Source organism: Lissotriton helveticus, chromosome 1_1 (genome assembly GCF_964261635.1).
Source record: "Lissotriton helveticus chromosome 1_1, aLisHel1.1, whole genome shotgun sequence".
NCBI classification, from domain to species: domain Eukaryota; kingdom Metazoa; phylum Chordata; class Amphibia; order Caudata; family Salamandridae; genus Lissotriton; species Lissotriton helveticus.
The window spans coordinates 1,719,495,335-1,719,639,513 of NC_136057.1; the positions used below are offsets into that span (position 1 = coordinate 1,719,495,335).

A 144,179-nucleotide genomic window follows, 5' to 3' on the forward strand; every position below is an offset into this window, starting at 1 on the left:
GCTCACTACAGGTTAATAGCTCTGCTGGACGTTGAGGCCAAATACTACGCCTCCCGGGTCCTGGAAGAGCTCCAGTCATGGTCTGAAAATCATAATCTCATCCCGGCCAATCAGACGGGCTTAAGACAAGGCCTAGGGACAACGACAAACATCTTAGGACTTTCACTAATTGCAAACAAGTGCAGGCAGAGGAAACATCACCTACACCTCTGCTTTATAGACCTCAAAGCTGCCTTCGATAGCGTCGACCGTCACCTGCTGTGGAAAAAGCTGCGAGCCTGGGACATTCCTGAAAGGCTATTAAAAGGCATATTGCTTTTCTATTCAAACACCTGGCTAAGGATCAAGATAGGAGACGGGTCAAGACTATCGAGGAAGCTGACAACCAATAGAGGCCTAAAACAAGGGTATGTCCTGGCCCCTCACCTTTTCAATCTGTTTTTATCTGATCTTTCTCAAAGGCTGGACCGCATCAACTCCCATCCACCGAAACTTGGTGAGTTGAGACTCTCGCATCTTTCATACGCGGATGATGTGGTGCTAATGAGCCAAACAAAGATCGGCCTCCAAAGAAGCCTGAACGAAATGTCAGCATACGTTTCAGAAAACAAACTAGAAATAAACATATCCAAGACTAAAACAATGGTGATTGGGGGCCAACAGAGAAGAAAACAGTCAATTTGGCTCAACGGAAACCAACTAGAAGAGGTAAAAAAATAAAAATACCATGGCCTCTATATGGATAACTCAAGAAACCTCATGGAGCAAAAAAGGTACATGACCTAGAGAGCTAGTGCCCTAATATTTGCCTTCAGCTACTATCTAAAAGCCTGCAGGGCCCCTCCTATAAACCCTTGTTAGCCGTAATGAAGGCAAAAATCCTGCCAACACTAACATATGCCAGTGCTGCCTTCCACGGTGAGGATGGGGAGCTCTTAAATCAACTGATAGCTTCCATTTACAAAAAAGTGTTCCAGATACAAAGGTCGGCCTCTCCAGCCCAGGTTCACCTTGAATTCGGCCTAATAAATGAAGACATAGGCAGGATGTACGCGACAGTGAAAACTGGGTATCGCATCAAGCTAAATATATCTACATCAAAAATTAATGAAGCCCTTTGGTCTGAACTAAACGGGCACAAATTCTCTCCTTTCAATCAATACCTCCGCAATTCCATAACAAGTACATGCACAACGAAGCTATGGAACACAAATTTGCCGTTTCAAACTTTTAAGCAAGCCTTAAACAAAGTCTCAAAAACCCACACATCCCTAAACGACAAAGATACTTTAAGATCAATGTCGCACACCTGGATGGTGATAAACCACTACAAGCTTCTTGCCCCGGCTACATACCTGAGCGAAACTTTTTCAATAAATGTAAAAAAGCAACTCATGTCGCTACGCTTTGGATCCCTACCATGTTTGGCTGACCAGCCTGCTTGGTTGCATGCAGGCCCCAAATCATGTCGGCTGTGCAACTCCCACAAAGAAGATTTCATCCACGTAATTTGCATATGCAAAAAAACTCCAGGAGGAACGAGCGATCTTTCTAAAATCAAGCTTTAATGAAAGAGGCATAAGATCCTGTAGAGCTGCAATAATGGCGTGCTTAAACCCCTCAGATCCTCCATTGAATGGTAGACTGATTAAATTCCGTAAAGCCTTCGTAAAGCTGTGCTGAAAGGGTCGGATGAACGGTTAGCGAGGGATTAACCCATAGCACTGAATTTTTAATAACATTGAACTTTTAGAACTCCATGATGAGATGAAATGATTGTATGGTCAATTCCTGCTTTTAATTTTTTTTATATTTTTGATGCTGTTCAAAATTGTTATGGTTTTAACTAACTAAACAATAAACATTATTACGAGATTACTTAGCGCATAGATGCATGAATGAGTGACTCACTGTTTGTATGTGTTTTGAAGACAGCATGTGTGCAGGACTTTATGAGTGGATGAGTGTGTGTATGTGTGTGTTAGTGAGTGAATGACTGTCTCAATAGTGTCTTTATGAGTAAGTACATATGTTTTAAACTAGTATATGTGAGTATTGATGTATATAAGTGAGTATATATGAGAGTGAGAGATTGAAAGAGTTCCTGTATAAATAAGTATTTGATTCTATAAGTGATTGTTTAAGAGAGTAAGTATGTGTACGTTTCTGTAGAAGTAAGTATAGTGGTGTGTGTATAGCTGTATATGCAAGTAAATAGTTTATTTGCATGTGTGAGTATGTGTGTGAGTAACTCTATGTATGAGTGTAAGTGTGTAACAGGATGTATAGGTGTATGAGTACATGTTATGCGTGAGTACATGTATGAGTGACTATATAGAACTGTTGGTCAATGAGTGGATGTGTATGTAGATTTTGGAATTACTGAATAGGTTGTTCTAACTGGTATTGGTATCTTCATTGTTTTGAACATTTTTCGATTCTATTTTTCAATGTGTGTATCAAAGGTTATATTAGGATGAGAGGAGGTCTGCCACTCTTTCAAAAGGATGATGTCATCAGTGATGTCATCAGTGATGTCATTTGAGATGTCATCAGTGATGTCATGAGTGATGTCACTGACCATGTCATGAGTGATGTAATATGTGACGTCATCAGCAGTGGATTGCGGGCACGCGAGTTATAGTGAGTACAACTAACTATAACGGGGGAAGTTCAATGGTTTTGTATGAGTAAAAGGTCCAGCTTACTATAATATATATATATTTATAAATACGTGGGCGGACCTTTGCGGGCGCGAGCTGCATGCTGATTGGCTGCCAATGTCTGTCAACACTACAAAACAGAAATTGTTGGCAGCCATCTTGTGCCTCGGTAGACTGAGGCACAAGAAAGCAGGAAAACAAACGTGTAGAACTCAAAAAGGGGGCAGGGTAGAAGCACCCTGACCCCCTAGGCCTGCTCAGGGGGTCCCACTAGGACCCCCCAAGGCAAAAAAAATAAATGTTTTTTTCGAAAAATCACGGGGTGCGCGTACCGTGTGCGCACGGGTCCGCGTACCTTTCCGAGAAAGCTGCATGCTTATTGGCTGTCAACACTCCAAGCCAGGAAGTGTTGGCAGCCATCTTGTGCTCATTAGACTGAGGCAAAAGAAAGCAGAAAAACAAATGTGTAGAACACAAAAAGGGGGCAGGGTAGAAACACCCTGACCCCCTAGGCCTGCTAAGGTGGTCCCACAAGGACCCCCAAGGCCAAATATATATATTTTTTAAACCCGGTATGTTTTTTAAAAAATTACCCCCAGGGGGACCAAATCGCGGGGGCATAGTGATAAAGAAGTGTGGGGGGTGCCCAATCCCCCCCACACTGCCCCAGGGACTGCCGCCCTCCGGGGCAAAGCAACACAGCCCCCTGGCGCATACTGTAGGCTCCTGGTGGGCTAGTTGGCCCCCAGGGATCCCCAGTATGCAAGGGGAATTAGTTCCCCCTCTGCAAACGCGCCAGTGGGCTGCGTTGCAGAGAGGTGTAAAAAGGGGCATAGCCTCATTACCCCTCTGTGCAATGCAGCCCCTGGCGCATACTGGAGGTTCCAGGTGGGCTAGGTGGCCCCCAGGGACCCCCAGTATGCAAGGGGAATTAGTTCCCCCTCTTCAAACATGCACGGGGGCTGCGTTGCAGAGAGGTGTTAAAAAGGGTGTGGCCTCATTACACCTCTCTGCAATGCAGCCCCCTGGCGCATACTGGAGGATCCTGGTGGGCTAGTTGGCCCCCAGGGACCCCCAGTATGCAAGGGGAATTAGTTCCCCCTCTGCAAACGCACCAGGGGGCTGCGTTACAGAGAGGTGTAACAAGGGGCATAGCCTCATTACACCTCTGTGCAATGCAGCCCCCTGGCGCATACTGGAGGTTCCAGGTGGGCTAGTTGGCCCCCATGGGCCCCCTGTATGCAAGGGGAATTAGTTCCCCCTCTTCAAACATGCACGGGGCTGCGTTGCAGAGAGGTGTAAAAAAGGGTGTGGCCTCATTACACCTCTCTGCAATGCAGCCCCCTGGCGCATACTGCAGGTTCACAGTGGGCTAGTTGGCCCCCAGGGACCCCCCAGTATGCAAGGGGAATTAGTTCCCCCTCTGCAAACACCCCCGGGGGCTGCGTTGCAGAGAGGTGTAAAAAGGGGAGTGGCTTCATTACACCTCTCTGCAATGCAGTCCCCTGGCGCATACTGGAGATTCCTGGTGGGCTTTCAGGTCTTATATAGTTAGGAATTAGCATTAAAAAAAACTTTGAAATTCACTGAAAAAAACATAGGTTTCAGGAATTATATAGTTATGAATTAGCATTTAAAAAACCTTGCAAATTCACTGAAAAAAACATAGATTTTAGGCCTTATATAGTTAGGAATTAGCATTTAAAAAACCTTTAAAATTCATTAAAAAAATATAAGTTTTAGGGGTGTTATAGTTAGCTGGACATTTCACTCATACCAAACCATTGAAATTGCTCCTATATAGTTAGTTGTACTAAATATATTTCGTGCACCCGCAATCCACTGCTGATGATGTCACATATTACATCATTCATGACATGGTCAGTGACATCACTGATGACATCTCAAATGACATCACTGATGACATCATCCACGTGACAATCACATACACCTTTTCATACACTAGTAAAATCTTTCATCACTCTTTGTAAAATACAGAGTATCATATTTGAATCCATTGTCACAGCAATACAAGTATCTAAAAACCCACTCAGTGATTCATAGATGTATACACACATCTAATCACTTACCTGTAGATTCACTCATACATGCTGTGAATGAACAATAGAACCCTATCAAAAATACTTATACACCTATATCGACATTACACACCAGAACACATCCTATTCACATATGAAGTCATCCTACTCACTTATGCAAACAATGGATCATACTTACATATTTACTTAGCTACACACTTATACAAACACAACTTCATCTATTCATTTAAATAGTAAGTCATACTTAGTGAATTATAAAATCATTATTACAAGTATTGTATTGTATTGTATGGCACACTTATAAAGCGCAGCTGTCACCCGACGGGTATCCTGGCGCTGTGATCTTTCATGGCCTGAACACAAGAAACATTACATTAACAGTCAGCTACAGTGTCCTTGGAAAAAGGTGAGTTTTTAATCCCTTTTTAAAACAAGAGAGGTCTCCCAGGCTTCGGAGGGACAGTGGCAGCGCATTCCACAACCTGGATGCAGCGTAACCAAAGGAACGGCCACCCATCCGAATCCTCCGGATCTTGGGGACTGCCACTAAATGAGCCGCAGCCGAATGAAGAGGTCTGGTGGGGGTATACCAGAGGAACAGTTCCCGCAAAGAAATCGGTCCCTGGCCATGAAGATCCCGAAAGACCAGACACAGAGCTTTGAATTCGACGCGCTGGGAAATGGGCAGCCAATGGAGATCTTTAAGTGCCGCTGAAGAAGAATCAAGGCGCCGGCGAGAAAGCGCCAGTTACAGTTATCCATACAGTCACTCACACAATCATTGAGTCTTATGTATACTTATTTATATACAACAACTGACACATACACTGCCTTTTATTTTTCTAGTTTGTTGGACATGTACCATTGAGAAATATATTTGCTCATCGCCACACCCATAAAGATATTCACTCACCCAAACAACTGTTAGAACATGTAGTTTTAACGTCATATATCTAGTGAATCAACTATTCACACATCTTTGGGCAGTCACACACCCCCCACTGAACCACACACACATTCACTCTCCCATACAAATACTCAGTTAACTGATCAATAACTAATATAAACTTTCACATATCTAGTAACCAACTGGAGAACCAGTCTACACAACAACTGACAAAGTGATACAGATATTCACACAGTTTAGTCACTATCCACTATATTTAGTGAGACACTATAAATTGGTCAAGTAAACAGTCAATTACACTGCTACTAAATCCTCCATCCAAATATTTATTTTTATATATCCACTCATTCTTCAATGCAAATTGCTATATATATAATGCATAATTACATAACGAAGCAAACCACATTCACTGGATGATGTCATCAGTAATGTCATCAGTGATGTCATTTGAGATGTCATCAGTGATGTCACTGACCATGTCATGAATGATGTAATATGTGACATCATCAGCAGTGGATTGCGGGTGCGCGAAATATAGTTAGTACAACTAACTATGTAGGAGCAATTTCAATGGTTTTGTATGAGTGAAATGTCCAGCTAACTATAACACCCCTAAAACTTATATTTCTTTGAGTGAATTTTAAAGGTTTTTAAATGCTAATTCCTAACTATATAAGGCCTGAAACCTATGGTTTTTTCAGTGAATATATATATGTATATATATATATATTCAACTCGATAAATTTGCCGTCCCCAACATCCACATGGCGATGAAGGAAGCACAAACTCCTCTGTAGGTAGGTGAAATCAACATTTATTTCTCACATGGAGCCAGTCATTACGCGTTTCAGCCACCAAAGCAGCCTTGATCACACGCGGAAATGCGTTGCAGTGAATATTTAAATACCACCCTAGTGTGTCATGTGATCCCCATAGACATAAACAACACACTTTAACATTACGCTTGTCTTCTCAGTGGGCCACAACATCAAATTAACATTTCCTAATACTACAGATAGTGCCAGCCGGTAATATAACAAATATCAGGTAAGACCAGATAAAATCAATGACATTTGAACTATTGAGCATATAAAAACATTTTGGAGCACGAGTGTATAAGAGAATAAATGCTAAAATATTCCAATCATAACTATCTTCACATCATAATAAAAGACCGGCATAAAATAAATTAAAAACTCCTTTAATGAAGTTACATTGGAAATCATCTTAATCTGATAACCTAATTGTATCAATGCAACATTTGGAGATATAATTTTATGTTCTGGTTCACTAATTGCTGAAACTCATCTGTTCTTTAAAGCTCTATCAAATGCATGATACTGATACATCCACAGTCTTTATAAATTGACCAATGCTCGCGGTCTATGTGCAAACATTGCGATTAAAGTGTCTAATAACTAAGTGAAAATAGTGCAATAATAAAGTGCTATATAAAAAAACATATTAATACCATAAATATGTACATTAAATATGGCTAAAAAACACATCTAGAAAACATTTCATTTTTGGGGGGATTTGATAATTTTTTATACTCAAAAAGTTAATATATGATCAATGGATGGTGATGTAAGCCTGTTGTTTTTGCGAGGCTATAATGTTCATCGTACTGTCCTATTAACTAACTAATTGATCTTATTTTACAAAAAGTTGTATTACAAAAAGTTATTTCACAATAAATTGTGGAGGTCCTCTGTGGTGTTTAATCGAGTAGGGTCCTTGCTATCGAATTCCATAATCATACATGTTTCCAATTGCTTAAGCAGCAGCTCTCTGTTGCCCGCACGTCGGGGCGCATGAATAGCATCAACCACATAATACTTAAGACAGTTGAGATTATTGTCATGCACTGTCTTAAAATGCCAAGCTACAGGGTAATTGACATCATTGTTTACTATAGCACGCAAATGTTGTAAAATGCGTACATGCACCTGCAGTTTGGTGCTTCCGATGTAACTAAAACCACATGTGCATGTGAGGACATTAACCGCAAACTCAGTACGGCAAGTGTAATGGCCCTTATTTTTTCTTTTTTTCAGACTGAATGGTACCGTATAGTGAGTTGTATTTTTCCCGAATTTGCAGGCCCTGCATGATGAGCACTTGAACAACCCTTGTCTTGGTTTTAACCATGTAGTGCTAGAAAGATTTTCCGGGCTACTATTAACCAACTCAGTTTTCATAGACTTGCCACGTCTAAAAGTGAGTGTTGGCACAGATTGCAAATTAGGTGCCAGCACTCCTTCCGTAAGTAAAATGATCCAGTTTTTAATTGCTATTGCTCTTTCTTGCCTCTGTTGTAGACTGTAAGTTGTAATAAGTCTAGGTGTAGTGGTCTCATTTGTTGTGGCTAGAACATCTGCCTGAGTGCAATTAGTTATATTCAGTAGGGATTCCCTAGATCTTAATGCTGCTTTTTTGCTAGCTTCAGTTAAAATTCTCTCACTATATCCCCTCTGTCTAAATCTTTCTAGAGATGCTAGTGTCCACTTTGCCAGTTCTTCATCTGTGCTGCAGATCCTTTTCAATCTAAGTAGCTCGCCATATGGTATGCTTGTAATGAGGTGCTTAGGATGTGATTGGTTGCCACTTCAATACTTTACAACAGCCCTAATCGAGAATTTTTTTTTTTTCCCAGGTAACCTCTTGCACTTCAACTTTAAAGCCCGTCGATTCCGGCGTACAGATATTTTTCGTCACTAGAAACGCTACTTTTGAGTTAAAAACAGGTGAGTAGAATCCCTCAGCGGTTAGAATATTGTCAGTATAGTGTTATCAGCTTTTATACAATATGGTCAAATAGGTCCGCCTTTTTTGTTCCACCTTATAGGACAGGACCCTTTATGACTAGTCAGTCCATCTAGTACAAGCCTAGGACCCTTGAAAGATATTGGTAAGCCTATGCTCAGACTGAGTGTTGTGTTGCAAAGTTGTGCTCCAGGTGTATCCAAAAGTGTTTCTGCAAAACTCAAAAACAATTGGCATCACTGATGTTTCTCTCTTCTTTTTCTTTTTTCCCATATTGCTTCAGATTTCTACAATAGGCCCTGATGAGAATCCCCAACAATTCCAGCGGGATTCGAAACGCGCAGGCCTTGCCACTTTTGGTCTACGTGAGCATCCGGGTTCCCAATCAGTTTAACCTGGAGCTCCCAGTTTTGTACATTACCTTCTAGTATTAACCCATAATGAACTCAAACAAATTTGTTAGAGACATAGGAATGTACTTCATGAAATAGTTTTCTTTATAATTTTTGGAAATCATATGTAGACTGTGGCTTTTCTTTGTTCATTGTACTATTGGATATGTTCATAAAATTCCTTTCTTTATGCGAGTGCATGAATCCAATCTGGTCATTTGTGATATGTCTGTTTCTTTGAATGAATGATTGAATGCATGTTGAATATATTTATGCTTTATTTGTATATTGGAAAAAGTAGATTTTTGGTACTATGTACTGAATTTTGAAATCTATCAGAAAATGCTTCTAATAAAAAGCTATTAAGTAGCCAATACCCTTTCTTGAATTCTCTTTCTTGTTTAGGACGTACATTGATCGATGATGAATTTTCCCTCATCAGTATTGGCATCCCTGTTTTGTTAGTGGATGTGAGCTCATGGCATGTAAAGTAGAGTTGCCAGATGTGGGTTTTCTGTGTAGTTTTGTTTCTAATTTGCCTTCTGCTACATATGGGGTACTATCTAAAAAGTAAACCCTTAGATGGCTCATATGCGATGTAAATTTCAGACTTTCATCATTGGTGTTGATATCTGCTATGAACATTTCTGCACTTGTTTGATCCCCCTTCCACACTATAAAGACATCGTCTATATAGCAGAACCAATGCGCTACATAGGTGTTGAAAACATTTCCTTAAGTTCCCCTAAGGGCCTGTTTCTTCCACCAGCCAACATGCAAGCAAGCATAGCTGGGGAGAAACAGGCTCCCATGGCACCGCTCCAACTTTGTTTATACAGTTCCTTTCCAAACATGAAACAATTATTAAAGAGGCACCACTTTATCAACTCGAGTAACATGGTATTATGACTGGGACAATTGAGTGGTTTCGTGTCCAGATAATGCTTGACTGCAGACAATCCTACATGGTGGTCAATACTCGTATAGAGTGATTCTATGTCCAATGTAATCAAGAGATATCCCTCTTTCCAATGTACTTGATTCCGTTTATTGAGAAAGTCAACTGTGTCTTTCACATATGTGGGGAGTTTCTGGACATGATTCTGTAGGAAAAAATCCACATAACGACTTATGTTCTCACTCATTCCCCCCATTGCAGACATTATTGGTCTACCTGATATAGGGGTTGTTTTCTTGTGTATTTTTGGAATTAGGTACATCGTGGGGATCACAGGAAATTCTTTGTGCATGAACTGATATTCCTGGTTGGATATTAGACCCCGTCTCTTGTATGACAGCATTTTTTTCTTTAAAGCATTCTTAGCTTTCTTGCAATCTGACATAGAAGTATTTTATAGCGTGTTGTATTGTCAAGTTGACGGAATGCTTCTTGGATATAGTCTTTGCGAGGCCAGATTACCAAATTACCACCTTTGTCAGACTTATTGATTATTATTTCTTGGTTGTTTTTTTGTTTTGAAATAAAATTGACATATTCTTGGTCCCGAAATGTTCTCCTTTTTGCTTCCATGATTGACTTTGTAATATAGCTCCTTTAAGTCTTCCGTGACTCTTTCATGGAAAATGTTAATCGAGTCCTTTGGAATCATTGGGTAAAAGAGGGATTTGCTCCTGAACTGACTCATTCTTGCACATGGCTGGATTAGGTTTAATGTGTCCAGTCTCTCCTGTGTTGAGCACTGGATCATATTACTATCTTGCCCATCGGTTGTGTCTCTGCTTAGTTAATGGAGTGTTAGCAACATGCCTGCATCAGACACTTGGAGGTTGATATCAGTTCAATTGTTACTAGTCACATTCTTTTCACTGTTTTTCTGTTAATTGTTTCCTTCTTTGATTGTAAAGAATTATATAAACCCCTACTCCAAAAGCTCTGACACAACTCGAGTATTCTTGAGGCAAGTTTTATTTCACCACCTTGCTGCAAGGTTTTCATGACGCAGATCCAAAATGCCTGGCAGAAGCGTTTCGGCTGTTTGCTTTCGTCAATGCCACTTACATGTGCAAAGTCCGTCTTCCAAGGCATTTTTAAATCCTTGTTTAGTTGACTCTCAATAGGAGGTGCTGCATGGTCATAGAGACAGGATTAACGTTTCGAGTACATATATATATTGACGAGGCCGCGCCCCACAAACGAAAACTGCGGCTGATCGTCGGACGAGCCGTCAGGCAGGTGTGGCGTGTGTGAGGAGGGCGGAGGCTGACGGAGGCTGTGGCAGGATTGCAGGATTGCAGCGAGCTGTGCGGGCCCGGCCGGGAAGCCGCGCAGGGTCCCGTGAGCTTCGGTTCGGGCCAAGTCGGGTCTCCGGTGAGAGCGGTGGTGTGCCGGTAAGTCGGCTAATCCGTGTGGGAGGGAGAGGGTGCGGTGAGGCGCCCCACCACTGTCAGGCTGCCGGTTGTTGTCGGATTGTCGGCTGTGGCGGGGTAGGGCGGGCCAGCAAGAACTGCTCGACAAAAACGCAGTGTAAGTCCTCCCCCCTCCCCCCTGAAATGCACGCAGTCGCGTGGAGCCGCTACCTGTCTGCGGAGAGACCCCCTACCTCGGAGAATCGCCGGGTGTCTCCCAGGTATCCTTTGTGTTGCTCCTGCCTGCCTAGAAGGCCGCCTGGCGTGCTCTACCCTGCATCCCTGCATCGCCTTGCCTTGCGTCAGCACTCTTGCGCAATTCACCCGCCAGCCTGGCTGGTCGGGCGTGTGAGGTATCCAGCCGTTCTTTTTAGCTCTGGGGCTGCTCCCCTGCCCCCCCTCCCCGGAGTCTGCCCTGTGACAGCCGGCCTAACCGCGCTCAGCAAGTTCAGGACATCAACTGGTTGAGTCGGCCAGACCTGGTCACACACACTAACCCCTTACCTGTGTGGCCCTACCCAAGGCTTAGACTCTCCCTGAGACCGGTCTTGGGGGTGCGGTGTGTGCCAGCAGTCGAGGGTTAGGCGGAAGGGGCTGGGAAACAAAGGAGCAGGGGGGTGCCACACCCTAAGGTACCGTCAAGCACCTTAGGGCGCCGTCAAGCACAGACAGCGCACCGGTGCACGCCATAGCGTCACTTAAATAATCACCCATTATCCAACTGGGCTGCCTCCGACGACAGGGTCAGTCAAACTATAGCGGACCCGATCGGGGTGATCCAACCAGCTGCAGTGCCCTCGGAGGGAATATACTGACCTGATCCATCAGTGCTTCAAGACTACAGAATTTCTTCCAACCCCTCAACAGCAGAGCCATTGCACAGCTATCAGAGACCTAAGGCTATAGCAACCCTCTCCTTTGGACTACTTTCGGGTTCCTAATAGCCTTTGTAGCTCACCTTAGCCCCACCGAATTGAGGCAATGAGATCGGGGAAGGTACGAAAGATCACAGCGGCGCCCAAACGGAGGAATACAAAGCAGCGGGCGCCCAAAAGGGAATCCCACCTGGGTAGCCATTCATCCCTCACGGGTCCCGAGGAAACAGCGACCGCAGCAAAATCATCTCCAACCTGCTACACCCACCCAAGTCAGAAAGGCAAGAGCTCAGATATGCCAAAAACCATGAAGCATTCAAACTTATTGGCCTATTTTAAAAAAACACCAACTCTGATTGATACTCATCCACAGCCCCAGTCTCAGGAGGCAGTAAGGCCCGGAGCCCTGGACCAACTGGCTGAAATAAGCGCGCCCCCTCCACACCTACTATCCCCATTACAGCAGTCAATGAAATCCAAAAAGTCTGCTCAACCCCCGGGAGTGTATATTTTCGGATCAACTTTCAACAACTCGATCTCGGCTTGGCCCGGGGATGCAAGCCCCAATCAAAACCTCACAGTTATTTTTCAACCACAGCTCCAATCAGGTCAGCAACTTTTAACCGGAAGTGCGGACAAGCAAGGAGTATGTCTGCTCCAATCCTCTCCGGTGGACCTGCAATCCACCCGAAGTTCCTTCCCAGATCAAAAACAGAGACCTGACTCCCTTGTACTTGCCCCCCAACAAGAGCATGCTAATCCAAAGGAACGTACAATGGGTCTCCAGTGTCAACCAACTTTTGCACAAATACACGTGCAAAATCCCGAAGTGTGCGATATCACTCCCCAAATGCCCCATTCACCGCAAGCCATAAACACATTTAATCAGTGTCTGGTCACGTCAAATCTCCAGTCCATCGACAAAGTCGTGTCAAGCCCTAAGTACAACATACTTTCACCACCAGCAGCAAAAATAATACCCCCTCAAAAAACAACTAAGAAAACCGATCCGAATGACCAGTTTTTAGCGGATCTTTCATTTTTCTTCAAAAACACCGAAAATTCCATCAATCATATTTGGCCACAACTCCTTCTAACGTTTCAACAAACAGTCAATGCATTAAATTATCACTCGGATAGACTGGACGTGCAGGTTGACCTCCTGAACACCCTGGCCCTATTCACGGCAGGGATAGATAACAAACTTGACAAACTGAACAACCTAATACTAGGAGCACAAGCTTCGACTAAGCTCGTACAATCGGTCTGCTGTTGCTCCCCAATCATTGACTCACTTTCTTCGCTCCCAGTCTTTCTATCCAGTGTTATAAAGGAAGTCAAGTCGCTGAAGGGGGGTAACTTATCCACAAATCCCGCTCTGCAACAGCAAAAACCATCAAAAACGGACCAAGATTCTGCTGACCGGTGGCCCATTATAAAAAAAGGCACAAAGTCAAGTGGAGGAACAGAACCATGTACAAACCAGCTAAACGATCAGCCAAAAAGCGGCCACTTTCAACCAGCAACAAAGGGCTCTGACCCGACCGAAGTGACGACTGAAAACGCCGGGGTCCCCTCCAGACACACAATCTGCATGGATAACCTAGCGACCAGGCCAATGGCCAGCCCAGTGACCCTGGTACCCTCCAAACTGGAAGCGTCGACAGCCCCTCCGCTACCATGCAGCAAGAGAGACCGCAAACGTCAGCGCAAAAACAAAATAAGCACAAAAGCGAATGCCGCACACCAGGAATTCTTTCCTCTCTTTGTGAAGGCAGTTGATAAGAAAGCCTCAAGTGAGACGGACACACCAACAACTTCAGCAACTCCAAGCGCTTGCAAATCAAAAGGGGATTTACCAACAAGTGTCACCCAACCATCTTCTGGGGGTCCCCAAGACCCAACCGAGCCAGTTATGGGAGCAACAATTGAAGAATCAAGCACAGCTACGGAAAATCCAACGACCAAACTCATCGAGTCGAACCCAATAGGGCCCACAGTTACATTAATAAAATCTAACCTAGTGTCGGCCACAACTCCTCTCTGTGTGGATACCGCAAAAACAAGATTGAATCTCACAAAAACAATCCACAACCAAAAAATAACCGTTCCCAAAACCGGTCATCTCCCATTGAAGGTGTCCAACTATTCAACGCAACAGGAGCAGAAACCAGATACAAGCCTGTTCAGCAATAAAATTAACAAGTCGGCGCAAAGCGCTCCCAAAAAAGAGAATAAAAATGATTCCTTACTCTTCCACATCATACTGGCACCAGAATACAAATCAAAGGGTCGACAAGATATTCTCAATAGATCTAACATAATAAAATTAGTGGAAGGCATTCCGGGGCTTGCAGGCCTGGCATCGGAGGATATAGAATCCATCAAATTCCTCCCACCAAGAGGTACTCAACCGTCTGAGGTAACGCTGGTATCATTTAAATCGGCAAGCTGGGCAGGGGCCTTTTTGAACCACAAGACCACTCTGCGGGATTGGGGTATTCATACTCCACTCCAGGCTACCCCATCTCCCTATTAACCCAGCCAACACCCCCGCGAAACACTGGCATTACCTGTCCAGTGCTTCATCCAAGACCATATTCGATTCTAAAAAACGCGGGAGGACCCGAGGAACTGTACAAAACTCCTCCAACAGTGGCCTCCAATGTCGAAACAAGTCAAGGCTAGGAATGGCTCCCAGCAATTTTGTCAACCACAAGCACAGATTGACCTTCTGAAGTAGAGCCCTCTTCCCATAATTACAAACTCCAAGCAGTGCCAACTCTTCTAGTAGTGGAATCTACAACCGCTCCCACTCCAGAAGCCGATTCCACCTTTTTTATGTGTTCATGGAATATTAGCGGCCTTCAACAGAAAATCACGCACCCTGATACTTTATCTTTCCTATGCGGACATGCTGTAATAGCCCTACAGGAAACCTGGGCTACAGACGGATTTCCCGTCATCGGCTATATTGAATTATGGAAACCTGCTCTCAGGGATAGCCGCTACGGCCATGCCAAAGGCGGCCTTTCACTATACATATCAAACAATTTAAAAGGCCCCAATCTCACGGCTAAGCTTTGAGGAAGACTGGCTACTCGGGGTCAAAATTACCTCATGGCGAAAACAGCGCCCACTTTTCCTTTTAAATGTATACATCAATCCAAACACATGTACAAAAAAAGGACACCCGGCACGCCTAACGGAAATAATGTGCGACATAGCTGCGGAACATCCCAACTCAGATTGCATTGCCACGGGGGATTTTAATACCAACCTATTTCAGGGGGAACTAGCAGACATCAACGGGCCCTTCTTATTCCCCATCACTGAGGCCGTGACACAAACCAAACCAACTAACCTAGCCCACTGTGGTCTGGGTGAGATCTGTGTGACGAAACTTTACAGCGCCGGCTACCTGGTAATGAATGGCAGGTCGGCGGGAGATACTCCCCCGAACTGGTCCTGGACAAATGGTAGCAAACACTCCTATCTGGACTACACAATTTGCAACGCTGATCTGCTTCACTGTTTGTCCGACTTTCGTATTCATCCACGTCCTGAAAGCGACCACAGGCCTCAGGTGATATCTCTTAACACAAACCCAGTGAAGCACAAACCCGCACCTCCAACGTGTCGGGGAACATATACGGAAAATCTTAAGCGCCTCAAGTGGAGCGAAGACATCAGCCCGTCCATCTTACAGGTATGCATGGAACGTATAAAAAGCGGAAACGAACATGATGCCTCCCCCATTGTAACATGGACGACGCTGTGCACCCACCTGACTAGTTGTTTTCCAGTAAAACAGCAGGCCCAAAGGACAAACCAGTGCTACAAATTTAAACTCTCATTACCGTCAAAGGTACTTAAGAAAGCCAGGAATAATGCCCTGCGGTCACTTGCAAAACACCCTGGGAACAGTGAATGTTTAAATCTCTATCATGCTGCCCAAAAGTCATTCAGGCTGGCGATCATCAAAGACAAACAAATACACGAAAATCAATTTTGGTGCAAATTGGTGTGGGAGAGTAAGAGCAAAAACCCAAAAAAATTCTGGGCCCTGGTTAACCGCACCAACCCGAGTACCTCAAGCTTTGGATCAGCAAATATACAAGAGTCTGAATGGGCATCATACCTCACAGAACATTTCAGGTCCTCAGAACATCTAGATCCCACAGGAGGTGGCCCGCCGAGAGAGACTGATACCGAGGCAAGCACTAAGTGGAGTGCACCCACTGAGCTGCCAAGTCCTCTTAATATGGGCTTTCAGGTGTCCCAGGACAGAGTAGCGTCGACTATGACTAAAGCAAGATCGGACGGAGCACCAGGCCCAAATGGGCTACCACAGAACCTCTTTACATATGATATTCCTTTTTGGTCAGGAACCCTAACAAACCTATTCAACTATGCCCTGAGAACCGCAACTATCCCAGAATCATGGCGGGGTGCAATAATACACCCAATTTATAAATCAGGAACCTGCGCAGCCCCTAACAACTACAGACTCATTGCTCTTTTGGACATTGAAGCTAAGCACTATGCAGGCCTCCTTCTGGAGGACCTAAAGCTATGGGCAAAGGAGCACAACCGGATTCCGATGAATCAAACCGGGTTTGTTGCCAATTCAGGGACCATAACAAATCTTCTAGCAGTGTCAACCATTGTCGATAAAGCTCTCTTAACATCTAGGACAGTGCTATGCTGCTTTGTCGATTTCAAAGCAGCATTTGACAGGGTCCCCAGGGCGGCTTTTTGGGAAAAACTTAGGAATTGGGGGATCCCTGACAAACTATTGGAGGCAATTATCCAACTTCACTCTCGTACCTGGGTCCGAGTGAAGCTAGGGTCCGGCACGCATCTCTCGCGCAAAATTATGACAACGAGAGGTGTCAAGCAGGGATGCGTGCTGGCCCCCCTGCTCTTTAATCTGTTCATAGCAGACTTGTCGTCGACCCTGGATGAAACCAATAGTCATCCTCCAAAGGTGGGAGGCACGGCACTTAGCAATCTGTTATACGCCGATGACCTTGTTCTCTTCAGTCTTACCAGGGTCGGGCTGCAAAGGCTTCTTGACACACTGCTTCGTTATACATTGGCGAACCAATTAGAAGTCAATTCAAAGAAAACTCAAGTAGTTCCCTTTGGGAAGAAACGATATGTTGGAGGTGGGTGGTCCTTCAACAACATAAGCCTCGTGATAGGTCAATCGTATAAATATCTTGGCGTCCACCTGGATTTAAGGGGCAACCTTATAAAACAGCGCCATGAGATAGCAGTTAAAGCCACGACTCTTGCAGTATCTCTAACTAAGCTTTCGAAAAATCTCTCAGGTCCAACTTTTTCGCCCCTCTTGGAAGTCCTGAGAGCGAAAATCGGCCCCACCCTATCATACGGGATAGAGACATTCAAGGGTAAACTGAATACGGCCCTAAACCAACTTACCACCAAAATCTATAAAAAGGTCCTCCAGTTGCCAACCTCTGCATCTGCCGCACAGCACAGATTAGATTGGAGATGGGGCTACCAAACTATGAGGTTTCCCATATTGGTGTATACCTTAACCTGTGTCACAAGCTGAGGCAGGCTGACCCAGACTCACTAGAATCCTTAGTCTGGCTAGAAATCTCCCAGAAAAACCCAGGAGGAACGTTTGGTCGCCTCTTCAAGGACTATATCCAACAAATGTCAGCAGGAGACCTATGGGCTCTTAACCCTAGTCAGACAGCGTTTAAAACTGCTATCAAAAAATGTGTAAGAATGAGATCACTTATTACAGACAAAGGACTCTTTTCAAAACGGAGCCATTCTTGGGCCCTTGTAAACTCCTATAGTCGGCTAGTTCCTGTCGCTTATCTCTCCTGCACATACCCACTGTTTCTAAAACGTAGCTTTATAGCCATTAGAATGGGTGACTGGCGGTTCCTGCAAGACTTACCACCCTGGAGACGCACGGCGGAAGATCTAACATGCAGAGGGTGCGGTACAACAGCTGAAACACTGTTACACGTGGTTTGCCTTTGCCCAGCCTTCAACCCCCAACGCAGGTGCAAACTAAAAGCAGAATGGAACAGGCTGGGCGTTCGAACCTGCAGGCAAGCCATTATTGTGGCCTTGAACCCTGAAAACACTGACTTAAACATAAGACTAACAAAGTTCATTCGGCAAGCATATTGCAATTTTAAGTTAAAGAGGTCCTGTTAAATCCTCCCTCTTATTTTCTCTCTCTTTTATCACTTAACGATCGTTATGATACACGCCAAATTTCTAGAGGGATGAACTGAAAAGAATACGAGCAGTACCCCTAGGAAACTTGGGTCGTCTTTTAAATGTATGATATACAAATCAGTTAGAGTAAAGAAAAAGGAGTGAAGTTCCTTGTATACCAGGTTTTAACTTTTGTATTATATTATTATTATTTTTTTTTTCTCCTCTCTTTTTTCTTGGTTTTTATCTTTCTTTTATTACTCTTACTACGGCTGGCTTACCGACTGTTTTGTTGTCTTCATTTTTAACAAGTTGCATATGAAGTTAATTATGTAACCCTCTTATAAAGATATCTATGTTATATCTAAATAAAGAATTTTTCTACTATATATATATATATATATATATATATATATATATATATATATATATATATATATATATATTGCAAAAAACAGCCACTTAAAAAGTTTTACAGCATCATGCAGAGGTATTCTCAAAGATGGGAACTAAACAGCAAATGAAGACAACAGAATTGCACAGCTAATACATTTAAATGCAGAAAAATACTTCATTGATGATGAGAGGTAACTATAAGGAAATCAAACACCACCTATACACCTATAAAGATTCTGTAGCCACAGGAGAGTCAACACTTAAAATGTTGTTTTCAACCCCAGGGAATTAGATGTGAGCATTAAGAATTGAGGGGACACTTTCTTCTTGACCAAAAGCTTTAAACGTGAACTTCATCAATCTCACACAAGGACATGGTTGATTCCACAGCAGCAGGTGTTACCGAGTCATATCTGCTTTCTCAGCTCCAACAACCAGGATATCTGCTGAGATCACCTGCTTTTTCAGTGACACGGTCTTTGAGTGACAGTGGTCACAATTACATGTTTCCACAGTAGCAAGTCATACATCGGAAACCCAGCAATCTTACTTCAGGTAAATACCACTGCGTTTTTTCCTGGCATTTGAATATATGAGTGTCTGATAGGCTGCATACATCGTACCGGGATGCATAGGATGAAACAATCTTCAAGGACCCCCCCCACCTCTCACATGTTACTAAAGTGCATGTGCCTGCACTGCATACTTATGGTAGATGACAGACCATGAACTGGTGCAGTTTGGGGTATACTCTTAAAACAACAGGAGTATTGAGGTTTGCTTACACGCCCATTGGATGGACAGGAAAATTCAGGTGTAGATTGACTCCTCTTCATTTGTTTTCAAATGTATAAAGCACATTCTCCAGTGAATCCTCACTTAGGGCCAGATGTAGGTAATTTCATTTTACCAATTCTAAAATACCGACTCATACTGAATCGGTATTTCAGAATCGGAAAATGAGATGTAGGTAAAAAAATCGGTAAAAATTACCGATTCGGAATCACTCGGAATCTGAAATCGGTATTTACCGAATCGGTATTTTCCAAATCGGTAAATTCCGATTCGGTAAAACCCATTCATTCCAATGGGCCTCATGGCCCATAGGAATGAATGTGTTTTACCGATTCGGAATTTACCGATTCAGAAAATACCGAATCGGTAAATACCGATTCGGAAATTTGAAACTGACAAACATGTGAGCCTGTGAACCAATCAGTAACACCAACCACACCCAAAACCAAAGGTACAGTGGAATCAACCAATCAGAATCAATCACCCCTCCCCAGTACCTGGGAGTGGCCACACCCATGCAGGTGCAGAAACCAACAGTCAGGAGACCAGGAGGACAGACTGAGGAGCTGGCTTCCCTGAGCTTACCTGAACAGCACCATGGAGAGTCAGGGTGGACAGAGGGATGCAGCAGAGCGCAGAAGAAAAATGAAATTCAGCCCTGAAGAACTGCAGGTGCTTGTTGCAGAGGTTGTGAAACATTACAGCAAAATATTTGGGAGACAATCACTGCATGTTGCAGAGTCTATCAAGCGCACTACCTGGATTGATATTCAAGCAAAGGTAAATGCCATTGGTGTCACCCACCGTGAAATTGACGATTTAAAAAAAAGGTGGTATGACCTTCGCATAATTACCAAAAAGAAACTAGCTGCCCACCGAAAAGAAGCTGCAGCAACAGGGGGAGGCAGAAACCGAGCACCACGACTCACCGACATTGAGGAGCTGGTGGAATCCACCCTTGAGCCTGAATGCATCCATGGTATTGGGGACGCTGACAGCTCCGCAAGAGCTGCAAAAAAACAAGGTAAGATGCATGTACATCATCATTAACCCATTTACCTATTCCCCTTCCCCACTCTGTGTGCCTACATAACACTCCAGAACAGGTATTACTAATGCCAAGCAATGCATTATGGGAGACGGAGTCATAGGTAGATACCTCTATGCAGTCAGCATACCATACAGCAAGGGATGCGACACACTACTAGCATAAGCAAATGAGGGACAGGCAAATGTGTGATAGTAGTGTGATTTAATCTAGAGACACAGGTGAACTACTCCACTGACACAATGTCCATGTCTGTCCACAGGAGAGTCATCGCACAGCACAGCAATGGATAGGGAGAAGAGGAGACAAGAAGCTGGTCCCAGCACAGTACAAGGAGGGAAGGACACAGAGCAGGCAGCCAAGGCACCTGAGGATACAACCACACCTCAGTCTCCTCTTTTGTTTGGGAGTCAGGAGTCAGGAGCAGCTGCACAGTCCCCCACACCGACAACTCCGTCACCTGTGCGGGAAAGGGCAAGGCGGCTTGATGTGCCCCCTCCCCGCATTCTAAAAACATCTAAGGAGGAAGAGGATGAGGGTGACATGGCAAGCAATCCACCAGAGTCAGCCAACGCTGAGCAGCAGCCCACTCCTAGAGCTGTGCGGGCCAGTGTCCGAGGACGAAGGTCACGGGAGAGAGCTGAAGGGCATAACGGTCAGGGGGTCTTCTGCGGTCTGGAGGCCACCATGGTCAAGGTCCAGCACCTGCAGGCAAAGGCAATGATGGGTGTTCAGAGGCAGGGACGCAGCACCAACAACAAGCTGGATAACATAGACAAGGGCATAGGAAACATTTCTGAGAGCATGCAGTCGCTGGCAAATGGCATGACAGACATGACCCAGTGCATGACTGTCCTGTGCGACAAGTTGGACAGGGACCACTTGGAGAGGCGCAAGGCTCGTGTGGATGTGCAGCAGCAGACAAAAGTCTTAAACCGATTTGCGACTGCAACCTCCCTGCTGTGCAGACGGTCAGTAGAGATGCAGGATGCTATTGTTCAGTTCTGCACCAATTTATCTGTGGGGATGGGCAGAGTGACCTCTGCCATGGAGCTCATGCTCGCACAACAGACAGCCACTCGAGCCGACACATGTGTGGCTGAAAGTGAGGAATCCACCAGAAGAAGTGGCGCAAGCACTCCTGTCCCAGAAATACGCAGGAGCGGCAGGCGTCATTCGACAGAGACAGGCCACACCAAAAGCCATGACACACAGCCACATCAGTCCCACCCTGTAATCCGTGGACGTAAACATTGACTATGCCCTCCACCCAAAGGACAGGTCACGGTGGTGTTAACTGTGACCAGCCAGTCATGGACATTGATATTTCGTGTAACCATTGTGTAGTATCATTGCATTTTTGCGTAGTGAAAATTAAACTACGTACATCATAATCTTTGCCTGTCTGTGTCTCATTACTCACAATATTGCTGTGTGATCTCTGCCCGTCTCAGTCTCCCATCTGTAGCTGGTGCTGCTACTGTAGCATGGGGCTCTGCCTGTTCTGTGTCATCATCAATGTCCTCATGATGTGTGATCTCCACCTCTGTGCCTTCCTTGGTGGCGAGATTGTGTAACATGGCACAGGTCGCAATGATTTTGCAGCACAGGATTGGAGTGTACTGGCGTGCCCCTCCACTCTTGTGGAGGCAGCGAAACCTGCTCTTGAGGAGTCCAAATGTGCGCTCCACAACGTTGCGTTTGGATCTGTGAGCCACATTGTACCGCCTTTCACTCCTGGTGGATGGGTTGAGGTAGGGGGTGAGCACAAAGGACCGCAGGGCATATGCACTGTCGCCTAGGGGGGAGAAAGATTGACATTAGTTGCATGTACATGATACATTAATCTACTGTGAGTGTCAGGGTGTGTCAATGTCATTTACCTAGCAGGTATCCGTTTCCAAATTCTCCAGCAACTAGGCGTGTGTATATCCCACTATTCTGGAATATGTACGAATCATGGGTACTCACAGGGAATTTTGCAACGATGTCTGTGATGATGTTGCCAGCGTTGCATATGACCTGTACATTGATGGAGTGCGTTGACTTCTGGGTCCTGTATATGTGTTCTGTGGCTGCAGGTGGACAGAGTGGTACGTGGGTGCCATCTATGCAGCCTATCACGTGAGAGAAGTGTGCCAGTTGATAGAAATCAGTCTTGGTCTTTGCAAGTTCCGCAGGTGTGTCAGGGAATGAAATATAATGCTCCATCCTCTGCATCATGGCGTCAAGGAACCTCCTGAAGAAGCGGGACAGGCAGCTCTGGGACACACCACCCACTGCAGCTATCACACTCTGGTAGCTCCCAGAGGCAAGCAGATGTAAGCTACACAGCACCTGCACATGGGGTGGGATGGCGTGGACCCTGGGTGTTGGGTGCTCCAGGAGTGGGTGTAGGTCCCTGATCAGGTCCTGGATGGTTTGGGGATGTAGCCTGTACCTCGGGAGTATTTCAGGCTCTGTCAGTTGGAAAAGTGTTATCCTCTGCCTGTACACTTGTTCCTCCCTTTGCCATTCCCTCTCTTCGGCTGCCTGTAGTCTTTGCCGCCTTGCAATGACGTAGAAAGCCGCCATTTTGTTCACACTGTTGCATTTTGGGACTCTTTTTATAGCCTTCACCTGGTTACCACCTGCATTCAATCCATGGTAAATACCGACTCATAAATACCGAATTTCCGTAAATTCTGTATTTTTCGGGTTTCCTACATCTCCATGCCCATTATTTTACCGTTTCTTATTTACCGATTCGGTAAATAAGAATTCGGTAAATATGAATTCGGAAAATTCCGCATCGGTAAAAAACCGACTCATATTTACCGAGTCGGAATTATACCGACTCATATTTACCGAGTCGGATTTATACCGACTCATGTTTTCCAATTCGGTAAAAAATGGGCTCCTACATCTCATTTTATGGGTACCGGTCGGTAACGGCCAAAATTACCGATTTTCGGCCGTTACCGACCGGTATTGGCCGACCTACATCTGGCCCTTAGAGCGTTCCCTCATATTCTAGGTTAGTGGTTGTTCTGCCTGTCAGCTTCACTGTTCACCTTTTCTATACTGCTGCGCCCACCTGGTCATTCCATACTGTGTCTCAGCCGATGCAGCTGTTGAGGTCCTGTCCCACCACATGGGGGAGGAACTGCATCCACTGTGACTACTGAGGATAGCTGATCATGGCTTGCCGGTAAGACACCTCAGCATTAGATTTGTCATAGATTCACATGGTTTGCTCATTCCATGTCATTGAGCTGGGAGTCCCCACTGTGCTATTTCAATAGCAGTATCATGAAATTCCAATAAAACGAGACCAAATCACTCTTAATTTAATAGCCAAATCACCTTATTAAAAAAGACCCAAATCTCCGCTAGTGAAGTGAGAGCACCCTCAAACGCGATCCCCCCACCAGTCACAATAGTTTGGATTTCTACCAAGTTGTGTGGAAGGGATTCCCCATCTGAGCTCTGCTCACAGATTTCTGTATGCACTGTTCTTTATTTCGAATTCCTAGCAAATCATTTTTTTCTCTTTAGAAGGTGACTGATTAAACAAGCAAAGCCGTGATTAGAATTTGTGGCTCATTTTGGAAGAAGACACTATTTCCATATGAACAAGAACATACATTTATATATTCCATTTTCTGTATAAGTCTAAAGAATGCAAATTATGCAAGACATTCTTGGCAAAACCCCTCCTTGATTACCGCAGAAGAGAAAGGCCAGTGGCCAACACCACACAATGAAAGGGAAAGTGGCAACATGAAAATTCGTCCAGAGAAAGTGGAACAATCAGTCCGTCCTTCAATAAAAGTCTATGCTTCAATGTAGACTCACGAATAATTGTTCCAGCGATGCTTAAAAGGTGGATGCTCCTGCCAGATACCGCTCGTCGTCAAAATGTAGAAAAGGTCTGACACAGAAGAAGTTCACTTAAAGCTTTAATAGGAGCATCCACATAGGAAGGCAGCCACAGGTAAACTCTATAGAACATCCTACAGAGAATGGAATGCTCGTGCACAGACCAATGAAAACAAAGAGACACAACTATAAGGGAGGAAAGAATGTTCATTTAACCAAGCTTGGTTAAATGGACATTACCACACCAGGGCTCCTCAGAGGAAGAGTTTTCCCATTGCAGTATCCATGAAGGTAAGACACTGCTTAAATGACAGCTGAGGCAGACAGTCCCCCTAATAAAGTGAAGTCTAAAGAGAATCCACCTCCGGGGAATCTGGCTGAGACCAGCAAAAAGTCAGGTAGGCTGCTTATTCATCTCTTGAGGAGCACTCCATAAGGAACACTACATCAAAAACGTACTCAGTGGTGAACCAGCCAATGACTTGTTCTCCAGTGTACAGCCTATCTGAATGAATTAAAGGAACCATTGATGTCCACTGCTGTGCTAACTACTTAGAGACTGCCTCCTTCTCAATACACTACTCATGACTACTCCAGTGACAACTTCACCATTAGTGACCGCAATTTCACCAAAGACAATCTAATTGTCTATAACACGTCCACCATTGGCGATGCACCAACCATCAGTGACGACTCCATTCATCACAATACTATCAACAGATTCACTGTAAAAAAATGCCACAGTAGACGTCCACATTGTGGACGGCACTGAGGATAAGCCAGCCACACTGCCATCTGGGGCAGCCTTGTGTCATTTTTTTCCTAAGGAAATGTCTCCTAGCAAGGTTCTTCTTCTTTTGCCTTCCAGCATCATTGACCCAGAAGGTGAGTCCTAATGCAACAGACAATTTGGATGGAGAAGATGATGACCAAAATGCCCATGACCAACAACAAAGGAGACAAAGAGGATAGTACAATGAGAAAGATGAGCCTCTTTGGGCTTAGAGACAACCTCGCTATGATAGACATTATGATGAATATTAGATTAATGTCCTATCAGCCTTATAAAAGACCTACATTGGATGATGGAAGATTATAATCATCATTTTCCACCTACTCCACGGTCTACCATACCTCCGGCATAGTTTTAGTTTGCTCCTACACCACAGCCTCCTGGAGTTCATCAACATCCTCCCCAGCCTCTCCCCAACACACACAACTTCAGACTCAGTCAAATCATAAATAATAAACAATACTGATTCTTCTGATGATGACGATGTACAGGTGGAAGGAGAAGTTTCACATCAAGCTCATTCAGTAACAGATGAATGTGAAGACTATGTGGTGTCAACCACCAGGGAACTTGCTCCACCTCCTCCAGACTCTCCTCCACATGACAAAGCAAAATCCCCTTCACTAGAGGGGAAAGCAACCAAGCACTTTGAGCTAATTGTGCCTGTAAATGAAACAGATTATTTCCTTTACAAAAACTTCCTATCGTTTACCATGTATGGATAAAACATCACAAAATTAATCGAATGTCAGCTGTGCTATCAACCCTATTTCTCGGACTTGACAAGAAATATGGAGTTCCAAGTGATGCTTCAGCCTGTTTTATTGCTCACGATCTGGCAGAATCTGTGGTTTATGCAAGCGATGCAGCAATGTTCCTGTAAGCCGTTGTCCTTAAGCACGCCTCATCTGGATAGAGAAGCACAAAAATTGATAATTTCAGCAAAACTCTTGACTCAAGCGGCAACATCAATCAAGACTGCCAACTTTCTGGCCATTGTCACCTGCATGATCATCAAATCATGACTATCTACTTTGAACTTTTAGCAGCCGTCAACAGAGAAGAAGCCCTGGCTAAGCTGAACGAACTTCAGTGGCCATGACTGATGGATCTATGGGTATGGCAAGTTTCTGCCAAATGGCTATTTTGGCAGTTGTCAAGACAGTAAGGGTGGTCATGCTGTACCTCATGTAGACCTTAAGTACAAAACCACATTATAGATATGCTTTTTAATGGTGAGAACCTCTTCAAAAGACATGTGGACAAAGTCCTGCATCCATAAAATCAGATACAAACATGGTTCATTCTTTTGGGTGCTGCAGTTTTGAACACGTGCCCTTAATGAACCAAGGGGCAGAGAAGTATCCTATTACAGTGGCGGTTTCCAGCCTTACTCTTTTTCTGCTACTTTACAGTCCTATTACAAGCAGTCATACTACCCAAAGCCACTTATCATATTTTAGATAGCAGCCAAGGAAGAAAACATCCAGTCATAGCAAACTGCAGGGCTACACTCATCATCAGTGATTTGCTGTTGGGCTGGTATCTTTGAGCCCTCCTTTTGTAACTGCAAGCCCAGTCAGAGAAATTATTTCTGCCTCTTATGAATAGTTGGAAACTATCAATTTGTCCTGGACTTAATATTATGAAGGTACACAATTGTATGTATTACAAGATACCCACAAGCACCATCAGAAAATAAATCTCACCAACATGTGCAAGTTTGCAGGCTGCTATTTTGTCTGTGGTAAAAAAAATGGCCCAGGAACTCAACCCCAATCCCAGGGAAGCATAGGGTTTATTCAAGATTTTTCTTCATAAAAAATCTGGAGAATGGTGACCCACATTAGATTTTCAGCAGCTCAACAAGTATCTGAAAAATAATACTTCTGATTAGTAACATTGCACAATGTTTTACTTCTACTTTGGGGGGGAGAATACAGAACTTTGGTAGAGCTGTAGTACGCTTATGTTCCCCAAGCATTGCATGTCCCCAAGATTCAAAGTAGCTAGGTACAACTGCGAATTCAAGGTACTGCGATTTAATCTCAAGTGGGCTCCAAGAATTACAATAAGGCAGATATCTTACAACCCGCATAAAATACATATTTGCGTAGGCTACTTTCAGTCCCAGGGTGCACAGCTACCTTAATATTCCATGAGGAGCTTGGGATGCCTTACCTGGAAGATCATATTGGATTAGCTCCTTTGTTATTGTGGGTTAAAATATGGTCATCTCCAGAGGCTGGGCAGATTAGATCTTGCATTTCAGATTGCTTGTCATTACATGGGGTAGACCACAAGGTATTTGAAGGTGACCTACGTAAGATTGGGCCTCCTCGATCTTTATACATTCTCCCCAAAAATTAGTTCCAATCACAAATTACACATTAAAGAACTGTTATCAGAGCATTGCATAAATAAATGTTTGGCCATTGCTCAGGCCAAACAATCATTTGTAAACTATGCTACAGTTTCAAAAACTTAGGGGTTACAGCCTTCCCTGTTCTTGTTATTGTTATTGTTAACTTAGTCTTTTATAGTGCCAACTCACCTACAGGTCTCTAGGCGCTCAAACCAGACAGCAACAACCGTGCATGAGGACAGAAGAGAGGCAGGAGCATATAATAAGATTTATTTAGCTGGATCAAGTACCTCCCTAAATAAAAAGGTTTTTAACAGCTTCCTGAAACGCAGGAGATTCGCTTCTTTCCGAAGTGATTCTGGTAGATTGTTCCAGATCTGCGGAACCAGAACCGAGAAAGACCTACCTCCTTTGGTTTTTAACTTATACCGAGGGCAGACCAAGAGCTGGGATTCGGCAGACCGCCGGACTCGCTTGGGGATGTACAGCTCCAAGCGCTCTTTGATATACGCAGGTGCTTGCCCATAGATGGCCTTGTGGGCTGTACAAAGGCTCTTAAACTCCACCCTCTGTTCAATGGGAAGCCAATGTAGCTTGAGTAGTAAAGGAGAGGCATGGGATCTTCTAGGTAACTTGAAGATCAGACGCGCCGCGTCATTCAGGACCACCTGCAATCTGTTGATCAAGATTTTAGGTAGGCCTAGATAAAGGGCGTTTCCATAATCTAGCCTCGAAACAATGGTGGCCGAGACTACCATACGGAGTGCAGAAAAGGAAAGGAGGGGGGCCAACTTTCGTAACTGTCTGATCAAGCCAGTGCACATCCCTACCACTGAGGAGATCTGACTGGCCATTGACAGCTCCTTGTCAATCTTGATTCCGAGACTTTTTACTTTGTCACTCGGTATCGGTGACGGCCCTAGTTCCTGGGGCCAGTAGAGATCACTCCAGGGCAAAGCTGAGGTGGAGACCACCAATACCTCAGTTTTTTCCGGATTTATTTTTAACAAATTGGCCGTCATCCAGCTAACTGTGTGTCTGAGAATGTTCTGGGCGCTAATTTGTGCCGAGGTCGTATTATCAATACTCAGCAGCAACTGGGTGTGGTCAGCGTAGTTGAATACACGACAACCCATGTTAGCTAGAGAGTCTGTCAACGGCTGGAGGTACAGGTTGAAAAGCAGTGGGCATAGCGCGGAACCCTGAGGGACTCCGCACTCCAACATACCCACCTTAGAAATGGCATCCCCCAGTTGGATCCTCTGGGTCCTACCCTTCAAAAAAGATTGGAGCCATTGATGGACCTGACCCCTTATCCCAAACGCAGCCAATCTGTCCAGTAGCATGGGATGGCTGACAGTATCGAACGCCGCCGATAGATCTAAAAGTATCAGGGCGCTCGGTTTCTTACTGTCAGCCATGCCTCTCAGCTCGTCCAGCACCGAGAGCATCACCAACTCGGTGCTGTGGTGTGCGCGAAATCCCGCCTGACGCTCCTGGAGAAGATGGTGTAATTCCAGGAATGAGGAAAGGGACCTCAGCACATGTTGCTCTAGGATCTTGGACAGGAAGGGCAGTTGGGATATTGGCCTATAGTTTTTTTAAATGGCCGGGTCGGCTCCAGGCTTTTTAACAGGGGCCTAACACGTGCCTCCTTGAGGCTTGATGGTAGATAACCGGTCTCCATTAAGCTGTTAAGAAGTGAGATAATATGATCTTCCAAGATAGGGCGCGCCAAACGAAAGACCCTAGGGGGACACGGGTCCGCTGGGGAGCCTGACTTGGTATTATTCATGATCTGCTCAAGACTTAGAGAGTCTAATTCAGGAAGCTTAGAAATATATGCTTCAGGGGAAAGCTGAGCTTCCTGTAATGGACAAGAGCCCTTCAGGGCACTATTCTTAATCTCAGAGAGGATAATCTCCACCTTCTCAAGAAAGAAACTTTGAAAATTATCGGCAGTTATTGTTGTTTCCGACGTTTCTGATTTTTTACTCAACTCAGTTAAGATTTTGAATGTTTCCTTCTGAATATTGTCAGCTTGACTTATACGAGTTTCATAAAAAACTGCTTTTGTTGCCACAATCAATTTCTTATATGACTTAAGTGAGATTCTATATTGTTCCCTGTCTGTCTGTCCCGACTGTTCCCTGTGCTGGTGTTTAGACTTTGCACTTTAAATTTGCTTTTCCATTCCCGGGGACATGGGAGTCGAATATATCTTTTTGTGTATGTGTAACAACCTTTCGATTCAAGGCACCGTACATTTATTTTTGTTTTGCCCATTATATCAAGATCCAAGACACCGTTTTTGGTGCCGTTGTTACGCAAGGCTAATGTGAGACATCTATGGTAATTAGCAAACCATTTTTTCTGCTACTATCACTCTGTTTTTTAATCATACCATCTTGATGGACACATCCAATAAAGTTTCCTTTTTGACATCAAGATAGGCATTTTTAAATCACTTGGATCATTATCCTGTTTGTTTCACACACTCTTATCTATTTTCTTTGAGCACTGCAACTTAGTGCTACCAGCCTCAAACTCTATCATCTTTTCTGGTTGAGGGTTCAACCATTGGGTCCCAGGCTAGCCTCAATATCTCCTTGAGGAAGTGCTTTTTGGACACCAACTTTTCAAGCATGAAATCCCAGATGACAAAGTTCCACTAGTGAGTGGGCTGATGGGTACTTTTCTACCCTTGTATCTCTCCTGTTCTTTATCTATCCTGTCATTCCAGTTCCTCTTGTGGAATACTTTATAGGTTCCTCAGTGTTTCTGGATCGTGCAAAGACCTGTGGCATCTTTCGTGTGTTTAAAGTGTATAGTTGGGGGACAAGATGCTGGTAGGTCTATAAACTATTTCCCCTCGGGCCCTTTCTCCACTCTGTAGTTTTATGTAATGTGAGACATCACACATGGATGGTTTAATATTCATGCAGTCTTTGGGCTCTCCTGAAATCTGTTCTGCAGTCTTAAATGTTATAATATCAATGTGTTTTACTTTAGGAAGAGATATGCATGTTAAGAACTATTTTTCAATGTTTTAGATATGACTCAGTCTACCTGACTTGACCCTTTTCAAATTTTATCTCAGAATTCTTATTTGGGAAAATTGGGTATTGTCTGTGAATTGATAATAGATTTCATTTTTTTAATCTATGTTTTTTCTCATTTTATGTGTGCGTTTATGACTTTTGGCCGAATAAAGCTTATTTTGACTTGGCTGAGACAGTTCGCAAAGGAGGAAGACTAGTCCCACAAGAACCAAGATGCCGGGAACAGCATACCACAAATATAATGCAGACTAACTCCAAAAATCAAACCCTATTCAGAATTGCACAATCAATACTCTTCATGTAATAAGGTAGAAACAGTTTAAGATTTTGACCCAGGCAGAATCATATTCTCCAGCTTAATGGCCCTAGGGGGCACACAACCAAAGCCAGCCTCTCCACATGCCATAGACAAACAATGAAATAGTTGAAGGTCGAATAAACAGCCCAAATAAAAATTGCTGGAACAGACTGAACATAAAAATGTCTTGTCACATCAGCTACATGAAAATCAACACCAATTCATTACCAGCCAGGTACCAAGCCCAGTGGGAAGTATCCTGGAGCTAAAGAGCAATTAAAATTAAAACTCAGAACATGTTTAGCTGTCATCAGAATCCAGACTAAAGATAAATACCATGCCATAGGAGGAGAACTAGCAAGATCACTATAGCCAGCACAGACCACACAACAAGATCTAAAGTAGAGGTTCACAGACGGGCATATTTTGTATGTGCCAATACATTATGGTACACAGGTATAAAAAATATCCTAAGGGCTACTGCTGACACCAAGGCACAGAAAAGTGACGAATTATGTACAGACACAAAGATACAGGCATACGAGTTGGAGAGAGCACCAGGCCAGCACTGACAACACCATGTCTTATCACTGTAGACATACCCCATGTCAATATAGAGAAATATCTGTTTTTCTGGGGGTTGGGAGTGTAACCCACTGCATGGCACCAAGCAATTGCCAGAGAGAGCTTTTAGTATGGGTAAGACATTGCTTAAATGACACCTGAAAGAGACGGCCCCCTTAATAAAGTGACGTCTGCATAGAATCCACCATCCATGTCCAGAGAATCTCGCTGAGTCCAGCAGAAAGTCAGGTAAGGCTGCTTATTCATCTCACAATACTCCAGTAGTGAGGGATCAAATCCAGTGGTGCTCTAGCATAGAATGAAGTTACACTGTGGTGAGAGGAGCCGTGATGGGAGTGCAACATAGAGGGCAGCTGCTGGTGAGCCGAACCTGGTGCTGAGACTGTGAGCTACTGTGTGTGGCTACTTCCAGGTTTAGATAGACAGTGCAACTAGCCCAGAAGGCAGACCCCTATTCTAGTAATATGTTTGCAAAACTCTCTTGGGACCAGCCAAGCTTGTTGATAAAATATTTAGCTCAACCCTGGATAGCTGTGACTTTGAGCAGCAAGGCTTAAACAAAGGAGCTACTGAGAAGCATTTAGAAGCACCACACAATAAACTAAGAAAGTCACACAACATCATTCAACATGAAAGAAATCTGACACCAATTCATATATTTTAATGAATTTTTATACACCAATATGAGCAAAATCCACAAGAGGGTTCTGGAGATGTGCATTTTTAAGTAAAACATAACACTAAGCATTTTAGTCCAAAGTGCAAGCAAGCATTGGTAATCTTAAAGACTATACATTTTTGAAAAGTTTGAAAGAGTTGTGTTCTGCTACTCCGGCCCGAGTGGGGTGACTGAATCCAAGAAGGAGGACGCTAGGGGGACCACTGAGGTGTAGTTGGACAGTTACCTTGTCATCAAAGCAGTCTCAAGCTCAGTTCCACACTTTACATTAAGACCGCCAAAGACTTAAATGGAGTCTGAGGATGCAGAAAAATTCTCTGGGTGCTGTTTGGTTGATGTGGGTGTCCTTGTGGATGCTCCTGGGTCCACCGGTAAGGTGGGCCAGAGTTTGGCCATGGGGAGCAGGGGCTCTAAGAGTTGTCTTTGAACCAGTAGAAAGCCCACTGCGGGTGGGCTACCGATCTCCGTACACAGCAGGTCCAGCTGTATCCTTTGGTAAAGGCTCTTGGGTGATCAATCTGGACTCAGATGATACTCTCCGATTGATCTGGTTTGGGTGCACCTTTTGTCTGTTGAGGAATGGTGATTCGCAGAAAGTGGCGATTTACTAGTGAAATTGGGTTTCTGCAACTTTGATGGCCCTGGTGTTGATTCCAGGGGGTCAGCCGACTGACCCTAGGAGTCACTTCTTTGGTCTGAGACTTGGGAGCGTCTTTTCCACAAACCAGGAGCCACAGGCCGTTCTCTCTTTGCTAGCCCAAGGTGAAAAAGATGCTGTCCAGCAGACTGTTCAGCCTCTCTTGCCAAGTCCAGGGGTCAGCAGGGCAGTCCTTCTTCAGTCCATCCTCCAGTTCCATTTTGATCTGAGGGTCAGGATGCCATGCATATGCGCAGAAAGTGCCCTGCGGGATGATGCGGTCACCAACCAATGGGTTACCAGGATCAGTCTTATCCTGTGATGACTTTTGGCTATGTGTGGCATCTAGGAATTCCAGAGTACACTGTTCTGCCCACTCCCAAAATGTTGAAACACTTCCTTGAATGTTAGGTGTTTGGTAGTCCACCCTGGTGGTGTGGCTACCAGTGGGCTACACGCCCACAGGAAAAACAATTTGGGCACTGGTCTCCCCTCTCTGTCCTGCTTCCAGCCTGTCCACCTGCACAAAGGGGCAACCCTTCAGGATTGTGATTGCCATTTTGCCACCAACCAACACCCTGAGTGGCTTTCTACAAGGGGGAGGTAACACCTCTCCATGTAGCAGGCTTCTGTTTTTCCTGAGCCTGGGATTTGTTCACACTACTCCCCAGGAGGACTAAAAGTTGTTTGGTGGCCAGCAACAACTGGGTGCAGCCACTTGGCAAACTGGGCAAGAGGGTGGCAAAGTGACATTAATTTCAACTTGGGCATCAAGTCAGGTTTAATGCCGCAATTACTTTGATATCTTGAAGAACCCAGTTTAGTAGTCCCATTCAGAAGTTAGCCAGGTTGAGTGGTCAGCTGGTAACTCTGAGTTAGCCAATGGGCTGCTAACTTGTCCACAGCAAAAACACCAATTTGTAAGTTTTGCTGTCAGAACCCTAAGGCTCCCCGCCATAGAGTTCCATATGCCTTCCTTAGGGGTGACTGACATATATGGATGCAGTAAATGGGAGGCTTTGCCATTGGTTTGAATAGCAAAGTCAAACTAGCAAGTTAGCACTTCTCTTCCAGGGTACAATGGCAGGCGTGGGAGCTATTTTGTACCTTATCACACACAGGGTAGCACAAGTGCTGCAGCAGTGGGGGTGGGGGCACACTCTGTCTCACATGCCCTGGTTATCCTTGGTTCCATATGCGAGAGACTTAGAAGTAAGTTAACTTATGCCAATTGGGAGTGGCCAATTCAACACACATTCTGTAAGGCGGTAGTGCATTTGCACTGAGGTCTGGTTAGCAGGCTTCAGTGTACTCTCAGAGTCAAAAAACCATCAGCATCAGTCCAAGATTTTGAGGGTGGACATGCAAAAAGTGGCATTTCATTACAAGACCCCCTTCCAGATGAAAAGTGATGAGCAACTAACATTTGTCCTGCTAGTTCATATCATCTAAGTGGAAGAACCTGGAAAAAACATCTGTACTGGCATTGTCAGTCTCATGTCTTTGATCCACTGTAAAGTCCACAATACCCTGTAGGTAAATGGACCACCTCAACAGTTTGAAGTTCTTTACTCTCATCTGCATCAACCACCCATGAGTTTGGTGGTCAATTTGAAATCTAGTGTGAGTCTCAAACAGCTGGGTCTAAGCTTCTTCAAGGACCAAACCACAGCAAATTCTTCCCTCTCAATAGCACTCCAGCACTGCTCTGTGCAGAGGGGTCGCCTGCTGATAAAGGCAACTACTTGATCCTAACCCTGGTCATTCAGCTGTGACTGTACGTCCCAATCCCATGTTTTGAAGCATCAGTTTGGACAACAAACTCTGTGCTAAAATCAGGTGCCTAAACGACAGGTGCTAAGAACAAAGCTTTGTTTAGTGTGTCAAGGGCCTTTTGACATTGGTCAGTCCAGATGACTTTTCTGGGCTATTTCTTGAAAGTTCGCTCTGTCAAAGATGCCACTGTGGTACCATAGCCTTTAACAAACCTTCCATAGTACCCAGTCAGACCAAGAAAGCCTCTGACTTGGGTTTGGATCTTAGGAGCTTCCCAGGCTGTAATAGTCTACTTTGTGGCTCAGGTACACAACAGAACATGGCAGTTTGGGCTGGAATATTCCCATTGGGCACAGGGTCAAAACTGATTTGCATATGGCTGGGTTCAAACTGGAATGACATGGTGAGCAAAAAAACGATGGATTTAGGCCCAGATCTCTGTACTGGGGTGAATGTATGACATTGTTCTGCATTCTGTCCATCAATTGTTGTTTTTGCACACAACAGAACCTTGCCATATCTGTCATTTGCTTGCCTGTCTGTTGTAAGGCATGATGCACTTCCCTGAGGTGGACCAGGTGATCCTCCCAGGTGGGACTAAACACAGCAATATCATCCAGATGAGCTATACTAATGTCTTTCAAACCTGAGAGCATTCTATTTACCAACCTTTGGAAAGTGGAAAGTGGCATGTGCGTTTTTGAGCCCGAAGGGTATCGTTTTGAATTAAAATTGGCCTTCTAGACTTGAAAAAGCAATCCTTTACTTGGATTCTAGTGTGAGTGCTATCTGCCAATAACCTGAAGCCAGTTCAAAGGTGATCCAAAATTGTGCAGCCCCCCAACTTGTCAATTAGCTCATTAGCTCTTGGAATGGGGTGGACATCAGTCTTGTAGACTCTATTTAAGCTTCTGTAGTCCACACAAAATTTCATTTCAGGTTTTCCTCCCTTGGAATGGGATGTGGGCTACAGAATTATTATGCTAGACCATGGACTACTAGGGAGCTCAATAACCCCACAACTCTAGTATTTTGCAGCTTCAGTTTTAATGATAGCTTTAGCCTGGCCTGAAAGTCTGTACATTTTACCTTTGACAGGCAAGCTGCCACCCGTGTGAACATTATGAGTACACCATGTTATCAGACCTGAGGTCAATGAAAGCAGACTAGCAAACTGACTGAGCAGGTTTTAACAATCCTTTTGCTGCTGTTCTGTCAAAGTGGAATAGAGAACTACTCCCTCCACTGAGCTATCTTTGACATTAGTGAACAGCAGGTCGGGAGGAGGTTTACTCTTCTCTTCTTTCCCATATGTCAGCATGAGCATAGTGATGTCTACTTTGTCATGATGGACCTTGAACTTGTTCACATGTATCACTCTGTGCAGGTACCCAAGAGTCCCTAGGTCCACCAAATTGACATCACCCTTCTTTACCAAGATAGGTTTAGGCCTAGTTCATTTGTCTTGTACAGCGCTGGGGGCCACAGGCTCTAAGACCCAAAGCAGTTGTCCAAGTTGGTATTTATCCATGGAGGACATTTGGTCATACCAGTGTTTGACAAGCTCTTGGCTGGCCTCTAAGTTTCTGTTTGCCTTCTTCCTACACTCATCCATTCTAGAGTGAAGGCCTATTACATAGTACAGTCTTCTTTGGGTTCTTTGAGAGGTCTCTCCCAACATTCTCTCACCAAACTCAAAGTACCTCTTAGTTCAAGGAGTCAAAAGTTCAAGGATTAGTTCAAATTAACTTATACCTACTCCTTTCCGAGGAACCTCCCTGTATGCTAACAGTAGGCATGGTGGAGGACATCTAATCTCCTTCTGAGTTTCTCAAGTAAAACTATAAGCATCTTATTGAATCTCTCAAAAAGAACATGTCCTTTAGGATGGTATGGGTAGTGAACATTTGAGTCACTCCACACTCACTCTACCTGTGTGGCTTTCAGATAAGCAGACATGAAATGTGTGCCCCTATCTGAAATTCCCACCTTTAGGAACACAGCCCCGGTGAAGATGCCAAATAGGGCTGTATCCACTACAGGAGCAGTAACTGTCCTAAGGGGTATAGCCTCAGGGTATCTGGTGGCATTGTCCCTATCATCAAGATTAACCTATTGTGAGAGGCAATAGGCAAGTCTAGGAAACCAACAATGTCAATCCCCACCCTCTCAAAGGGAGTTCCCACTGCAGGCAGGGGTATAAGCCGGGTCTGGTGGCTCAGTGGACTAATGCATCCACTGCAGGGTAATGTGTTTGACCTCATGGCCACAGGTTTGAATCCTGGTGGGTACACTCTGCCATTCATCCACCTGAGGTTGATAAAATGAGTACCATTGAGTTGGGTAACAATAAACATCTGTTATTCAGCGCCAAGAGACTTATGGGTGAACGTGCGCTTTACAAATACTTATGTTATGTTATATAAGGATAGCCTTTGGTTTGCCACCTGCCTTGCCACTGTCTTTACATGTGACACATAAGCAACAAAACTCTGTTAAAGATTGGACGGATTTGTTAGCATGAGCTGAAAGCCATTTTGTATTTCTGGCAGCCATCTTGTTTGCCATGTGCTGCCACGTGCTTGCCATGTGCTCTGTCCTCCCTCAGTGTTGACTGCTCTTGTAATCTGCCTAGAAACTAACAATATTTAGCATCTTCCACCTTCGCACATGCTCAGTTGAGCTTGCAGCTACCCTTGCAACTGTTTCTAGTCTGTAAATTTCAGGATGTGTTCACCAGAATTAGCAACTGTTAGCTCCTCCCACTTTGTTGAGCAAGTAGATCATGCATGCCCATATTAGTCATTTTTGCATGCTTACGTGTGCCAGGACTGCCCCTTGGTCTTATGCTGAGACTATGTAACCCTAAGCATATATAAGGCCCCTGTTTTCTGTACTCCTCAGACTGCCTCATTCATTTGCTAAGGCTTCTGTGTGACGTAGTCTCCTCATTTGAGGTTAATAAAGATGTTACTTTTATATTTCAGCTTCTGTGCCAATTTCTTCTTTGTTGGTTTAAAAGGACCAAGTATCAGTGGGACAACTGAGAAGGATTCTATTTTCTACAACTCTTTCACCTTTTCTGACATTTGGGGCCAGTAAAAATGGTTGACCAGCCTTTTCCAGATGTCCGTTCCAGATATTCAGCTAAGTGGATGCCATGAGCCAGGTTAAGGAGGAATTTTCTGTACTGTTGGATGGCCACTACTCTTTTGGTTGCCCCTGGTTGGGAGTCCTGCGCCTCACATTACAGGACTTTCTCTTCTGATTACAGCTAATGGGTTTCAGTGACATCTCCTACCTCTTGTTTGACAGCCAGCTGTCTGAGGCCCTCTAGAGTAGGAGAAGTCTTTTGTCCCTGACCTAAGTCCTCTCTGGAGGGTCCACCTGCTCCTTGGATTCTGTCAGGTCAGGCAAATCTCATAAAGAAGCAGCCTTATTTTCAAACACCAGGCGTTTCCACTTAGGGTTATGCTCCTCCTGGGCGTGTGGACTTTGGGAAGTGGCCTTGACAGACTTTCTTCCCTTCCTCTTGGTACTAGGGCCATGGGCCATTTTTTCAGGCTGCAATGTCATTTGACTTTCCTTTTAAGTCCTTCTGCACCCTAGTGGAGACACATACCAACACAAGTAGACCCAGCATTGTTGCATAAGTTCTTCTCCTCACTTCTGCCCAGGCAGAAGTTTCAAGGTCATTGTCCAGCAGACACTCCACTGCGATGGCAGGGTCACAGCTACCTTCTTAGGCCCAGTGACCCCTCCCCAATCAAAGTCTACCTTAGCTATGGGATGAGAATGTGTAACATTGTCAGAGTTATCAATCTGGTTCACCTCATCAGGTATGATCTGCGTTGAAGAAACCAGCCTGGCCATGACCATGGATGATCATGCAAAAAGAGGCATTTCATTACACTGGGCAAATAAAAGATCATAAAATTATTCAATAGTCCAAAACAAACCGATTGATACATTCTGCTTATGGAATCTCTCCTTCATCGATGTAGACAAAGAATCTCAAAGCCATTTAAGGTTGTGAATCATGGACTGCTACTACTTGCCTTGAACATGGAACGACATATTGCCAGTCTGAAGTATCTCAGTGGTGGGGCAAGTGTAAAGAATCAGATATCTGAGTCAGCAGACGGATTGATCCTCTTTGTGACCCACTCTTAGGGGCTGGGAGGAAATCTCAAGGACTTGCTCTACAGGTTTAGTTATCTTCTCTCCACATGCATATGTGCTCTTCATCACATCTAAACTCATTGCAAATGAGTCCCGTGAACAAAATTATTAAATCTATCTCCCCTCAAACTTGTTAGCCAAGATTTCCTGGACGGACCTCAAAGGCAAATCCATCCTCATCCCACCCTTACTCCCACACCTAATATAAATCCAGACCCATCCTTTGAACCTAAAATAATGCTGACAAAAATCATAGATCCAATTTTCAAGTCTATACAAAGGTGAGAGTTTAGAGTCTGTTCCTGTTTCAATATGTTTATTTAAATGTTAAAATCAGTTAAAAATCATATGAAAGCAGGTGGGAGTTTAGCCAGTGTAGTCATTACAATCACTTGTGCTTGATATTAAATAAGATTCCAGATTTACCCATGAGCCCCTACATTATTTTTATAATGATGAAGGTGTTCTTAAGATTCATAAGTACTTAGAACAGGGTTGATTTAGATGTTTGTTCCAATCAGTCTATTTTGTTTCCATTATTGATGCATCACACCCGGAACAGTAGTTGTATATCATTGACACTGAGTGAATGTTTACATACGAGGGTGGACTTATGAATGATGTGATCACTTTTAGCCTTTCTTGGGTTTGGTTTATATACAAGTGAAAAAAAAAACAATATTTATCATCCTCCCAGCAACAGTGGACAAGTGAGTCAATTAGGTAACAATGGTGGAAAAATATGGAGAGCGTGTTTCTTTAATGTTATGAGTTTAAATGCCTGTCAGTTCAAAAATAATTCCTAATTTCAATAAATTACAGTGTTAGGAAAGTAATGATTTGGACCATGGTGATATCTGGTTTGAGCTTAAAGGTACAGAGTTGCCTTGTGATGTATGCACATTCTTGAAATGTTCTTCCACCTGCCTTTCTTGCATTCTTAGCAGGTGATATTGAAACGTGTACCCTGTAAACGAGTGTCAACATGAAGGTTCCTGTTAATTGGTATTTGAATAGTGCAGAGATCCCCAATCACCTAATGCCATGTAGCTACGTGAAGATATTTGTAGACAAATGTGAATTATCCACTGGGACTCTTCATTGGGAGATTTCATTTTAAAACCACATTGGTGTAGACATCCTCGTGGAGGACTTCTCTAAGGGGCGGGTCTTTAGACCTTGCCTATTCTGTACGAAGTTTGAGTGTGTAGTGGGTGGATTATGCATAGTGGTTTGAATGTCAGTTCCTATCTTTAGGCCGTCTGCTAACTTGTGTCAGCTAGGGTAGCTGTGCCATGTACCTACAATGGGTCTTGTGGCATGTCACAGACTTTGGTGGGTAGGTATCATAATCTTTGTAGTGCAGATCTTGGGGAGATTATATTTCTCACCATGAGTGTTAATAAGAAGAGCAACAGGTATAGGAATTTGAGGAGAGAGTCCACCCAGTCCTTAAAAGCAAAGAAAAAACTAGCAATTGGGCATGGGATAGTACTGGTCTGCGGGTCACTAATGCGTCACAGTGATCGAAAATAATGTTTCCTTAATTGATTTTTGGGTATACAGTGACTAACAATGAAGAAGTCCAGACTCATAAGTGTGAACAATGTTGCAAACATTAAATATGGTAAACAGATTTCCCAAGGAAACTAGCTGACGTTCAGTGGCTAAGATGAAGAGAAGAACTTCTGAGAACTTGGACCTAGTTGTTAAAGGGAATGCACAAAGAACTAGGGAATGAACCAAAATTCACATTCACTACACCAGAATAAAGGTTTGGAAACTTTGGAAACAGGGGAGCAAACAAAAATAAGGCACATTCACCAGAGTATTTTGATCTTAAGATATTGTGATTGGGAATACGGAGTAAGAATATATGGGGGAATGTCTCTAAATACGAAGATCATGAGGAAATAAATGATATGGTCATTGGGAAGCCTAAAAGAAAATGTGTATACTTTGGAAGAAGAATATAATGATAGAGCTAGATCTATTGAGATTTTGCTTAGTGTGTCTTTTTAATTGGTTGGAGTAGTAACACATTGTTGATGCTTAGTGACCAGCATTTAATAAAAAAAAGCCTCGGCCAATGATTTCCTTTCCATTTTAATGAGGCTGGCGACCTCAATATGGCAGAGTCCGTTGAGATATTATCTGCGTGCTCGCTAGCTTCACAGCATGTTGTGCTGTAGAGTTTGACTGAAAATACATGGACCCAGTCAACAAGTTTGCTGCATTTCTTTTATGTAAATAAAAGCATCACTATCTGGCTATTTAGATGTTGATGCGGTGAGTTCATGTCATCAAATGAGGAGTAAGCATGCTATTGCTTTCTAAATAGCACCATAGGGGCCACAGGTATCATGCATTTTGCTGGTCGTAAATGGCCACATTTGTAGAATTGGGTCATTTGCGACCGGTAAAATGCATTTTGGTATGTATGAATTCCAAATTGCGATTCGATAATATGTTACCAAATTGGAATTATGAATACATGCCGATTCAGTTTTTGGAAAGGGCATGCTTAGGGCGTCCCTTCCTAATACCAAATTGCAGTGGTATGTAGGAATGTTTTGTGACCAAAATGCAGTCGTAAAACAGTCACATTTTACCACCTACTGCAAGCAGAGTGATTTTTAGAGAAGTGAACGTAATGCATGTGACACCTTTTCTAGAAGCAAAGAACCCTTTTCGGTCACGAAGATTCTGACCCGTAAAATTTTACTTTATTCCACTTTGCACACTGTTATGACCACACCAAATAGCACCTGGAGGAATTTGCACCTCCAAAACCTAAGAATCCTGAGCAATTTGCCCCCTTGCATATTTCTAAATCCGGCACTGCACAATCTCCATTTACTATCAGTTTCATATTGACCTCGCAACTCAGATTAACGCTAAATGTGCATGATCACTTCTCTTTACAGTGCCTATAAATTGAATGAAATTGATTTATTTGACTGGCAGTTCGTCTGTGGCCCTCAAACATGGCCCATTAAGTGGGCCACATGTCATGTCATTCATCATGGCTTGAGGCAATGAGGCACGCTCCCTATTTCAGGCTCATACGTAGTTGTGATCTTGAAATGTCTGTGGTCTTTGCAAGCAGCATCCGCTGAGACTCTGAGGGGCATATTATCAAGAAACTGTGTTAAAATGATCGCCGCTTTAGCGGCAGGAAACTGCAGCTAAAGCAGCGATAATGGGCTTGATAATACGCCCTTGTGAATTTCCATAGAAGCCAATGTTCTGGTGTGAACATGGGCTTCTATGGGAATTCTCTACGTCATATGATCAAGCCCATTATCGCTGTTTTAGCTGCAGTTTCCTGCTGCTAAAACGGTGGTAATTTTAGCTCAGTTTCTTGATAATATGCCCCTTAATTCCTCAAATATTCTTCCGGAGTTGCTTCTCTTGTTTAAGAGCCAAATGTCAAACTCTGTCTGCCGTCTTGGACGTTGTCTGTGGGGAATGAAGCTCCACTGAGTATCTTCTGTGTTCGGCTCTCTCCTCCAAGTCCTCCTCTGGCTCTGAAGTTTCTCCTAGAATCGCCAGCCGCTCGGACATTCTTTTTGTGTTGGGATACAGAATGTAGTTATAGATGAGTGAGGCCAGCACTCAGTGGCGACTCCTCTATAGGGGCGTTTGGGCACCGCCCCCCTGCTTTCTCACAGTGCGAGAAGGCAGAAACATAAATGGTAATAACTACTATTTATGTTTCTGCCTTCTCACACGGCGAGAAAGCAGTAGTTCCTGGTTGGGGTGGGCAGTCCTGCTCGAGGGCAGGGGGGGAGTGGCTTTCCCACTGCCCACCCAAACAGTCAGTATGAACAACAGTGGACAAGCCACTCCCCCCTGCCCTCAAGCAACACCGCCCACTCTCCCTGTTCTCTATGTATGCTGCAGCATACATAGAGAAAATGACCCAGGTGGGGCAGCAGCCTAACCAATGACAAGGCGGCGGTGGAGGGGAGGGAGGCTGCCACCTCCCCCCATCACCTCCGCGGCGCGACAACCCCATTTCCACCCGCCCGTAATGCCGGCCGCGACTGTGTTTGCCCCATATTGGTGCAACTTAAATCATTGTCTCTTGTGCACACCACTTTGACTGTCAGTGGAAGTCGTGGAAATGTATATTGAAATATCACTTGAGACACAAATTATTCCCTTGGGACTGGAGGTTTTTAAACGCAAAGCGAGGACATTTTTGTTGTGGCCTGACATGAAAAGATTTATTTCTGGAGTGCTCAACCTTACAAAGTACAAGTGGAGAATTTTGGAACGGAGCTATCACTCATTTGTGCTCAATTTGTCTGTGTTTGCTGAGTAGATTTGCCAAGCCGCCATCGGAGCTGGCAGTGTCGTGTGTGGGCCGGTAATACTGCTTCCGGTTGAAAACTCCAGGTTTTGGACGAAACTGGACTACAACTAGCCCTGTATTTCTGTGCACATATCTACCTGCTAAAAGCAGGTGGAAGCATTGCTGCAAAACACGCAGAAAACGGTGCAGTGATCCGGATTTTGCCACATAACTGCCGTTTCAGTTGTGAGAGCTCTCGTAAGGCTCAGGGCCTGGTAGGAAGAAGCACGGCGGTACTGCCCGCTATCGGTAATTCCACGTGAGGTACCACCGTGCATTTTGCCGGGAACCACTCATCAGGAAGCCCTTAGTGAAGAGGTATTTAATGGCTGTGAGCACATTACTTGAATGTGGGGCAGTCGTGGGACCTGCTCGTGGATGTGACCGGATGTGCAGGATATGAATAACCTGAGAGAGTCAGAAAGGAATCTGTTGTGGTTTGTGTATTGATTTCCGTTGTCCAAAGAGTTGCGCATCCAAGACGGATTATTGCATGGCTTCTGCTGATTGTGAATGACAATGTATGGGTTTCTCTCTAAGCACGAAGTATTCCATCGTTCAGGAGCTTCTGGTTATCCCCACAACACTACTTACCAGGCTTTGCTCTAGTAGTTCTTATCTGATGACATTCCTCTTCCTATGGCGCTACATAATTAATGCATATTGAGCTTATTGAATGTAGAGGCTTTTAATAAGTCAGATATGCTATTATCTGTCATGAAAAATGAAAACAGACACTCGTTCCCCAGAGTGCAGTATTTACGTCTCGCCACTTTCAAATGTCACCAGCCGCCACTGCCAGCACTGCACCAACACATGGTCCCACCCAGAAGACCTGTAGAAACAGAGATGTTTTTGTGAGATTTTACTTACACCAAGCATAACAATTTACCTAATACAAGTCACATGGGCCCCATTATGAGTCAGGCAAAGTGGTACACTTGGGGGATACCACAGTGTCTAATTCCAAGTTCTACTTGGTGTGGGACCGTGCATTGTAAAACAAAAAACTTTTCCACTGACATTTTCCGCCGGCTAGAAGCAGGTGCAAATGACCACATATTACATCTGAGATTTGGGAACCACAAGCAATGAAGGATCAGGTAGACCCTGGTACTGCATTTTAGCCCTCTTTGCGGAACCAAAAACTTGTGATGGCCAGTAATGGGAGTAGATACCGACCAGAATTGTTCACAGCAGACCCTGTATTTCCCCATCTAATAACTGGGGATTTGGGGATGAGGCCAGAGCAATGTCATTATGTACATTTTCAAAATCAAATAGAATTGTATATTTATTTTACTTTTTCTCTATGAATCTTAACGCTAATAAGTGGCGCTTGGAAAAATATTTCCGACAACGTCCCCATATTCTCTACCATGTAACTTAAATGCAAGAGGTGTATATAAATGGACAGATTCAGATGTAGCAGTAGAGTTAGAACATGCACCAGGAAATTCTTTCTGAATTGTTTCCTTATATCCACTTAAAGATCCTTACTGACTCAAAGAGCAACAAGCATTGGCAAAATCATAATGACGCTCCTTTAATATTCAGGCACAGACCTATTGGCACTGGCAATGTTTGTATGCTTTGGAATACTGTTTAGCCAAAGCACTCCAAAATGGATATTACTGCATGTGTGCAGACGCACAGGGGGCCATCTATGAACATATTTTTTTGTAAAAGTATACTGTGCATGAGCATGTATGCACCAGCAAGCATATTGTAACGATTTTTGTTATACTTTGACAAAAATCATTCCAAGGTCAAATCTTTATAAGATTGGTGCCTCCATATGGAAGAGTGCAGTCTTATGCAGGTATACAATGGCAATATCGGGAGGGGAAGGGTATGCAATGGAGAAGCTGGGAATTGGGGGAGCTAGGTGGGTATACATTCAAAAATAAAAAATACACAGAGGGGTGAGGGAAGCTAGGCACGAGCAGTGGGAAGAAGTATAGCAACACAGAGTGCAGGAGTGAGTATTTGAGTGGAGAACCAGCGCATGAGGGAGAGAGCAAAAAAACAGATGCACTCCCATGCAGTGATGTAGTTCCCTAAATGTAAGCAATGGGTACGGTCAAATCATCCATTGAAAATGGTAATATAGAAACAAGGCTCAAGGGGAGGAACACAGATATAAACAGAAAGGAATGCCTTCAGATAAGAAGCAAGCAAATGTAATTGGAAAGAAAGACAGCTAAGGGAGTAGAGAGAAAAATTAAATACCTCCTACTTTGAACATTATCACAAATGGCAATAAGCGAGCAAGTGTGATGAGTGAGCCCAGTAGTCATTCAAGTGATTGCTCCCCCTGATGGAACTTTGAAATGTCTTTTCTTCCTTCCATCCTTTAAGTCTTTTTCCTTCTTTCTTTCCTTCCTTCCATCCACCCATCTTTTTCTCCTTTATTTGCTTTGAGAACTTTGACATTCAGAAAACACATATACAAATATACATATGTTTTAACAAAGAGATTGTCTTCGAATGCGAGTGACACGTACAACAAGGCTGTTGGTCAAATTCCTTCTCATGGGATTTTTAATATTATTCACGAACTCTGAATATCTCTGCAGTTTACAAAAACACTTTGCGCCAGGTTTGTGTTACTTTTGCCTCACAAACCTGGCTCAAAGCACTGGGGTGGTATTTATTTTCCAAGGCACATCACGATCTGTGTTGGAAAGTTGACCAAAGTAACACAAAGCAGTGCTTTGTGATTTAACACAGGTTCCTGATTCCTAACAATTGTACACGGATTTGTGCCAAAACCTTTTGCACCCTCGAGGAAAAGGTTTTAAGTACTCCACACTTTCCAAACTTTGCACGAGCTGCTTTGTATAGCACACACACAAAATGGGAAAGCATAGCTTCTGTACTAGAAAGTTCTTCTTCCAGAACAAATCATATGCTTGACAAAATGCAGAAAAACATGGAGTTTGGGGGGTAAGGATGTGTGCATTGGCACTTGGCAGCCTAAAGAGCGTCAGCACTGGAGGAGAGGAAAACAAAACCATATTTTAGGAGATAGGGTGCTGTTTTTCCCTCTCCCTGTAACTCAACGCGGTGCAGCAATTTTTGGTGCTGCGCCGCATTACGTCACCTTTTGGCAAACTATTTCCGTATTGCATCCCTCTCTTTGAAATGCCAGGAGGACCTTCAATTCTACATCGCCTTTCAAGACTCCACCATATATTTCATCAGCCAACGATATCCTGACTTTTTAAGACGTCTTAGATATGGAGCTAATTATTTCTTTAAAGTATTGCTGTCAAGATCATTAGTGATCTTTGAAACACGCCACCACAGAGGGAATTAGAGATTCTTAATGCCAGCTCTACCAGGCTTTCTAGAAACAATTATGGGATTTCCCTAAACCCAACTACATCAAAATCTACAACACAACACTTCCTAGAGGAATACTAGTCCCAGCTATGCTAACAATAGATAAGTTGTCTGATTCCATTATTGTATAAGTGATGCTGAAGTTCTGTCAACGTTACATAATATCTTCGTCATCGATTTAATAGGAAGAATTTTAGAGCAACAGCAACTCCCATGAAAGTTTCCGGCTACACCACCTTGCCAGGCAGGTATAACCACTCTAAGTTTGAATCAATCCAACATCTTATGAATCTGCCTTTTACTGGCAATCCTGTCTGATTTATGCTGATGATGAGATGCAATGGGTGCAAGGTCACATTGATGAAGAAAATGTGTTTTTCCACACTGGACGTCCGTGGTACAATGGTACTGTTAATACATCCATCAGCTTCACTAACAGCACTTAGGGGCATATGTATGAACAAGCCCTTTTGCGATTCCGTAGTAGCGACTTTTAGCAAATTGCTATTTAGGAACCGCAAAATGCTATGTATGTAGGAATCGCAATAATAATTGCGATTCCTTAATTGCGAATCGCAAGTCGCGATTCGCAATTAAGGAATACCTTCCCATTCATTCCTATGGGCTAGGAGGCCCATAGGAATGAATGAGAAGACATTCTCAATTTGCGATTCGCAATTAGAGAATTGCAAATCCAGAATGCGATTTCAAGGGTGCCAGGGTGTCAAAAGGACACCCTGTTGCACCCCTGTAATATGTATGTGTACACATGTGGTGCCAATACATGCCCTAGGGGCATGTATGTGCGCCACATGGCACTTTGAAAAATGCAAAAAAGTGTATTTTTCAAAGAAATCACAAATTACCACCAACTTGAAGTTGGTGGTAATTTGAGATTTCTTAAGGCCAAATCGCACTTTTTCTGAGCTTCATACAGTGTTGTTATGCTTTAAAACAACCTTGCAACTGCTTTACTAGAGTTTGTCTGTTGTGTTACTTCCCGACAGGACAGACACAAAAGAATTGTTGGCATTGCACAGCCTACTCTACACAGACTGGCAATCTTAGTGACTGCAAAAGTCTACTTCAGAACGTATTAAAGCGAGTCTGCACAGCAGGATTGTCTTTGCAAGGGGCAAAATCAACACTGTGACACGCGACGCAAAGTGAGTGTTTAACTAGCATCTTCTGGCAACAAACCCATCACTCCCAAACCGACTGCCGAGTGCAGTCAGTAACTTTGAAGTATTTGCTCATTCATTAATCGGTATAAAATTGTTTGTGTCCTTGTCAAAATGCTACACAACTGCTTCATGCACCCCTTGTAATGCTGCAAAGTGGATCAGCTCCCACCCTTCACCTCGGGTCCTCTGCTGTATCACTTAACTGCAGTGTATCTCTGCTGTTTCAATTCACCACAATCTTTTCACGGCAACCCTCCTGCAAAGCTCTTACACTACCACACGTCACTACTGCCCACCTGCTGCTTCGCATCCCTCCATTTCTCTTACAGTAACATTTCACGCAGTCTATCTGCTGCACTCCGTCCTCTGGCTACAATTCACCGCTCTCTGCTGCCAACTGGCGAGATCTGAGTACTGCAGCCTCTCACAGCAGTCATTCCGCGCTTCACGCCGCGCCGCATGAGTGTGATTATTCCATCACCCTTCGGGCCTTGTCTCCTGCCAGGTGATACAAGAGTGAACCTGCTTAGCCAGTTCACCTGACTTGAGTAGCACAGTTGCCTCTAGTCTCTCACTCGTTTGAAATTCTGTGTGTCCTGTGGACTATACCAAGGGCTTTAAGCGGGCCGGGTCCTGCCGGGGCTATTTACCGGCAGGTCTAAAAGGCAGGTGCTGAGACAGGTTCCTATCGGTCTCTACATTTTTGCCCTCTACCTCAGGGGGAACCTGCTACCCTTTACTGCCGTTGATGTAACTTCAAAGAGACTAGTTAAAGTTCTTTCAAAGTCTCATCACTTCAGAACTGAAGGATTTTCATATTACTTACAATGATGACATAGTTGTTCCTTATGCAACTAACAACCATTGACAAAGCCAATAGTACTGGCTTATTGTAGGTGTAATGATTCTTGTTGTTTTATATATCTGGAGGCAGAGATAGGAGCAGCAAAATACCAGTTGGGCAGCACACTAAGCTAAGAACAGATGTTTTGCTCCAGTGTTTTTAAGCCACACCTAGGGTGAACAACCGTCTGTAAATTTCACGGACGGTCCGTAATTTGGACCTCTGGTCCGTTGTCCGTGAGGATCCCTTTTACGGACGCCTTTTGTCCGTAATTTTGGGCATTGCAGGGAGCAGCACTGCTTCCCTGCCAGAAGACTTAGCCCCCTGATGGGAGGGCCTCGGGCTCCTCCTCCAGCACAAGAATAGCCCCACCCCGCCCATTCTCATTCTGTATGCAGCTGATGATTGCCAAATACAGAATGACAATGGGGCAGTCTGGGTTGTTAAAACATGTGGTGGCCTCCTCCTGCCTCGGGGTACAGCTGGGCATTCTGTTAGATGGAAAAGGTAAAACTCCCATACCGCAATGCGAGAATACAGTTTATATAAAGAAGCCCGTGAAACAAATAAAGAAAAATGGGTTATAATTCTTTCACTGTCTCATCATTTTAGAACTGACGCATTTTCAATATTATATAAAACAAAGCCCTGGTTGCTGCTTTTTTATTTTAACCAACTAACAACCATTGACAAAGTCAATAGGCCTGTCTTGTTGTTGGTGTAAAGATACTTGCTGTATTATATATCTGGATGCAATGATAGAAACAACATAATACCAGTCGGAACACTATGCTAAGCACATATTTTTAGCCTCGGTATTTTAAGCCATGCCCTTATTACATCGAACACCCCCTTTGAAGAGACCCCCCCAGTTTTTTTACCCCACTCAAGGCCCTGGAAACAACACCATGTCACAGTCACCTCACGTCCTGGCACTGTGCATCACACATGACTCATGACTTCTAAGTTTTCAGATTGCCTATGTGCAGGGTCATAGTAAACCCTCCCCACCCCTTGCTTTAGGAACTACAGCGAGGTGACGTTCTTGATGCGCCTCTTCTGTCTGCAACTCTACAGACAAAGGCTAAGCTCATAATGTGAAAAGGTGGGTGAGTAAATAAGTGAAGGAATGTGTGAATGGCTAGATGGATTAGTGAAAGGATGAATTGGTGAATTAAAGGGTGAATGGATACATAATGAAAGAAAGGATGGATGAGTGAGTGCGTGGAAGGATGGATGAGAGAAAAATATAAATAGATGGATGTATGGAGGAAAGGGTAGATGGATGGGTAAAAGTGTTGATGGGTGAGTGAAAGGATGGATGAATGAGTGAAAGGGTAGATGATGGGCGAGTGAATTGGTGGATGGATGAGTAAAAAGATGGATGGATTAATGAAAAGATAGGATAAAGGGTGAATGGATGGATGAGTGGAAGGGTGGATGTAAGGATTGATGAATGACTGAAGGGGTAGATGAACAAAAGGATGGATAGATGAGTGAAGAAGTGAAAGGGTGGATGGATGAGAGAACAGATGAATGGATGAGTGAAAGGATGGATGAGTAATGGGTTCGATAGATGGAGGCATGAATGGATGAGTAGATGGGTGGGTGGGTAGAAGGATGGTTGGATAAGTAAAAGGGTGAATACACCCAGTTACTTAGCTCTAAAGCTAGAAAGGTCGGGAGGTTCCAGACAACTTCGCAGTGCGAGTACTTTACTTCTGAAACCACAATCATTCCATAAGAAGAGAACTGGTTGCAGAGCTTTCTCAGAGATAGCACCAAAGATTTGGAACTCCTGCGGTGCATGGAATCCCTTCCTTTACCGCATTAAAAAAAGAAGTAAAAATACTACTAATGAACAAATTCACTTTCTAAGTATTAATTCTATGCTGACACCGAGTCACCTACAAGAGCTGCATATCATTGCCTACCTCCGGTGGAATGAATGAGATTATTAGATGTATGATTAATACCACAGCCACTTAATGCTCAATAACTGTATTTAGCGTAAAGCTTAGTTGGCCTCGGATCTACTATATTATCCATATACTTCATATACATGGTGAATCGAAGGAGTATATTATATGTACGTTTATCAGCACAACCACCTAATGCTCAATAACCCTTTATTGTGCAATGTCCTGCTGATTCCGGGTCACCTATGTTTGTTATCTATATATTATATTTCTCTTTTGTACATATTGACACATTTCAAATGCTTGTATACTACATCATCCGCTTATGTTTTATACTGTATACTGTAAAGCGCTCTGATACCCTCGTAGGTCACGTTCGCACTATATAAAACGTTATAAATAAACTAGCAGCCCGTCCCGACGTTGTCCGGGAGCAATCAGGCTTCTGGGCCCCCACCTGCCCCGACGCTGTCTCAGGCTCCAGGGCCCCCGCCCGCCCCGACGTTGTCCGTGGGTCCCCCGGAGCGCACCCGCCACTTTCAAGGCCCCCCTATGAGCCGCACACGGGCCGCTTCACCTACCTCAGCCACCGCTCCTCCCCGCCTGTCCGCCGCTCCTCACCGCCTGTCCGCCGTTCCTCACCGCTCCTCCCCGCCTGTCCACCGCTCCTCCCCGCTCTCAGGTCCGCCGCTCCTCCTCGCGCTCCTGTACGCCGCTCCTCCCCGCGCTCCTGATGTCAGCACGCACGCCGCGGCCGGCGCTAGTTCCAAGGGAGTACTTTTTTTTTTAATCGTAAATATTTTAAAGTACGTATATTTTATTTTTTTATATAGCCTATGTCCATCTGCAGACCTTGACAATTACAATGATGTATCGGGTGTTTGGATTGGTGCTGTGGTTCCTGAGTTTACCCGCCTCAAAGGTTCAAAGTTCTCTCTTTATAATAGTAGTATATATATATATATATATATATATATATATATATATATATATATATATATATATATATATATATATATATATATATACTAGCAGCCCGTCCCGACGTTGTCCGGGAGCAATCAGGCTTCTGGGCCCCCGCCCGCCCCGACGTTGTCTCAGGCTTCAGGGCCCCCGCCCGCCCCGACGTTGTCCGTGGGTCCCCCGGAGCGCACCTGCCACTATCAAGGCCCCCAATGAGCCGCACACGGGCCGCTTCACCTACCTCAGCCGCCGCTCCTCACCGCCTGTCCGCCGCTCCTCACCGCTCCTCCCCGCCTGTTCGCCGCTCCCCCCCACTCTCATGTCTGCCGCTCCTCCTCGTGCTCCTGTACGCCGCTCCTCCCCGCGCTCCTGATGTCAGCATGTATGTCGCGGCCGGCGCTACTTCCAAGGGACTACTTTTTTTTAATCGTAAATATTTTAAAGAACGTATATTTTATATAGCCTATCTCCATCTGCAGACCCTGACAATTACAACGATGTATCGGGTGTTTGGATTGGTGCTGTGGTTCCTGAGTTTACCCGCCTCAAAGGTTCAAAGTTCTCTCTTTATAATAGTAGTATAGATATATATATATATATATATATATATATATATATATCTATATATTATCCAAACACTTCAGATGAGCCCTCGGTGGGAAACAGCAACAAGTCGGAAATTTGGATCCATTTCATTCAGGATCAGATGCAGCATGAGACGCACTCCGGCACAGGCATCTCTCGTGTTCCTTGCCAAACCGGTTTCGGGATCGTCCTCCCTTTGTCAATGGCAGCTGTTCACTCGAAGAACCTGGTGTGCACTTTCATACTTAAGAGCCTGCCCCAGTGGGCGTGTCCAAAAAGGAATTGTGGTTCTTGTAGTGCTATCGATAATTCCTCAGGTGAGTAGGTTCTGTGTGGCAGCAAAGTTAATTATAAAAGTTTATAAAACCCCTGTGGGCTGATGCATTGTGGCGTTGGGCATCCTGCTGTGTTTTGTCATCTGGTCACAGGACTCCGACCTCCTGAAGAGATGACACCGCTTGGCGCCATCACGGGTCCGCCCTGGGGCGGCATACTTCATTCCCGCGGCTGGACTCAGGCCGCAAAACATCCAAACACTTCAGATGAGCCCTCGGTGGGAAACAGCAACAAGTCGGAAATTTGGATCCATTTCATTCAGGATCAGATGCAGCATGAGACGCACTCCGGCACAGGCATCTCTCGTGTTCCTTGCCAAACCGGTTTCGGGATCGTCCTCCCTTTGTCAATGGCAGCTGTTCACTCGAAGAACCTGGTGTGCACTTTCATACTTAAGAGCCTGCCCCAGTGGGCGTGTCCAAAAAGGAATTGTGGTTCTTGTAGTGCTATCGATAATTCCTCAGGTGAGTAGGTTCTGTGTGGCAGCAAAGTTAATTATAAAAGTTTATAAAACCCCTGTGGGCTGATGCATTGTGGCGTTGGGCATCCTGCTGTGTTTTGTCATCTGGTCACAGGACTCCGACCTCCCGAAGAGATGACACCGCTTGGCGCCATCACGGGTCCGCCCTGGGGCGGCATACTTCATTCCCGCGGCTGGACTCAGGCCGCACAACATCCAACCACTTCAGATGAGCCCTCGGTGGGAAACAGCAACAAGTCGGAAATTTGGATCCATTTCATTCAGGATCAGATGCAGCATGAGACGCACTCCGGCACAGGCATCTCTCGTGTTCCTTGCCAAACCGGTTTCGGGATCGTCCTCCCTTTGTCAATGGCAGCTGTTTACTCGAAGAACCTGGTGTGCACTTTCATACTTAAGAGCCTGCCCCAGTGGGCGTGTCCAAAAAGGAATTGTGGTTCTTGTAGTGCTATCGATAATTCCTCAGGTGAGTAGGTTCTGTGTGGCAGCAAAGTTAATTATAAAAGTTTATAAAACCCCTGTGGGCTATATATATATATATATATATATATATATATATATATATATATATATATATATATATATATATATATATATATATATATATATATATATATATATATATATATATATATATATATATATATATATATATATATATATATATATATATATATATATATATATATATATATATATATATATAAAGTCTAAACAGGAAGCCCAATATTAAAGCAAAGCCACACGAAGTTCAGATCAGCACGTTTATTTGCATCCATTTCACTGCTCGCTCCTTGACAGCTTTCAGAGCAATCTTTGAACATGTAAAGCCTGACGCGTTTCAGGAAATATTCCTTTCTTCAGAGGCATTGTTCACGAAGGGCTGGAAGAGTAGTTTTTGGCCGCGTCTCCTCATATAATCACTGGCACCTGCCACAGTGGGCGTGGCTAAATCGCAAAGCCTTCTGTGCCTTGTAGTACGCTGGCCCTCTTCCCACAGTGGGGCCACTCAACAGTCCTTGCAATTTGAACCAAGTATTCACCAAGTGGAGTAAAGTAAAGCGCTGTAAGCCCTCAGATTGTGCTTTGCAGCAGTGAATTTGTGCTCAAGGCAGCACCACCTGCATTGGAGCTGCTCTTGTCTTCGTTCTGTCTTTGCAAGCCCCTTCTCAAAGCCTGCACGAACCCTTCGTAAGGTGGGCCTTGCTTCTCGACCGGGCAAACAGCCGATATCCATATAGTCTAAACAGGAAGCCCCAAGTTAAAGCAAAGCCACACGAAGTTCAGATCAGCACGTTTATTTGCATCCATTTCACTGCTTGCTCCTTGACAGCTTTCAGAGCAATCTGCGGCCGTTGCTACTTCCAAGGGACTACTTTTTTTTTAATCGTAAATATTTTAAAGAACGTATATTTTATTTTTTTATATAGCCTATGTCCATCTGCAGAACCTGACAATTACAACGATGTATCGGGTGTTTGGATTGGTGCTGTGGTTCCTGAGTTTACCCGCCTCAAAGGTTCAAAGTTCTCTCTTTATAATAGTAGTATAGATATATATATATAAAGTCTAAACAGAAAGCCCCAAATTAAAGCAAAGCCAAACGAAGTTCAGATCAGCACGTTTATTTGCATCCATTTCACTGCTCGCTCCATGACAGCTTTCAGAGCAATCTTTGAACATGTAAAGCCTGACGCGTTTCAGGAAATAATCCTTTCTTCAGAGGCATTGTTCACGAAGGGCTGGAAGAGCAGTTTTTGGCCGCGTCTGCTCATATAATCACTGGCACCTGCCACAGTGGGCATGGCTAAATCGCAAAGCCTTCTGTGCCTTGTAGTACGCTGGCCCTCTTCCCACAGAGGGGCCACTCAACAGTCCTTGCAATTTGAACCAAGTATTCACCAAGTGGAGTAAAGTAAAGCGCTGTAAGCCCTCAGATTGCGCTTTGCAGCAGTGAATTCGTGCTCAAGGCAGCACCACCTGCATTGGAGCTGCTCTTGTCTTCGTTCCGTCTTTGCAAGCCCCTTCTCAGAGCCTGCACGAACCCTTTGTAAGGTGGGCCTCGCTTCTCTAATGGGCAAACAGCCGATATCCATATAGTCTAAACAGGAAGCCCCAAGTTAAAGCAAAGCCACACGAAGTTCAGATCAGCACGTTTATTTGCATCCATTTCACTGCTCGCTCCTTGACAGCTTTCAGAGCAATCTGCGGCCGGCGCTACTTCCAAGGGACTACTTTTTTTAAAATCGTAAATATTTTAAAGAACGTATATTTAATTTTTTGATATAGCCTATGTCCACCTGCAGACCCTGACAATTACAACGATGTATCGGGTGTTTGGATTGGTGCTGTGGTTCCTGAGTTTACCCGCTTAAAAGGTTCAAAGTTCTCTCTTTATAATAGTAGTATAGATAAATGGAGTGAGAAAGGGATGATGAATGACCAAAAGGTTGAATGGGTGGAAGGATAAGTGACTGAGTGGATGGATGAGTAAGTGAAAGGATGGCTGGATGGGTAAAAGTATAAATGGCTGGATGGATGAGTGAATAGATGGATGGGTGAAAGAATGGATGGATGAGTGTACGGATATATGGGGTGAAAGGGTAGATCAATTAATAATGGATGGATGAGTGAAAGAGTGGAGGGAGGGATGGATGAGAAAAATGATGGATGGAAGGATACATGGTGGATAGGTTTTCAAATGGTTGAATATGTTTGGATATAGATGGGCACACAGATGGAAGGACAAAATAAATGGTGAAAGACTGAATGATAGATAAAAGAATGATTACACCTTGTAGCACCCATTATCGTAAGTAATATTTCTTATACATTGACTTTCACATTTATATGAGTCATTGTCTCTATATGATGTGTGTGTGATGTATGCACTCCGACGCCCTGCCCTACATACTTGGGAAGAGTAGCACTATAAAAGAAATTAAATACGGATGAGAGAGGGTCTATGTGAAGATGAGGTGCATCTTTGGAGGGTGGTACAAGGGTGGACTGGCCGGACCGGGCATCGAGTGTTTCCCTGGGAGGCTGGAAGGGGGGGTTTGTTACTGCAGGCTGGCACTCTAAAGTTCCTTGTATATCCAGTAGTTTTCAATCAACAATAAAAGCGGCCCCACTTGTATTCAGGTGTGGTCCACCAATGTCTGGAGACTAATACCTGCTGGAGCAAGATGCAAGTTTTGAATCGTCTACGGTAGCAAGCTGCTGGCACGCTGAAAAACCGTGAAGTGCACAGTTGTCTCAACCTAATATAAACTTATTTTGACGTATACTTAAGTGGTTGTCTATTTACTTACTTTTATACCATTGCGCGATCTCCTCTGATGTGTCTATAAAACGTACCTTTTGTCCCGAAGTTTTGTCCTGAATTTTAACCTCCTGTTCTGAATTTCTGTCTTGAATTTTGACCCTTTGTCCTGAATTTGTACACTCACCGTCTTGAATTTGCACCCATGCCAGTTGGTCACCCTAGCCACCTCGTTAATTACACTGGCCACACCCTTTGAGAGACCCCCAAGTTTTTTCATCCCACTTAGAGCCCTGGCTATACCCTACTTCTAGTCTTACCCACTGGTCGTAGAAGCTCCGTGTTATCACAGATGGCACATATGATCGGGCGGGGTTCATCAAGCAGCCAGTGTAGTAAATCTAAGATACAAAAGTGTGATCATGTAGTTAATTGTAACTGACACATTTTCTAACACAGTGTATGAAATTAGCTGAAAAATGTTGTGTAGGCTTCATTCTGTTGGGCATACCTAAGCAACTCAATATTAATGCCACAATGCTATTTGTACGGCTAAAGATCATGTCCGGCTATGCAACCTGAGAGGATTTGCAAGTCTTATGCGCATCCAAACCATCCAGGAGTGAAAGTGCAGTGACACCTCCACCAGTATGATAAAAAAACAGAAATTTCGAAGTCATAGGTACACCCAATCAACTCTCTTGTGAGATCAGGTACGACAGCCAACTATTGTCATAAAGCTTGTCTTTGGGACACATCTGCGAGATGACCAACTAATTATCACATTTATTGGCATTTTTGGTTTTTGCATCCATTGATGAACCAGACCCCCAAAGGCCACATGCAGTGCCTAATTTGTAAAATAAAATAAGTGCCAGGGCTCTAGTCAGGAGACCTCTGCAACTTGCACCTCCCATTGCCACTGTTTTTCTTTGCGAATGACAGTACCAACACAACTAATGCTAACCAGCCCACTACAAGTGTGACAATTCAGCCTATTCCAGGCCCCCAAAGCTATAAAATTAGCTTGGGCGGCAGGTATTAGTTGGTTTTAATGTGCACCGAATTAATGAACAATTGCTGTTCCGCTCATCTCTAATTTATAAAAACAGCACCACCATGTAGCAGCTGTCATAGGTGCCAGTGTTTACAATTAAGTGCCGGTGCCGAGCACCGGAAATCACCAGCTCAAATTAAGCACTGGACCCAGGTGTTTATTTCGGGTTGAGCATTCGCTGAAGGTTTCTTGTGTTAAAGGACAGAACCTCTCAATGTGATGGTCCAGAATAGTTTTGGAAGAGCATTTTCCTAATAACACTATGTTTTGTGGTACACATAGTGCCGGCCGACTGCCCCCAAGTTCTTCGGTCATGGCTCCACCGGCACTTTGATCCTGCTATATACGCTGGCCTCTCCTCGATCATAACCCCTGGGTGCTATAACCTGTCCCCACTGTGATCCTGGGCTGAGAGTACCTGCCAGTGCTGTGATCTTGGCCTTCCAGTTCAGCTCAGGATGTGAATGTATGTTACACCTATCATGTCATCGCACAGTATCAATGCAGTCAGGTTGTATTGTGCTTGCCTGCTTCGGTGGGTGGTAGTTGTTAGCAGTCTCCTGCAAATACTTACTCCCAGCAGGTGCCCCAGAGTCACAGAAAGGCTGATGGATAGAGCTGGGAGTCCAGCGTTGTCAGTTCTCCGGTCATCTGTCGAGGCTAAAATACAGAGGGCTAGCTGCAGGGTGAGGAGCACTTCCACAGTTGTGGCTTTTCCCACCGTAGTGCCATTTAACAACTAAGAAAAGAAAAAGAAAGAGAAAACAATTCATCAACAGCAGGTGTTTTGGGACTATTTGGACAGTCTAGTTGTTCATAATAGCAGTTGTGCGGTGCTCATCACAACCCCCAAATAATCAAACTGTTCATGACCCGGGCTGGACTGGGAACCCAAAGGCCCCCTGGCAAATATTGTCAGACCAGCCCCAATATGGTGCATGGTGAGTGCAGCAAGTGAGCCTGAACACCTCAAGTGGGGTTTGGGGTGTTCTACCCGCAAGAAAATGTAGGCAAAAACGATACATTATACAACACATGTTTTATTATATACTAGCAGCCTGTCCCGACGTTGTCCGAGAGCAATCAAGCTTCTGGGCCCCCGCCCGCCCCGACGTTGTCTCAGGCTTCAGGGCCCCCGCCCGCCCCGACATTGTCCGTGGGTCCCCCGGAGCGCACCCGCCACTTTCAAGACCCCCTATGAGCCGCACACGGGCCGCTTCACCTACCTAAGCCGCCGCTCCTCCCCGCCTGTCCGCCGCTCCTCACCGCTCTCATGTCCGCCACTCCTCCTCGCGCTTCTGTACGCCGCTCCTCCCCGCGCTCCTGATGTCAGCACGCACGTCGCGGCCGGCGCTACTTCCAAGGGACTACTTTTTTTTAATCGTAAATATTTTAAAGAACGTATATTTTATTTTTTTATATAGCCTATGTCCATCTACAGACCCTGACAATTACAACGATGTATCGGGTGTTTGGATTGGTGCTGTGGTTCCTGAGTTTACCCGCCTCAAAGGTTCAAAGTTCTCTCTTTATAATAGTAGTATAGATATATATATATATTATATATATATATATATATATATATATATATATATATATATATATATATATATATATATATATATATAAAGTCTAAACAGGAAGCCCCAAATTAAAGCAAAGCCACACGAAGTTCAGATCAGCAAGTTTATTTGCATCCATTTCACTACTCGCTCCTTGACAGCTTTCAGAGCAATCTTTGAACATGTAAAGCCTGACGCGTTTCAGGAAATAATCCTTTCTTCAGAGGCATAGTTCATGAAGGGCTGGAAGAGCAGTTTCTGGCCGCGTCTGCTCATATAATCACTGGCACCTGCCACAGTGGGCGTGGCTAAATCGCAAAGCCTTCTGTGCCTTGTAGTACACTGGCCCTCTTCCCACAGTGGGGCCACTCAACAGTCCTTGCAATTTGAACCAAGTATTCACCAAGTGGAGTAAAGCGCTGTAAGCCCTCAGATTGCGCTTTGCAGCAGTGAATTTGTGCTCAAGGCAGCACCACCTGCATTGGAGCTGCTCTTGTCTTCGTTCCGTCTTTGCAAGCCCCTTCTCAGAGCCTGCACGAACCCTTCGTAAGGTGGGCCTCGCTTCTCGACTGGGCAAACAGCCGATATCCATATAGTCTAAACAGGAAGCCCCAAATTAAAGCAAAGCCACACGAAGTTCAGATCAGCACGTTTATTTGCATCCATTTCACTGCTCGCTCCTTGACAGCTTTCAGAGCAATCTGCGGCCGGCGCTACTTCAAAGGGACTACTTCTTATTTTAATCGTAAATATTTTAAAGAACGTATATATTTTTTTTTTTATAGCCTATGTCCATCTGCAGACCCTGACAATTACAACGATGTATCGGGTGTTTGGATTGGTGCTGTGGTTCCTGAGTTTACCCGCCTCAAAGGTTCAAAGTTCTCTCTTTATAATAGTAGTATAGATATATATATATATATATATATATATATATATATATATATAAAGTCTAAACAGGAAGCCCCAAATTAAAGCAAAGCCACACGAAGTTCAGATCAGCACGTTTATTTGCATCCATTTCACTGCTCGCTCCTTGACAGCTTTCAGAGCAATCTTTGAACATGTAAAGCCTGACGCGTTTCAGGAAATAATCCTTTCTTCAGAGGCATTGTTCACGAAGGGCTGGAAGAGCAGTTTTTGGCCGCGTCTGCTCATATAATCACTGGCACCTGCCACAGTGGGCGTGGCTAAATCGCAAAGCCTTCTGTGCCTTGTAGTACGCTGGCCCTCTTCCCACAGTGGTGCCACTCAACAGTCCTTGCAATTTGAACCAAGTATTCACCAAGTGGAGTAAAGCGCTGTAAGCCCTCAGATTGCGCTTTGCAGCAGTGAATTCGTGCTCAAGGCAGCACCACCTGCTTTGGAGCTGCTCTTGTCTTCGCTCCGTCTTTGCAAGCCCCTTTTCAGACCCTGCACGAACCCTTCGTAAGGTGGGCCTCACTTCTCGACTGGGCAAACAGCCGATATCCATATAGTCTAAACAGGAAGCCCCAAATTAAAGCAAAGCCACACGAAGTTCAGATCAGCACGTTTATTTGCATCCATTTCACTGCTCGCTCCTTGACAGCTTTCAGAGCAATCTGCGGCCGGCGCTACTTCCAAGGGACTACTTTTTTTAATCGTAAATATTTTAAAGAACGTATATTTTATTTTTTTATATAGCCTATGTCCATCTGCAGAACCTGACAATTACAACAATGTATCGGGTGTTTGGATTGGTGCTGTGGTTCCTGAGTTTACCCGCCTCAAAGGTTCAAAGTTCTCTCTTTATAATAGTAGTATAGATTGAATTGTATTATCTTTTAAAGCATAGTAAACAATGACCTTGCATTGCACCAGGGTACAGCAATTTTTTATTGAGGCTCTTCAATGATTCTCTCACTATCACCCTCCAACAGGGTCTCTCATCTCTCAATAGCCCCTCCCTCCCATGTATTCCTTTGTTTTATAGCACCTCTCATACCAGTGTAGGGTGTTGGAGCGCTTTACATCATGCACACATTTAGAGATAATGAATTGTACATGTGAAATCAGTGTATACAAAATGTTACATGAGACAAAGAGGAGCACAAGGTGTAGGATTCACATGTCATCGTAGACTTGGGCCCAGATCTCTGTACGGGGTGAATGTATGACATTGTTGTGCATTCTGTCCATCAATTGCGGTTTTTGCATCCATACTGGTAGGCATTTATTAAGAATGCTTTGCCTGGAGAAACACTAACTCAGAAGGTAACACAGAGATTAGAGTTGGCTTACTAATAAGAATTAATTTCTATCCAAACAAACCCTTTTTTGAATATTAGTATAATGAAAGACTGCGAAGAAACACAGCTTTATAACCTGTACTATGCAGGTTGCATGCATCTCTTTGAAGGCAGTTCATAGCTCACTCTACTAGATTACAAGTGTAACTTATAAACTGCACAGTAACAAAAGGATCTATGTGACAAAAGCAGTTACCCACTAAGCTCTGCACATAAAATACTGTTCTGTGATCTGCATGGTACATGGTCTTTGCAGCAGGCATATTAATTGTCTAAGCTACCTTAGATAAGTCAAAACATCCACTAGATAAAACTCTGATCTCTCTCCAGCAGGTACATTAATCACCAGAGTTCTCTCGACACCATTATTGTTGCCTGAAAACTACTGGATATACAAGGAACTCTGCAGCAGGTGCTTTTAAAACTGCTGCACTGCTACAAAACCAGCCCCCAGTGTCGAAACCGGTCCCCCACTCTTTCAGCCTCCGGGGGATATGCCTGATGCCCAGTCTGGTCTTGTTCAAGACCGTCACCATCTTAAAGATTCTTGAGGACTCGGACAAAACATATTTTGTTGTGCCCTATTTGGAACAACTTTGAACTGATTACCCATTGTCACCTAGTTCAAGCCCATATGATGACCAGCAGTAGTGAATTGTATATTAACTTATGGAAATCATCCTAGCGGCACTCATCTTCTATTTAAACCTATGCACAAATGATGACGTGTTTAAGTAAAGCTAGTTGTGCTGCCTGCCAGGAAGCGCAGGAACGTTAATAGCAAAAGTACCAACTCGGAACAACATTTTACAAACATTGTGACGTAAGGCCTGCATCCGGGCATTTATACTGAGGAATATTCAGGAATGTTTGCCACAGCAACCCTGGGTAAGAAGTGCTCATGTTTATCGCAGTGACGCTGTTCTCAAACGGCATCGCCCCAACTGCTGCATCCTTCTGACCAAACCCCAAACCTCAGAGCTGCACGCCTTGCACTTGGGGCACGCCGGGTTGGCCCAGTTGGCAGCGGAGGACAGGCTGATCCCAGCTCAGAATCTGTTTGTAAACAGCATGGCAGGAGACAGTGTACAGGTGAATACGGCATTAACCGACAGGGTTTCAACACCTTAAGCTTATCTCAGACTGGATGTCGATGAATTATCTCCAGTTAAACCCAGGCAAGACCGAGATCATGCTTATGGGAAAAGCACCAGCTATCTGGTCAGAAGACTGGTGGCCTGTACAACAAGGTACCGCCCCCATTCCCAAGCCATCTGTGAGGATCTTGGGAATAAAAATTGACTGTTCCCTATCTATGAAAGACCACATTACCACTACCACGGGAACGTGTTTCTACAGTCTTCGGCTACTCCGGAAAATATTTCCCTTCCTTCCCATCGCCTACCGCAGAACCTTGGTTCGTGCGATGGTAACCAACCGCCTAAACTATGGCAATGCTTTGCTGGCGGAGGTGGGTTCCACCCTTTTGTCAAAATTACAAACTGTTCAGAACACAGACGCGCCAATCATTCTCAATCGTCCACCAGGCTCTCCTTCGGCCCCATGACATGAGAATTGCACTAGCTCACTATTAGATCCTTTTTTAAAATTTGCTGCCTCACTCATAACGCTCTAAAAAAAAAAGGCCCCCGGTATCTGCAAAATAAAGTCACCAAATACTGCCCCAGGTAGGAGGCTGAGATCCTCTACTCTAGAACTTCTAAGAGTCCCCAGAATTCGCCTGTACCGGACCGGTGATCGAGCGTTTTTCTATCTTGCTCCCATATATTGGAACCAACTCCCACAGACCCTTGTGCCAATCCAAACTATGGCTCTTTCAGAAAACAGCTGAAAGCCTTTCTCTTCAGTAAATAGACACTCTTGCCCCTCTCACCTCTAGATAGATTGCTAGTCAGCGCCGAGATGCTCCAGGGTGATTTGTGCGCTTAATAAAACCTAACCTAACCTAACCTAACACACAGGACAGGCACAACACAGGCCCGGGCCGCAGCAAACGTTTGACTCACATGCAGAAATGCTATGTCACCGTTAATCAGCATTTGCTGAGCAGAACTACAATTCCCAGAATCACCAAACGGGACTTTTCTATTAATCAGGAAGTAACCGTCGTGTCATTCACAACGTCAGAATGAGTGAAGGTGAAGCGTCAAGCCTTCCCGTCTGAAGTGCCTAAACTGCCTATACCACGGATGAATCAGATCCAGCCGCTTCACGTCCCTAGTAACGAGGTGGGACAAACTATAGAAAATCGGGGATTTATACACCATCACCCGAGCGGCCCCCGCGCGCACTTCCATTGGAGATACAACTTTTATGAAATTTGGATTTGTGATCGAAGAATCAAGTGTCAATCATTAGTCCTGAGGAGAACCCCGGTATTTGGCGGGGTTTGAAACGCGTCGACCAACCTGGTCTCGGGTCATTTAAAACATCTTTTTCACAACGGCTGTTAGTGAATAGCAAGAGATTTGGATACTCTACTGATTTGCATTCTGCAAATATTTTGACATTGGTTGAAAACAAAAAGGACTTCTCACCTGAATATATGTTTAAAGGTCTATTGATACCGAGACCAATTCTTGTATGTTTGTTTGTTTGAATGGTTTTTGGTGAATGAACGGCCAAGTATGTCTGAACTGCTTAATCGTCAATTTTTGTTGTGTTAACTGTTTTTGTATATATTATGTATATAAATATTTTTGTATTTCCATGCACGAAATGAGTTGTGCTTAAGAAGCGAAGAATCCAAAAAGAAGCATTAAAAATTCATATGTTGCAATTCTTAAAGCAGTTGTTTATGCTACATTCATAACAACTATTTCTTCCAGCTTGTCAGCTTATAATTGAAGTTCTCAGCACTGGCGATTGTTTTGTTTGATTATGTCACCGTTAATAGCAGGATGCACTTTCTTTACACACACAACATGCACAGCAGCTGCAGGGGTGGTCCAGAGTTGTCGTACACAGAATAGATGTGGCACTGTCAGCTGGAACACACACACAACATCAAGCATCCTCTAAATGGGTACAGACTAAAAGCATTAATCCAAACTGCAGAAAACACCATGTACATCAGCAGTGCAAGCGTCTCTCTCTCTCTTTCTCTCTCTCACAAAGACACATACACGCGCACACAAGAGTACAGTGTGGGCGGGGGACACAGCAGGGGTGTCCACTTTCCCCATGCTGTTCGCCCTGGCGATGGAGCCATTGGCGTGCCATCTTCGTGGGGTTCTCCAGGGGAGGGATATTAAGGTTGGAGTTGTGGAACATGTTATCTCACTGTACGCGGACAACGCACTGATATACCTGCGGGAGCCAACACATTCACTTCCGCTATTGATGGCGGCTTTGGGCCGATTTGCTGAGGTCTCTGGACTGTATGTCAACAAGACCAACTCTCAACTATACCTGGTGGGGTCTGAGACTGAAAGGTGCGGAGTCCAACTCCCGAGATAGGGATCCCCTGGATGCCTGATATGTTGCGCTACCTGGGGATCTACATAAGTAGGGACAGGGACGTTTTTTACCAGCATAATATGGGGAGGATCCTCAGAGGTCTCCGGGGCAGTATTGATTTCTGTAATACGCTCCCATTTTTGACTGATAGGGAAGATTGCCCTTATTAAAATGGTGGTATTGCCCCGATGTTCTCTACACAATGCAAGGCTCCTTCTTCGAACCCCCACATCAGGTTTTCAAAGACCTTGATTCGCTGCTCCTGCAATTACTTTGGAATGGCAAATGCTGTCGGGTAAGCCTGGAAGTCATAAAACTCACCTGGGGTAGAGGTGGCCTATAAATCCCTGATCTAGAACTTTATTATTTTGCATCCCAATTACAGCACGCAGTGGCTTGGCTGGACACAGACCCCTCATGGGAACTCGCTTCTAGCCGACACTTATGGGGACCGACAGCTGGTGGGCGCACTTTTATGGCACTCGGATGTTCACCAGAGACAGGGTGGTAAAGAGAATTATCAAAGTGAAACCGTTTGCCCCGGAGGCGGATTTTTGGCTGATGCCACCTTTCGCGCGTATTGAGCGCGTCATGTCCGCTGATAAATGGAAGACAGGAGGCTGTCCTATGCTGTCGGATCTCTACCCAGAACAGCGGTTCATTACGTACCAGGAAGCAGTGGAATCCTTTGAATTAGGACCAGGGCAATTCCTACAGTACGCTAAGATAGCAGTGACGGCACGACAGCTATGGCCTACGTTCCTGGACGCCCCGGAGCACACACACACCCTGGTCACGATGATTACCTTGGCGGGTGGGCGGAAGATTGTCACACACCTGTATAGGGCTCTTAGGGAGGACAGGAAGGGTGCACCTCTTAGGGTGGAGGGTAGATGGCAGGAAGTGAGCCAGCAGGAGATAACGCCACGGGAGTGGGAGAAGATTCATGAGGGGGTCCGCTAGGTGGCGGACTCAAATAGATTTAAACAGATTCAATACAATATGGTCCCTATGACATATCTATCACCCAAACGCCTACACACCATTGACAGTTGAAGGGACCCGAGTTTCCACAGATGCCACTATGGCCAGGCAGATTTTGCACACATGGTTTGGTTGTGTCCGACGATACAGGGATTTTGGGTAGCAATCCTAGAGGACCTGCACAGGATAACAGGGTGGAGGGTGGCTTTAGAGGTACGCACTTGCATCCTGGGATTAATTCCTCGAGACCCTAAACGCAAAACCAGTAGGAAGTTCCTAGTATTAGGACTGGTGACGACCAGGCGATGAATAGCAATCCACTGGCTGACGCAACAGGGGCCACTACCAGCACGCTGGAAAAAGGTCCTGAAGGAATGGTCATTGGCTGAGGAGGGGCACATGTGTAGTACTAGGAGGGATGCCAAACTCCCGGAGGTGTTACAGGCATGGGGGTTAATGGTCCAGGAGATAGAGGGGAATGCCCCTAGTTCTACACAGATGACGACCATGGGAGATAGTCCGGAGGGAACGGAGTCCCCCAGGCAGAGGGAGGGACAGGAGGATGCCCCGACTTGAATGTTTGCTGCCTGGACCTTGAGATGGGCGTACCCGGTGGGGGGGGGATTTTAGAGGGAGGGGTGTTTTTTTACAAGTTATAAACAATAATAATGTGATTCATGATGATGCTTTCACTGATTGATTGTTATGATGGGCGCCTCAGGGACCACCCGTAGTTGTTCGGTAACCCCGGATGGGGGAATGTATTACTTATTGTATGGGGTGGTCCATGTGATGTCCCTGTTTCCATGTGCAAAGTATGCCAAGAAAAATGCAATAAAGAAAAAAAAAAAGTACAGTTTGGACATCAGTGGTGCCCGCTCCCGTTCTCACACATAGTATTTTTAGGGTAAGAGCAGAGGAAGCCCCGGAGAGAAAAATGCATTGCGAAAACTCAAAACCAGAGAGAGTGTTTGCACTCAAAGCTGCATCACATTTTAGGTCTGGCTGAGAAACAACTTTAGTTCTCTCACCAGCCTTTTGTTTTTGTTTTAAAATAAATACTAAAGATGTATGCAGATATAGGGGGCTGTTGGTCAGCCATCCACCTGTTTGAGTCATTCATATTTAGCCTCCACTACAGCAAAGGGAAGTAGGTCACCTCACTTCAACCACTAGCTTTCTTCCCTGTGTGTGTTGGCATTTTGTTGTTGCACATGCTCTTCTCCTAGAAAGTATTCCCCATCAGGACTAGGGCTAGTGGGCCAATCCCCACTTCCATCTCTGCTGGCTTATCATGATTGTTATTGTTTTGCAGGGGATGATTTCCATTTACTTTTTTAGGTCTCACCTACGCAGCGTGCATACGCTGCATAGGAAAAAGACCTTTAGAAATCGATTCAGTTTTGCAGTTAAAAACATGCACGCATTGCATTGCACTGAATGGCAACGCTCGCTCCTTGCGGGAGCGAGCTTTCAAACCATATGTTTGTAATTAACATATGGTTCCTGCTCGCTCCCGCAAGGGAAACAGGCGCAGGCCCCCTCCTCTCTCCCCTCCCCCTGCTGCCTCTCGTCAAACCTTTTTTTTTTTTACTTTGAGCGCGACGCCCTGAAGACCTTCGGAGTCTTGTGCAGTGCTCGTCACATTCAACAGTCAAATAAATAAATAACACGTAAGACTTGAAAACATTTTGTACTTAAAAGAACTTAGAAAAAAAGCAAACTGCTATAGTAATGTATAATAATCTCACCGCAGTTTATTAATTTCACTAAACTCGCCAAGAGCGGGTTCAAGCTGTTGAAGAAACCTTGTTTCTGCTGTGAAACCAAAGAGGGAGGACAGCTTCGTTCTGCGGCGATCAGGAAAAGGCAATACTTTCCGCTGTTCTGAAACCAAAACTGAAGCAGGTACGACTTATTCAGACTGATGTCACAGGGACCAGTTGGTGTCAAGAGACAAGGGAGGAAAGAGGGTGAGCCAAACACACCAGGAAGGTGGTTGTGTTTACGAGCAGAGGAGGAGCAGATACCATCGGCTGTTGCGCACTTCTCTTTCGGAGCTCAGCTGGCTGTGGGCACCGCGTAGATGCAGGTATTTTTCAGCCTCACCTTCTGAATTAAATGCACACAGGAGCAGGGAAGAGGTTTGTGGAAGCTCTGAATGGATACAGTGAGTGTTTTCTATTTCCACTTTCAAGCGTGGCAAGGGAAAATGCAAAAATGATCGGGCTATTCTCCTCATGTTATTGTAATCGATGTTAAGACATTAAAATATTAATGTTCGCTCAAATATCATTATCAACGTCCACTAGTGGGATTTGAGGTCAGAGTTTGAACCAAAATACAGCACCCTCAATCATGCTCCACCTCTTCTTGAGCCATCAACTTTGCTTAGGTGTTCCGGCCATTGAGTTTACCTCAATCATCTCCAGTCTGTTACTTCCCTTAATTAAACCCTAACACCTCATTCCACATGGTACATGTCACACCACAGCCCCCAAATCTGTTGGTATTTCCATGCGTGAGACTCTTAAAGTCAACGGGTCTCCGGAGAAGTGGAAAGTGCGAGTCTCACGCACAATGAGCTAAGACTGTAAAATGGGACAAGTTAACATTCTTCATTCCACTACCTTAACCACGAGTCTTATCCGAGACAACTAGGATCTGGAACATATGATTGTTCCGTTACAATGAGATATTCGTGTGATAGTAAATTATGGAAAATGCATTGACAGAAAACAACTTGTGGGGGTGTATAAAGTCCCCCTGTCAATAGAGCTGAATAACTGCAATAAGGAATCATCAATCTGATCAGACAAGTTATTAGTTTTCAGAAAGAGCCATAACTCTGATTGGACAAGGGATTCTTTTTTAGACGAAGGGAAGAAAAAAACCAAGCATTGGCATAGCCAATAGGTCTCGCCTTTGGGATCTTATAAGTGTTTAGCCATGTAACAGTTGATGTTGTTGCACCAAGAATATTGTGCTGGATAACTAAACACTTATAAGGTCCTAAAGGCGAGACCTATTGGCTATGCCAATGCTTGTTTCAATTGTATGCAAACCATCTTTCAACATTTTTAATTTTTCATTTTATTACTTTTACACTTTTGATGTCTATTGCGTAGATTTTCAAAAATAAATAATCAAATTGCAGGCTTGCCAAGGCCAGACCTACTGGCTTGCCAAGGCCAGACCTACTGGCTTTGCTAGTTCCCAGGTTTTAGGTGGAGAGCAGTAATGCTGTGCTTGGAGTAGTAAACAGCTCTTGTCATTTTTCAACTCGGCGTGGATGGCATTAGCTATGTGTAAAATCTCTGCATCAGGAAGAGACCCTTGAGGTGCGCAGTTTTAGAGTATCAGTGGTGTTGTAGAGTGTTCCATAAAAGGAGCTGCTCTCCATCTAAAACTTGGGAACTACCCAGAGTTCCCTACTTCTTTTATTGCATAATTTATGCAGCACTCAAGGCCTGAAAGAATGTTGCTTTGAGGTATTCTGGGTGCTCCCTTGTATCTGAACAAAACCATGTCCCTCTGACGAACTCTAATAAGAGTCAAACAAATAGGTCATGGACTACTTTTATTCATTCCAGGTTGGCTTGGATGTTGTTTTACCAATCCAAAGCTGTTAACCTGCGCTTGGAGTGGTAAAAAGCTTTTGTCAACTTTCAGCTTTAACAACTTTGCCACTTTTCTAGTTCGACAAAGACGGCACTGTGCTAACCCTATGCTTTCAATCTCTACTAGAAAAACAGCCATTTGAGGTTAGCAGTTTTAGAGTGCTGGTGGTGTTGTAGAGTGTTCCATATAAAGGAGCTTCTCTCCACTTAAAAACTGTGAACTACCCAGAGTTCCCTACTTCCTAATTCCTTATTTCGTGCGTGTGTGTGTTGAAAAGCTGGTGCTGCTCGTATTTAAAGCCCAAGAAATAAGGCATTGCTCATTGTTTTGGTTAAATTATGGCAAATATGACAAGAAACTAATGCGTACCTAACCAAACCAGGTCTATGATATGTTGATTTTTTTTTCAATGCTATTCAACAGAAGAGGAAATACCGGCGTCAGGATTGCTGAGTAATAAATGTTTCAGTTCGGGTGAAACATACAACTGGATAAGTCTGTAACATGTGGCTGGCTAACTCGCTTCTTGATATCCCAACTGGCCTAGCAGCCAGTAGAGAATGTGAGACACTTTGGGACATATTTACAAGGGGATATCACCACCAGAATGTCACTTTTAGTTACATTCTGGTGGCGATATCCCCTTCTCCTTATTTACAAAGCAGCGGTAAGCCCCTTTTCACACTTCACTTAGTGTGATAGGGGTGTGCAATGGGTGTTGCAGTTGCCCTTCTGCCACAACACCCATTTCTTTTTGAAGCTGCCCCCATATTTACAAGGCTCAAACAGCACTAAAAACTAAGATCAGGAAATACCTGGTCTTAGACTGTCGAAACGAGGAAAAAGTATTAATTTCTCCTCGCTTTTTTGCTCTTTCCATGTGTGCTGCATTCTGCAGCACAGTAAGAAAGAGCAAATAGCCTTTCAAGATTGTTTATGTGCAGGAAGGTGTCCATTCCTGTACATAAATAATCACCATTGCAGGTCAGTCATCCTAGCAATATGGCACAAGAGTGCCCGCGCTGGCATTTCTTAGCATTTTGGGAAACACATGGGCATCTCTACGTTTTTAAAATGTTGGAGCGCGGCGTTACCAATTTTGGCTTAACATCTAGCTCTGACATTTTGTTGTAAATATCCCCTTTTGTAAGGAGCTCAAAGGCGGCTAGTCTGTCACATTGACTAGCCAGTCCCACCTCGTCCTGAAGTAGTGGATGTGTTGTTCCCCTTGAATTCGAACAAGTGACCTGTCAGGCACAGACACATTACTGCAGCAACCATTCTATGACAGTGAGTTACAATAATGAGATTCAAATACGAAACCTGAGGGTTAAAGCAAGGTTTATATGGCAGGTGAATTAACTCACACAACTATTTACTGATATTCATTAAGATCAGTAACCCTAGCTCAAGATGAAGCTCGCCTGGCCTGCGGTCTTGCGCCTAACGAAAAAGTTAAATTGTAGCTGTCCCCAACAGCCTTGCCACACCTTCGAGTCTACTGCACCACCAGCAACAGGGAGCAAAGGCAGATATGGCTTATCTCTTTAGCCCAGGAACAGAACTTAACCAGATTAAAGTTTAGTTTGCTGGCAGCTAGCTACCACAGTGCCAATAGTGAGTTGCGAGTAAGCGCAGCCCAAGCGGTGTCTTCTCCTCGCACCAGTAGCGGCTGCTACCAGACGGGGGAGGGGAAAACAAATTACTTACTTGAAGAGGACGGACGGCCGCCTCTTCTCCGTCCTCTTCATCTTACAGTCCCAGTCCCGGCTGGCGGCAGGAAGCACCCCGGAAGCAGGCTCTCCCGACCCAATCACAATGCTGCAATGCAGCGTTGTGATTGGTCTGAGCGCTGTGGTTTGGTGCTCAGACAGGTACAGGGAGGCGTTCCTCACCAGGTTGTGTAATGCCGTCTGGTGGGGAACATGCAAAGTGTGCAGGACTGCTTAACCGGGCCAAGAGAGCCGGCCAAGTCGTCATGTGCACTTAGGGAGTGCAAACCACTCCTCCCTCTCTGCTGCCCAGCCCCGCCCCGTGAGCCACTGACTTCCATAGGAAAAATGTAAGGATAATAACGATATGTTACTATAATGGTATTTTACCTTTGAGGCAGAGGGGCGATGCTCCTCCGCCTTAGAGGAGCAGACTCCACTGCCTTACACCAGGATACAGTACACATTGTGACACTTGGTACATAACACGAGGCACCATACAAGTGGCACTCTCTGTACTTCTGCTCTAATTGTCACGTGTAATATTGTTGCCTGTTGGGCATGCACACTTCACGCTTAACAGGAGCTTAGTGTGCATGCCCAATCAGCGGAACATGGCAATGTAGCGCTCTCTTCTGCTTGAAGGCACTTCCGTTGCCTGGTCTTAATGGTGTAAATAAAACGAAAGAAAAAAACACATGCATAATTTATTTATGCATATGCTGTTTATAGTGAAACTTCTGATTATTTCCTCCCAATTATTTGACTAAGAAACCCCTGGATGGTTGTGGGCCCAGAGCATTCGCTCACTTTCCCATTTTTTAAAAGGAGAAGGTGGACACAACACTCACTATGCCAGTTAAGACACTCACAGCACTTGTGGAGACAGTAGAGCTGTTCACATCCCTAGAGTGCACAAGCAGTTGATAGCAGCATGGAAGTGAAGCTTTTCAAGGCACCAAGACACTTACAGCATTCAGGGCTAATGAAGACCTTCTCAGCACCACTACAAAAATGATAATAGGGCTAAGGAAACTGGTCGCTACACTAAGGTAATGCTTGCAATCGGGTCTAGTAAACCTCTTGACAGCAGCAGTATAGTATATCTGTTCCCGACATCATGCCAGTGAAACTGTTCTCAGCACTCAGCACCATTGCGGAAATTGCATTCAGGGCTAGTGAAGCTCTTTGCAGAAGCCAGGTAATGACTGTATTGAAGTCCACTGGAATTTTCACAACGCCGCTTTAGTAATCATATTTAAAGTTAAAAGGCTTTTCACAATACTAGATATGAATTCCATCCAGGTCTAGTGATGCTCTTCACCATGTGACACAATCATTGTATCTGGGCCTAGTTGAGGTCTTGCGTCACCAGGGCAGTAATGGTACATTGGGCTTTTGAAGCCCTGTGCAACATCAGCGTTGTACATCTGTTCACAATGTCAAGGCAGTAAGGTGTAAGGTGCTTGTCAGCAGTCAGCACCCCAGCACCCCAGCACGTATTCTGTGAAGCTCCTCACTGCACCAGGACATTTATTGCACCCAGATCCAGTGAAGCCATTCATTTCACTGTGGTAGTAATTGTACTTAGGGCTGGTGCAGCTCTGCACAACAGGAAGGCGGCACTTCTGTTCACAGTTGAGGAGTTGTGGGCTCGAGGTCATCATGCTACTAAATAGTGCACACAGACACTGGGTGATAGTTGTTTAAGTGGCCACAAGCACATGTACCCGGGCCCTTTTATTAATAGGGTCAAGTCACTCATGACGCCTGTGATGGATGGGTGTCAGGTGCACGTGTGTCCAGCCCTCTAGGGAGTGGCTGGTAAACTCAGTGCCTGCTGAGACACTAGAATGTGTCCAGCAGGACACTAAAACAGTGCCCTGCTGATGAAACTCTACTCGGCAGTCAGCATTGTGTCAGTGATTGTGTTCTGGGAAAGTCAAGCTCTTTGCAATGAAGGAGCAAGGACTCGTGAAAAAGAGACTTACTTGTAAGAAATCGTCTCATGTAAGTAACCATAACCCCGTACTAAACTTGTATTGTGGAAATAACATGCATTATACAACATTTATTAGTAAGAATGAAGCTTGCCTATCTGTCTTATTAACCAGTAACTCAAAAGTGATTCTAAAATGGCCGCTAACCGAAAATCTTTAGTGCGCATGCGTCTACTGCATCTACGTCGCATGACGTATCTTTCGCTTGGAGGGAACTTTCTGCACTTGTGCAGTAGCTAACAAAATGGCTGCTTGAAATTCACATGCTTGCCACCTGCTTGCTGAAAATCTAAACCCAGCTATTCTACTGATGCTAATGCAGGGAGAAAAATAATAAGTAAATGGGATTAGAGTAGAGATAGGTGGTATACAGTTAAACCATTTATTTTTGATTTTAACATTTGTCTTTTTGACTCTTTCAATAGTGCTTATTATGGCCCTAGAAATACGAACCACAGTCTATTCCCTCTCGTTTTACAGCACACGCATAGTGCAACCAAGCTCGAAGACGCGTTGTCAACTTGAACACCATCCAAGGTTCCCCGGTGTATACATTCATGAGACCCGGAATGACAGTCCACTGAAATGGATGGAAACTACAGTTTGTTTTTTTAATATGTGACAATTACATTGTGAATGCGGGTGGGAATAAATACTGATGTATAAAACTTAAGGGGTGGGATTTTAAACAAAGAGCTGAAAGAAAATAAGGGAAAATAAGCATCTTGTGATGATCACCTCCAATCAGAGTTAGTATTTCCATAAGTTTGAAACATTAATGGGTAGTACCAGCGTACAGAAAGGTATAATTAAGGTAGCTTTTAGTTAGTTAAGTTAGTTCCAGACGGAAATGCTGAAGTCCAGACCTGGATGCTGTCGGAATGATGAGTGATATTGAAGAAGAATCGAACTACTAAGCCAATTATCTTAGGCAAATTAGTTTAAAAGAATCTTGAGGAGGAAGAGAGTGTCAGAGAGCTGTGCTACTCAAGCGCCGGTGATAGAGAGAATGTCTGTCCTGTCCTGATTCCTGTCCTAATTCCTGTCCTGAAGCCTTTGTTCGCAAGACCTTTCCTGGAGGACCCTTACCAATTTCTAGGCCTGGGAGTTGGTTTTCACACCATTATTGGTAACTATTAATATATCTCTGTATGCGCGTATGTGCTTTTCTCTCTATCCTCTCCTTTTCATGCAGTGTCATTGCAAAGTATAATGAATGCATTTGATTGATTACTTGAATCTTCCTTTCTATGAGAGACAGAGTTTGTTCTGTACTGTGTAAGTGGTTCATATGAATTAATCTGAGATACATTTTTAAAATACATCCCGACTCTGTGCTCATTTCCAATGTGTAAGTTTATTGAAATCGTATGTCATTTCACCATCAACTAGTTCAACTAATGGTCCATTGACCAGAGGAAAGAACTTTTTGATCAGTGAAAGATTAGTTAGAGACTAGAGATAACTAATCTAGAGAATTACAAAAACATGACCCCAGCGGTTTTTGCCTGTGTGTTGTGAATGAATTTATGGGCCCAGGTGAGTATGTGGTGAAAGATTATCTGTTGCTGGTAACCCTCTAGATCAGTTTTTGGGCAGCAGAGCTATGTTTATTATTGACTAGTTTGATGAGAAGTATTGATTATTGATTAGTTGTTGTGTTACGATTTGTTTTATGTTGTCCAGAATTCCTGGGGAAATTGAATAGCGGGTGGCAATAGAAACCACACTTCAGTGAGGTTACTCGTCTGTTGGTATAACACTGAAAAGCTAGGTAGGACTGGCAGTGTTGAGTTAGGGACTATTTCATGTAAAACTGAAAGTGATTGATAGCGAAGAGTTCACTGGTGAAACTTTGTGTTATATCACCTAGTAAGGGCAACACTGAAGGAGTAGCAGGTTCTTCTGAGCTTGATTGAGGGGTAACTGGAAAGTTTTATTCGCAGTGTATGAAAAGTAAACGGAAGGTCTTACTCAAATTAAGAGTGAGCGGATGGTATTACTTGCAGTGAAAGGAAGTTAACTATCCTTTGATTTAGTGTAGCAGACAGAGTAGTGAATGTTTATATGCTGTCGTAAATGGATATATTTTGAGAGAGAAGTAAAGGAAAAGAAGTTTACGTATTACATGAAGGGAGGGTCAGCTGCTGGAGTTGCACTGACATCACAGTGAGTAGCGCTAGGATTGGTAGAAACAGCGAGTGTGTGACAATTGCATATTGTGAAGAAGGGGTCAATAGTAAGGAGCAAAACTGACGTCAACTGACGTCAATTGAAAGGCCGCGCTAGCATTGGTCAGATTACGAGCGTGACCTGAAGCTTGTATGGAAGTCTGAATAAGAAGTACATTTTGACTGCTTAGTGAAAAATTGCATGCTTGATTCTCATTTGCCTTTTTGTGTAAATCGCCCTGACAGGAAAGCTTGAGTTTTTTCAGATTATTGCCTTATCCATCGAGCATCCAGGAAAATGTATGGTGAAAGGAGAAAAAGGTAATTGACACAGAAAATTAAGAATTTCTTCAAGAAATATAAACCCGTTTTAACTAGAGAGGGAATTCCTATTCTGCCACCTAGAACGCCTGCTTCGTTTATGATGATGGAGAGAGGTTATCATACCTGTGTATGGATGGAAAATTGGATGGAATACACAAAAGATGATGGTGTTTTAGCTTTTCCAGAGCATGGTAGTTTTAATGAAGAAATTACAAAATTTGAGGATGCGGATGTATGAATTAGAACCAAGACCTAGATTAACCCAGTATAAGGCCTTAGAAGAATGGGAGACTGAGTTATTTGAGAGAGAAAAGGGTCGAAGAGGAAAACTTTCAGGATTTTATACCAGAGGTATGAATGGGACGCGTGAAGAACAAATGAAACACTGGAGACGAACAATGGTATCAGAAGGGTTGTATCCTGTATTAATGGCTGATGAACAAACAGGGAGTAAGTGTGTAGAAAAATCAAAACATTTGTATGTGACTGGGTATGGAGAATCAGATGATGCGATATTAGAGGACATTTTGAATAAAAACCCTCTACCTTATCAAGAAGAACCAAATAAAATGATCCCAAGTGATCCAGTATTTGGACCTCCATTGATTCCACAGGTTAAACATGAGCAAACAGTTATTAGAGTACTTTATGATAAAGAAAAAGAAGTCTTGAACAAAAATAGAGAATAATTAATACAGAAAGTAACCCAACTAAATGTAAATCCTGAATCTTTGACAAAACCTTTAACTATAGGCCGTGTTGTTCCTTTTTTATGGAGATAAAGTAAATTGTCCAAAGCCACCGGCTACAGTAATGCCTTTAAATAATCCCAAAAAACAAATCATAATAACTGATGAACAAGCCAGTGAATATCATTCAGTAATTTCATTAATGGACCTACCAATAAGAGACAATGTGAATGAAACCCCAAAGAGAGCTGTACCTAGCAGTTCGAAAGAAGGGAGGACAGTAACATCCTCAGGGGTCAGGCGTGCCATATCAGTAACACCAGAAGATTTAGAAAGATGGGCACAAGGGATTGAAAAACAGAGTTCACCACCTAAAATATTAGACATTTACAAATTAAAGGTAGAATTGGAAGAATTGATTGCTGTAAATGTGGGAATAGATAGATTGAACACTTATGATGAAGAAGAGTTGTTGTTTGTGGGCAGAAGTATAACTACAAATGCAAGACTGTTTCATGAGAAATTGACAGAACTATCCTCTGAGATGGGAATAGATATAGGGAGGTTAAAGGTATTACAGAAGCCTTACCGAGTGGATTTTACTGACAAGGATTTGAAAAATATGAATGTGTCAGGAAGAAAGTTGCAAGTGAAAGAATTACTGAGTATCTTGCAGAAATGGGGAGACCTTGATAAGTGGAGAGTAAGGTGGCAAAAGAAAAAGGAAGAAGCACATGCTAAGGAAGCATCTACTGTATACATGATAAAAGAAACAGGGAAAATAGAAAGATTGTGTCCCATGAGAGAGGTACCTGGTGGTGGATATGTGCATGTTCCATGGAGTCAACAAGATATTTTGTCATTTAGAAACGAGTTCCCAAATTTGAGATAGAAGCCAGTTGAATGGTATAGGCAAGTTGAAAGGTTTGTGAATATTTCAAAGGTTTTGTTGAAAGATTTAGATGTTTTTTTGATGTAGTGGTACCTGCGGACTTGTGGGCAGAATGTAAAATCAAAGTTGATTGGCCTAGTGTGGAATATCCAAGAGATTCAAAAACAGGAGCACCCTCAGATGAAGTGATCAAGAAATATCATCAAGTAATTACATTTTTTAAAGGAAAGTTACCTCCAAAAGAAACCGATAGGATAAAAATAGATCGAACTACCCAAGAGCCAAATGAGTCTGTTCATGCCTATTATTAAAGAATATTGCAGGTATTCAAGCAGTGTAATGATTTTGAAAGCATTGGAGACAAAGATATGGAGACTTTGTGTATCGATTTGTTACCGGATTAAGACCTGAAATTAGTCAGATGATTCAACAACATAAGATTTGTTGGCAGAGTAAGAACATAGACGAGATATTAAAGTATGCTAAATATTGTGGAGATGATATTGAAGATAGGCATAAGAAACTAAAAGAAAAGATACATGTAGGCACAAGTGAAGTTGGCAGAGCAAAAGGGAATAAAATGAGATGGTCAAACAGATGGACAGACAAAGGAGCAGAATCAGAGTGATAATGTGGCAAGTAGTGGTAAACAAAAGGGATGAATGAGCAAAGAGGATGCAAAGAAAAATTTCCTTGTCATGGATGCTGAAAGCTTGGACATTGGAAAAACGAGTGTAAAAATATTCAGAATAATAATGGCCCAAATCAAAACTTAAATCCACAGACGCAGAATGAGGGATTTGCGAATCAACTATAGCAGGTAGTTAATCAGAAGTATGAGTTGCCACCTGCCCCTATGCCAAATTTTGTGAATCAAGTGATACAAAAGGGGGCGGTGATGGACGGAGCATCTGAACCAATCAAACACTCACACCCAGTCAACAGATCTGGGTTTAATCCATCACCGTTCTTTAGCCCACTCTGCCACCCCAGTTCAGACATGGCCATATGCAAATCAGTCTGACCCTAAGCCTCATGGGAACAATCCAGCCCGAACTGCCAAGCCATGCCTTCCCTGGACCGGAAACAAGCTTCTGAGGACCGGTTTCTGGCATCTCAGCCGGCTTCAGCCCGGCTTGCTTGAATCCAGTGGCAAAGTGAGCAAGGGACTCACGTTTGAGCATACCCTGCCAACTTATGCCGAACAAAGTGATACAAAAGGGTGTGGTGATGGACGGAGCATCTGAACCAATCAAACTCTCACACCCAGTCAACAGATCTGGGTTTAATCCATCACCGTTCTTTAGCCCACTCTGCCACCCCAGTTCAGACATGGCCATATGCAAGTCAGTCTGACCCTGTGCCTCATGGGAACAGTCCAGCCCGAACTGCCAAGCCAATCCTTCCCTGGACCAGAAACAAGCTTCCGAGGACCGGTTTCTGGCATTTCAGCCGTTTTCAACCGTCTTCAGCCCGGCTTGCTTGAATCCAGTGGCAAAGTGAGCAAGGGACTCACGTCTGAGCATACCCTGCCAACTTATGGCGAACAAAGTGATACAAAAGGGGGTGGTGATGGACGGAGCATCTGAACCAATCAAACACTCACACCCAGTCAACAGATCTGGGTTTAATCCATCACCGTTCTTTAGCCCACTCCGCCACCCCAGTTCAGACAGGCAGTTTGGGCTGGACTGTTCCCATGAGGCACAGGATCAGCCTGATTTGCATATGGCCATGTCTGAACTGGGCTGGCAGAGTGGGCTAAAGAACGGTAATGGATTAAACCCAGATCTGTTGACTGGGTGTTAGTGTTTGATTTGTTCAGATGCTCCGTCCATCACCACCTCCTTTTGCACCGCTTTGTTTGCCATAAGTTGGCAGGGTATGCTCAGACGTGAGTCCCTTGCTCACTTTGCCACTGGATTCAAGCAAGCCTGGCTGAAGACGGCTGAAATGCCAGAAACCGGTCCTAGGAAGCTTTTTTCCGGTCCAGGGAAGGCATGGCTTGGCAGTTCGGGCTGGACTGTTCCCATGAGGCACAGGGTCAGACTGATTTGCATATGGCCATGTCTGAACTGGGGTGGCAGAGTGGGCTAAAAACGGTGATGGAATTAACCCAGATCTGTTGACTGGGTGTGAGTGTTTGATTGATTCAGATGCTCCGTCCATCACCACCCCATTTTGTACCGTAAAATTTTGTGAATCAGGCACAGTACAGTGCGGACGCCGGATTCCCAGGAAGTGGTAAGAAAAATTCTGTGGTTTCATAATATTTTTCGCAGAATAAAAATGAAGAGGTTATGTTGACGCAATGACGGTGACTGAGGGGGGAGGAAGAGGAACGCGTACTTGGCGCTTCCTTAGTGGTAGATCAGTCAGGTCCATTTGTAGATGGGAAAGTGGAAGGTAATGACATCACTTTTCTTTTGGATACTGGTGCTACCTATTCTAACTGTGAGAACAGCAGACATTCCAAACCTACCCCTCTCGGGAGACTCTATCCAAGTTGTTGGAGTTACCAACCAGCAGATCAGAACCCTAATTACAAAGCTTCTGGAGGTACAAATTGGAACCTTCAAGGATATGCATACATTTGTAGTCTGTGATTCAAGTCCAGCAAATTTGTTAGCAAGAGACCTTTTGTGTAAAATTAATTGCATGATTTATTGCACACCGGATGGTGTTGCTTTTCAAACTCCTGACGAAGACATGGTTTATAAAATAATGTTAGCTAAGCAAGGTACTGAGGTAAACTACATGTGTTATTTAATGGCCGAGAATGACTTAGCAGAACAACTAAAAACTACAGTAAATCCAGAAGTATGGGATTTCAGTGGGAAATAAATAGGTCTAATGACGAATGTAGACCCAGTAAAAGGGACTGTGACAGAAGGTGCAGTTTATCTGAACACCCGGCAATACAAAATGAGTGCAGAAGTTAAAGCAGGAGTAGCTTCTGAAACTGATCGAATGATGAAGCAAGGCATTTTAGAGGAAATAATAAGCAGTCCTTGTAACACGCCTATAATAGGTCTCAAAAAGCCTAGTGGGAAATACAGGATAGTACAAGATTTAAGGAAAATCAATAAACTTGTAGTACCATGTTGTCCAGTGGGGCCAGAACCCAGCAGTGATTTTATATCAGATACCTTGGAATGCTGGCTGGTTCACTGTGATTCATTTGTGGCAAGCTTTTTTCTCGATTCCTTTACAACCAGATAGCCAGTATCTTTTTTCTTTTAAATTTGAGGAGCGTATTTTGTCATGGAATCGACTTCCTCAAGGGTATACAGAAAGTCCTTCTATTTTTAACCAGATTTTTAAAAAGTGTCTAGAAAAGTTAGTTATTCCCCGAAATTCGGTCTTAGTGCAGTATATTGATGACCTGCTTGTGGCATCAAAGTGCAGAGATGATTGTGTTACTGATCAATTGCACTATTAAATCATTTGGCTGATGGAGGACATGAGGTCTCTCCCGAAAAATTTGAATTTTGCAAAACAGGAGTGAAACACTTGGGGCCTCAAATAGAAAGGAGAATGAGGAAAGTGAACACAGAAAGAATCAGAATAATAAGACAAATGCAACTACCTCAAACTCAGAGAGAGCTCAGAATGTTTCTAGGAGTAGTAGGATACTGTAGACCGTGGATTGTTGGATTCTCCTTACTGGCGAAGCCTTTAATTGAGATGACACGAAAAAGAGCAAAAGATTCAATAGTTTGGGATGATGAAAGTGTAGAAGCCTTTGTGAAATTACGAAGCTGTTTATGTGAGGCCCCAGCCCTAGGAATGACTGACTATACAAAAGAGATTGTACTATTCTATGTGAGAGAGGTTGTGCACTCTCAGTCTTAATACAGAGACATGGATTAAGCCTACGTCTAGTAGCTTATTTTTCAGCTACTTTGGATCCTGTAGCTTCAGCATTACCTGGTTGCTTAAAAGCAGTTGCTGCTGCTTTTATGAGCATAGAACAGAGTGAGTCAATTGTGATGGTACATCCAGTGAAAGTGTATTTTAGAAATTCAGTAGAGATTTTATTAACAAGAACTCCAACAGAGCATCTTACCCCTAGTTGGATGACTAAGTACGAAAGAATCATTCTAGGAGCAGAACATGTGACAGTGATGAGATGTACAATGATGAATCCAGCCACCCTATTACCAGATCCCAAATGTGAAGAAGCGAAAGATGAGGTAGAACATGACTGTTTAGATATTACCGAGATGTGCACCAAGCCACGTCCTGACATACAAGAAGAACCACTGAAAGAACCAGAACACAAGTTATTCGTTGATGGTTCTTGCCCAAGAGTTGAGGAAGGTGGACTGAGTGCAGCCTATGCTGTATGAAAATTGACCAGGGTTGTTGAAGCATCTGCACAAGTAGCCGAATTAATAGCTTTAATCAAAGCATGCAAAAGTGGGAAAAATTGGAGAGTGACCATATTTACTGATAGCCAATATGGTTACAGGGTTGTGTACAATTTTGGCCAATTGTGGTCACACAGGGAATACATGACTTCTTCAGGATCCCCTATTAGAAATGGAACATTTGTGAAGGAACTATTGGAAGCAATACAATTGCCAAAAACCTAGAAGTGGTCAAGTGTGCTGCTCACCAGTTAGGAAAGGACAAAGTGAAGGATGGTAATCGTTACGCTGACCAAGTTGCTCAGTATTGTGCTAGAAACAATATGTCAATAAACAGAAAAATGGAAAGAAGTGGAATCAGCTGCCAACTTATGTCATTTTAAGTTTTTTAGACATGGGAGGAGGTTAGACAGTTGCAGGAGAAAGTGGAAGAAAGTGAAAAGAAAAATTGGATAAAGCAGGGTTGTGAGTGAAGGGAAGCAGATGGTGTGTGGGTGTACCATGATGGCAGACCAGCTATGCCAGATTGTTTGCTCTCACAAATGGCAAGAATGTACCATGTAGACACACATGTAGGTTGGGACGCAATGATACGACTATTCAGGCAAGATTGGTAAAATCCAAGATTTAGGGCAGGCGCAGAAAGTCTTTGCCAGGGATCTTTAACCTACCGACAAATAAACCCAGGAAGAAAGATAGTGGTCAGTTGGGGAAAAATTGGGAAAGTAGAGGGACCATTTGTGAGGCTACAGCTAGACTTCATAGCACTACCACCATGCAAGGGATTGAGGTACGTCCTTGTGATTGTTTGTTTTCACCGTGGGTGGAGGCATACCCCACAAGAAGAAATGACAGCATAAGTGTTGCCAGATTATTGTTGAGAGAACTCATTCCATGGTTTGGTTTTCCAGTAACATTGGAATTAGAGGAACTCACTTTAACAATAAAATAATTTGAACAATCTGTGAAGCATTCAAGATTGAAAAAAACTGCACTGTGCATACCGCTCAGAGGCTTCTGGAGTGGTAGAACAATTGAATGGCACAATAAAGTCAAGATTGGAAAAGCCATGTGTGCAGCCACTTCAATGAGTTGGCCAGATGCAATGCCTCTTGTTCTGATGGGACTCAGAAGTATTCCTGACAGGAACACAGGATTGAGTCCCCATTAAATTATCATGGAAAGAGCAATGAGACAGGCATTTATACCAGGACATAGATTGCTGAATATAACTGATTATCTGGTACTGGATAATTGCAAAGGATTGGCTGACCTAGTGCGTTCTATCTCTCACCAGGTTGGAGAAGACGCAGTGACTAGGCAGCCGGATCAAGCTCATAATTTGAGTCCTGGAGATTGGGTGGTGGCAAAGAACCATATCAGAGAGTTGTGCCTAGCGCCAAGGTGGGATGAGCCACGACAAGTCATATTGGTCACTACCACAGCAGTGAAGTGTGCAGGCTTGTTAAACTGGGTACATGCCAGTCATACAAAAAGGGTGCCAGCCCCTGATGAAGAAAGACCACAACTGATACAAACAGTTGAAGATGCTGAAGGTTGTACAGTCGAAGATCCTGGAGCAACAAACAACTGAGCCAAAGTCAGGAGGACTGGGTACCAATAGTTGACATACCTGAGGTCTTCATCAAAACACGGAGTAGAGCACAATTAGAAGATCAGGAGAATAGTGAGGATCAGACAGGTATAAAGAACGTGCTCAGGAAGAATTGAACAAAGAAACTGAACATTCTGAGCAGGACCAGATAGGGACAGAAGAACATACTCAGGCTAACAGATCAATTGAAAGACCTGAGCAGGGACAGATAGGTATAGAAGAACACGTTCAGGCCGCAGAACACAAAAGTGTAGTAAGACCTGAACAGGACCAGTTCGAAATAGAAGAACAAGTTCGGGAAGAAGAAGCAAAAGAACTATCTAAAAGAGTACCGGAACAGGAACAGGTAGAAACAGAAGAATGAGTTTAGGCAGAAAAAGCCACACAGACAAGCCCTGAATGAGGAAAGGTAGAGAGGAACTGAGAAGACAAAGAAAATCAGGTTGTGCCACAACGTAACGATAATAAAACGGCTCTTGAAAGAGACCAAGAAGGTGAAATTGCAGTGCAAGTTAAAAGGGTCAGAAAAGGTGACAATTGGCCAAGTGGGGTAAAATGGTTAAAATATTGTTTAAAAACAATAAATGAAGATCCAGAATAAGTAAACAAAGTTACAAGTCTAACTCAGGCTGAACAGTCAATTGCTAAAAACATTTGTAGAAGTTCAAGATTGAAAATATTAAACAATAAGTTCAAAGGACCTGAGTGGACCTAGGAGATCCTTGAAGAATTTGAAAATCTAGATATAAATGAAAAATCTGAAGAATAAGCAGACATAGAACAGATTGACGAAGGGGAAGTGAGACCTCCTTGAAGTACTTAAAAGGTTCTGATTCCAAATTAAAAGAAAGAAGAGAAATCTTCTTGAATAAAAATGGCTGAGACCAGAGTTACATAAAGGTCAAAACGAAATTGCATTAAAAGATGTTGCAGGGTTTGTATCTGTAGTTTGTTATTTATAATATTTTTTATTTTATTTTTATTTTGCTTTATTTGACACAAATATCATAAAAGCATATAAACATAGTAAGAAACCAATGTTACAGATTTTTACGATATACCCATTAAAAACGAACACTATATACAATAACTATTTGCAATAAAATTAAAAAGGCTCTGATATGTGCAAATAAGCAAAAACCTTCCAGTTAAAAGTACAAGAACATAAAAAATTAGAACGAAGGGAAATTAAATAAGGACATACTAAATGACAAGAACTAGCAACAGCTACAAAGATGCAGAAAGTGCCTTGTGTCTAACAGCCCATGCACACCCCAAGAACTTGGCTTTTGCACAGACAAAAAGGAGCTTGGAGTCTGTCTTGAGGATATGCATGGCCGTAAGACTGCTCCTAGTACCCAGGGACCTACAAATAGGCCTGAGCCACTTGTGTCTGTGGCTCTTGTATGCGGGGCACACAAAGAGAACATGAGGAATATTTTCGGTGAGAGCAAGGCAACATGGACACAGTTTCACCACTGGGGTATGACCATTCCATCTAGACAATACCTCAAATACGGGTAAGGTACCAAAACGAAACTGCATGTATAGAGACCTGTCACGCGGCACCTCGATAAAATCTAGGTACACCTCATATCATTTTTCTTGCTTATGTAGGAAGAATTCCTCTGTAAGGCTCCCTATTTTTGGATTCTGCAGATGCTGCAAGTGCACCGGGTCCCAGTACCTTTTTTTTAACTCCAATTTACTAGGGGGAGTCTGGGAGAGCCAGGCATCACTCAGACCCAGGGAAAAAAGGGTCTGTTTTACATAAGAGATCCAATTGACTCTATTGCCCTGATCCAGGGTGATTAGCTCATTAAGTGCAAGTGCATCATTTTGGAGTTCAGGAGTTCGCCTAATCCGCGACCAAAACAAGAGAGGACGCAGTCTAACCGTGTCCCTGATGCGATGCCTTCCTCAATCAAAGAATAAAGGCGTGAGTGGGGTATTCTTTGGCATAGCTACCAGGTTTCTAACAAAAGAATTTTCAGAACGGGAAATTTCATCAATATGCTCATGACCCCAAAGCTCCGACCCGTACAATGCAGCACTAACTGCATACACAATGAGGGCCGGGCATACTGGTCTAGTTCTTGATGAACGATGTTTCTTTGCAATCCCGCCCACCACTCATTTGTGATTCAGTAACATTTTAGACAAGTGTTGCTTCCATTGCATACTTTCAGATAGCCTGATTCCCAAGTAATCAAAGTTCTGAACTCTTTCTAATGGGACTTCATCCAGAGTAAGCTTGCACCTAAATGATTTACACGGGTTGCAAGCCATGAACTTGGTTTTGGAAGTATTAATTGTCAAACCATGAGATGAACAGAACATTTGAAAACTGTTTAGTAATCTTTGGAGTCCTACAGGAGTCTTAGATATAAGGAGGGTGTCTTCGGCGAAAAGCAAAGTTGGTATCTTTTCGCCAGCCAGGGAAGGTGCATCAGCAGGTTCTTTATCTAAAAAAACGACCACCTCAATTTATATATAGTGAAAATAAAGTTGGGGCCTTTACACATCCCTGGCGTACCCCTCTGTTGACATAAATCCGGTCAGTTCATTGACCCTGTGTTCCCCATCTGATACGTGCAAAATTACCTATATGCAGCTTGGTCAGAAAATTCAGTATCTGGGGGTGAATACCAAGATCATGCAGGGTTTTACACAGTTTCTCTCTGGGGACAAGGTCAAAGGCAGTCTTTAGATCGATAAATGCGAAGTAAAGACTGCCTTTGCAAATTAGAACAGTTTTCCAGTGGATCATAATGCGTCTAAAAACTTGATGCACTGTGCCTGTCTTCGTTCGAAAACCAGCCTGGAATTTCGGGAGGATATCCCCCTCATCGACCCAGGCCAAGAGTCTTTGAAGGAGGACCCAGCCAACCACCTTTTGGATAACATCAATCAGGCTAATAGGCCTGTAGTTAGCTGGGTCCCCCCTACAGCCCTTCATAAAGATAGGAGCGACCTCTGCCCCCTTCCAGGAGTCCAGGACCGCTGCTCCCCTGAGGATGTGTTTCATAAGTGACGCAATGCATGTTGCCCAGATTTTAGGGCCTAAAAGAATTAAAGTCCCCAGGGAGGCCATTAATAATATTAGTTTGGCTATTTTTAACAACATCAGTTCCTTATCTTATAATAACAGATAAAAAGAATGACACTAACATTAATGAAAAGACAGCTGACATGAAAGGAGATAGAGTAGAATTAGAAACATCAGATGAGACAGATTTACATCACACAGTAACTGACGATACTTCTTTAAACTTATTCACAAAGTTATTATTTCAGAATATAGACACAATGGAGATTAGTGATTGTTATGTTTGTATGAAATTACCCACTTCAGTAGCTGAAGGAGTGACATATCACCATTTACCTTTAACATATGGTATTTCTTGTAGTGTACTGTCAAGCTTATTTTATAAAACAGGGAAATTACAATATTACTATTCTAATATAGATGTAGTGTTTACAGAAATTCCTGTTCAGAAGAATATGAATCCAGTGAAAACTAGTTTAGATGCACAGTTTATGGGCAATTTTTTCTTAACAATGAAGTCATTAGATATAGAAAAGGCACACAAGGGTAATCTAACATGTTCATTACATGAAGAAGAGAAAGTGTTTTTGAATCTAGTAGAAGTAAGGAGGCTTTTCAAAGAAAAGTTGCTGAACAGAAACATCATATTCCATCATGGGTAGAGAAAGAGGGAATTTATACAGCTGACAAAGAACATGCCGTGATGGCCCTAGATGTTGTGAAGACAGGGAAAATATGCCTCCATAGATTAAAGATAGATTATAATACCAAATGTATTGGTTCCAGTTAATGTGAACATAACTTCCTAATGTTGGGAGGTGAGGACTAAAAGGAGGAACTGATCCAGTATTTCTTGGAGTTTACTACGTGTGTGGGAATAAAGCTTATTATAAGCTGCCCGCCAGGTGGTATGGGAGTCACTATTTTGGAATAGTTTTTCCAAAGATCTATCATGTAAAAAGAATTACTGGAAGCAATGAAAATGCTAATGGACTAACTAGTAGAAAGCGAGCTAGTTTTTCAGAAATAATAGGTGACATATTCAGTGCATTGAACCTTTAGTGGGAGTCGTACTAAATTCACATAGAATCTGTCAATTGTCAACAGTAGTTGATTGTGTATTGACTGATACTGCTGGAGGCTTCTTGATGATTAATACAGAAATGGTTGCAATTAGGTCTATGGTTTTGCAAAAATCGACTTGTGCTTGATATACTATTAGCTAAAGAGGGTGGAGTCTGTAAAATGTTGAAGGCAAAACATTGCTGTACATATATCCCAGATAAAAGTACAGAAATTAAGGGATATATTTAGAATATTAAAAAAATGCACACAGAATTGAAAGCACTGGAAGTTGATATTGTATGGGATAGACTAACAAAGGGTATTTCTTCAGTAGGTAATTGGTTTTCCAATATAGGGAAAAGTATCCTAAGCCAAGTAGTATTTCCTATAGTAGGTATAGCAATAATAGTGTTATCAATAATAATATGGTGTAAGTGTTGTACTGATAAACTGAAAAGAAGAAGATATGAAAGAAATGGAAAGGGAAACAAAAAGAAATTACAAAGAGATTCAGTTGGAAGAAATGAAATTAAAATTATATGAGAAAATGAAGGGATTAAAGAACAAAGATGAAAATAAGAATAGAAAAGGAAAAGAAATTCAAAAATGCTAAAGTTGTCATCTGATGAGGGATTGGTAATTTTGTGATGGCTTTAAAAGGCCATCAGAGAGAAGATTGATGGAGCAAGGACTCATGAAAAAGAGACTTGCTTGTAAGAAATCTTCTTATGTAACCACTGACCCCGTACTAAACTTCTATTGTGGAAATAACATGCATTATACAACATTTATTAGTAAGAACGAAGCTTGCCTATGTGTCTTATTAACTAGTAACTCGAGGGTGATTCTAAAATGGCCACTAACTGAAAATCTTTAGTGCGCATGCATCTCCTGCATCTACATGGCATGAAGTATCTTTCGCTTGGAGGGAACTTCTGCACTTGAGCAGTAGCCAACGAAATGGCCGGTTGAAACTCACATGCATGCCACCTGCTTGCTGAAAAACAAAACCCAGCTATTCTACTGATGCTAATGTGGGGAGAATAATAATAAGTAAATGGGATTAGAGTAGAGATAGGTGGTATACAGTGAAACCATTCATTTTGATTTTAACATTTGTCTTTTTGACTCTCTCAATAGTGCTTATTATGGGCCCAGAAATACAAACCACAGTCTATTCCCTCTGTTCTACCGCACATGCGTGGTGCAACCAAACTAGAAAACGCGATGTCAACTTGAACACCGTCCAAGGTTCCCCGGTGGATAAATTCATGATAACCGAAACGACAGTCCACTGAAATGGATGGGAACTACAGTTTTTTTTCTAATATGTGACAATTACATTGTGAACACGGGTGGGAATAAAGACTGATGTATAAAACTTAAGGGGTGGGATTTTAAACAAAGAGCTGAAAGATAATAAGGGAAAATAAGCATATTGTGATGATCACCACCGCCCCTTGCCTGTCCAATCAGAGTTAGTATTTCCATAAGTTTGAAACATTAATGGGTGGTACCAGCTTACAGAATGGTAGAATTGAGGTAGCTTTTAGTTAGTTAAGTTAGTTCCAGATGGAGATGTTGAAGTCCAGACCGGCATGCTGTTGGAATGGCGAGTGATGCTGAAGAAGAATCGAACTACTAAACCAATTATCTTAAGCAAATTAATTTAGAAGATGATCGCAGAAGAATCTCGAGGAGGAAGAGAGTGTCAGAGAGAGGTGCTACATGAACGCCGGTGATAGAGAGATTGTCTGTCCTGTCCTGATTCCTGTCCTAATTACTGTACTGAAGCCTTTCTTTCTTCAGACTTTTCCTGGACACCCTTACCAATTCCTAGGCCTGGGAGTTGGTTTTCACACCATTCTTGGCAACTATATATAGATCTGTGTATGCACTTATGTGCTTTTCTCTCTATCCTCTCCTTTTCATGCAGTGTCATTGCAAAGTATAATAAATGCATTTGATTGATTATTTGAATCTTCCTTCCTGTGAGAGACGGTGTTTGTTCTGTACTGTGTAAGTGGTTCACATGAAATTAATCTGAGATACATTTTTAAAATACATCCCGACTCTGTGATCATTTCCATTTGACTTCACCGGGAAACAACCTTTACAATGCAACTTTTACAACGCACTACCATTACAACTAAACTTTTACAACGCAACATCCATTACATCGCATGCCATTACAACGCAACCATTACAACGCATGACACTACAATGCACACCACTACAACCCATGTCATTACAACGCATAACATTACAACGCATAACATTACAACGCATAGTACCCTTACACTATCCAACACTTACCCTACTGTTGCACCCCCTGGAGTTAGAATAGTAAATTTTACCCCTACACTATCCAACACTTACCCTACTGTTGCACCCCCCTGGAGTTAGAATAGTAATTTTTACCCCTACACTATCCAACACTTACCCTACTGTTGCAACCCCTGGAGTTAGAATAGTAATTTTTACCCCTACACTATCCAATACTTACCATACATGCAATGTAATGTTATGCGTTGTAATGGTATGCGTTGTAAAGGTAGTATGCGTTGTAATGGAATGCGTTGTAAAGGTAGTTTTTAAAAATTCATTGTAATGGCATGCGTTGTAATGGAATGCGTTGTAATGGATGTTGTGTTGTGAAAAATGCGTTGTAACGGTATGCATTGTAAAAGTATGCGTTGCAACGTCATACATCCCATTTCACCATCAACTAGGTCAACTAATGGTCCATTGACCAGAGGAAAGAACTTTTTGATCAGTGAAAGATTAGTTAGGGACTAGAGATAACTAATCTAGAGAATTACAAAAACATGACACCAACTGTTTTTGCCAGTATGTTGTGAATGAATTTATGGGCCCAGGTGAGTATGTGGTGTTAGATTATCTATTGCTGGTAACTCGCTGGTTCAGCAACATTCTGGCAGTAATGAGTTCAGGACTAGTGAAAAACTCTGCTCCACCGAAGTAAATTTGACAATAAATTTCATGGCAGGGGAGAGGATCACAGAACATCAGTGATACTATTCACACCAAACACCATAAGATGACCAATGCGGGCTCGATTGATGTCCATTTTACACCTGGTCTATGTTACACACTAGTAGGGGAGGAATTGGGTTGTCTGGAACCCTCCCCTACTCAGGCAGGAGTGACTGAAGCCAGTCTGATGAAAAAGATGTTATAGAATGGAATACACATATGAAACACACACTTGTGTTTGTTTTCCCAGCATCTCAATTGTGTTTTATACTTTACATATTAAACATATTGAGGGCTGGAACATTAGTGACAGATTTTCTTTAACGTTTGAAATCAAACTTACTTTGCAGTTTCATTATTTATTTTTTTAAACAAAGTTTCTTCCTTTCACACGCCCGCCTCCCAGTGAAAACTGTATTTGGGACACATTCCCACCCTTTTAGTGGTCCTCAATCTTGGATCTCTCAGTTGTAAATTACAGAGATGAAATGTGTCAAAAAGTTCATTGTTGTGAATACTCAATAACTTATGCCGTTGTAAGTGTTCACCACTTATGCATGCAGACTCCTTTTACAAACCTCTGAGATTCACAAGCACAAGTGTGGTGCTTTCCAAGGATGCCCTACCCAGCACACTCCTTCTGCCAAGGAAAAACTAAGCCCTTCTCATGACCACTTTGGATTTGCAAAATTTGCGGTAAGAGGAGAGCAAAATGTTGTGTACTCAGTGGCGGCTCCTCCGCTAAGGTGCAGAAGCGTCAGCCCACTTCTCTCCGAGCGGTAGTTAAAGGAAAATTAACCAGCGTTATTATCATTTTAGTTTTCCATTTCCTGGTGCGTGGTGGGGTTGGATAGCAGGGGCCAGGAGGAGGAGTGGTTGCTCCACTCTAAAGTGCGCATAACTGTTAGGCCGGTCCTCTTGGGCGGGCCAAACAGTCATGCACACTTTGTATGTTCTGCACCCAAGCTGCAGTACAGCCTGCGTGCAGAACATGCCCAGGCCCACAATCCACGTCTGAGGGCCAAACCTCGGCTCTCAGACCAATCCCAATGCTGCATTGCAGCATTTTGATTGGCTGAGGGAGTCAGGAGTCTGGCTGCTTCCTGGTTCCTGCTTCTGAGAGGCAGCAGCGAGCGGACTGAGAGGTGGTGGCCGGCCTGAAGGCAAGTGTTTTTTTAATTTATTTTCATTTACACCACCCCCACACTCCTCCTCACCCCGCCCGCCACCCCAGTAAATAGCAGCCACCACTGTGTGTCCTAAATATTGTTTACAAAAATATCACTCCATTCTATGTATGTATCTATAGATTGGATGCAACGGAGCTCTGCACATTGCTTGAGAGATGATCTAACAGATTGTGTACATCAGGTGGGGCTTACACAAGGCCAACATACAAACCTGGTTCCCTGGGTTCCAATGTCAGCAGCTCTAGCCACTAATGCATACCTGCTGCCATTGTAGTTTAACAATAGTAAATCTGCATTTCATTGGAGCAATGTTTCTGTAAATAACGTTTAGGACATGATGTTTATGTCAGACAATAAATATTTTTGTTAACACTATTCGCACAAACATTCCTGCAGGGTTCTGTGCTGGTGGTGCAAACACAGGCGCACCCCTTGATTTTCCAGTGTTGAAATTTCAGAGTAACACTACAATATTGCATTACTAGGACCTTCTTCCAAACCACCTCAGTACTGACTTGTGTTGTTCCGCGCCCTTCCAGTGGGAGATCCAGATACAGGGGCTCTTCCTGTGTCCTTCAAACTACTTCTAGAACTCCCATGATATCAGTCCATATGGCCTAGTGCGGGTGTCCTCAGTCACCTCAGTAGTCAGCTGAAAGCATCATGACTGCTATTTTAGCGACGGGTACACACTGAGGGGCCGATTATGATGGCGGACGGACCTGAGTCCGTCCGCCACCATAGAGTAGGAGGGACCGTCCGCAGGGGCTGCGGCGGTCCCTCCGTGCAGATTAGGATGTGACCGCCAGGGTGGCGGTCACATCCTCAATCTTTAACATTGCGGCGGGTGCAGCTTCAATCTGCACCCGCCACAATGTTAAAAATGCATACATTGCATTTGTATGCAGCAAGCGGCAGGCACCGCGCGGTGCCTGCCGATTACTGCATACAAATGCAGGGGGGTACCATAGGTACACCCCATGTGCACCCCCCACCCTCCCTTCACCCAGGGGGCCCGCAACGGGCCCCCACAGTGAAGCTCCGTATGCAAGCATTTCTTTTCGGGCATCCTAATTTGGCTGACGGTGTCTAAGAGACACCGTCACCATATTAGTGCTTTTCCACCGCGGTTGTAAGCCAACCGCGGCGGAAAAGCTGCGGACCGAAACCAGGACCCACCAGCTATCCTAATGTGGCGGTGGGTCTTTGGTGGGTCCGCAGAGGATTTTCCGCATCCTCCGGGCCGGCGCTGGCTTCCGCCGGCCCGGAGGATGCGGAAAATCCTCCATCATAATCGGCCCCTGAGTGTACACAGCTCTATCAGTGCACCTTACTCCTGTTACTGGGAACCATGTAACACTAAGACACATCCACTCAGTCGCGATTTGTCAAGCCCCTCCGGTTGTAATTCTGAGCTACCCCTGCCAATGCATCTCGTTGCTGACCTTGAGCACCCCCTTAAGTTGTGGTCCTAGAATCCTTTACTAAATGATCCCACAGCCACGACTGTACAGCACTCTGCACTGCCAGTGCAAGTAAATACACTGTTCTACCATTGGACGTAAGTCCTGACCTACAAGCACTCACTCGGTCCAGACTTGAACCACTACAGTGCTTAATTTGTAAAACAGTAACGGCTAGTGCCAAAGTTTGTGCTCAGAAGCCCACAGCCACCGCTATTGAATTAAGCACTGAGCCCGAACCTGTGTGTGCTCCTTTCTTTGTACGATAAGACGGTGCACTTGTCTCTGGGTACAATGACCTGCGGTGATTCTTTGCAGAGTGTCACTTTGCACTACTGTGTGATACAATGCACCTATTCATACCACATAAGATTCCACAGTGACACTGTGTTAGAGAGAAGCTCACAGGATCATTGTGCACAGAGATGCACACAAAGTGAGGCCGTTCCAGAGGGAAGTTCACTCTCATGGACGCCATTTAGGGGTCGCCAGGGGTTGCAGGTACAACCCGGCTTGCCTCTTGACACCTCTTCCACTGCCTTTGCGACTCCTGGCGTTAGAAGAGGAAAAATCAGTGCCAAGAACTCAAGGGCAGCTCCACTTTCCTTGTTTTTTTATCAATTCTTCATTACACTAACAGTGAATAATATTTTATTATTCGCACATAGTGTAATAAAGAACGAATTACAATTTGCTGAAATATTACCCTCCCTGCCAGCAGAGGTAAGTAAAAAAATATTTTTAATATATGCTGTGTGCGCGCGTATGGGTGAGAGTGTGTACATGTGAGAGAACGAGTGTGTGTGCATGAGTAAATGTGTGTGTATGTGAAAGCATGCACGAATGAGTGAAAGTAAAGGTTAAATGGCTAATGTCACCTTTGCGACCCCTGGCATTTAGGTGAATTGACGTTCATGCTCACACTCATGCTGTACCCAGACATAAGCACCAAGTAACTACTATTAATTCACTCCCCTAAAAATGTTTTTAGCTCAAACAGATCAAAAACTACTAAAACCATTGATGTACGTTGCCGCGCAGCAGAAGGCCCTTTGTGAAGGACGACTGACCATCTTTCAGCTACTTAATGCAGAATGTGGGTGTTAAACTGGTACTAATGACGTGAAACCTTTTATCAGACAGTGTTTATGTACAAAAATGACAAAATAAATTAACTAATGTGATCACAAAATGTGCCCTATTACACTGCATAATTTGTCTTTTCTAATTTCAAAATTCTGCCAACCCTGTCGCTTAAATTGGTCCTCCCAGAGGCCCTGAATATAATCCTTTTAGTACATACCATTTGAAAAAAATACAAACGGAGCGACTCATTTCAACTCCAACCAAACACTGACAAGCTCAAACAAAACCGCCCTTAAATGTCACCAGTTAATGGACTATCTGAAAGTACAACTTACACAGAACGTGACAGAAACAGTCCATCCGAGCTCATCTACGGCAGCAGCCTTATGGCTAGCTACCAGAGCTCCTGGAGAAAAGCACACATTCCTGAAACACACACAGGCTTTCTTTGTGCTGACATTTATTATTCAAAGAGGCTTTCTATGTCACATTTACGCATTATGAAGTAGAGAGACCAGCAATGAAGCATAACAAAGACCAGGGACAGGGTGCGTTAAACCTCAAAAGTGAGTGGCACAGCGAGGGTGCCACTGGCCCTAGTGTAAGCAAAGAAATTGTCTCCATGGCATAAATAGTGTAGTAGGGAAACAGCGTTTAAAATGCTGTTACAATAACGAGTTGTTACTACACAATACCTTTACATCGCAAGTCGTTATAATGACTTGCTGTAGGGGGCGCTTATAGTATTGGATAAGAAATCCAACACTTTCCCTGCTGTTGCGCAAACTGAAGTAGGAATACAAAATATTACTATTTCTAAGTTCAGCGTGCCCCCTACAGCAAGTCGATGTAATTACTTGCATTTTAAAGGTATTGCGTACTAACAACGCCGCTGTTGTAACACTGTGTTGTAAAAGTACATGATGTAAACGCATGCGTTGTAACATGCTATATTCTGTGTAGTAATATACAGCCACAGCTTGAATGCTGGTGTGTAGACCCATGGACCACTGAACCAGTGCACCTGTGCACTACTAACGGCTTCGCTGCTGGGAAGAAGCTATACCGAGTTGAGCGATACAGAGGGGCATGTTTACAAGCCCCAAATAACACCGGAGCATCACTTTTTCTGAAGCTCTGGTGGCATTGCTCTCTATTCCATTTTTACAAGTTGGTGTTGAGCCACTTAACTTGGCTTAACACCACCTTGTAATTACGCTCCCTGCCGCAGCAGTCTGCTGCGGCAGAAGGGCAAGCAATGGGTGTTGCTTTGGGCGTTCTACCGCAACACCCATTGCTTTTTGACACTGCCTCAGATTTACAAGGATGGGGCAGTGTCAAAAACCTAAGGCCAGGTAAAACCTGGTCTTAGGATGGCGATACGAGGAGAAATTATTAATTTCTCCTCATATTTTGCTCTTTCGTCATTCTGCATCACACATAGAAACAGCAAATCGCCTTTAAAGATTGTTAATGTGCAGGAAGGTGTCCCTTCCTGCACGTAAACAATCGCCCCTGCAGTGCAGGCACTCTTGCAACATGGCGCAAGGGTGCCTGCGATGGCAGTAGGCAGCTTTTTAGAGCAAGCACTAGTGGAAACTCAGGTGTACGCCGTATTTTTGTAAATAGGGTACATCACTGCGTTTAAAAAATGTTTGAGCGCAGCGTTACCAATTTTGGCATAACACAGCGCTCCAACATTTTAATGTAAATCTCCCCCCAAACTGCTGAAGGAAACACGCTTGAATACTGAGTCGAAGAAGATAAAGCAATGTGGTGTTGTGTTAATTAAGTATTGAAATGCTGATCCCAAAAAGCGTAGCCAAAAGGAGGTGCACTCTGACACTGTTATGTTGTAGAGACCACGTGGCGTCAGGCCTATTTGTTGTCCGCAGAGCAGTAGAATATGGCATTAGGTGAATGAAGAGAAATACCTGAAGCAATGTCCCAGAAAGTGTCCACACACTATGGCACGAAAACCAGATAACGTGCAAAATTTGAGGGGGGGGAAGAGTCATTTGCAGTAAGACGACAACTACATTGGTGCTGATTGTCTCATCACGCCAGAATATAGGTTGTGTGTAGAATACTTACAGCATTCCTCGCTAGGTTTCCTCTGGCGTTCAAATGTACAATCTCGTGCAGCAGGAAGGCCCCTGCCACGGCGCCCAGCAGCTGTGTAGTCACGAAGAACACAGCCCGCAGGAAGGAGATGTGCGACCCGACCAGGAAAGCCAGGGTCACTGCCGGGTTAAGGTGAGCGCCACTAACGTGCCCTACCGACTGGACCATGGTGCTAACGCTGAGGCCAAATGCAAGGGCGGTCTGTAAGACACTGGGAGTAGCAAATGGCAAGTGCTGCCCCTAGGCCGAATAACATGAAGATAAGTGTCGTAATAAACTCGACAGCCACTGGCCGTGATCTAAGCTCCCACAGGGCTGGGGCTGACATGGTCCAGAGGGGTGCTGGTCTTTGTTGGCTCTTTTTCTGCTTGCAGTTCTACCCTCTTCTATTCTTGCAATGTGTTTTGTGTTAATATGTGTATATATATATATATATATATATATATATATATATATATATATATATATATATATATATATATATATATATATATATATATATATATATTTGTTTCAACACTTGTAGGTTCAGTTTGCACCTCCGTGTGCGGCGGTGCCTGCAGGTGCGTTGCCTCACGCGACGGACCCAAAAGCCGCTTAAAATTACAACTAGGTCCCCCAACGAACACAGGATCCACTGGAAGGAAATGGGGCCGCCACTCCAGTCACTTTCAGAATTCGTGAGCAAAACTTAATTTATTCTTAAGTTCTTTACAGCTTTAGTCACAGCATTAAAACCAACGCGTTTCGTTAGCTCCCAACTAACTTGATCACGGTTGTCTACAAACACTGTTTGCTGATTGTGTTTTAAAAGGGAGTTCCCACCCACTTCGGTCACATGGTTATATTCACATTCAGTCTGTTCTCAACCAGGAATTCTGGGACATGTAGTTCCTTTTAAACTAAAAAGCTTGTTTCAAACAAATACAATTAAATTCATTCAAATTGCCCCCTTTGTTCATTCCTGCTTATCAAATGTTATATGATTATATTTAAATTTTCAGCCTAATCATATTTATAGCATTTAAGACATTTTATCACTCTTACTAACACGGTAAGGAGAACAGAAGGTGGGTCATTGTCCAGATTTGTTGGTCCTTTTCACATCGTGCTTATAGCCCTCTAGTGGGCTGATGTTTCTACCTGATTGTGACCTGAAAAGAATATGTCCAATTTTCACATTTCATGTGATCGAGTCTCTTGATCTTTGTCTTTGACTGTCTCATTTCTGTGGGATTCATGGGAAAAGGAACAATTTTGGAGAATTGTCTGAGAAGCGTTCAGCTTTCATGTTTTTCATAAATGCACATAAAGTTCTTCCGACTGATTCAGTCCAAAAGGGGTCATCGTTCTAAAATTCTAAATGTGTCTGGATTCTTTCTGGCGTAATAGTTTTTCCCGGTGTCCCCCTCTGTCTGAGAGTGACATGGTTTCCAGACCCAGGAATTTTAGGAGTTTCCAATTCCCGTTGTGGTGAGTTTCCATGTGTTTTGCCACCGCATTTGCTCTGTCCTTATTTACAGTGGCCCTCACATGTTCCAAAATCCGTTTCTTTAACTCACAGATTGTACTTCCTATGTAACGCAGTTTACAAGGACATTCAATCATGTAAATTGTGTATTGGCTCTTGCAAGTGATCAATTCTCTTATTTTCCAAATTTTCTGATTTGCCATAGTCAGTTGTTTGGTAGGTTTGGCTATTTCACAGACTTTGCAATTATAGCATTTGGTGAATCCAATGGTTTTTAACCAAGGTGTTTTTTTCTTTTTCTTTACAAAGTGACTGTGTATTAATTGATCCTTAAGATTCTTTGCTCTTCTGTACGTCACTACCGGATGGTTTCCCATTTTTTCACTTATGGTGGGATCAAGTTTCAGAATTGGCAATTTTTTTTTGAGAATTTTGATTACCTGCTTTGATTCTCTGCTGTAATCCAGTATGAGTCTGATAGGCTCCTCTGATTTGGTTTCTTTATTTACTGGTTTCAAACAATCCGGCCTGGATTTTTCGTTTGCTCTTGCCAGACATTTTTTGATCAAATTTTTTCCATATTTTCTTTTTTCGAATCTTTTGCTGGTGCTCGCACTGTGTTTTTCCCATTCAGCTTTTTCACTGCAGATCCGTTTGATGCGGAGAAATTCTCCATTGGGTATACTTGAGATTACGGCAGGGTGATGGAAGCTAGTGGCTTCTAGAGTCGCATTCGTGGCCGTTGCCTTCCTATGTAATGTTGTTTCTATTTGATTGTTCTTAATATATACTTCTGTATCCAGGAAAGATATTCGTTCCTTGCTTTTGGTACATGTGAATTTCAATCCTGGTGTGCTGTTATTCAAGAGTTCGAAGTATTGATCAAATTCATTTTCGCTTCCATCCCACACTATAAATAAATCATCAATGAATCTCTTCCATTGTATGATGTGTTGGGTGAATCTCATGTTTTGAGGGTTCCAAGCCACTTCTTCTTCCCACCAGCCCATAGCTATGCAAGCATAGCTAGGGCTGAATGAGAAGCCCATCGCTGCTCCATTACACTGTCGAAACAGTTCCTCTCCAAACAGGAAGATGTTATTTGTCAACATCAGGGAGATCATTTCATATACCATATCGTTATGTTCCTTATAGTGTATGTTCCGTCTGTTCAAATAGTGTTTGCAGGCCTGCAAACCCAAGTCGTTGTCAATGTTTGTATACATTGCGATGACGTCCATTGATATCAGGAGATAACTTTCCTGCCATTTTAAATTCGACAATGTATGCAAAAAGTCTGTTGTATCTTTTAGATATGATTTTAATTCCTCCACAAAGGGTCTCAAGAAGAAGTCAATAAAGTTTGCCATGGGTTCCATCAAAGAGCCATTAGCCGATACAATTGGCCTCCCTGGTGGTTTAGTGGGATTCTTGTGTATTTTGGGAAGAAAATACATCGTGGCTGTCCGCGGGAAATCTACTGTTAAATATTTTCTTTCTTCATAGTCAATAAGATTCTTTCTTTCCCAGACAGATAATTTTTGGTCGATGTCTCTTTTTATGGTATCCCTGGCATTTTTGGATAGTTTTTCATAATATGCGGAATTTGTTAGTTGACTCATTGCTTCCGCCGTGTAAAGTTCTTTGTCCCAGATTACCACGTTGCCCCCTTTATCGGCCATTTTTATCTCTACTCCTGGGTCTTTGATTAGCGTGGTTAATGCTTCCCGTTCTTGTCTGGTTAGATTGTCTTTGTGGTGTTTTTTAGGAATGTTATAAAGTTCTTGTGTGATGACCTCCTGGAATAGATCGATTTTATTGCCGGGAGTGAGTTGTGGATAGAATTTTGATTTTGCCTTCATTGTGCTTGTTCCTGCTCCCAATTGTGGTATCACTGTTTCTAGTGATATCTCGTCTTCCTCTTCCACATTTAAATTCAGAAATGTCAGATAACTGTCGGCATCTTTTACATTTAGTTTGGAGGATGGATTCTGTGGGGTTCTGTTGATTTGAGGTTTATTTTTTCTCTCCAGGAAATGTTTGGCCAGCTTGATTTTCCGAATGTATAGATACAGGTCTATTCTCGTCTGTGCCAAGTCCATTTTTCTCGTTGGACAGTAGTTTATGCCTTTTTTTAAAAGAGTTGTTTCCGCAGGTGATATTTCCCTCTTTGATAAGTTAACTACTTGTAATTCTTCACTCATTTGCCCCTCTTCTGTTTCATGCCCCTCGTTTCTATTCCCACCGGTTGGTTTGATGCGCTTGCACCTCCGTCCTCTTCTGGTTTTTTTTGGTGTTGTTGTTGATTCCTTTGTCTTGGCTGCCATGATCTCCCTCTCCCTCTTCCTCTTCCTCGTGTCTGTCTTAGCGCCCCCTGATCCTGCTCCCACTGTCGTTGTTGGAGCACGAGGCGCATGTGCTCCAACAACGACAGTGGGAGCAGGATCAGGGGGCGCTAAGACAGACACGAGGAAGAGGAAGAGGGAGATCATGGCAGCCAAGACAAAGGAATCAACAACAACACCAAAAAAAAACAGAAGAGGACGGAGGTGCAAGCGCATCAAACCAACCGGTGGGAATAGAAACGAGGGGCATGAAACAGAAGAGGGGCAAATGAGTGAAGAATTACAAGTAGTTAACTTATCAAAGAGGGAAATATCACCTGCGGAAACAACTCTTTTAAAAAAAGGCATACACTACTGTCCAACGAGAAAAATGGACTTGGCACAGACGAGAATAGACCTGTATCTATACATTCGGAAAATCAAGCTGGCCAAACATTTCCTGGAGAGAAAAAATAAACCTCAAATCAACAGAACCCCACAGAATCCATCCTCCAAACTAAATGTAAAAGATGCCGACAGTTATCTGACATTTCTGAATTTAAATGTGGAAGAGGAAGACGAGATATCACTAGAAACAGTGATACCACAATTGGGAGCAGGAACAAGCACAATGAAGGCAAAATCAAAATTCTATCCACAACTCACTCCCGGCAATAAAATCGATCTATTCCAGGAGGTCATCACACAAGAACTTTATAACATTCCTAAAAAACACCACAAAGACAATCTAACCAGACAAGAACGGGAAGCATTAACCACGCTAATCAAAGACCCAGGAGTAGAGATAAAAATGGCCGATAAAGGGGGCAACGTGGTAATCTGGGACAAAGAACTTTACACGGCGGAAGCAATGAGTCAACTAACAAATTCCGCATATTATGAAAAACTATCCAAAAATGCCAGGGATACCATAAAAAGAGACATCGACCAAAAATTATCTGTCTGGGAAAGAAAGAATCTTATTGACTATGAAGAAAGAAAATATTTAACAGTAGATTTCCCGCGGACAGCCACAATGTATTTTCTTCCCAAAATACACAAGAATCCCACTAAACCACCAGGGAGGCCAATTGTATCGGCTAATGGCTCTTTGATGGAACCCATGGCAAACTTTATTGACTTCTTCTTGAGACCCTTTGTGGAGGAATTAAAATCATATCTAAAAGATACAACAGACTTTTTGCATACATTGTCGAATTTAAAATGGCAGGAAAGTTATCTCCTAATATCAATGGACGTCATCGCACTGTATACAAACATTGACAACGACTTGGGTTTGCAGGCCTGCAAACACTATTTGAACAGACGGAACATACACTATAAGGAACATAACGATATGTTATATGAAATGATCTCCCTGATGTTGACAAATAACATCTTCCTGTTTGGAGAGGAACTGTTTCGACAGTGTAATGGAGCAGCGATGGGCTTCTCATTCAGCCCTAGCTATGCTTGCATAGCTATGGGCTGGTGGGAAGAAGAAGTGGCTTGGAACCCTCAAAACATGAGATTCACCCAACACATCATACAATGGAAGAGATTCATTGATGATTTATTTATAGTGTGGGATGGAAGCGAAAATGAATTTGATCAATACTTCGAACTCTTGAATAACAGCACACCAGGATTGAAATTCACATGTACCAAAAGCAAGGAACGAATATCTTTCCTTGATACAGAAGTATATATTAAGAACAATCAAATAGAAACAACATTACATAGGAAGGCAACGGCCACGAATGCGACTCTAGAAGCCACTAGCTTCCATCACCCTGCCGTAATCTCAAGTATACCCTATGGAGAATTTCTCCGCATCAAACGGATCTGCAGTGAAAAAGCTGAATGGGAAAAACACAGTGCGAGCACCAGCAAAAGATTCGAAAAAAGAAAATATGGAAAAGATTTGATCAAAAAATGTCTGGCAAGAGCAAACGAAAAATCCAGGCCGGATTGTTTGAAACCAGTAAATAAAGAAACCAAATCAGAGGAGCCTATCAGACTCATACTGGATTACAGCAGAGAAGCAAAGCAGGTAATCAAAATTCTCAAAAAAAATTGGCGAATTCTGAAACTTGATCCCACCATAAGTGAAAAAATGGGAAACCATCCGGTAGTGACGTACAGAAGAGCAAAGAATCTTAAGGATCAATTAATACACAGTCACTTTGTAAAGAAAAAGAAAAAAACACCTTGGTTAAAAACCATTGGATTCACCAAATGCTATAATTGCAAAGTCTGTGAAATAGCCAAACCTACCAAACAACTGACTATGGCAAATCAGAAAATTCGGAAAATAAGAGAATTGATCACTTGCAAGAGCCAATACACAATTTACATGATTGAATGTCCTTGTAAACTGCGTTACATAGGAAGTACAATCTGTGAGTTAAAGAAACGGATTTTGGAACATGTGAGGGCCACTGTAAATAAGGACAGAGCAAATGCGGTGGCAAAACACATGGAAACTCACCACAACGGGAATTGGAAACTCCTAAAATTCCTGGGTCTGGAAACCATGTCACTCTCAGACAGAGGGGGACACCGGGAAAAACTATTACGCCAGAAAGAATCCAGACACATTTTGAATTTTAGAACGATGACCCCTTTTGGACTGAATCAGTCGGAAGAACTTTATGTGCATTTATGAAAAACATGAAAGCTGAACGCTTCTCAGACAATTCTCCACAATTGTTCCTTTTCCCATGAATCCCACAGAAATGAGACAGTCAAAGACAAAGATCAAGAGACTCGATCACATGAAATGTGAAAATTGGACATATTCTTTTCAGGTCACAATCAGGTAGAAACATCAGCCCACTAGAGGGCTATAAGCACGATGTGAAAAGGACCAACAAATCTGGACAATGACCCACCTTCTGTTCTCCTTACCGTGTTAGTAAGAGTGATAAAATGTCTTAAATGCTATAAATATGATTAGGCTGAAAATGTAAATATAATCATATAACATTTGATAAGCATGAATGAACAAAGGGGGCAATTTGAATGAATTTAATTTTATTTGTTTGAAACAAGCTTTTTAGTTTAAAAGGAACTACATGTCCCAGAATTCCTGGTTGAGAACAGACTGAATGTGAATATAACCATGTGACCGAAGTGGGTGGGAACTCCCTTTTAAAACACAATCAGCAAACAGTGTTTGTAGACAACCGTGATCAAGTTAGTTGGGAGCTAACGAAACGCGTTGGTTTTAATGCTGTGACTAAAGCTGTACAGAACTTAAGAATAAATTAAGTTTTGCTCACGAATTCTGAAAGTGACTGGAGTGGCGGCCCCATTTCCTTCCAGTGGATCCTGTGTTCGTTGGGGGACCTAGTTGTAATATATATATATATATATATATATATATATATATATATATGTATGTATGTATGTATGTATGTATGTATGTATGTATCTATGTATGTTTATATATATATATATATATATATATATATATATATATATATATATATATATATATATATCACAAACAAAGGTCGCCCAATGGAAGGAAGCCAGCAGGCAGGTAAGTGATTCTATCTTTATTAGCAGCACTCGTGCAAGCAGGCAGTTGAAAGTGCTAATGCATTTAAGTTCATCTCGAGCCAAACGCGTTTCCGGAATCCCTGTTCCCTTCTTCAATGGCGGACAGTGCTCTGATAACAGGGCGGCTTACATCACTTTAGTAAGTTCCAAGGTAAAGCCCCAGTGGGCGTGGCAATCTACATTGCACTCAGGTCCTTGTAGTAAGTCCATCACAGTTATACTCAATAACACAAGTGTTTCCCTTGTGGGTTAATGCATAGTTCTCTCAACATCACCTGCACCGCTTTTCCAAATGATGCTGGACTACTGCCTCCCGTTCTGCTGACGCCCGATTGACGCCAACACGGGCCCGCTGTTCAGGCAGTGGGCCTCCCTCCGCGGCCTGGCAAAGCCGCTAAACATCTCACAAACAAAGGTCGCCCAATGAAAGGAAGCCAGCAGGCAGGTAGGTGATTCCATCTTTATTAGCAGCACTCGTGCAAGCAGGCAGTTGAAAGTGCAAATGCATTTAAGTTCATCTCGAGCCAAACGCGTTTCGGGAATCTCTGTTCCCTTCTTCAATGGCAGGCAGTGCTCTGATAACAGGGCGGCTTACATCACTTTAGTAAGTTCCAAGGTACCGCCCCAGTGGGCGTGGCAATCTACATTGCACTCTGGTCCTTGTAGTAAGTCCATCACAGTTATACTCAATAACGCAAGTGTTTCCCTTGTGGGTTAATGCATAGTTCTCTCAACATCACCTGCACCGCTTTTCCAGATGATGCTGGACTACTACCTTCCGTGATGCTGACGCCCGATTGACGCCAACATGGGCCCGCTGTTCAGGCGGTGGGCCTCCCTCCGCGGCCTGGCAAAGCCGCTAAACATCTCACAAACAAAGGTCGCCCAATGGAAGGAAGCCAGCAGGCAGGGAAGTGATTCCATCTTTATTAGCAGAACTCGTGCAAGCAGGCAGTTGAAAGTGCAAATGCATTTAAGTTCATCTCGTGCCAAACGCGTTTCGGGAATCCCTGTTCCCTTCTTCAATGGCGGACAGTGCTCTGATAACAGGGCGGCTTACATCACTTTAGTAAGTTCCAAGGTACCGCCCCAGTGGGCGTGGTAATCTACGTTGCACTCTGGTCCTTGTAGTAAGTCCATCACAGTTATACTCAATAACGCAAGTGTTTCCCTTGTGGGTTAATGCATAGTTCTCTCAACATCACCTGCACCGCTTTTCCAAATGATGCTGGACTACTACCTCCCGTGATGCTGACGCCCGATTGACGCCAACACGGGCCCGCTGTTCAGGCGGTGGGCCTCCCGCCGCAGCCTGGCAAAGCTGCTAAACATCTCACAAACAAAGGTCGCCCAATGGAAGGAAGCCAGCAGGCAGGTAAGTGGTTCCATCTTTATTAGCAGCACTCGTGCAAGCAGGCAGTTGAAAGTGCTAATGCATTTAAGTTCATCTCGAGCCAAACGCGTTTCGGGAATCCCTGTTCCCTTCTTCAATGGCGGACAGTGCTCTGATAACAGGGCGGCTTACATCACTTTAGTAAGTTCCAAGGTACCGCCCCAGTGGGCTTGGCAATCTACATTGCACTCTGGTCCTTGTAGTAAGTCCATCACAGTTATACTCAATAACGCAAGTGTTTCCCTTGTGGGTTAATGCATAGTTCTCTCAACATCACCTGCACCGCTTTTCCAAATGATGTTGGACTACTTCCTCCCGTGATGCTGACGCCCGATTGACGAAATTTGTTTGTGAGATGTTTAGGGGCTTTGCCAGGCCACTGAGGAAGGCCCACCGCCTGAACAGCGGGCCCGTGTTGGCGTCAATCGGGCGTCAGCATCATGGGAGGCAGTAGTCCAGCATCATTTGGAAAAGCGGTGCAGGTGATGTTGAGAGAACTATGCATTAACCCACAAGGGAAACACTTGCGTTATTGAGTATAACTGTGATGGACGAAACCGTTATTCACCACACCTTTTCAAAAGAATAACGAGAGTAAGCCCAAGTTTTGTGCCGATTCTTCGGTGATTTATTGTGCAATTACACCAGCCATCCGTCATAACGCTTTTCACCTCCCAAACGAGGCTTGATCACATGACGTGCAATGAAACAAAAGAGGGTCTTAAATATTCCCAAATGGGGGCGCGGCATATCATACTCATTTAAAGTGACCAGTGCATATATATTTTTCTCACTTCCCTGATTCTTCGTCAGTTTGAAACAGAATATATATATATATTTAAACAAGAATTGCCTTTTCGTGAGAAGCACCCACAAATTGGAATGCCGGTGATGGAACAAAAACGTGTTGGCATAACAGTGAGGTGGCTTGGATTACCGCCGGAGGCTTTTTGTTCCATCAGCGGCAACTCTTGGTTAAATGTGATGTGGTCCTGCCTGGGTCATGAGAAAGCACCGTCACGATACCCCAGTGGGTCTGCGGCAGCCTACAAAGGCAGCACCACGTGGAGCAGGTTGGTGCTGAAATATTGAAAAGCAACTGTGCGGGACTTTGGAATTCACCTTGCAGCAACTGTGATTTTTTTACCTTGAAGGAACTGTGATTATATAAAAAAGTGCAAATAAGACAGTGACCCACTTGGGGACAATATTTGGCTACTGCCACCAACCCTTGGAAGCTAAGGGTTGGTGGCAGCACCCTGCTTTGCTTGCTGAGTCCGTCTGCGTAGCATTTTGAAAGCATTCTGAAAGCCTAAAACGAGCATTTTGAAAGCCTAAAACGAGCGGAGAGCTCACTGTTACCTTGCACCGATCAGACATTAATTTAATTCGTTTTTATTACGTTTTGTAAAAAGTGTAAAAAATTGCATGTGCGCATTTTGAAATGCGTTATTCTGTGTGACTAACGTTTTTTAGTTGTGCAGGTCGCTTCTTGTTGCCTCTCGTGGCACACTCTCCCCGGCCATCAGGGTCTGGAGAGGGGAGTGCGAGGCGCCATCTTGGGTGGGTGTCTCCCGGGAGCCTGGACGCAGTCAGCGTTCTAGTGCTTCCCGAGGGAGAGCATAAGAGGCAATGTGCCTCCGGGAGCGCAGCGGACGGGCGCAGCGGGCGCGACGGTGGCGCGCCGAAGGTGCGCCTAAGGTAAGCCCGTCTGTGCCCGTCCGTGACCGCACGGGACCAGGGCCATGTCACCCTGCCCGTGTACCCATCCACACATACACCGCCCAGGAACTCTTACACCTGAGACCTCCTGCGCCCCTTAGCCCCTCACTCCCCGGCTACACGCTTAAACGCCTGAGCGATTTAGGCATTTCTCAGGTCACTTTACCTCCTGGACCGATTCACAAACGCAGTATGGCACCTAGTAAACTTCCCATTAGCTCCAATCTACCTCTGCTTCAGTTGGACTGCATTTACCTTAACACTAGATCTTTGGTGAAGCATCAATTGGACATATTTCTGCTACTTACTTCAAAGAAACCCGACCTATTACTACTCACGGAGACCTGGCTCACTGAGAATTCGCAGCCTGACATACTGGCCTCACTCCCATCAGACTACTATATACTAGCAGTAAATCGCGCCCCAGGTAAAGCTGGAGGGGGAGTGGCGGCCATTATTAATAAAAAACATAATTTCATCAGTCGCCCGTCCCTGCTTCTACCTGGTACTGAAAATCTAGTCATAAAAACTGATACTGAGAAAGGCGCCATAGTCCTGGTTTTACTTTATCGTCCCCCACAATCTATGCCCGCCTTTCCCTCAGGACTCGCCGAACAATTAGCATCTATCACCATGAAATATCCTCACACCATCCTTATTGGAGATTTTAATCTGTGGTTTGACAACTTGGACACTGACACCCAAGCTAGAGAATTGCTTGATTTACTCACTGACATTAATATGACCCAATTCATACAATCTTCCACTCATGAGAAAGGCCATCATCTTGACCAACTATGGTCGCACAATCTCCCACTATCGTCTATCTTGATTCAGCCCTGTATCTGGTCCGATCACCATTTTGTTTACTTCTCCCTTCAAGTAACGAGACAACATCAGACTCCTCCACAGCCTGGAGGGGAAACTCGCAAATGGGGGGCGATAGATCTTCCTGCTTTTCTGGACACTTTGGCCTCTACTCTGCCACCATTCGACAACATGGGAGACGTAGATGATATCTATGAAGTGCTCTTCCTGTGTGCTGCCAATATTCATGCCCCTAGTGTAAAATTCTCCCGCTCACGCGATAAAGAGGCTCATAAATGGTTCTCTGCGGACCTCAAACAACTCAAACTAGAGGTCAGGCAAAAAGAGAGAATTTGGCGCAGAAATTATCTTCCACAAGATAAAGAGGTTTACTGCCTGAGCCGACGTCTCTACCAAAAAACCATTCTTAAGAGGAAGACCGACTATTTCTCAGGCATAATTCTGAAATCTTTAGAATAGTGAACGACCTCTGTATTGATGAACGTACGTCACTACCTATCGCACATTCTCAAACTTTATGTGATGATTTGAATAACTATTTCATTAATAAAATCATTACAATCAAACAAAGTATACCACTACACTCTGCCAGCAACACCACTGAGGACGCATACATGAATCCAGAGACCTTAGACTACATACCCCCGATTGACCCCAAACAATTGTCGGAACTCCTTCAACGGATCAAATCAGGGTCACCCAATGATATTTGCCCCCCTTCCATCTTTAGAGAATTAGGCTTATCTCTCCCACATGCACTCCTGCCTATTCTCAATGAATCCCTCAGACAAGGCAGAGTCCCCACAGATTTTAAAAAAGCCCTCCTTATACCTTTGGTAAAAAAACAAGGGAAGGATCCTTCGGATCTTACAAATTATCGACCCATCTCCCTGCTGCCCTACCTCTCAAAGGTGCTGGAGGCTCACGTCTCTAAGAGTGTCTCTAATTTCATCGAGACCACCAACTACTTGGAGCCTAATCAAGCGGGGTTCCGCCCAGGTCATTCAACAGAGGCGGTGATCCTGGCGCTTCAAGACAACCTTAGAGCCAATGCGGATGCTGATACACACCAAGCCCTGGTGCTGCTTGACCTCTCGGCTGCGTTCGACACGGTTGACTATGACATCTTGCTCAACCGTGTCGAACAGGCTGGCCTGAGAGGACCAGCGTTGAGCTGGATCACTTCCTTTATCGAGGGCCGGACTCAGGCAATTCAGCTAGGCAGCTTTATAGGCACTAGGCATACATCCACCTGTGGAGTCCCGCAGGGGTCGTCATTGTCCCCCTTATTATTTAATCTTTATCTCCGCCCTCTTCTTCATTCCCTTAAGAAATTTAAAGTCACGGTGTTCAATTATGCGGACGATTTACAGCTATTATTCCAACTGAACATTCCCGATGCTGTGTCCGAATTTCAGAACACCATGAGACACATCCAATGCTGGATGAACGAAAACCATCTAAAACTTAACCCGGGAAAAATGGAACTACTTTTGCCCGGGAATAGTTTATCCAGCTGGAGTGTCAACTACTGGCCAGCAGACCTGGGCACCCCCCCTGTAAGGTCCACTGCTGTAAAGAGCCTAGGTATCACGCTCCATACGGACCTGTCCTTAAAGACCCAGGTGGGTGCCGTGGTCTCCGCAAGCTTTTTCCAAATGAGGAAAATAAAAAAAATTGCTCACTTACTCACCCAGTCTGCCTTAATCCAGGTTACTATTGCCTTGGTCATGTCCCGTCTGGACTATTCCAACAGCGTCTACCTGGGACTTCCAGTGGGCCTGTCGAAGAGACTTCAACTAGTCCAGAATCAAGCGGCTAGACTCATTCTACAACAGCCAAAATGGTCTTCTATTAAACCAGGACTAGAAAAGCTACATTGGCTTCCGATTTCCCAGCGCATAGCCTTTAAGGCTGGCTGTATCATCTTCAGGGCCACACAAGATAAAGGCCCTGCCTTTATTCGCAGTCTGGTTTCTAAATATACCCCCACTAGAAGCCTGCGCTCTGCTCAAAAATCACTATTGGAGGTGCCTCGCTTTAAAAGGAAGCGTCAGGGTGGCTGCTGTTTTCGCCATCTAGCAGCCTCACTTTGGAACTCCATCCCCTTACCGATTAGGCAAAGTAAGGATTTACTCACCTTTCGTAAGGGACTAAAAACCTGGTTGTTCTCTCAAGCCTACCATTAGCCATTGTTAGCTTAGTGTTATGTTGGACGGATTCTTCACACTTCCTATAGCGCCATGCAGCCCACGGACGTACGAGCGCTTTATAAATTGATTTTAACATAACATAACATAACATAACATACTAGTGCCAACATTCTTAGCGAGAAAAAACTCACCTGAATGCTATTTAAAAGAAATAAAGGGGATGTACTAGAGGCCATTGCGAGTCTTTATTTGCTCACTCCGCCCATTAAGAAGAGCGTCCAGCTTGAAATGCGTTAGCATAACAGTGAGGTGGCTTGGATTACCGCCAGAGGTTTTTTGTTCCATCAGCTGCATACCAATTTGCGAGTGCTTCTCACGAAAAGGCAACTGTTGGATAAAATAAATATATACACACACACACACACACACACGCACACACACACACGCGCACGCGCACACGGGAAATGAAGGGTTGCCCAAGATCAACAGGTGGGCTTTCATGTTCGGAAACCTGAGTGAGGCCTGGACAGTTTTAGATCTGAAGATATGAACTGCATTCTCGTGATAATGCATGTTTCGCTCCTCTCTGCTAGTCACTGAGCCCCCTTCACCGTTCCTCGTTCCCATGAAGCACTACCGCCGTTACCTCCTCTACCCTTTTGTATCTGAAACTCACAGGAGCAGAAACCTTTAAAATCAACATATATCACCCGTAATCGTAAAATGTACTAATTTGCATTTAAATGTAGGGAAATAAGCGTAATAAAGCTTGCGATATCTGACTGCACCACCTTAACCTGGAGATGCAGTAGGTAATATTTCACTTTTCCTTGTTCATTGTTGCTGTCTGTTCACCTGTTTTGTCAGAGTAACACACCGCAGGGCTGCGGCGATCTGCACACGACGGCACGACGGCCGTCGTGTGCAGATCGCCGCAGCCCTGCAGGAACAAAGAATGAAGATCAGCACAATCGACGCCCACCACATGAAGTAACTTGTGTTAGATTCAAGACGCCGAATTACAAATTGGAACCCATCTGGAGCACACCCAAGCCCAAGACGAGACGTATGATTCGGTCTACGCTTAACAACATGCTCTCCACTCCGTCCTGATGAAGACCCCAAAATGAGGGAAGAATAACCCTTCTAACTGGGGGTCGAAACGTAGACCGCGCCAAAACCCGTCACACCATATGAACAAATGAACGATTAATTCTTACCTATGTGTGATGAACTTTGGGAACACTGCTAATAACATATTTGTAAAGGCGTTATTATTTGAATGTGATGCAACACTGTCACACCACCTTTACCACGTCCCGCACACCTTTCACTCCCTCTTTCCCATCCTCACTGAGAGCACCATTTGTCTAAATAATTGTATAAATTGCATTTAATGAGATGCAGATGGTATTTCGAAATAAATGGTATGCAGCTATGAGTAAAATGACTGCACCTGTGTATGAAATAAATACAACCTAAAAAAAGTCTTGAATACTGCAGAATTCTATTTTCACTGCGCTATATGTAAGTATCAGTTAAATAATTGTGGTGTGATACAATTTGAATGTATATTAGCATGAAATAATTTAATGGTATTTATCCAACTCGGACCACCTTTATCTTTTGTACTTACAGGAGAATTTAGGGGCATATTATCAAGGGTGGCGATGGGGATTTTTTGCCGCTTTATCTGCTGTTTTCGGCCGCTAAGCGGCGATAATTCTATCGCCCTATAGCAAGTTAGCAGCAGTTAGCGACAGCTTTTAGGTGATATTGAGCGGTTTGGGGCCCGCTTTGCATGTTAGCGATATTTATCGCTAATGACATGCAAAGTGGGCATACCCAAACTGTTAGCGACTGAAAAAATTCGCTAACATAGCTATCGCCTATTAGCAAGGCAGGCGTAGCGATGGAAAAATGTGCGCTAAGCGCGAATATCTCCAAATACTAACACCTGCCCAGACCAGTTCTTAGCCATTTTATCCAATGGGAGGTGGATAACATGGCTAAGAGCATTTCGTCGCTAATGCGTGAATATCGCTGTATTCTCAGCGATATTCACGCATTTCGCCACTATCGCCGGAAAATGTATTGCTTTGGAGATAAACGTTGCCAGGGGCGTAACACAGGCCCCCGCAACCCACCCGGTGCGGGGGGCCCCCCGGGCTCCAGGGGCCCCGCGCGGAGCCCCCCACACCCAGTCTCACAGTCATCGAAGCCGGCATCAAGCTACTTGCAAGCCTCAAGTCTGTGCGGACACGTGCACCATTTAAGTCATGATTGAACTTGAAGTTCAACCATGAATTAAATGGTGCGCACGGTGGCAGCCTCGCGCCCTCTATGTGAATGAAATTGTGCGCCTCGCGCACCGCCACAGCCAGCAGCAGCGGCCTCTTCATTATTTAAATGGTGCCATGGCCTTTAATTGGGTGGTGCGCACGCGCACGCCCGGCTGGGCCACACAGGACTTTCACTTCTTTCCGCGGGCACTGACAGGAACCAGAAGCCCAAACACTCGCTGTGCGTGCGGTGCAACAGTGTGGAGATCACATCGCCTGTGCCCCCCACGGTGTGCCACTGTTTTTATCCGGCTGCTGGCGGCTTTATTGTGTCAGAGGGGTCTTCCTAAAACAGACTATTAAGCGCCAATCCCACCCAAACTCAGTCACGTGATGGATTTGGCGTCACTGCAGTTCTTTTATCAAACGTGGTCACGTTGGATGTCCTGGCTCCTCTGCGCCATCTATATTCTGGAGAGAAGGTCAAAGGCTGTGACCGTCATGTTTGTAACCAGCTGCTCAGCTCCCGAACGAAACTGAATCCACCAGCAGCAATCGGCCCCTAGGTAACCTGATTTAGAAATAATGCCACGTTTTACTGTAAATTGTTGCACTCCAAATGTGAGATTTGTTAGATTATAATTTAAAATCGGTAATATGTGTTCATTCTACTCGTGCTCACTTACCTACGCAGCAACCCCGCAGGCCATTGTGTACTCTGCCATGTGTGTGGCAGAGTACACAGCGCAATCTCGTCCGGGACAGATTCTCAGACCGCTCACCTATGCCGGACTGGCCACTCTGAAGCTCCGCGGCAAACCTGCCATCATGGTCAAAAACAAGACTCCCACGTGACGTTTGAGACCTCCCCGACATTGGGGTTGGTGTGACAGAGAAGAAAAGATTCATAGATTCGGGCTTGGCAACTTTTTTACCCGTTTCATTGGGGTACAGTGCCCCAGAGTGACGCATTATAAGAAAACCCAAACCCTCAAAACAATTTTGACTTTATCTTAAATTCCCTAAAAGTATTTGTATTTTCCATGCGATGTTGTTTCTGCAGTGTTTTCATGAAACCGATATGAATCTACTACAGCGCACTCTGTTGGTTGGTTACAGGCGTCTGAGCTAGTTAAAGCTTGTAAGTGAGTATTATGGGGCATGATAGAGAGCTGTGTGGCTGAGGCTGAAGGCATGGAGAGCTTCCCACAATGGGTTGAATTAAGGTGTTTACACTATCAAGCTTTGGCCTCTCTGTAGAGAGATGTTCACATGTAGGCCAATTGTGATTTTATCTTATACAAAAATGTGTACAGGAGTAATATGTAAATGTCGAAATATTGATTGCATTAAAAAAAGTGTGATTTAAGATGAGGGAAGAGCGGGTGGGTAGGTGTGTGATGAAGGGGCAATACAAGTAGTGCATGCAGGACATATTGAAAAACAAATGAGGATGAGGAAAGAGATGATGCAATACATGCAGATTAAGGTTTTTAAAAAGATGTGGGGAAAAAGAGGGAACAAGTGGCTAACGGTGAAAGACTGCAGATAAAAGCAGTGTGAAGAGAGAACAAGAGAGATTGGAAACTTCTTAGACCAACAGCCCTTTCACAGATCTTAGTAATGGTTAATTACTGCTTAAATTTACTTGCGAGAAAGTGTCACTCAGAGTGTTGCTCATTTGATGTAGAATTTCACTCATACGCAGGGCCACTGCAATTATGCGGCAGGGGAGGGTCAAATCATGCAGCAGAGTTGAGTAAATTAAGGGGACCCGAAAAGGCAAATTATGCGGCACATTTTGTGATGGTACTACTTCATTAATTTGAAATTTTTAAGCTTGTTAACATTGTGTGGGCATTAGTTGTGCCTCATTAGTACCTGTGTAAGACCCATATATAGCAATACCCTACCAATCAACCTTTGGAATGGGCCTTCCACTTCGCTACAACAGGTGTCAATGTGTTTTTACTAACTTTTGAACCATCTGAGCTTGAAACATTTTTTTTATCTGTAGATTATGCAACAGATGCAGGATTATGTAGCAAATGTGGCAAATCTACAACTATGCAAAAATCACCGCACAATCGCATAATTCTGGTAGCCCTGCTTATTCGCACACTGACACCACCAAATTGTCACACTTAAGTAGCCTGCAAACTTGGGAGCTATGTTTCTGATGCTTTGCAGCATGTTTTAAGATCTCCTAGAATTTCTCTTTGCTCAGATGGGTGTGATTTCTGATATTTATATGTTTCCTTTGCCTTTATTGCTTTATTTTTGCTCGCGAGAAAGTGTCACTCATAGACGTTGAATGTCACTCATAATTACACTGAAATTATGAAAATGTCACACATAAGCAATCTGAAACCTTGGCAGCTATGCCCCAGGTGCCCGTGGGAGCCCAGGGCTGTTCACCTGCCCAGCTGCATGAGACGTCCGAGCTTTGACCCTCCCACTACCCTTGAGGTGTGAAACACCAGACTGTGAGGTAAAATGCAGTGATGGCGTCATTGTTATTAAAGGACTTACTTCCATATTCTTCCTTCACTTCCTTCCTGTTTTTGTTCCCCTCTCCGCCCTTTTACATCATGTATCTTCATATTTACCCTTGGTTTGCCACCTGACCGGTTTTCTATGGGCCCCATATTGTGTTTCTTTGCTTTACTACTTTACACGCCACCAGTTAAAAAACAAACACAATCTCTTAACGCCGCTATTTTTAGCCCTTATCCGGACATTCTTCAAACTGTAAATATAAACAGAAATCACTTTTAAGTCTGTTATAGAGATGCACCAAAGACATCTGACTAATAAAGTAAACAAAGGCAGAAAAGCCATGTTACAAGTGTATTCATAAGATTTGTATACTGTCCTGTTCATTTTCACATCTAAGCCTTCGCAGACTCTTAAAACTGCAATAAATGGTTGAAATGTGTCTATTAGAAAGGTGGCAAAGCATACGTAATCCACCCCCTCCTGTCTTCCGAGACGGCCTTCTCAATTTTTCCTCCCTTTAGTTTTTAACACTCTTTGTATATGCCACCTTTTTAATCTTGTAAATTGGAAGATTTCGAGCATGAAATCAGGGGAATGTAGGGGCATATTATCAAGGACGGGTGATACATTAACGCCGCTTTTATCGGCAGGAAACTGCCGATAAAATGGCGATAATGGTCTTGATAATATGCTCTATAGAATTCCTATCGAAGCCCATGTTAGATGTGAAGACATCTAACATGGGCTTCGATAGGAATTCTATAGAGCATATTATCAAGACCATTATCGCCGTTTTATCGGCAGTTTCCTGCCGATAAAAGCGGCGATAATGTATCACCCGTCCTTGAAAATATGCCCCTTAGTTTCCTCGTCAACTTCTATTTAGACACAAGCAACGTAAGGCAGAAAACAGCTCAAATTAAGTTAGTTTTGGCTTTAAAAACCAGGAGTCTCCTGCTTGAATCGGGTCTGTTGATATTTATGTCTTATATCGAACCATTCGTTCCTCTCTACTGTCCTCCCATTCCTTGTCCATTTAACGCTCCTTTCTTTAATCTTCCCCTCATTCTTTCCATACCTCCTGTCTTTGTCTCCCTCCCTTCCTCTTCGCATACTTTCTTTCTTTCCTTCAGTAGTTTTTTCTCTTTTCCTCTTCACTCCAGTTAGGCTGTGACCACTTACCTCAGAGTAATGTTCTGAAAGGCGTATGATGAAATTCTATAAAAAAAGGTCTTTTTCATTACTTAAAGATTTACAATGTGTTAGTTTTCAGGATACAGCCCAGGAATGTGTATAAAACGTTAGGCTCGAGAATTTGTGATAAGTACGAGTTTTCTGTAACACTTTTTGCGAGTGGGATTCACACATTTAGAGTTTGGGAGTAGCCCTCAGTCGTATCAGGCTGAATGTCACACCTGGTGAGCTGGGCCTAAACGTGAACTTTAAATATGACTGTTTATAGCTCTGCTGTGTGCAGAGGAAGCCTTCACCAAGTCTTCCGCCCCAGTGGAGCCCGCCTACAGACCCCTTGTACTGCTCCACTATATTTATAAACCTTTAATGAATGGTTGGTGTTATTTTGAGGTTTGTAACTGTTTAAATGGAGTCACTTCTCATGTCACGAATGACAGCTTTTGTGACATCACCTCCTGTAATGTCAATAAAAATTATTCTTTTTGATTCTTGAGAATTCTCAAAACTTCAGCAATCTGCCCCTTTGTCTCTCCTGATTGTATATTACAGATGAGACCAAAAAGATTACTGCTCATGAGAACATGAACTCCTTGCTTCCTTCAGCCCTGTTGCTTGATCAAATACAGTCCAGACAAATCTCTTTTGGCCTTGCCAGTTGTGATTTGTGGTCATTTATGAAAATATTATGATGTAAATTTTAACCCATGTTGCACCGAGCAAGTGTAGGGAACAAGTCAGAGTTCACAAGTCAGGGAACAAGCCAGACTTACTCGCATTTGATCGGTGCGTGATGGCCTTGAAAAGCATTCTGCTTTCAGCAGCATCATTGATGGTTTTGGTATAGTATTTTGGCTGATGTGACGACTTGTCTGCATGTTGCATAGAAGGACTTCAGGAGCATGAAGTTCAGTGACAGCTGGTGATCTTTGAAAGTAGTGGCGTGTAATACTTGTCTAGAATTAGAGTAAGCAAGCCAATTGGGCGAGTCCAGATTATTGTCTTGTAGGAGGATTATCCACCTCAATTGTGCCACGGCAACCTTTTTTCTTGAATGCCAGAACCATACAATATGCTATAGCTTATGTTTTCCATTGACTGAATCCATATATAGTAAGCAGGGGCGTAACACAGGCCCCCGCATCCCACGCGGTGCGGGGGACACCGCGCTCCAGGGGCCCCGCGCGGGGCCCCCCACACCCAGTCTCACAGTCATCGAAGCCGGCATCAAGCTACTTGCAAGCCTCAAGAGACTTGTGATGCCTTGGTAAGGGAAGACCATTATATCCACGATGGAGAAGCTGGTCCTGTGGACGATAAAAATCCAAAATTATACTGATTACACAGACTAGCAAGTGTCTGGGCTTTGCTTCTCATCCCTCAATAGCGTTAAGGAAGAGTAGCCTGTGTATTACACTTGGAACACTATTTGCTAGGAACTATCCCTCCTTCCTCTTTAGTCCCGAGTAGGTAACCACTAGCTAAATTTAACAGCTAGGATATATAGCTCTTTAAATTTAGCTTGTTGGCCACAAATCTGAACAAGGCTCACAGCTCCAGAAATCTTGAGCCCAAATGTCCAGTTCTGAGCTGTCCGCCTTTGTAAAGGTTTTTCCAAATGATTGGGATACTGGTACCTGGAATAAAAAAGAAACCCTGGCACTTAAGTAGTCTGTTTAGAACGATTGGCTACCCCATTTGCTCATGTAGTTCATACTTGTAAAATCTAAACATTGGGAGCCTATGTTTCGAGTGTACTGGCACTTTAACTGCAAGATACAGTAATCAACCTCCTTTTCAAAAACTCATTGTGTTTTAATTATGTTGAGTGTATGTCGAATTTACCACATCACAACAAAGCCTGCAACTTTTTGATACAAAGAATGGTTGTGCTAGACTTGTCGGGCATCTGTCATGGGACTCTTTGTATCTGTCCTAAAAGATTGGGTGCTTTGATGCTCTGCATGTAGCAGTAGCGTAACAAAGGCCTCCGCAGGCCCCCGCAGTGCGTTTAGGCCCCTGCGCTCCAGGGGTCCCTCTCAGCACAGTCCCCTGGCCTATCCGCTCCTGAGTGGGTCCAGAGGGGGCCCCCTCAATATGCGTTGCAGGGGTGCCCCCCTCAACTTTCTCAGCGATAAATTCCGGCGATGCTCAGCGATAAAAAAATCATCGCTAAGCCTATTTAGCGATAAATATCGCTACTTGTTGGTAATATGCCCCTTAATTCGTGACCTTTTAAGGGCGTGTAGATACATGCAAATACAGTGGGAGACCATAGGGGGCCAAGGATGGTATGGTCAGATGTTTTTGAGCTGAGAGCCCCTTGAAGTGAATGAAATAGGCAGTTTTTACGAGCAGGAAAACGTTTGCTCAACGAGGGTGATCCCGTGATAAAATATTAATAGGAGCTAATTACTTACTGTACAGGAAATCAGTCCAAGGAGTGTGAGACCCTTCAAGCTGACAGTGACTTGAGAGGTGAAAGGGACCAAGCAGCCACATGAATATAGCAACACCACATAATAAAAAAAGATGGTCGGAGTATTGGAACCTTTAAAACATTCACCCCCAGTCACAGAGCTGGGTTTAATCCACCGTTATTTTGCTCGCCACTTCACCACAGTTTGGACCCAGCCATATACAGATCAGTCTTGACCCTGCTCCTCATGGGAACTGTCCAGCCCGAACATGAATATAGGTCGTTACTTTGCATTCTTTAACATCATGAATCATTAATTCAGAGTATGTACATTGGGAGTGCCTTTGCTTCAGGTCATTAAAGTTTATTGTTATTTATATTTAGGTATATATTTGGCTATACAATTATATCTAATATATGTGTGTGTGTGTGTGTGTGTGTGTGTGTGTGTGTGTGTGTGTGTGTGTATGTGTGTGTATGTGTGTGTGTTTACGTGTGCATGCGGAAAAACACTGAAAGAACCAAAGGTTAAAGTGACAATAACCTATTTTTTTTTCTGTTAATATCTGAGTTTAAAAAAATTTAAAGTAAGACATAATCACCACCAGACCTAACCATGACATTACATTCACCTTTTTTTCAGTGAATTTCTAAAATTTTTTCAACCTAATGGAAGTGCCTGCCCGACCTAACCATAGTGCCACTATAACCCTTGTTTTCTTAGTGAATATATGATGTATAGTTTGGAAAACGCAAGTTCTATGCACGCGGAGTGGATTGATATATATATGTGTATATATATATATATATATATATATATATATAGTGATGCAGCCGAAACGCGTCATGCTGATACACGGAGGAATTAAGCACTTACTGATTTGAATTTTCTGCGCGTCTGTGGTCTGTACCTGAGATGATCAAGTAAGCAGTAGCTTGATTCAGGACTGTTGGTGATATATATATATATATATATATATATATATATATATATATACACATCAATTCACCTCGCCACACCACCCTTTTCCTTTGGGTAAGAAAGAGTGCAGACCAACAATATCGTGCAGCAACTTCTTCTTTATTTAGCCTCTGCCATAACGCATTTCAGCCGTTCAAGCGGCCTTGATCACATTACCTACTGGCGGTCGCCAGTAGGTATATATAGTTAGGATTTTTTTCCTATGGGATTTTAGAAAATTCTATGTCGAATAACTTTGGCGTTTGAGGACGGAATTGGCTGAAATTTTCAGGAAAATGGAACATTTTGTTTCTGAGCAGCCCCTGAAAATTTGGGGGGGTTTCGTCAAGGGGGGGCCGAGAAAAAAGGGGGGGTCCCAAAACGCGTTTTTCCCATGCAATTTTCCATAGGGCGGTTGGACTCACTTTTAGCTCGAACGGCTGAATGGATTTCCACGAAAATTGGCAAAATTGTAGATATTGTTTGCCCGATGTGCCTTTGCTAGGTCTCAATATATGTGCTCCAGTGGATTTTGATAAATTAACGTTAAAAAAAATATATATATCTGTAACAGCGCTCCGGTTAGCGCCCCGGTTCGCGTACCTGACGCGTAACGGATCTTCGCGAAGCGAAGCTGATTGGCTCTTTGGTGTCTGTCAACATTCTAAACAGTCCGGAGCGGCCGCCATCTTGTCTCTCGGTAGGATCGAGAGACAAGAGGAGGCCAAAACAAAGGGGGAAATGACCATAAGGGGGCATAGTAGATCCTCCCTGACCCCTAGGTTTGATGTGGAGGCTTTAAAAGGGCCCCGCGGGGCAAAAAAAATATATATATATATATGTTTTTTTTGCGTGGGGAGCGCCCGGTGCGCGCACCGGGAAGCGGTCGGGGAGCGTACTATGAGGAAAAAAGAATGATAGACTTTTCAAATATTGTATGTTTATTGATTGTTCGTTTTGTTTTTTGTTTTTTATTTTTTTTTATTTAAGTAGCAATATGTAGGTACCAATGCAGAGTCAAAAAATTAATATACACCGTCTCCTTTGTAGATATCTTGCATGTTGTTTCAGAAGTTATTGAGGAATATGGAATCCATATCATAGTCTGTCAGGAAAGCAGAAAGAACATGGAGGCAGGAGATGAAAAAGAGATGTTAAATACACATTGGAGATAATATAGTTGGAGAAAGGAAGTAACTATGAGCAAAATTACTATGTAACATAAAAAAGTTGCACAGTATACTATAAGTCTGACTTTACATTATAATCAATTAGGTACTAGTTTATGAATTACATATAAAAATGATTAAAGTCTCGAACAATTTTTGATTATTAAATATAAATTTATTTTTGTGATTCTTTTTCCAAATTTAACAGAACATTTAACAACAAATTGTCGGAAATGTCCTCATTTTCAATCAGCGAATCTACTGCATCCACACATTGAACTAATTCATGGTCCCGTGATTCATCCATGAAATCTGAGTCATCATTGTCCTCAATAACTTTTTCTGTGTTGTTCTCCAGAACAATTTTGAAGGAAATAATCTGCTCTCCTTCCATTTTCTTGCTGTAATTTGCATAAAAAATAAATATATCAGAAGAGATAGGGCACTGTTGGGTTTAAGTTCAGACAGGTACTTGTGAGTTTATAACAGAGAAGTTATCTATGGGCACTGTATGGTTTCAGGCGTGAAGTAGTACTATTAAAAAGTGCCTGTGAAGAAGTCTAAGTAAATTCATAATTATAGCACAGAAACCTAAATCAATCCATAATTATAATAAACAAGCCTTTCTCAATGTCTAACTCTTACAGAGGGACAGTATATAACTATCTGAAAATGTTTTCCCAAATTAATTTAAAGTGCATAACATAGTTCTCCTTTCAAATTTATAAAATAACATCTTACCTTTTAAAAACAAGTTTAAGTTGTCAGTGACAATGCACTTGCAATGTACTTCAGGAAGTAGTAGTCAAAATGGCTGTGTTTCTCTCTCTTTTTTTATATATATTCAGGTACATAACCAATCAAATGTCAGGTAAAAAAAGTAGAAAATGAAAGTAACATTTTAATTAGTTGTCAATTCCAACACTTCAGATGTGTTTTGTGAAGTAATTTACCTCAGGGTTTTTAGAGAGGTCTACAGGCTAAATGGTTAAATGGAATTCCAACCAAATTTGTGAAAATGGTAGGGATTGGTATGTAGTATGAGCTAATCTATATTTGGTGAAAGTGTCTCCAGTGGTTTTTCTGTAAATTACTTTCCCACCTTTTTTAAGCGAGCGCTTCCCGGTGCGCGCCCCGGTACGCGAACCGGCAGTGTTACGGGAGTCCTACATTTTGTGTTTCGGTAGAATTGAGATACAAGATGGAGGGCAAATAATGTTCAGAATGGGTAAAAGGGGGCATGGTACACGTATCCTGACCCCCTAGGTTTTCTGAGGGTGGTTGAGGAGGCCCATATGTGCGAAAAAAAAAACACATTTTTTTTCAAATTTTCGCGCGGTCAGCGTCCGGTGCGCGTACCGGGTAGCGCTCCGGAAAGCGTAAATCGTGAAAAGTAGTAAAAAAAAAGTTACATTTAAAATTTGTTTATAGTGATCATAGTTAGGGTAGCTTTTGGGTCTGTGGTAGATTTAGGTACTTATAAGTAGGTACCAATACATAGTCTTAAATTCAGGATGAAAACTCTGTTCCCCTCATCTGAAAAGTGAACTCCATCTTCTCTGTAGATATCTTGCATGTAGTAACGCAAGTTATTGTTGTAGATGGAGCCCATTCCATGGTCTCTCATGTAAGCTGAAACAGACGTATTTACATGCTTCCTCGATTTCTCAATTTGTGGACAAAATTTGTTTGACCACCTCCATTTCTGTCTTTGGCATATATTTGAATATACCAAGGCAGTTTGAGGAAAAAGTGCCATCAATTGCTCAAAGGTGTCCTTTAAAAGCATTTCCAGACCTACCCCAGTCAAAGTGCCCAAGTAATTTCCTCCACAGTGCACAATTAACAGGTCAGGTTTTGGCAAATGCAAAAAGGTTTTCACCAATGGTATCAATTGGTGACATCTTAATCCTCTGTGGCCAATCCAGTTGATTTCCACATTTTGAAAATTGAGGTTGTGTAAATTTCTGTTATCAGCATACCTTTGAGCCCAGTAGATGTAACTATGTCCAACAATCCAGACAGAAAACATGGTGAGAGAAGGTTCTGCTGCAGTCAGATGAAGTGTGGTAATGAAATGGCAGTTGAAACAGTAGGAGTATGTAATGAAAAAAAACGTGGAGTTTCTGTGCTAATGAATCAGTAGCAGTGATTGGTGGATTTTGATTGCTGAAAACAGAAAGTTAGGGTGCATGGATGAGTTCTTTGAAAGATGTAATTTGAATGGTCAAGAAAAAATCATGTTATGAAAGATTGCACTGGATACGCAGGTGTACTGAGAGTTCAGAGTTCAATTGAAACATTGTTGTGTGAACTTGCAAACATCAGAGGTCTTTCAGGAGGTGGTTGCTATGGAAAAAAAGGCAGAAAGGGCAGAAGGGGGAAGGGTGTTGATTTGAAAAAAGTGAGGGAAGAGTTTTGATTGGGTGACATGAGAGATATGTGTGATGAATTACAGCATTTCTGTACCTTTGTTGGTTGCAGCCTCTGGAGTGCATACCCTTTGCTCTGCTAAAGACAAATTGGTGTGTGTCTGAGACTGTTTTAAAACTCAAAAAGTATTTGCTAAGCTGAGAAAAGATTCATTTAATTTAAATAGAGAATAGTATGCTTTAAGGAGAAAATTATGAAGAAAGTTGTGTATTTAAAATGTTGCTTTGTGTCAAGTGTTTTACAAATAGATTTGGTTTCTTTGAGTTACATAGCCATGTTAAAAGTGACGCAAAAGTGGTGGAAGGGCCTTAAAAATACGCTTTCATGTATGTTAGGGCATTTTAAGTCACTTCCCCATGAATGTGGGTAAATAAGTGATTTACTTGATGTGTTTTAAAACGTTTTTTGAAATCAATTAGGTTTCTTGATATGTACTGCTAGAGTTTCATAGGCTGCTTGAGACATATTTACAAGGCCTTTGAGTCACTTTGATGTTATTTTCCCCATTTTAATTTAAGACATTTCCCCGTGGTGCAAATTCCTTGTAAATACGCCCCCATGTGTGCTTGGAAAATTTAGACTTTGTTTCTTTGAGTTACATAGCCATGTTAAAAGTGAGGCAAAAATGGTGCAAGGGCCTAAAAAATACGCTTTCATGTGTGTTAGGGCATTTTAAGTCACTTCCTCATGAATGTGGGAAAATAATTGGTTTATTTGATGTGTTTAAAAACGTTTTTTGAAGTCAATTAGGTTTCTTGATATGTACTGCTAGAGTTTCATAGGCTGCCTGGGGCATATTTAGAAGGACTTTGAGTCACTTTGATGTTATTTTTCCCATTTTAATTTAAGACATTTCCCCGTGGTGCAAGGTCCTTGTAAATACGCCCCCATGTGTGCTTGGCAAATTTAGATTTTGTTTCTTTGAGTTACATAGCCATGTTAAAAGTGACGCAAAAATGGTGCAAGGGCCTTAAAAATACGCTTTCATGTGTGTTAGGGCTTTTTAAGTCACTTCCCCATGAATGTGGTTGAATAATTGGTTTACTTGATGTGTTTAAAAACGTTTCTTGAAGTCATTTAAGTTTCTTGATATGTACTGCTAGAGCTTCATAGGCTGCTTGGGGCATATTTACAAGGCCTTTGAGTCACTTTGATGTTATTTTCCCCATTTTAATTTAAGTCATTTTCCCGTGGTGCAAGGTCCTTGTAAATACGCCCCCATGTGTCCTTGGCAAATTTAGATTTTGTTTCTTTGAGTTACATAGCCATGTTAAAAGTGACGCAAAAATGGTGCAAGACCCTTAAAAATACGCTTTCATGTGTGTTAGGGCATTTTAAGTCACTTCCCCATGAATGTGGGTGAATAATTAGTTTACTTCATGTGTTTAAAAACGTTTCTTGAAGTCAATTAGGTTTCTTGAAATGTACTGCTAGAGTTTCATAGGCTGCTTGGGGCATATTTACAAGACCTTTGAGTCACTTTGACATTATTTTTCCCATTGTAATTTAAGTCATTTTCCTGTGGTGCAAGGTCCTTGTAAATACGCCCCCATGTGTCCTTGGCAAATTTAGATTTTGTTTCTTTGAGTTACATAGCCATGTTAAAAGTGACGAAAAAATGGTGCAAGGCCCTTAAAAATACGCTTTTATGTGTGTTAGGGCATTTTAAGTCACTTCCCCATGAATGTGGGTGAATAATTAGTTTACTTCATGTGTTTAAAAACGTTTCTTGAAGTCAATTAGGTTTCTTGAAATGTACTGCTAGAGTTTCATAGGCTGCTTGGGGCATATTTACAAGGCCTTTGAGTCACTTTGACGTTATTTTCCCCATTTTAATTTAAGTCATTTCCCCGTGGTGCAAGGTCCTTGTAAATACGCCCCATGTGTGCTTGGCAAATTTAGATTTTGTTTCTTTGAGTTACATAGCCATGTTAAAAGTGACGCAAAAATGGTGCAAGGGCCTTAAAAATACGCTTTCATGTGTGTTAGGGCATTTTAAGTCACTTCCCCATGAATGTGGTTGAATAAATATATTTATTTATTTCTAAATTTCATCTGCAACCCTGAGTAGGACTCACCTCAAACAAACCTCTGGATAGGCCACACCTTTTCGGCATCCTGAATCATTCATTTAAAATGTTGGGGGCAGATTTATGATGGCCGTGTGCCTCTTTTGCGCCGCTGTTGCGTCACTTTTGTGACGCAGCAGTGGTGGAAAAGATGCACCATGTTGCAAGATAGGCCTCACTTCATCTGCAACAAGATACCGTCAGTTTAAACTGTATACATTTAGGACAGTGTAGGGGGCATGGAGAAGCTGAGGTTTCTGTAAGTGTCAAAGTTGTTGCATACAGTGCTCACCTTCTACGTACTCTTTCATATGCTAGACTACATCTGCACAATGAGATACCTAAGCAAAGGAAACACAGGTGATGTGATTGTGAAATGAGCAAAAGAAATTGCACGTTTTTCAATTACATCACCTGTGTTTCCTAATATTACGAATCACATTGTGCAGATGAGGTTTAGGCCTGTCCAGGGACACAGAGGAGGTCTGGCCTTTGTTCAAGAGTGCAGTGCACATGACTCACTTAATTGGTAGGCCTGCACATGTACTATCTCCTCTGTACTCTTCAACAAGCCTAAATTTCATCTGTAACCCTGAGTAGGCCTCCCCTCAAACAAACCTCTGGATAGGCCACACCTTATCGGCATCCTGAATCAATCATTTAAAATGTTAGGGGCAGATTTATGATGGGTGTGCTCCTCTTTTGCACCGCTGTGCGTCACTTTTGTGACGCACAGCGGCGCAAAATATGCGCTATGTTGCGACATATTTACAACTTGATGCATCTAGGCAGATGTGTCATGCTGTAAAGTCCTGTGCCACACGAAACCTGCGTCAGGTTTCATGTGGGCGTTTTGTTGCAGGGTGGGCATTCACTTGCATGAAAGCCCTGTAAAAGTAACACAGTGAAATTTACAAGATTTCACTGAGTCAGCTTTATGGCATTGCTGAATCAAATCCTTACGCCTGTTTGAAACAGGCATAAGGAGTGACGCACCATGCAATGTGTGGCTTGCCCCTGTGCATTGCAGTAGACATGTCGCGCTTACGACGTGATTCCTGCAATGTGCCGCTTTTGTGGCACAGATGCGTGACGTATCTGTGCTGTTTTTGCTCAATGGTGCACCGCATTGTAAATGCGGCACATCATGGGTGGCAGAGCAGCGGCGCACGTTAACTGGTGCATCCTTGGGGATGCGCCAGTTAACATAAATGTGCCCCTTTACATTTAAGTATGAGCAGGGGACACAGAGTCGGTGAGGCTTATCCAAGGTTAAGAAGAGATGAGTCCTGTTCACTGAAAACTTGGACATAGGCCTCACCTCCTCAGCATCACTGGACATGGTTAAATAATATCTGCAAAATGTTACTCTTGTTAAACAATTTTACTATTATAGTCTCTGAGATTTGTCTCTTACTCTGCAACATCTCATTGTTGTTCTCTTTCTTTAAAGATAACGACAACATCAAGCATGAGTGATAATGAGCAATCTGTTGATCTCGATCTTATCATTGAACTTGTCATTGAAACGTCAGTGGAAGTAGATCCCTTGGATGATTTATATCCTGTGGATGATGAAGAATATGATGAGGATGCCGATTTGTCAGAATTGTATGACATAGGGTGGGAAGCTGACCTGCTCGAGCCTATGGAACTATAAAGACTTATTTTTAAAAGTTACTGGAAATGAAAAGTAACCATGTTAACCGTTTTATTTAAAATTAAATACAACTTCAAAAACAGCTTGTGTGAAGTGTCTTTAATAAAATAGTGAAATATGCTAATAAAATTAGTTCAGATTCACATATAAAAGAGCACAGGTCAAATGTAGAAGCATTCCATTTCTTTGCTACTATTTGTGAGTTTTAAATTTGCCAATGCACTAAAAATTATTGTATGTAGAATTGACAACTAGTATGTTAATTTTTTGACGACTGTTATTGATTTACTGTTTGGTAATAGTGGTTAATAACATTTTTACTATATTTTACCACAGATTCAACAGCAGATCATTTCAAAATTACACAATGCCATCGAAGCAAAGAAGGAGAAAGGCTACAAAACGTAAAAGACAGCAGCTTACTACATGCTTGCAGCAGTCCTCTACAATAAAAACTCGTAAAGTCACCAAGAAAGCTCCGGGTAAGACAACGAAATCATTCCTAAGAAACATTTGCAGAAAAAAAAGTATCACTACAGAACATGTTTTAGTCCAGAAAAAGAGAGCCAATTTAAACGGAAAGGAAAGGCCAATGAAAAATGTTACTGCTAGAGCAGGAAATAACTCTGTGCATGGTAGTAGAAGGAAAAATCAGTTTAGGGACATTTGTAGACGAATGTTCCGCAACAGGATAATTGGCAATTTGTTAAAAAATATTAAGAAAGGTCAACAGAAAGTGGCTTTTTATAAAAGAAAGAAAAATATTGAGAAAATTATTGATCAGGCATTCGAAATTAAGCGAAAGTTATTTATTTTGATAATCAATAGAATTAGGAAACTAAACAAGGCAATTTATGATTTCAAATCAAATAGTAGATAGAAAAGAACAGTTAATCGTAGTAATTTTTGTGAAGTTTTTTCAGGAGAATGGATGCATAGTTCAAGTTGTGAGGCATTTTTTAATGAGGAGAGTTATTTCCAGGATAATGATTTGGTGCATGCAGTTGACACCAGTGGTCGAGCTTATGAGGTGAAAGATGGTTGTCCGGTTGAAAAAGAAAAACTTGTGACAACAGAGGCAGAAGAGGTGTTAGGTAATGAGGTTTTAGGAAAACGTCCTAAGGGACCAGTGTATACCTGGAAGTGTAGTAGTATTTGCAGTGTGCGACAGGATTCCATCAATTTGCTTTGTGATTTTCTACGGACATTTAATAAGAAAAGTTTGAAACAGAAAATGAAGTTGTTGCAAGAATTAGATCCTTGCAGAGTGAGAGAAGTGACAGGTTTGCATGGTCATTCATTGGCTTGTCTTTCCAGGAGAGTATGCCAGAGTGTTTTTCATCATTTCAGGATGCTAGCAGTGCATCATAATAAAGTGAGGAAATTTGTTAGAATGTTGTATTATGCTAAGAGTCCAGCAATTATGCTTAAACAATTATGCACTGCTCTTTTGCAAGGTTCAGAAGTAGATGTGAAGAATATTTGTGCAGAACTTGAGTTTTGTTACTTTGCAAGTAAAGAGGAGAATATTGAAATTAACCCAGAAGAAGAAGGTAATGTGGAAGAGAGTGTACAGATTTCCAGTACAGATAATTTTCAGAAGGAAATTGCCACGTTTCAGGTGAAATCAAGTGAGAGGCCTAATTTCACTTGTGTGTGTTGTCGACGCACTTATTATAAGAATCAGACTAAGTTAGTGGATTTATATGCAAAAAGTGAAAGGGAAAATAATAGTGAATGGAAGGATTTCGCAACATACTTGATGGTAGAAAATTGTTTTGATTTGGGATCGGATCTACGTGTGTGTACTTATTGTTGTTGCAAATTAAATCAAAACCGGATGCCTGCTAGAGCGGTTCATAATAATCTGGAATTGGTTGACATTCCTTCTGAATTGAAGGATTTCAATACTTATGAATCTATTTTGATTCAAAGTGTCCATCACTTTCAGGCTATTGTACGAATGGAGCCAAAGACTGGGAAATTGCCTCCATCAGATTTACAGAGAGGATTAAAGGGAAGAGTTGTTTATTTGCCTCTAGATTTGAAGAAAAACATTAATACAATTGGAGTAGAGAAAGTGGAAGAGGAACCTCTGGTTATCTTAGTTAACGGGGTTCCGACAAAGAGTAAGAAAATTTGGCAAGATTTAGTCGATGTTAGGAAAGTCAAAAAGGCAACATTGTATTTGATGAAAAACAATCATCACTACAAGAATGTATGTGTTGCAGAAGAGGAAGTAAGTGAAGAAGAGGACAGCGATTTGTGTGCTGGACAAATTGAGAAAGTAGAAGCCTCTAAAAATGAAGAAATATATGAACATTATAGTGTTCATCCTTTGCATTCCAAGGAAGTCATGGGGAATGCTATTGAGTTGTTTCAAATGAAACAAGCCAAAGGGAGTCCCATTAGTGTTTGGGAGGAAAGTTTGGAAGCTCTGTGTTTCCCACAGCTATTTCCAACAGGTCAAGGAGGAAGATATGATGAGCGACCTCATCAAATTCCTGCTTCTGAATACCGGACTTTACGATTGTATGCAGAAGATCCAAAGTTTCGTCAATGCATTCCCTATTTGTTTCATCTACTGTTTGAAAGTGATCTGTCTGGACTGTCATATGCAGTGAACCACATTTTGAAAAGTGGTGTACAGATGCAAAATATCTCGGCAAGGGACTTTATGGATAAAGTCAATGTGCAAGACAGTATTTTGGATTCTCACCTGATTAATCTCATGGCGTGTCAGCGTGGTACTAATGAGTACTGGTACCGTCGTCATGGTGATTTAAAATGTATGCTGAGGAACTTAGGAACTCCCACATGGTTCCTCACTCTCAGCTGTGCCGAGTATGGCTGGGAAGACTTACTTGAATTTCTACGAGAGGCAAATGGAAACATTGAAAATATCGACTTCAAGACACCCGGAGAACTGTGCTCTTTGGATCCAGTGAATGTATGCAGGTACTTCAATCATAGATTTGAAGCTATGATGTCTTTCATCATGAACAAGAAGAATCCACCTCTTGGAGAGGTGTTGGATTTCTTCTGGAGAAAGGAGTACCAAGCAAGAGGTGCTCCTCATATACATATGCTGCTATGGCTCAAAGATGCACCCAAATTTGGAACAGATCCGGATAACTTAGTGATGAGTTTCATAGAACAGTATTCTACATGTGCTGTTCCAAACACAAAGGAAGACAAAAGCCTAAGAGAACAAGTTTTACGCTTCCAATGCCATCGTTGTGGAAAGTACTGTCGTCGTAAATTCAGAAACAAGGACAAGTTCTACACAAAATGTCGTTTCGCCTTTCCACGACCGGTGATTTCTAAAGGAAGAGTGAACAGTTTGATGTCTTCGCTGCGACATAATGTGATGAGGAAATCACCCAAAAATACATACAATTTGAAAAGGAACGAAGAGTCCAAGTACATCAACGACTACAACCCAGTGATTTTGTCCATGTGGAATGCTAACATGGATATACAGTTTGTGGCTGATAACTGTATGGCTGTGGCTCGGTATGTGACATCTTACATCATCAAAAAAAAGAAAAGACAGAATTGAAGGATATGTGGGAGGACATTTTCCATGAAAAGAGCCTCAGTAACAAGTTGTACAGTTTCAGTCTGAAGATGTTGTCGCATCGAGAAATCGGAGCTTACGAATGTTCTGACCGGTTGTCTTCAGCAAGTCTCTACGCCAAATCTAGGAGTATCATTTGGGCGAGTCTTGGTCTTGCTGCAACGCGTAATGGAGTTCTGAAACCTGTGCGGGAAATTGAGTATTTGGTGGAAAAGGAGCCAAACAGTACCGATATTTTGAAGACCAACATGTTGGATACATATTATCCAAATAGAAGCAGTCACCTCGAGAATGTTTGTCTGTATGAGGTTCTACAAAATTACATATTCAAGAGGAACATCAAAGAAGATATTGACAAAGGAGTGTATGCTGTAATTGGAAGTGAGGGATGTCTGGTCAAGCAAAGAAAATGCCACTTGGTAAACCACCGAAAATTGAGTGGCGAATCTCCTGAAAGAAAAGAGTTTTTCTATTTAGCACTTTTGCAACTTTTCAAGCCTTGGCGTGCAGAAGAGGAACTGCTTGGAGATTTCCTCTGTTACGAAGACTCTTTCAATGCCGCCAAGGAGACCATAGAATGTCCTGTTTTTCCCAAATATCTAGAAATGTTGAATGCGGAAATCGAGCAGGAAGCAACGATTGCAGCCGAGATTGCTAGAGACAGTTCTCAGGACAGTCAGAGTTCTGTTTCATTGAGTCAGGATCCACTAGGAGTACCAGTTATCGAAAATGAAGCTGCCACTGCCATGATTGAAGTGGAAAGAGCCATGGCACATGCTCAGGAGGATGCGGTTAACTTAGAAGACTTGGAAAGACAACTCAACGTTGAGCAGAGGAAAATATATGACGAAGTTACCAACCAAATTGATCATGGATTAAGTCATGAGAAGAAAGAGTGCTCATGTACGTCGTTGAAGCCTGTCCGACTGTACGTGAGTGGAGAAGCGGGAACTGGAAAAAGTTTCCTCATTAAAGCAATTTCATGTTATTTGCAGAAAAGGATTGAGTCATCGCTGTCTTGTGTTGTCACTGCTCCAACTGGACTGGCAGCACATAACATTAAAGGTATTACTTTGCATCGTCTACTGATGCTGCCAGTGGAGCATGATAACAAATTACAATACCACAAGTTATCTGGAGATGCTTGTTGTGAAGTTTCCAGAGTCTTGAGGAAAATGAAACTTCTTATCATTGACGAAGTAAGCATGGTTTCCAATGTCATGCTTGCCTTTGTGCATTTGAGAATGCAAGAAGTTCTCAAAACAGAGTATGAGGTGTTATTTGGTGGCAAACACATCATTGTTTTCGGTGATCTTCTGCAGCTGACACCAGTGAAAGGACAACCTGTGTTCAAAATGCTCACGCATGAAGATACCAGGAAGTGCCTAGGGAGCATTGGCAACGTCAATATATGGTTAAACTTCAATTATGCTGAACTGCGTGAAAATATGCGTCAAGCGAAGGATGAAGATTATAAGAATATTCTACAAGATGTTAGAATCGGAAAAGTGACCGAGCATGGGAAAGAAGCTTTACATGCACGATTACTGTCAAATTTGTATCCAGAAGAAGACGTTCTGCCTGAGAATATTTTTCGGAAAATTACTGAGAAGAAATCTGGAATATGTTTGATGCCAACTCTTGCGGAATGTGCCATCTTCAACAATAAAATGTTGAATTTAGAAAACCAAGAGATTGTGAAACTGGAAGCTATTGACAGAATAGAGCATATGGGAGCAACAATTATTTTGTCTGAGAATTTGAAATCAAAATTGGATTCATTAGAGAAGACTATATCTAAAATTGCTGGTTTTGAAAAGACTCTGAATGTGTGCTTAAAGTGCCGTATAATTTTAAGAAGGAATTTACATGTTGAAAGAGGTCTGGTAAATGGATCAATGGGTAATGTTGTTGATTTTGAGAAATACAGAAATAGAGATGGAATTGAATTTTTAAAAATTAAATTTGATGGCATAGAGGAAGTACAGCTAATTGGTCGTTGCTCTGCTAGGTTTTTGCTTGTAAAAGACTTATATGTTCGCCGTAAGCAGTTTCCTGTTTGCTTGGCATATGCGGTGACAATCCATAAATCGCAAGGTTTAAGTGTAGACAGTGCATTGGTGAATATTGGCAGTCCTGTGTTCAAGGAGGGTATGGCATATGTGGCATTGTCACGAGTCAGAACTTTATCGGGATTGTACTTGATTGAGTGTGATGTCACAAAGATTTGTGCGGATCTAGATTGTGTTAAGGAATACAATAGGTTAAGAAGAGAGTATGCGCCACATTTGCCTCAATATCCTTTGTTTGAGAAACGTGTGGTAGGCCGGAAACGAAGAAATGTGACCAATAGTAGGGAGGTTGTAGCAAAAAGACGAAAAGTCGATGAACCCGAAATTATAAGCAGAAAAAAATGGATTCTGTTGAAGATGTTGTTGGTTTTCAATTTGAAAATAGTTCTGGTGTCAACTGCTATGCTAATGTAGTGGTTAATGTTGTCTTTTCTCTAGAAACTTTAAAAGAAGAGATTGTGGTCAATTCGGATCAAAGATTTTGCAGTTTGTTGAATTCTGTGTTAGAGAAATGTAGCACTGATAGAACAAAAATAGAAAGTGTGTCTGAAATTCGAAATCTGTTAGACAAATGTTCAGGTCAAACGCAATTCTCTCAAAATATTCAGCAAGATTGTCAGGAGTTTTTAATGTATATGCTTGATGTATTGCAAGATGAAGGTGTAGATGTAGATCATCTGTTTGGCCTTTCTTATCAATGGCAGCATGACTGCGAGAACTGTAGGGTATCAAGTACTACTAGTGTAGACTCAGAAAGATTTATATATTTAACTTTGCCAGACAGTAAATCAGTGTCCTTTAATAAGCTAGTAAAAGCAGCTGATCACAACATGGAGTGTAGCCAATGTAAGTCTGCAATGTTGTCCACATTATTTATACGAACATATGGCCAGTATGTCATTTTAATGTTCCAACGATGTAGGCCTGATGGAACAAAATTGACAGCTTTAATTAAAAATGTTGTGGCTTCGCAGTTGTCAATATCAGGAAGGACTTTTGTAACTGCAGCAATTATATATCATGACGGTCCTTCAACAACATCAGGACATTACACAGCTTATTTGAAGTCTAGAAACGGCTGGTCATTCTGCAATGATTCTGTTTTAACTTTAAAAAAAAAAAATGCCTTTTGACCTTAAAAATTCTTACCTGGTGTTTTTACAACCAAAATTTTAGAGAAAGAATCTCGGGATTTGCTCTGAGGAATTTCAAGAGGTTCTAATGGCTCCTACACTATTTGGCCTTGAGGATAAGTGTAATACAGAGTAAAAAGTTATTTTTGAGTTTTAAGTAGTTCGTGAAAAAAAAGAAGGTTTTCTTACAGAAAGTGGTGGGCACGGATTAGTTAAAGGACAACAGAGTATTTCCCAAAGCAAACGGTATTCTTACCATAACACTTGACGTCATGGAAAAATAACTGCACTTTGAATGAGTTCAGACAAACTGTTTCTTTTAATAAGCTAATTCAAGCAGGCAATCAAAACATGGAGTAGAGGTGATGTAAGTCTGCAATGCTGTCCACATTTTTTGAACAAACTTTTGGTTATAATGTCATTTAAAAATTCCAACTATATAAACCTGATGAAAGTAAGTTTTCAACTTTAATTACAAATGTTGTGGCTACACAGTCGTTGATTTTAGGAAGAACATTTCTAACTGCAGCTATTATATGACATGATGGTCCTTTGACAACATCCACTTATTACACAGCTTATTGAAAATGTAAAAAAAGCTGATGTTTCGGAAATGATTCACATTTGACTATGAAACAATGTTGCCTTTTGACTTAAAAATATTCTTACTTTCTGTTTTCAGAAGAAAGAATTTTGGGTAGGTAACTGGCCTATAATGATTCTAGGAGTTGATATAATTTAATGTACTGTTTTAAATTGCTTTGTGATTAAAAGTGATGTAGAGAATTAAATAATTGTAGTAGTCATAGAGGTAGTGTAAGTGTGCCTCATAGTAAGCAGTATCAGTGTCATAGGAAATGTGGAACATGAGTGAGCAAGAAGGGTAAAATATTACTAGTACAGGATTGTAAAAGTGATCTTGAACGTTTTCTTTCTGAAAGTTGCGGAAAAAGAAAATGACGGGATTTGCTTAGAAGAATTCCAAGAGTTATAAATGGCTCTTACACGATTTGGCCTTGAGGAGAAGTGCGGTAGAGAGCGGGAAGTCATTTATTGTATGTAACATATTTGTCAAAACGATGGAGCTTTTCTTTCAGAAAGTGGCGGGCTGAAAATAATAACAGCACAACAGAGTATAAGCTGTTCATAGGACATCCTTCGACGTCATGGAAAGTAAGTTACTTTTAAGGAGTTCTGATTTCTGATTGGTTATGTTATATGGGTTTTTTAAACACAATCATTTTGATTGTGTTTTTTTTCCCCCGCTGTTATATGATGAATACCTTCAAGTCACTGTTTTTAGTGAAATTTGATATATTCTGAGAACAGCAAAAATAAACCATTTAATATGTATAATTAATTCTGTACTTTTTGTATTTATGATATACATTTAGAACTGTGTAGGAGGCATGGAGAAACTGAGGCTTCTGTAAGTGTCAAGGGAGGTGAGTAATGTACATTGCTCTGTTGCATACAGTCCTCACCTTCTGCGTACTCTTGGATATGCTAGACTACATCTGTACAATGAGATACCTAAGCTGAGGAAATACAGGTGATGTGATTGTTAAATGAGCAAAAATATTTGCACGTTTTTCAGTTATATCACCTGTGTTTCCTAACATTACGAATCACATTGTGCAGATGAGGTTTAGACCTGTCCAGGGAGACAGAGGAGGTCTGGCCTTTGTTCAAGAGTGCAGTGGACATGACTCACTTCGTTGGTAGGCCTGCACATGTATTATCTCCTCTGTACTCTTCAACAAGCCTAAATTTAATCTGTAACTCTGAGTAGGCCTCACCTCAAACAAATCCCTGGATAGGCCACACCTTATCGGCATCCTGAAACAATCATTTAAAATGTTAGGGGCAGTTTTATGATGGCCGTGCGCCTCTTTTGCGCCGCCGTTGCGTCACTTTTGTGACGCAGCAGCAGTGCAAAAGATGCACCATGTTGCAAGATTGGCCTCACTTCATCTGCAACAAGATACCGTCAGTTTAAACTGTATATATTTAGGACTGTGTAGGGGGCATGGAGAAGCTGAGGCTTCTGTAAGTGTCAAAGTTGTTGCATACAGTGCTCACCTTCTGCGTAGTCTTTCATATGCTAGACTACATCTGCACAATGAGATACCTAAGCAAAGGAAACACAAGTGATGTGATTGTGGAATGAGCAAAAAAAATTGAACTTTTTTCAATTACATGACCAGTGTTTCCTAACATTATGAATCACATTGTGTAGATGCCTCACTCAGTCTGTATCTGACACTCTTTCCTTCACTTCCTCTGTCTCCTCTCTCCCTCACTCTCTTTTCCTTATTCACCCTTTCCTTATATAGTTTACCTTACTCACTTTCTTTTAGTAGCTTACACAACTTCAATTTAGTTTTCTCTTCTATCCTTCTTTTCTGTCACTGAAAGTATCTTCTTTTTTTTCTCTTAGTAATTTACTCTATTTCAATTTCTTTTTGTCTCTGACTGTCTATCACCGTTTCTTTCTCTTTTTTTCTGCATGTTTATCTCTAACTTTATTTCTTTGTAAAATTGGATGATTGTCAATCTTTTCCCTTGTCTTTTCTAATTTTTAAATACACGTTTTAATATTTTTCAAATTTTTGTTGTTTCTTTCACAGATTGAAAGTATAAAAATAACAAGTGACTAAGTTAACGACAATTATAAGGTAAGTGTTTTGTACTCTTTTCATTACATTTCTAACACATTCAACTTCTATTAGTTCCACTGCTTCATTTCTTTAACCGTCAGTTTCCTGCCTTTGCTACTTCCCTCATTCCTTTTTCTATTACTTACTTACTCTACTCCTTCCACTCCTTTTCTCAGTCCCTCTGTTCTCATAGTTCTTCACTCCTGTTCACTCACTCCGTCTCTATTACTCTCACTATCTCTGACTCATCACTCTTTCACTACTTGTTCATTAGGCTTTCTCCCTGTAGTTCAAACACACTAAGGGGCATATTATCAACACAGGCGATAAAATTATTGCTGCTTTTATCGGCAGAAAACTGCCGCAAAAGCGGCTTTAGCGGCAGTTTTCTGCCGCAAAAGCGGCTTTAGCGGCAGTTTTCTGCCGATAAAAGCAGCGATAATTTTATCGCCTGTGTTGATAATATGCCCCTATGTTATTTACATTTCTTTGCTGTTTCAATCATTCCTTTTCTGTCACTTCTTCTTTTCTGCTTTCTGTTTTTTCTCTCTGTTATTCCACATGTTTTAACCTTAGTCACTATCATACATCTTGTTTTATTCCTATTTACTTTTGCTCACTGTTTTCTTAACACTTTCCCTCAGGATTGTTCTTTTAGTCCGATTCTATCCCTACCTCTCATTCCACATCCTTTACTGTTTTTCTTCTTATTTTGAACATTCACTCACATTCTCTAAGAAACTCTTGTTTATTATTCTTCTACTCTCCTTTTTTTCTTTCACTTCCTTATCTATTTTGTTTTTCACAATTATACCCTCTTCCATCTTTTCTTCGGTAAATAGATCTACTAAACAGTATCCAGTATCTCTGTGTTACTCCCTCTAGCTGTCTTTCTTTTAACATTACTCTCTGTTTCCTTCCCTTATACTTACTCTTCTTTTTTTTTTTCTGGTTCGCTTCCGGTTCGCGTACCGGCGCGCGAACCGGGAAGCGAATCAAAAGAAATAGAGGTTGCCAGAGTGCTAAACATTCTAGCAATTTTTTATAAAGGGGAGGTAGTTCTGAAAAGAACTTTTTTTTAAATTATTTTTGTTGTTTTATATTTTTTTATTTTTTTTCTGAACATTTTTTTACTTTTTTTGTATTTTTTGAACGGTTTTATATATTTTTTTTGGGGGGGGAAACGAAAATGATTCATTATAAAGGGCTCAACAGGAGCAACAAAAAAAAAAGATAATTTATTTTCTGGGGCGTTTTGGACAATTATGATTGTCAATAGCTACATTGATTAAATTTATGCTACTTTCCCTGTAGCAAATCAATTGGCCGCAATAAACGCACACTTGTTTCACACTCCCAAACTTCATCTGTATATTTGAGACCGTCTCCCTCGCCTCTGGTCCCATCACTGCCTCTACATTTGATGTTCTGGCCACAGGAGGGGGGTTATCCTGCAGGTCACGTACCTGCGCAGCACTATAATTATTAGGGTGCCACCTCTCCATATGGCGATGCATGGTGTAATTGCCATAGCTATATTTCTTATCTGTCCCTCTGGACAGATCTTTTTTGCAGATAAGGCAAGTAACATAGCGGGCATTTACTTTTTTTTGGCCCCGGGGATATTTGAAAAATTGCCAAATGAAATTTTCCTTGACATGGGACCTCCTAGGCTCTTCAGGCAAAAACTGCCTCTCTTGCTCCTCTTCCTCTTCTTCCTCTTCTTCCTCCTCTTGCTGAACGATAACCTGAGGAGGTGGTCCTCTCTTCCTAGGAGGTGGTGGCGGTGGTGGGGGTGCACCAGCTGCAGCTACAAGACTTGCCATTTCTAAGTAATCAAAAAAGGTCTTCCTCTCACAAAGTTGAAAGTCAGAGTGAGGAAACAAGGAGGGGTTTTCATCATTTGGGAAAAAAATTGTTCTAAACCAATGAAAAGTGTTATTTTTAGGTCACATGACCTAGCCTTACATCATTAGGAAACCAAAAGTGAAATGAACCAATGAAAAGTTTTATTAACAAGTCACATGACCTAATATGCTTACGTTACGCGCTCCGCGCCGCGCCCCGGATCGCTTCCGGGAAGCTGCGCTTCGCGCCTCGCTTCGCGCACCGGAGCACTTCCGGGTGCGCTAACACGGCGCGTCATATGACGCATTACGCGACAACGCGATACGTCGTGGTTACGCGACGCGTCACGATGTTGTTTTCTAACGCGGCAGTTGCGCAAACGGAACGTTTACCGGTTCGCGGACTGGGTCGCGGCAGCAAATTGAGCTAATGGGAAGCTACCCGGTTCGCGGACCGGGAGCGAAACAAAAAAAAATAATAAAAAAAAAATACTTAAAAAAATTGTATTAAAACATATAAAATATATTTTTCGATTTAAAGAAGAATACATTTTAAAGCTTTTGATATTTGCTATTAAAAAACCATTGAAATTCACTGAAAAAACCATAGGTTATAGACCATATATAGTTAGGAATTAGCATTTACAAAACCTTGAAAATTCACTGAAAAAAACATAGGTTATACACCATATATAGTTAGGAATTAGCATTTACAAAACCTTATTTTACATTCCTGACCAGCTCCTGAGGCGGAAAGCCGGGAGGATATTTGCCACATTTTAAAATTGTTCTGGAAACTTACTTTGATTTTAATTGCACGTTCTCCCCCTGGGCATTCACTCATTGAGAGGAGTTTAGACCTGGATTACCCACACAGCGGATTTTAACGCTGCTACGGGGATCCAAACAAACATTGCCGCCATCACTCGGCACTTTAGGCCACGCCCACTATTGGAGGCCACGCCCCCCGCCTACGTTATAAGGAAGCGCTGAATACAAGCACATTTGATACATTCCTGACCAGCTCCTGAGGCGGAAAGCCGGGAGGATATTTGCCACATTTTAAAATTGTTCTGGAAACTTACTTTGATTTTAATTGCACGTTCTCCCCCTGGGCATTCACTCATTGAGAGGAGTTTAGACCTTGATTACCCACACAGCGGATTTTAACGCTGCTACGGGGATCCAAACAAACATTGCCGCCATCACTCGGCACTTTAGGCCACGCCCACTATTGGAGGCCACGCCCCCCGCCTACGTTATAAGGAAGCGCTGAATACAAGCGCATTTGATACATTCCTGACCAGCTCCTGAGGCGGAAAGCCGGGAGGATATTTGCCACATTTTAAAATTGTTCTGAAAACTTACTTTGATTTTAATTGCACGTTCTCCCCCTGGGCATTCACTCATTGAGAGGAGTTTAGACCTGGATTACCCACACAGCGGATTTTAACGCTGCTACGGGGATCCAAACAAACATTGCCGCCATCACTCGGCACTTTAGGCCACGCCCACTATTGGAGGCCATGCCCCCGCCTACGTTATAAGGAAGCGCTGAATACAAGCGCATTTGATACATTCCTGACCAGCTCCTGAGGCGGAAAGCCGGGAGGATATTTGCCACATTTTAAAATTGTTCTGGAAACTTACTTTGATTTTAATTGCACGTTCTCCCCCTGGGCATTCACTCATTGAGAGGAGTTTAGACCTGGATTACCCACACAGCGGATTTTAACGCTGCTACGGGGATCCAAACAAACATTGCCGCCATCACTCGGCACTTTAGGCCACGCCCACTATTGGAGGCCACGCCCCCCACCTCCACCCCCTGCTAGCACTACCCTACGCTTATAAAACATGTGCAATCCCAGGACGCGCAGCGGACGAGCGCAGCTGGAGCGCCGTTTGCGCGCCGAAGGCGCGCCTAAGGCAAGCCCATCTGCGCCCGTCCGGGGCCAGACATGCTGCCTGTAAAGGAGTACAAGAAAAAAGGATAGTGTGGTCAGGTGAGGACTTAAGGGCACTCAATCTTCCAGCTGAGTGTTGCCCTCACATAATTGACCTTCAGACCATCGCGCTCCCCCTGATTTGTGGGACATGCGGACTATCTCTTGGTCTAAGAGATATGGCGAGGCTCCCCAAACCCAAACCCAAACATTTAATTCAGACAGGACTCAGAGCAGGCTTACTAAATTGCAGATCCCTAGTCAAACATTCAGATGATGTTTGGCTACTACTAGAAGAGCAGGAGTGGGATGTTCTGTTTTTAACAGAAACTTGGATTAAGGAAGATAACATGACAGCTATTGCGTTAGCAGTCCCTCTGGGTTTTAAAATATGTCTCGCCAACCGCCCAGGCGCAAAAAGAGGTGGAGGTGTCGCTATTATTTTTAAAGGGCAACTAACCCTTACTTCCTCGGCCCCTACCTTAACTCAGGGAATTGAGGGCCTTCACTTCTGTTTTCAGGTAAGCCCTCAGTTATCGTTAGCAGGATTGGTGATGTATCGCCCTCCTGGCGGTGAAGATCTCAATCTCCCTGCTCTGCTAGACACGATTGTCCAGAGCTCCCTCCTTCACCCTCAATTTATTGTGGTAGGAGATTTTAACATCCATATGGACAAAACAGATTGTGTTGTAGCAGAGCTGCTTAGATCTACATTAATTACAGCCAATCTTAGGCTGATTAATGAGGGCCCAACGCACACAGCAGGCCACACGCTCGATCTCATTTTCTCTAATATTAAGGAGGTGCAACCAGAGGCGCCACTACCTCTGACTTGGTCAGACCACGCACTGGTCCCATTCAAACTGAACTTGGCATGCGACATTCCAGCATCAAGTAAATGTTATTATCTGAAGAGACAATGGAAAAAATTATTGACTCCTGACATCATGGGCCCTGTCTTGGCACAGAACACTGCCAACGCAAATATAGATGCACAGCTTCTTAATGAGTGGGTCGGGAAGATGGTTTCTTCCATTGCACCGGCCTCACGAGCGCTATCAAAGAGAGACTCCCCCTCAGCCCCCTAGTTCTCGGAAGATCTGAGGAAAGAGAAAGCAGCCTGTAAAAAGCTAGAAAGACTTTGGAGAGCAAACTATGGGATGGAAGAAAAAATGATATATAAGGAAGCATCCAAAAAACTTCGCAAAGCTATTAGATTATCTAAAAGACAATTCTATGCTGAATCTATTCAGCAGGCTGAACAATCTAGTAAACAGGTCTTTAGGGTGGTACAGTCTTTTTTTTAAACCCAAATGCATCGAAAGGGAGGTCACGCCGTCACCTACTCTATGCGAAAACATCTCTGAGTTCTTTGACCAAAAAATTAAAAAAGTGTACGAATCCTTTAGGCCAGAAACTAAAACGGTGAAATCGGATCTGGTGATTAAAAACGAGCTAGATGTAACTTTCACCCAATTCACGAATATATCCCTTAGTGAGGTGAGACAAGAACTCACCCGATGCAAATCCGGCTCGCCGGATGACCCTTGTCCAGCCAAACTATGGGGTCCCATAGCTGAGTTTGTTGCCCCCATAATGCAACAAATCTGGAACTCATCTACCGTCTCGGAAGTATTCCCGAGCGTTTGGAAACATGCTACTCTCCTCCAACTGAAAAAAAAGCCGAGTGGGGATCCAGATGACCTTAGTAATCTTCGCCCGATCTCGCTGCTAGCTGCCCCTGGAAAAATGTTAAAGAAAGTAATACAGCGCCAGTTGAGCAAATTTATAGAAGTAAACAAGATACTTCACGAGACACAATCAGGCTTTCGTCCAGGCTTTAGTACGGAGACAGCGCTTATTGAGGTTGCCGAGTCAGTAAGGTGGTCGATGGATGCAGGCAACTCAGCTATGCTGGTACTCCTGGATCTGTCGGCCGCCTTCGACACGGTGGACCACGCCAGACTACTGACACGTCTGGCCGAGATAGGTATCCGTGACAAAGCACTGGGATGGATACATTCCTATCTGTCCCAGAGAACACAGAAGGTGGCACTTGGGACGGCCTCTTCAGCGCCTAAAGTCATCAGTTGCGGAGTCCCGCAAGGGTCGGCACTCAGCCCCCTTTTGTTCAACGTCTACCTTGCCCCTCTCTTTACGTTGATTGCCAACTGGGGTGTCAAGGCAATTTCATATGCTGATGACACCCAGTTGGTATTCCCGTATTCGGAGGTGTCGCAGGAGTCCTTCTCTAACTTCAAAGGCTGTCTCCAAGATATAGCCTGTTGGATGAACACGAACAAATGAAAATTAAATGCCAATAAGACCGAAGTAATCTTTTTTGGCAAAGGCCCCACTCCTCCCTCAGAACTTTGGTGGCCTACTGAGATGGGCCAAGCCCCCTTACCCAGCAGTACGGCAAAAAAGTTTGGGAGTGAGGTGGGACGATAGCTTGTCCTTTACCTCGCACATCCAACAGGTTGCCGGCTGTTGCTTGAGTAAACTGAGGAACCTCCGCAAGATCCTGAGACTCCTCCCGGAGAGTTGCCGAAAAACAGTAATCCATGCCACTGTTACATCTAGGCTGGATTACGCCAACGGACTCTATCTAGGGCAACCAAAATACTTGACACAAAAACTTCAGGGAGTCCAAAACGCGGCTGCGAGACTGCTGCTGCGAATCCCTTTTAAGCAGTCAGTCTCTCCGCATTTACGATCATTGCACTGGCTTCCAGTTGCCAGCAGAATTAAATTTAAGGCACTTACGCTGGCCTTCAGATCGCTGTATGGCTCTTGCCCAGAGTACCTGAAAAACCGGCTCCCGAGATACTCCCAAGCCCGAGCGTTGCGCTCCAATTGCCGTGTTCAACTGACAGTTCCACGAACTAGAAGGGCTCGACTAAGAGGTCGATCCTTTTCGGCAAATGTTACCTCACTATGGAACGCATTACCACCAGCAATCCAACAAGCCCCCTCCGAACCTTGCTTCAAGAAGCTGCTAAAGACCTGGCTTTTCAACCAACCACGCTAACTCTCACTCCCCCGTTCTCTAGGTCATTTGTGTTCTTTTAGCGCCGGGACACCTCCTAGTGAGGTAGCTGTTCGCGCTCTATAAAATGCAGTATTATTATTATTTTACTCACACAAAACCATTGAAATTCGCATATATAGTTAGTTGCACTAACTATATATCGCGCACCCGCAATCCACTGCTGATCATGACATGGTCAGTGACATCACTGATGACATCTCAAATGACATCACTGATGACATCTCAAATGACATCACTGATGACATCACTGATGACATCTCATTTGACATTACTGATCACATCACTGATGACATCATTCATGTGATAATACGATGAACCTCTTCGGACTCTAATATAACCTTAGATACACTCAGTGTAAACAGACACTCACAGACTGTCACTCATCCATGAAGTTACACACACACCTAGTCAGTCATGCAAAGAATCAATCACACCTCCATTTCCTCAACTATACAGTTATACACACCTTACTTATTCAAACATATACTAACACATATGTACTCTCTTATACAATCCTGGATACAAGTTCACAATGATCCATACAGCCACTCACACATTCACTGGCTCTTATGCACAGTTATTTATATATGTCAACTCTCGCATGTACTGTGTTTTACATATGTACTTACTTTGACATGTAGCACTGAGATATCCATTCACTCACCAATACACTCATGCACACAGTCAACCGCCCATACAGCTGTTTCCACATGCACTTTTGGACCCATACATCTAGTGAATCAACTGCTCACACATATATGCACAGTCATACACCTCCCAGCCACCCACACACACACACTCAGTCTCCCATACAAATACTTGGGCAACCAATCAATAACCCATATAGTTACTCATATAGCTAATGATCAACACATGCAGCAGATTACAGAACAACAGACATAATGATGCACAAATTAAGACAGTTTAGTCACTAACCCATGCACTCAGTGAGACACATTTAATCACTCACTCATACAGTCAGTCATGCACCTACTAAATCCTTCATCCAGACACTTATAAATCCACTTATTCTTCAATATGTAAGACATATTTTAACTTTACAGAAACATACAGTCACTGGATGTAGTCATCAGTGATGTCATCAGTGATGTCATTTGAGATGTCATCAGTGATGTCATCAGTGATGTCATTTGAGATGTCATCAGTGATGTCATCAGTGATGTCACTGACCATGTCATGAATGATGTAATATGTGACATGATCAGCAGTGGATTGCGGGTGCGCGATATATAGTTAGTGCAACTAACTATATATGCGAATTTCAATGGTTTTGTGTGAGTAAAATAAGGTTTTGTAAATGCTAATTCCTAACTATATATGGTGTATAACCTATGGTTTTTTCACAGAATTTTCAAGGTTTTGTAAATGCTAATTCCTAACTATATATGGTCTATAACCTATGGTTTTTTCAGTGAATATATATATATATATATATATATATAATGTAATTATAAGTAAGGCAAGTATAAAAATCTGGTCTATAGGCTTTAGCAACTGGTTAACACATCAATTTATATAAAGCAGACCTATTGGTTTCGTCCAGAAATTACAACAATTATTTATCAATAACTATATATTGTCATGTATTTTCATATTTATACTTTACAATGAATAATAACTATTCTGTCTAAAAAATATAAGTTTAAAGAAAGTATTGTAATTCAAGATAACCCACAATGTTGTGATGAATCTTTTTTTTACACTCTTCATGCCACAAATTGTAGCCTAATTACCAACCACAAAGTGTTCTTATACTCTAGCTGAAAACAGTACAGCTTTAGCCTGGAGTGGTGTTAGAAAATATGGCAAGCTCTCCTGGGGTCAAGTATTCAATGACCCAGGAGACTTACTGCAACTTAAAACACGTTTCTAGGGGGCTGCTGCACTTGATGCAGACTTCCACATTTAAAAAGGTGCTACATAGTGCCCCTGCCCCTTCTAGGCGCACCACAAGGATCTATAAAATAGGTGAATAGCCCTTGCAGGACATTATTTTGTGCT

The 144,179-nt window shown here is 43.0% G+C and overlaps 1 pseudogene; it reads right to left on the reverse strand.

Moving 5' to 3' along the window:
* Positions 1 to 42,149: 42,149 nt before the first annotated feature.
* LOC144765105 (aquaporin-2-like) lies at positions 42,150 to 96,054 on the reverse strand (annotated as a pseudogene).
* Between the last annotated feature and the right edge of the window lie 48,125 nt (positions 96,055 to 144,179).